The following is a 144179-nucleotide window of genomic DNA, read 5'->3' on the forward strand; positions in this document are numbered from 1 at the left end:
ATCAGCCGATCGATCTCACTCCTGTACGCGTCCTCATCAACATCTGAGATTTTTCAAGAGTGGTGTCATCAGCAAATTTATAGATGGCAATTTCGAAAGGACAGAGAAAACGCTGCACAGGTGTCCTCAAAACCTCAGTTAAAAAATAGAGACTTCCATCCTGACTCAGGAACTGCTGGCAGAACACTGCTATAAATAGCAGGAAAGCCTTGGTTTCCTCGAACAGAGAGCCCATGAGCAAGCAGTGTACAGAGTATGCACTCCAGCTCGAGATCCATTATGAGCACAATCCTCTCCACAGTTGAGGGCATCTTCAGGAGATGGTGCCTTAAGAAGGAGGCATCCATCACGAAGGACCTCACCATCAGGACATGCCCTCTTCCACAACCCAACCCCTGCTCTGCAAACTCAGTCTATCCTGTTTGTGGCACCATTATCACCTGTAATATAAGTCATCATTCACACTGGCTAAAATGTACCAGAATCTGTAATGTTAATCATGAATAGGACTTGTATCCCTTTTTCGAGGGTTCTATCATAAACATAATTTAAGTAAAATATAATTTTGTACAATATTTCAGATTTGAAGAACCGTGTTATATATCTAGTTATGAATCTGACTTTAGCATGCAAATATGACATTGCTCTTGACTCCTAATTAAGAATTACTTCAAAAATATTTTTCATTAACTATTTTACTATTTATAACATTAGCAGCAAAGAAAAGAGGTGAGCTCCCAGGAATCATGCTGGTTTTGTGTGGATGTCGCTGTAAGAAATAATCACGGTGGTTTGCATGGTGTTTGCTATAAGAAATAATCACGGTGGTTTTGTGTGGATGTCACTATAAGAAATAATCATGGTGGTTTTGTGTGGATTTGCATGGTGTTTGCCTTATAAGAAATAATCACAGTGGCTTTGTGTGGATGTTGCTATAAGAAATAATTGGTGGTTTTGCGTGGATGTTGCTATAACAAATAATCACGATGGTTTTGCGCGGATGTCGCTACAAGAAATAATCATGATGGTTTTGTGTGTTTGGCTCTATAAGAAATAATCACGGTGGTTTTGTGTGGATGTTGCTATAAGAAATAATCACAGTGATTTGCATGGTGTTTGCTAGAAGAAATAATCACGGTGATTTTGCGTGGATGTCGCAATAAGAAATAATCACGGTGGTTTTGTGTGTTTGCCTCTATAAGAAATAATCAGGCAACACACATAAAAAAACACTGGTGAACGCAGCAGGTCAGGCAGCATCTACAGGAAAAGGTACAGTCGACGTTTCGGGCCGAGACGCTTCGTCAGGACTAACTGAAAAAAGAGATAGTAAGAGATTTGAAAGTGGGAGGGGGAGGGGGAGATCCAAAATGATAGGAGAAGACAGGAGGGGGAGGGATGGAGCTAAGAGCTGGAAAGTTGATTGGCAGAAGGGATACGAGGCTGGAGAAGGGAGAGGATTATGGGACGGGAAGCCTAGGGAGAAAGAAAGGGGGAGGGGAGCCTAGAGGATGGGCAAGGAGTTATAGTGAGAAGGACAGAGGGAGAAAAAAGTAATAATAATAATCTACTGATCTATTTATCTACTGACGTCTACTATAAGCCTATGGACTCTCACAGCTACCTGGACTATTCCTCTTCCCACCCTGTCTCTTGCAAAAATCCCATTCCCTTCTCGCAATTCCTCCGTCTCCACCGTATCTGCTCTCACCCCATCCTCCCGCCACCCCACTAGGAATAGGGGTCCCATTGTTCTCACCTACCATCCCACCAACCTCCGGGTGCAACATATAATTCTCTGTAACTTCCGCCACCTCCAACGGGATCCCACCACTAAGCACATTTTCCCTCCCCCGCCCTTTCTGCTTTCCACAGGGATCGCTCTCTACACGACTCCCCTGTGCATTCGTCCCCCCCCCCCATCCCTTCCCACTGATCTCCCTCCTGGCATTTATCCTTGTAAGCGGAACAAGTGCTACACATGCCCTTACACTTCCTCCCTTACCACCATTCAGGGCCCCAGACAGTCCTTCCAGGTGAGACGACACTTCACCTGTGAGTTGGCTGGGGTGATATACTGTGTCCGGTGCTCCTGATGCGGCCTTCTATATATTGGTGAGACCCGAAACAGGCTGGGAGACCGTTTCGCTGAACACCTACGCTCTGTCCGCCAGAGAAAGCAGGATCTCCCAGTGGCCACACATTTTAATTCCATGTCCCATTCCCATTCTGACATGACTATCCACGGCCTCCTCTACTGTAAAGATGAAGCCACACTCAGGGTGGAGGAACACCTTATATTCCATCTGGGTAGCCTCCAACCTGATGACATGAACATTGATTTCTCTAACTTCCGTTAATGTCCCACCTCCCCTTCGTACTCCATCCCTTATTTATTTATTATTATTTTTTCTCTTTTTTTTTTCTCCCTCTGTCCCTCTCACTATAACTCCTTGCCCATCCTCTGGGCTCCCCTCCCCCTTTCTTTCTCCCTTGGCCTCCTGTCCCATGATCCTCTCCTTTCTCCAGCCTCATATTCCTTTTGCCAATCATCTTTCCAGCTCTTGGCTCCATCCCTCCCCCTCCTGCCTTCTCCTATCATTTCGGATCTCCCCCTCCCCCTCCCACTTTCAAATCTCTTACTACCTCTTCTTTCAGTTAGTCCTGACGAAGGGTCTCGGCCCGAAATGTTGACTGTACCTCTTCCTATAGATGCTGCCTGGCCTGCTGCGTTCACCAGCGTTTTTTACGTGTGTTATTTGAATTTTCAGCATCTGCAGATTTCCTCCTATTTACGTAAAGAAATAATCAGGGTGGTTTTGCACGGATGTTGCTATAAGAAATAATCACAGTGGTTTTGTGTGGATGTTGCTATAAGAAATAATCACAGTGGTTTTGTGTGGATGTTGCTATAAGAAATAATCACAGTGGTTTTGTATGGATGTCGCTGTAAGAAGTAATCATGGTGATTTTGCGTGGATGTTGCTATAAGAAATAATCACGGTGGTTTTGCACGGATGTTGCTATAAGAAATAATCGTGGTTTTGTGTGGATGTTGCTATAAGAAATAATCACGGTGATTTGCATGGTGTTTGCTATAAGAAATAATCACAGTGGTTTTGTGTGGATGTTGCTATAAGAAATAATCACGGTGATTTGCACAGTGTTTGCTATAAGAAATAATAACGGCAGTTTTGCACGGATTTTGCTATAAGAAATAATCACGGTGGTTTTGTGTGGATGTTGCTATAAGAAATAATCACGGTGATTTGCACAGTGTTTGCTATAAGAAATAATCACGGTGGTTTTGCACGGATTTTGCTATAAGAAATAATCACGGTGATTTGCACGGTGTTTGCTATAAGAAATAATCAGGGTGGTTTTGTGTGGATGCCACTATAAGAAATAATCAGGGTGGTTTTGTGTGGATGCCACTATAAGAAATAATCAGGGTGGTTTTGTGTGGAGGTCGCTGTAAGAAATAATCACGGTGGTTTTGCACGGATGTCGCTATAAGAAAATATACCACCTTCTGAAGACAGTAGTTGCTAACATTGAGATTACTAGGTTTTCTGTTATCTGGAAGAAAATGAAACGTGTAATCCCTTCAACTAGATCCTTGCAGTAAAGGGTATTTATCTGAAAATTTTTCATCTCATTTTCTCCCATTTGAAACTGCCCTGTAGGTGGTTCTAACACAAGGCCACAAACCCTTTTCGCAGCTGCCACTGAGGCTGATATTTGATAACTAACAAGGCTGTATTATGCAAATAAAAGCCAGAAAACTGCAATTCTTTCTGTTCCCAGATGGAACACTTCTGCAGAGGGTCTGACAGTCTGATCAAGAAGGAAATCAATTCTCTCTCCATTCCAAATATGGAATAAGACATGTACCAGCAATTATATAAGGTAAAATAAATAAACACAGAGTTTCTGCAGGTTTTGATGAAGGGTCTTGGGCCAAAATGTCGACTATTAACTCTTTACCATAGATGCTGCCTGATCTGCTGAGTTTCTCCAGCACTTTGTGTGTTACATAAAAAAAACTTAATGTTAACTACTTCACTGACAGTCAAAATGATCATAGGTCACTGATAGATTTAGAGTAATAAGGTTTAGACTCGAGCAATAAATTTAGATATGACAGCAAGTGGTAACGATGTATTTTATCATCATTCACAAAGCTTCATGAACAGGTTAGATGTGGGTTATATTTCATACGTGAACGGGTTAAATGTGGGTTACATTTCATACATCACCCTGGTAGAATTTTGAGTTACTGTGATCCCAAACATCCTACTTTCCCATAAACTGAATAGCAGGTTTGTATTATATTCTGTCTCTTTGAGCTAGATAGTAAGGATGTTCTGGGGAATGAGAAAGCATTGCACAAGGCAAACACAATAATTCTATGTAGGTTGGTCCCTAAAAAGACTGGCATCCATAAAATCAAATGATGTTTTATTATAGACATGAAATGTAGGCATTAAATTAAATGACAACCTTTAATTACCCTTGAAGTAGTGACATGTAACTTCCTTGAACACTGAAGTCCTTATAGTGGAAGTATTCCCAAACTGTTAAGCAGAAAATAGACACAAAATACTGGAGGAACTCAGCACCTACGGAGGGAACGAATAGTTGACCCTGAGCTGGCCCACGGACAGTTTAGGAAACTTATACATTTCAAATACAATGTGGTAACCGACTTTAAAGGAAGTCAGGTGGTGATTCCCATTCACTGCTGCCATTGTCCAACTGGATAGTACAAGTCTCTGATTTTGGAGGAGATTTGTTATCGCCGGCATGTATTGTGAAATTTGTTAACTTAGCAGCAGTTCAATGCAATACATAATATAGAAGAAAAAATAAAATACTAATAATAAATAAGTTAATCAATTACAGTATATGTATATTGAATAGATTAAAAATCATGCAAATACAGAAATAATATATATTAAAAAAAGCGAGATAGTGTTCAAGGGTTCAATATCCATTTAGGAATCGGATGGCAGAAGCTATTGTGGCAAAAGTGGAGGAAGTGAATGTTTAAATGTGTGGAGTCACTTTGTCCAGGATGGTATCAGGCCTCACAACTATTGAAGCTGCATTTATCCCAGCAGGGGAATAGTATTCCATTACCCCATGAACCTTGCCCTGAAGGCAATAGAAAAGGTTTTCTGCACTCGGAAGGTGAGTCAATTGCTACAGACTGCCCTCTGGTGCTTGCTTGGTGCCGCCCTCCAGTGTTCGCTTGGTGGAAGAACAAGCTGGACATTCAGGGACTTGAGACTATATATTTTTACTTTGTATGTTTTTGTGAAATTGTAACTACATGTGTAATATGTAGTGTGCTATGTACTGTTGGTAATGTATTTTGCACCTTGGCCCCAGAGGAACACTGCTTCATTTGGTTATATTTCTGTATGGTGAATGACAATTCAACTTGAACTTGAGGTAACTTTCAGAGACCAGACTTTAGATTGGATGACAAAGTGTAAGAGTTTGATGTTCTACCTCAAAACAAAGTGGGAAAATAATCAATTCCTTACCAGGACCACAGTGTCATATGATTCATAATATTTGCATTTCTTAACATTAAAGTCCCACAGTGCCCAGAATAGGCAATGCCAAGGTGTAAACACCACAGGTTTGCAGATCAACATCCCAGCTGCATTTAGAAACAGACATAGCTACTGGTTAATACTGACACTTGCTTTTCAGTTCCAAGAACCGGATTCAAATAGAATGAAGACTTTCTTCCATGTAAACTAAAGTGAAATAAAACAAAATATATTGGAAATATTTACTGGTCATATCCATTTTGTGGAAATAGGAAAAAAAGATTTTAGGTTTTTTCATGAGAGTATTCTACTGATTTGTGTTACTTGAATTTTATGAGCAATAGCTTGATGACGGTTGGGGATCCCCTGCTGCCCAGAATCAACCTACCGAGCGGAGCATCTTCAGAATTGTCTTGAAGGTCTTCTTGATGCTGTTGTTGTGCAATACATTTCGTGAGTTTGACCATGATTTTCTAAGCAAATAGATTCTAGGAAAACCTAGTATCTAGCAATGGTGGTTTGCTATTGCCTTCCGTTGGGCAAACTAATCGCCATTTCTCTTCCCAAATGTTCATCCGCCTGTACTATAGCCGTTGACATTTGAGGTCCTAGTTCATCCGCCTTCTCCGTCATAAGTTCAGTTAATGAATCTGCCGGATCTGCCGTTGGCCTTCGCTCGTATCCTGAGCAGGAACCCCTTGCAGGTGCTACCGTTCTGAGTCAGGGCGGCCCTGGGAGCAATAAATGACTAAGGAGTAACTCCACTTTCCCCAAAGCTCTGAAAATCCCCAGTCAGAGCCTCATAAATGACATTTATGAGACTGGAATAATACCAGAAGAGATGAAAAAATCAGAATGTACCACTGTTCTTAAGAAACCTGGAGCAACAGAATGTGAATTACATAGGACCATAAGTTTAAAAGTCATATCACCAAGATACTTCTAAGAATTTTGATGACAAGAGCTAAAAGTAAGATACAAGCCGAACTAGGTAAAGAACAATGTGGTTTTGTGAAAGACAAAGAAGGTACAAGAAACACAATATTGATGTTACGGATACTATCAGAATGAGCTATTTAAGTGCAAAAAGATTTGTTTGTTTTATTGACTACACAAAAGCATTTGATAAAGTGAAGCACAGAAAGTTATTCGAAATATTACAGGAAACTCTACATCTAGATTCGAAAGACCTCCACCTAATCAGAAATCTGTACTGGGAACAAACTGCCGCTGTAAGAATAGATGGAGAAGTGAGTCAGTTTACGAAAATCAAGAGGCGTTAGACAAGGGTGTGTTTTCTCCCCTGATTTGTTTAATGTGTACAGTGAAACAATATTACAAAAAATAAGAGACATCTTGGGAATCAAAGTTGGCGGTGAAAACATCAATAATTTCAGATATGCGGATGACACTGTGTTAATTGCAAGTACGGAGGAAGAACTACAAAACTTAATTGATACAGTTGTTGATGAAGAAAGTGCAAAAATGGGTCTATCTATCAATTGCAAAAAGACAGAACGTATGGTGATATCCAAAAAGGAGAATCCTATCAGCAGGCTGAGAATAATCAGGGAAGACAAGTACAGAATTTTTGCTACTTAGGACGCTGGGTGACATCAGATGGCAGGTGCGACATGGACATCAGAAGAATAGGGATGGCAAAAGACACCTTTACGAGAACGAAGAGTATACTGACCAATACTAAACTAGGCATGACAACCCGCCTCAGAGCACTAAAATGTTATGTTTATCCAGTTATGTTATATGGCTCAGAATGTTGGACAATATCTAGTAACATGAGGAAACGAATTGAAGCAGCAGAGATGTGGTTTTTGAGGAGGATGCAAAGAATATCATGGACAAAACGAATATCTGATGAAGATGTCATGAACAGAGCAAACACAAAAAGAGAAATAATGTATGAGATCATGAAAAGGCAAAGTGACTTCACTGGACGTGTGATTAGGAAAGAGGAGTTAGATTGCATGGTAATTATGGGAAAGATTGAAGGGAAGAAAGCAAGACAAAGACAAAGACAAATGATGATGGAGACACCTGAAACAGGAGTGTGTGGGCCATGACAATCAAAGCTCAATCTGGGCACTGCACCTGATGATGATGATGATGACTCTACTGATGTATAGTTACATTGTAGTTAATAAAATGTAGCAGCTTTTTTTATTTGTCCACCTGTATCACTTCCCATAATTTAAACAACACAGGCTGAATGGCCTGTCGCGTCTCTGATTGTTCTCAAGGTAATCCCAATGCCAGTACTTCTCTCCCCATAGTTTATGGTCAATTAAAACCCATATCTCCTTTATCACTCACCTACCTGAGGGCCAATTTACATTAGCCAATAACTTCCAATCAATAAGTCTTTGTGATCCACGCCGAAGAATAAGTGTTGTCAGGACAAGGGAATTGCCTGTTCTTAGACATTGCTATCGACAGTGTAGCTGCATAATAAGAGAAGCACAGAGGAAGTTGCTGGGCATCTGAGAGTGAGTAACAAGTGGGAGAATGGGACTGATGGGGATCGCTCTGCTGGCTTGCTTACATGGCATAAAAAGAACAAATAAATAATCACTGTGACAGAAACTTCCTTTGTGCCAAACTGGATGTACCATTGGGAAAAAAATTCCAATTTATCTTGCATTATTTCTCTTCAACTTAATGAATAAAGAAATGTTAAACAGTTTATATAACAGTAAATGAAAATAAGCTTGGAAACAATTTTTGCCATCAGCTGTTAAACTCTTTGCTGTAGAGGTGTTAAACAAGTAAAACTAATAAATAAAACTAGTAATTACCAGTTTCTTTTGAAGTTATGTTATGTTTACCCTAACATGAATCTTTTGAGTTAGCGATGGAGAGGAGGTCACTATACAAACTGTTATCCATTATGGATAATCTAGCACATCCTCATTCAGTTCTGCTGTCACAAAGATCGTTACAGAAAATCTTTCCCACCAGATGCAACAAGCATATACAACATTTCATCTCTGTGCAACAGGAGAACACACATCATAGCACAATAGTCTCTGTTTTATTATTTGGTACATTACTACTGCACATTGGTACATTATTGTGTATATTATTCTTCTGTTTTTTATCAGTTAAGTCTGCACACTGCAAAGTGTGTTTTTAAATCTTGCTGCTGTAACAAAAGAATTTCCCATTCAGGATTAATAAAGTACTTATTATTATTATCCATTAGACAATTAGCATTTTTAGTACAGTTGATAGATGATATAATCCCTTTCCTCCTCCCCACGCCTCCCAACACACACACACACACAAACTCCTCCTTTCAACTTATCCACAGAAAAGAGTCGAATGGTGATAAGGACATCAAATTGACAAAACATGTTTATTACAGAAGGAAGTATAAAGTTTTTGTCAATCTATAAGCTGAAATAATACACATCAGATGTACAAACCTATCATCTGGAGTGAACTCGAGTGACTGCTTTATGAGAAAAACATTCTCCATTCTTAATGTTATAGTCAAATGATTGGATATTTTTCTCCACAGCAATCTTCTCCACAGCTTTAGTTCCAGTGACTGATAGGAAGAAAGAGTTCTTGAGGAATGCAAAGCAGTTTTTTTCCTCCATTGGCAGGACAACTAGCAGTACAGGGACTGTACTGCTATTTCAACAGACATGGGCAAAGATTTTATCTCATAGTGGTTTGAAAATGCAGTCTTCTGTTTGTAAATAGTGCTTACATTGAATGAGGTAGTGGGATAGACAGAAACACCTACTGCATTATTGTTCACATCACGAAACTGTGTCAACAGAAGATATTACTGGGCTTGCTGGGGGATATTTATAAAATGGGGAAATCTTCTTTCAAGTTCCTTGACCATGTTCAGATTTTAAACACTTAAAGGCTAACTCATTCTCAATCAGAAATTTGCAGTCATGGAAGCGGCAGGGCACAATGGTTGTTATATTCCTGTAAAGTGCTTCCAGATGACTCCCTTGAGATTGGATTGAGAGTGCAAGTGCAGGTCAAGTGTTTCACATCTCAGTGCTCACTTAATTTCTATCCCGTGGCAAACATCACATATAGCCCATGTTGCTTTTTGTCTCCCATCTTTTCTTAGCTTCGAATCTGGATTGTATTAAAAAAGATACAATGTTAGTTTGTATTTTATCTGCTTCAGAATGATCTATTTAACTCAAATACCTTTTAAAGTACAGTGTTTACAAATCACTATAAAGAAAATGGTTAAATTCTTCATGATGCCAACATCTGACAGAAACTAGCAGAAACAAAGATGCCAAAGCCTCCCACCTTTCTGTATGTATGTTGTAACACATATGCACCAAATAGGGATGTGAGTTTCTATGAAAACTATGGCTTTAAAGCACTATTTTGTCACCCGTGGTATCTGGTGGGTACTCCCATATGCTGCACTACCATAACACGTAGAAGTAATGTATCACTGAATCTCAATGTGTACTTAAGAATGTATAAATAATTGTAGTTTTATACATATAAAAAAATGGAAAAGGTTATATGTGTGAAAAAAGTACGTGATAATTGTGAATTCCTTATCCAAATAAAAATAAAATTTAAAAAAAAATACTGTTACCAAGCTGTTAATGTTATAAATTTTCAATAGCTTTTCCTTTTCTAGAACTATTTTGAAGATAGGTTTCAGATGCTTTTCCCACTGAAACTGGTCCAATTGCTAATCTTTTGCACTGCCTGCAACATAATATACTTTCAGAGCATTGTTCACATTGAATCCATAATCATGATTTGTTCAGCTGGCCAATACACTGTTATTGTGTCCGATTTCATCTTAGCACTGTTACTTCTTTGGCTTGGTTTATGTATCACCAGAACAATGAAAGTGGGACTAAAATGCTTCGAACATGAATCACAGATCAGCTGGTGTCCAGAGGTGACAGAAACAGGAAACAGAAAGGGAATGTCATGAAGAGTTGTTGCTGAATCAACACAGAGGCCGAAGGTTATTCAAGTCCTTTTGGCATTGTTAAGATACACACCATTTGGTTTTCACATGATGATTTTTGTTTCAAATTTATTTTATGTGTAGCTAGTTGTAATTCCAAGCTCTGTTAACTAGGCACTGTTGTAAACTTTTGCTTCATTTTCACGATGTCACAATGTCAGATTAAACAGGATAACGGCCAGTCCCAATGTTTATCATCCTCATTTTAGAGCTGTGTAATGGATTTAGTACATAGACTGGGTGTAAGCAATGAGACACCATGAGTTCGAAGGGGGTGGTGCTGGTACAAGTTTTAAGTATGCAACTTGGTCTGTGCACAAAGCTCAAAATAAAACTACCCAGCAACTCCATTTTTTTTCCCATTTGCTTCTGCTGTCTGCAGACCATGCATGGACGTTTTTCCAGCATGTTGAGTTGCTCTTTCTAATGGCCTAGCTAACAACTAGGTAAACTCATAACACGTTGTTAAGCAAATGATTACATTAACTTCCACTGTGATTTGATCCTGTGACTAGAGACATGTGAAGCAAACATCTTAAGGGCCTGCTTGGAATTCGTTAAAACAAAAGAGGAACTATAAATCTTAACATGTTTTAACATAACATGGAAAATCTTAGATAAATTTTTTTCACCTAATTCTAAAACAAGTCATAACATATTGTGCACATTATCAGGTTTAGAATAAATGGCCCAGATTTTCCTGTCAAAATACTAATGTGCGAGGAAAGATTTATGTGCTAAACGTACAGCAGCAACAGGGATGGAAAAATGCATGTCTTAAGTCAAGCATTCATAGTTACTATTTCACTTTTGCTGTTAGCTTCATGATGATGGGATCTTGATCTCTGGGATAAATTTGAGGTATTTACATGACAGGTAAACTCACTAGTTGGTTAAATACTGTCTATTTCTGTTCAAACCATTTTTTATGACAATAGAGGTTAATTACAGCCAAACAATCACTCTGAAACTGAAAATGTAACCATTCCAAATGGAGAATATCAGTCTTTTGTTGTAATTAAATGAGATTTTGAAAATCCCCTTCTGTTTATTGACCTATTAACCTCCCCTTTCCCTACAGTTATTTTAAAATTGTGTGGCTAATTTGCCTCTAAACTTCCTTACGGTCTTTGCACATATTGTTTCACAGTCCTTTAATCTGGACTACCCAAGAAAAAAAATTGAGTTACTTATCATCTGGCTCAAGACACCAGGGTTTTCTTCGTTGTAAAATGACTAGATCTACTTTTTACTTCCAGCATCTTTGGGTAAAAACAATTTGAATCCGAATCTACAAATCTAGTCTGCCTAACATTGGACTCTGCTGATCTTACTTTGCAAACTAGTACCTCCAGCACTTTGGTGTGCTGCTATAGCTCAAATACACCCCTTGGATCCTTCTCTATAGTTAAGTTTGTGATGCTAGCATCCTGTACAATCCCAGGCAGAGTTTCAACCCCATATTCTATCCAGTTATTGACAACGGCATCATTTATGTCAAGGAAATTACAGAAGCTCGGTGAACGACAGCATACTTGGGGGCAAGGTTACTGGAAACAGCTGGTCATTAAGAGAACAGGCAACTGATGAAATTTTCTCGTGTGCTTAAAATTCCTTTTCACCTTTCAACCTCTATCATATTGAAATATTTTGCATTCCCTTACACTAAACTTTATATTAAAGAGTAAATATATTAGTTTATTAAAAATAAGATATTCAATATATCTTATAAGACAATGAGAGGCATTGATCGTGTGGATAGCCAGAGGCTTTTCCCTAGAGCTGAAATGGCTAACACAAGGGGGCATAGTTTTAAGGTGCTTGGAAGTAGGTACAAGGGGGATGTCAGAGGTAAGTTTTTCATACAGAGAGTGTGTGTGTGGAATGTGCTGCCGTTGAAGGTAGTGGAGGCAGATACAATAGGGTCTTTTAAGAGATGCTTAGATAGGTACATAGAGCTTAGAAAAATAGAGGGCTATGTGGTAGGGAAATTGTAGGCAGCTTCTAGAGTAGGTTACATGGTCGGCACAATATTGCGGCCTGAAGGGCCTGTAATGTACTGCAGATTTTCTGTTCTATACATGCTAAGGCAGCAATACATGGCAGATATAATGAGGCATGACGTTTACCACAACATACATATATTAAAGCCTGTAATATATACCCAGATTGCTAGTATAAATAGGACAACAGAATTCTATCACACTAACCCTTAAAGAATTGATACCATCAATAGATATTGTATCCATCCTGTACTCAGATTCACATTTCAGTACACGGTACACAATCCCAAGAAGTATTTATCAACAGAAAAGGTCTGGCTACCAATTTTTATCCTCAATATTCTTCAGATCTTTTCAAGAATAAAGACATGCTCATAGATAGGTGAACAGGCAGCATGTTTCCCAATGCTAATAATCATTTTCATCAGTGGGTATCAAATGTCGAATCAGTTGAGTTTCCTTCAGCATCTATCAAATTATTTATAATGTAGAATTATATTTTTGCTGGATTTATTCAGTTTCTCTAACTCCATAATTGAAATTCAAAGCCAGAATGACCTCATTCCCAACTGGCTGGAACATTGCTTCAAAGTTGATTTTTCAACCAGCCAGGGAAGCAACTATGAATGTTTGCTCAATAGATTAAAATATCCAACTACTGTACCGGCATCACCTTCGGACAACAGCAATTTTAATGGAATATACAGGCAGACATTATAATCAGTGATCTATTGTGAGGCCATGTTAAAATCAGTTACAAATTTTATAGGTGATGCTCCAAACTGAAACTTAATTGTTTGTAAATTGATTGTGCAAGACAATTCATTGCTGAAATGTCAGAATGTATTCCATTATATTGCAGTTAAATGGAAATGAATAATTCATAGAGAGTAAAATAAAACATGCACTCATAGAACATTTCTCAAACCTGGGACTTCCTGGAGCACTTTACACTTACTTAAGTATCTTTCGAAGCGTTGTCCCTGCTGTAATGAGGAAATTTGGAAGCTAATTTACGCACAGTCTTTACAAATAGCATTGTGATACTAACCTGATAAGCTTGCATATGATTTTTAAAATTTATTTTTATTTATTTTATTTAGACGTACAGCAGGGAAGCATGGTGAGCCCACTGTACCCAATTACCCTATTTGACCAATTAACCTACAAACCGCATGTCTTCGGGACGTGGGAGAAAACGGTGCGGTCACAGGAGAATGTAAAAACTCCTTACAGACTGCGGCGTAATAGAACCCAGGCTGTAGGGGTTGCAATAGCATTATGCTAATCACTACACCGTCATGCCACCCCAAATGATGGCAACTGTGAGATAAAGGAGGTAAATTTGTGAAATTTATTACCACAGGCAGCTGTGGAGGCCAGGTCATCGGGTGTATTTAAGACAAAGCTTGATAGGTTCATGATTGAACATGGCATCAAAGGTTACGGGGAGAAGCCGGGGGAGTGGGGCTGAGGAGAAGAAAAAAGGATCAGCCGTGATTGAATGGTGGAGCAGACTCAACGAGCCAAATGGCCCAATTGCAGTAGATGTAGTGTATATGGATTTCAACAAGACATTTGACAAGGTACTCCATGCGAGGCTTATTGAGAAAGTAAGGAGGCATGGGATCCAAGGGGACATTGCATTGTGGATCCAGAACTGGCTTGCCCACAGAAGGCAAAGAGTGGTTGTAGATGGGTCATATTCTGCATGGAGGTTGGTCACCAGTGGTGTGCCTCAGGTATCTGTTCTAGGACCCCTACTCTTCATGATTTTTATAAATGACATGGATGAATAAGTGGAGGGATGGGTTAGTAAATTTGCAGATGACACAAAGGTTTGGGGTGTTGTGGACAGTATGGAGGGCTGTCAGAGGTTACAGTGGGACACTGATAGGATGCAAAACTGGGCTGAGAAGTGGTAGATGGAGTTCAACCCAGATAAGTGTGAGGTGGTTCATTTTGGTAGGTCAAGTATGATGGCAGAATATAGTATTAATGGTAAGACTCTTGGCAGTGTGGAGGATCAGAGGAATCTTGGGGTCCAAGTCCATAGGACACTCAAAGCTGCTGCACAGGTTGACTCTGTGGTTGAGAAAGTATACAGTGCATTGGTTTTCATCAACCGTGGGATTGAGTTTAGGAGCCGAGAGGTAATGTTACAGCTATATGGGACCCTGGTCAGACCCCACTTGGAATACTGTGCTCAGTTCTGGTCACCTCGCTACAGGAAGGACGTGGAAACTACAGAAAGGGTGCAGAGGAGATTTACAAGGATGGTGCCTGGATTGGGGAGCATGCCTTACGAGAACAGGTTGAGTGAACTTGGCCTTTCTTCCTTGGAGGGATGGAGGATGAGAGGTGACCTGATAGAGGTGTATAAGATGATGACAGGCATTGATCATGTGCATAGTCAGAGGCTTTTTCCCAGGGCTGAAATGGCTAGCACGAGAGGGCACAGTTTTAAGCTGCTTGGAAGTAGATACAGAGGAGATGTCAGGGGTAAGTTTTTTATGCAGAGAGTGGCGAGTGCATGTAATGGGCTGCCGGCGACAGCGGTGGAGGCCGATATGATAGGGTCTTTTAAGAGAGTCCTGGACAGGTACATGGAGCTCAGAGAAATAGAGGCCTATGGTAACCCTAGGTAATTTCTAAGGTAAGGACATGTTTGGTATAGCTTTGTCCTGTATTGTGCTGTAGATTTTCTATATTTCTCTGTTTCTAATTCTGCTCCTATGTCTTATGGTATTATAAATATTGGTTAGGAAAGCGGGATAATTTGTATTCTATTCCCTTTCTTTGAAAGAATGTCATCAAATTTTTCCTATCCACCCGAAAGACTAAATGGCCATCAGTTCCCCATCCACCTGAGAGAGTCAATAACCCTATTTCCTGTCCAACTGAGAGAGTAGGTTTCCTATTTCCTATCAACCTGAGAGAGTTGATGACCATCAGTTTCCTATCCAGCTGAGAGTAGATGATCCTGTTTCCTATCCACCTGAGAGGGTAGACGACCATCAGATTCCTGTCCACCTGAGACCAGATGACCATTAGCTCCCAATCCGTCAAAGAGAGTAGATGTTCATGAGTTTCCTATCCACCTAAGGTTTTCAATGACCCTGTTTCCTATCCACCTGTGAGAGTGATGACTATCTGTTTCCTATTCCTATCCTCCTTACCTCTGTTCTAAAGGGTCGTCCCTCAACTGTGAGGCTCTGCCCTCTAGTTCTGGATACTCCTACCATAGGAAATATCCTCTCCACATCCATCCTATCTATCAACATTTGGTATGTTTCAATGATATCCCCTCACATTCTTCTAAATACCAGTGAGTACCGGCCCAAAGCTGCAAATGCTCCTCATATGTTAATCCCTTCATTTTCAGAATCATCCTTGTGAACTTCCTCTGGACTCTCTCTAATGGCAACACACCTTTTCAGAGATAAAGGGCCCAAAACTGTTGACAATACTCCGAGTGCGGTCTGACCAGTGCCTTATAAAACTCAGGATTTTCCCTTACTTTTATATTCTATTCGCCTTGAAATAGATGTCAATATTGCATTTGCCTTCTTTACCATAGGTTCAACCCATAAATTAACCTTCTGGGAGTCTTGCACAAGGAGTTCTCAGTTCCTCTGTGTCTCTGATGTTTGAACCTTCTCCCCATTTAGATAATAGTCTGTACTATTGCTCCTTTCACCAAAATGCATTATCGTACATTTCCCAATTCCATCTGCCACTTTTCTGCTCATCCTTCCAACTTGTCTTAGTCCTGCTGCAATCATATTGCTTCCTCAGCATTACCTACCCCTCCACCTAACTTTGTATCATCCACAAACTTTGCCACAAAGCCACCAATTCCATTATCTAAATTACTGACAAACAATGTGAAAAGTAGTGGTACCAATACTGACCTGAGGAACCAGCAGCCAAACAGAAAAGGTCCCTTTTATTCCCACTCGCAGCCTCCTGCCTGTCAGCCATTCCGCTATCCATGCCAGTATCTTTCCTGTAATGCCATAGGCTTTTATCTTGTTAAGCAGCCTCATGTGTGGCACCTTATCAAATGTCTTCTGAAAATCCAAGTAAACTACATCCACTGCCTTTCCTTTGTCCACCCTGCTTATTACTTCCTCGAAGAACTCTAAGAGATTTGGCAGTTATGATTTTCCTTTACAGAAGCCATGCTGACTTTGACCTATTTTATCATTAGTCTCTAAGTAAGGCGAAACATCATCCTTAATAGACTCCAGCACTTTCCCAACCACTGGTCTATAATTTCCTTTCCTTTGCCTTCCATCCTTCTTAAAGAGTGGAATGACATTTCCAATCTTCCAGTCGTCTGGGACCATGCCAAATCAAGTGATTTTTGAAAGATCATGACCAATGCATCTGTTATCTCTTCAACAACCTCTCTCAGGGCTCTGGGATGTATTCCATCTGATCCAGGTGACTTACCCACCTTAAGGCCTTTGAGTTTGCCTAGCACTCTTCCTTTGAAATAGTATTGGCACATGCTCGTGGTCCCTGACACACACACCTCTGGCACACTGCTAGTGTCTTCCACAGTGAAGACAGATGCAAAGTACCCACTAAGGTCATATGCCATTTCTTTGTCCCCATTCACTACCTGGTTCAATATCAACTCTCACCTCCCTTTTACTCCTTATATAACAGAAAAAAACTTTTGGTATCCTGCTTTATATTATTGGTTAGTCTACCCTCATATCTCATCTTTTCCCATCTTATAGCATTTTTGTTGCATTTTGTTGGATTTTAAAAGATACCTTATGATTTAATTTTTCACTCAATTTTACTACCTTATATGCCCTTTCCTTGGCTTTTATACAGTCCTTAACATCCTTTGTCAACCACGGTTGCCTACCCCTGCCATTTGAGAACTTCTTTCTCTGTAAGACATATCTATCCTGCGCCTTGTGAATTATTCCCCAAAACTTCAACTATCTCTGCTCTGCTGTCATTCCCGCCAGTATCCCCCTCCAATCCACTTGGGCAAGCTCCTCTCTCATGGCTCTGTAATTTCCTTTATTCCATTGCAATACAGATACAAATGACTTGTGTTTCTCCCTCTCAAACTGCAGTAGGAATTCAATCATATTATGATCACTGTCTAAGGGTTCCTAATAAGATCCAGGATACTACACAACACCCAATCTAAGATAGCCTTTCCCCGAGTGGGCTCAAGCACAAGCTGCTCCAAAAAGCCAACTTGTTGGCATTCAACAAATTCCCTATCTTGCAATCACCAGCCTGATTTTCCCAATCCCCTTGCATATTGAAATCCCCATTATAATAGTGTCATTTCCATATTACATGTCATTTCCATATTACATGACTTTTCCAGCACCCTTTGCAATCTCAACCTCACACCTTGGCTACTATTTGGAGGCCTATGATTCCCATGATGTTTTTTAACCCTTGCAATATCTTAACTCCACCGACAAAGATTCAACATTCTCTGACCCTATGTCAACTCTACAATGACCATCTATTTCCTGTTGATCTGAGAGAATAGATGTCCCTGTTACCTATCCACACATTAAAGTAGATGACCAGCAGTTTCCTAACCACCTTTGAGAGCAAATGACTATCAGTTTCTTATCCACCTGGAGAGTAAATGACACTCTATTTCTGCCCTCCTGAAAGGCCATCAGTTTGCTGTCTATCTGAGAGAGTAGATGACCATCAGTTTCCTTTCCACCTGAGAGAGTAGATGACCATCACTTTCCTATCCACCTGAGAAAATAGATCAGTTTTATGTTTCAAACTTCTCTGACAGTACAGAGGTAGTGGAATAATCCAGGTGTAAGTCTCAAACTGGGGGGGGGGGGTGATAGAGTATTTTTCTGAGGGCTGAAATGGCTAGCATGAGAGGGCACAGTTTTAAGGTGCTTGGAAGTATGTACAGAGGAGGTGTCAGGGTTAAGTTTTTTATGCGGAGAGTGGTGAGTGCGGAGAATGGGCTTCTGGCAACGGTGGTGGAGGTGGATAAGGTAGGGTCTTTTAAGAGACTCCTGGACAGGTACATGGAGCTTAGAAAAATAGAGGGCTATGGGTAACCCTAGGTAATTCCTAAAGTAAATACGTGTTCGACACAGATTGTGGGCCGAAAGGCCTGTATTGTGCTGTAGGTTTTCTATGTTTCTAAATGAACACCAAAAACATCTTCACCGTTAATGTTTGACTTTGTTGCCTACCTCAACAGACTGATGTGTCACACTCATGACATAATCATTGATCCACAGCAGCAACCTTAGTCAACCGAATGGACAAACATTAGAAAGATCAAGTGCATCAAAAAGTTACCAATTTTAAAAAGTAATGGTTCAGACTTAAACCGTTCATAGTACAAAGTTGTCACGGCTGAAAAATCACTGAAACTAAGTGTTGCCATATTGCAAACTTGGCAATGTAATACACTGCATCAGGTATTGATCCTTATCAAAATATCACTTAAGCTATCTCTGGAAGATTAATTAATTATCATGCCATTGATAGATAGGGGTTCCCAGTGTGCTGCTGCCAGAAACCACAGGATATTTCTAGAATTTCTAGAAACATTACCCAGCAATACCTACATCAGATAGCAAATAAATTATTCTTCAAGGATCCTTGTCTCCCCGAAGATAAAATGCATTGCTCAGTTTGTGTATTTTCACTGGAAAACTGACTGATGATGTATGACTTACCCCCATGCAAGCTGCTTCTTCTTTTGAGCCTGTTGAGAAGTTTCAGCCTCTTGTTTGGCTTTGGCAAAATCACGACAATCAACAGCTTTTGCTATTTGCACACCCAGCTATGGAAAGACCAAAAACCAATAGTTAAATGCAAAAGCTTATGCAAAATCAAAATTTATCCCAAGATAGCACATGTGCTTTCTTACCAGAAATCTGGTCATCAGCAAAATAATTATTAAATGGTCCTAACATTTTTGTTGTTCTTCTTCACATCTATTCACAATGAAGTTCATGAAGTGGTTGCAATTAATGTAAAAAGAGCTGAGTATTTTCAGTTCCAAAAAAATTCTCACTGAAACGCAAACTGTGCACAGATATGTAACAGAATTACACTACTGCCAAAGGCATAACTTGCCAAACCATTAAACTGAAGATTCAGCATTCCTCAGTTTCAACAAATATTTAGCTTCTTTGTTAACTTACGGGGGGGGGGGGGGGTACAAGAAGCAAGAAGGAAACCACAATAACTTGAAAGCTATGTGAAGCAATTTTTTTAAAGCACGAGGTTTGCCCCAGGCTGTTCACACGAATGGCCGTACATTTTCAGTATATTATGGTAAGAGTTGCTGTCCTAATATTCCAACCTACTCAGTTTTCCTGCTTTACATATTTTTGTGTAAATTTAACCCCTTTTATTTTAGATTTTTAGATTTGTTCTTGTGTTTAGGGTTTGCTGGCAAGTTCTCAAATGGTGATCAGGACTGTAATTCGGGATAGTGATGTTGGGGAAAGGGCTTAACCATCTCAGAAAGCTGCTGTATTTTTGTGGCGATGATGTGGCGCAGGAAGTGTATTTCTTTATTTCTTTATGACATAGAATGAGGCCACTTCAGCACATTGTGCTCATTCTGGTCACAAAGCTATCTATTACCTACGAATTTTGACTGCTTGAATCACATCCGACTATGCACAGGAATGCAAGAGGCTACAGAGACTGGTGAACTCAGCCAATTCCATCACAGGTTCAGTTCTTTCTACCACCGAGGACATGTCTCAGGAAGGAAGGCAACCTGATTCATAAAGATCATTTTCTCATTGCAGGCATTAAGCATGAGATGACAGGAATCAGAGGACCCACAACCCAAGGCTCAACAATACCTTCTTCCTTATTAGTACTTGAACCGACCTCAGAAACCCTAATTCTACCCTGGACTACATTTCCCTCAACTTGCACTAATGTTGTTATGTTTCTTTTGCAGTGTAAGTTATGTATAATTTACGTAATTTATTTTTGTCATGTTTGTATGTACCTTGCTGCTGTAGCAAAAAAGCAAATGCTTATGACATTTAACCCTAGGAATTACATCCATGGCAATAAACTTGAATTTGAGCTTGTATTTTCCTTATCTAATGTCCCCACATTCCCATCAGGAGAGAGGTAAATTAGGATGGGAGGAAGGAAACTGGAGTAGTTGAGGTTAATTCATGTAGGCACAGGGAGAAGGTGCAAAATCCACACAGTGTGTCAGGTGAGCATTGATCCTGGGTCACTGGGGCTGCAAGACTGAACCACTGTTCCATCACATTGCTAACATTTTTAATGTGTCAACAAACCATCTGGAATAAACACCGCATTTCTCCTCTGCCCTCCCAAAGGCTCTGGCCCAGATTACTTGGGTACTGTGTATCGTGCAGTAGCACATTTGAAGGGTCACGCTCTATGTAAGACTGGGGCATATCTAACAGACTACGAGACCAGCTCTATTCACAATTAACATGCATGAATTTACAAAATTTTAGGAGGAATCAGTCAGGTTCAAAAACCCTTCTGGAATTCTCTCTGGCTCAGCCAGAAGGACTGAAGCCAAATTGGTTGCTCCAAGAGCTCATTCAGTTCAAACTTGGCTTGTGTGGTTTTTCAACTAAGTTATTAAAAATCAAATTTTCTTCTGGCATTTTGTTTCCCAGCTCTCTAGATCGTTTCTCAGCAAACTGTTTCATTTCCAGTAGAGACATTTTGATTTTCACTGCTTTTCTCTCTAATAAGTTGTCCCAGGCTATGCACTTTGTATGTGACACATGACTTCACTTCTATCAGCACTCTCTAGCTGGCTGCCAGATGCACTAGGTTCACCTGGAGTAACTCCTACATCATTGGGAATCAACTGGCATTTTTGTACCTGACTTTGAACACTTAATGAAATTTAACTGCATTCACAAACCTGTTTACACAACTTACAGCTAATAATACTTCTGCCACAAAATTGCCTCTGGGCAATCCATGACAGCCTTATAACACTTCTAGAAATCCCATTCCTTGATTTGTTCAGCTTTGGATTTCATCAACCTCCCTCACTCTCTAGAAAATCTTCCTCAGAGCCTACCAGTGATTAAGCTTTTGGCTACCATATCTACTATCTGTGGTAATACACACAAAATGCTGCAGGAACTCAGCAGGTCAGGCAGCATCAATAAAAGGAATAAACAGTTAATGTTTTGGGCCAAGACCCTTCATCAGGACTGAAATTGAAAGGGGAAGAAGTCAGAATAAAAAGGTTTGCTCAGCAATCTACTGTTTGTAAGTAATACTCTGTGAAGCACCCTCAGATGTTTGATTTCAATTAAAGGCATTATACAAATCCAATCTGCAGATATCTACGTACTGTCAGACCATGGCTCAGTTAGTAGATATCTACGTCCTGACAGACCATGGCTCAGCTGGTAGATATCTACGTCCTGTCAATCCATGGCTCATTTGGTAGATAACTCTGTACTGGCAGCCCATGGTTCAGTTGACTGAACTCCCATCACTAAATCAGATGTTGAGTTCAGAGTTGTGCTCGAGATTCAAGGCCAAAATGCTAGCGTCATCCATCAGATGAATTATTAAACCAAGACTTTATCTCCATTCTACAGTAGAAATAAATGGTCTATGGCACACTGTCAAAGAAGATTAAAGATTAAAGTCTGTGACGAGCCTTGTGGCCCATCAGGCCAGTGCTTATGCCGGTTTCCGTGGAGTGAAGCGACTGAGAGTACGAGGACACCCCCCCCCCCCGCCCCGGATAGGACGCCAGTCTATCGCGAGGTTAACCCCCAGCATTTTTGCCGGTACCCATTTTCAGCTGGGTAGAACGGAGCATTGTGTGGTTAAGTGCCTTGCTCAAGGACACACACACTGCCTCGGCCGAGGTTCAAACCCACGCGCCACTCCTTCAAAGAAGTGTAGGGGAGTTATTTCCAATATCTTGACATATTAATATTTACCTTGCACCCAACAACATAGCACTGCTTATGAAGATTCAGGTCTATAAATGGGCAATTTTATCATGTTGTTAAATGAAAATACTGAAGGGTTACTGCAAGCATTCAGTTGAATAATTTGAAAGATAAAGATTTTATATTAATCTCCCTAGATCATTCTTTTATTTTTCTTTTCTCCCATGGGAAAGAAAGCATTTTGCATCTTCGTTACTGGTGGTACAGGTCTGAACAAATATTAATGAAAAATGCATGGATATTCTTCCTTCTATTATAACTTAAGAACCAACCATTTCTGCTCATGAAGGAATAGTATTCAAACAAACTATCAGGGTAATTGTCTAAAAACAAGATTGTCCACACACATTAAAATATAGAGCAGATAACTCATTAGAGGAGATAACAGCAGGGGAGGGGAATGTTGACAATCTTTGGACACTATTTTCCAAAATTGAAAAGCACAATAAATTAAAAAGTCCTTGAATGATTAATTTCCTTCTAAAGCATAATTTGTTTAATCAATTTTATGATTATGCAGTTAAACCTACAGGTATTTAAGTATTACAGGTTCACTGTGGAATTGCCAACATAACCAGCCTCACCCAAGTCAATGTTCCTATTACTGAGTAACTTGAAGGTGACATAAACATATTGAGTTTATTTCCAATCAGGCAATCATCATATCAGTATATTTTTACTCTGATATTATGGGACCTTTAAAGTACATTCAACATCTCATGCAAAATAAGCGAATCTGTCAGTAACTTTAATTAATGGCTGCAAACTGGAAAATAATGCACTCAATTAAGAATTATCAGGATTTCTTGCAGCATCTCACTAACATTCAACGATGATTGAAAGTCATACAGAACACATTGGTCCAGCTCCTCATGTACAACCAGAAATAACTGCACATGACAAAGCAGGTTTCTCAAAAATTAATAAAGGCATTTCAAGTTCAGTATATTATTACTATGGCTCTTTGGCCAACAGCAATTATATTTAAGATCTAAAAAAATACACTCAACAATTTATTTTACAAATGCAAGAAAGAGTGCTCACTATTTTCATCTATCACAAATCAAATGCACGTGCCAATGCTTTCTGATTCCTTGCAAAGTTCAAAAGTTCGAAGTAAGTTTATTATCAGTTCAGTGATGTGGTGAGTGAAGTTATCCCCTCTGGTTTAAGAGCCTGAAGGTTGAGGGACAATAACTGTTCCTGAACCTAGTGGTGTGGGCCCTAAGGCTCCTGTATCTTCTTCCTGATGGGAGCAGCAAGAAGAGAGTATGGTCTGGGTGGTGGGACTCCTTGATGATGGATACTGCTTTCCTGCAACAGCACTTCGTGCAGATGTACTCAATAGAGGGGAGGGCTTTACCCAAGATAGACTGTATCCACTGCTTTTTGTAGGCCTTTCTATTCAAGGGCATTGGTGTTTCCATACCAGGCTGTGATGCAGCCAGTCAATATACTCTCCACCCCACATCTACAGAGGTCTGTCAAAGTTTTAGGTGTCATGCTGAATCTTTACAAACTTCTAAGAAAGTAGAAGAACTGCCATGCTTTCTGCTGGACCCAGGAAAGGTCCTCTGAAATGATAACATTAAGGAATTTAAAGTTACTGATTCTCTCCACCTCTGATACCCTGATGAGGACCAGCTCATGGACCTCCAGTTACCTCCTTCTGAAGTCAATAATCAGCTCCTTCGCCTTGCTGACATTGAATAAGAGGTTATGGCACCACTCAGCCAAAGATATTGGTGTTATCAGCAAATTTAAATATGGCATTGGAGCTGTGCTTAGCCTCATACCCATTAAGTATAAAGCGAGCAGAAGAGGGGGCGAAGCACACAATCTTGTGGTGCACCTGTGCTGATGGAGATTGTGGAGGAGATGTTGTTGCTAATCTCAACTGACTGGGGTCTGACTGTAAGTGCAGAAATTGAGGATCCAGTTGCACAAGGAGCAACTGAGGAGAAGGTCTTGAAGCTTATTGGTTATTTTTTGAGTGGATGCTATTATTGAATGCTGATCTGTAGTCAATGAAGACATCCTGATGTATGCATCTTCGCTGCCCAGATGTTCCAGGGTTGACTGAAGAGCAAATGAAATGGCACCTGCAGTTGACCTGTTGTGACGGCAGGCAAAATGGAGCAGAACAAAGTTGTTTCTCAGGCAGGAGTTGATACGTTTCATCACCAACCTCTCAAAGCACTTCATCAGAATGGATGTACAGTAAAAGCTACTGGATGAGGCAGGTAACCATGTTCTTCTTAGGCACTGGCATAACTGAAGCCTGCTTGAAGCAGATGGCTATCTCAGACTGCCAAAGCACGGGGTTAAAGATCTCAGTGAACATTCCAGCCAGTTGATCAGTGCAGACATTTAGTAATTGGTCAGGTACCCCATCTGGGCTAGATGTTTTCTGTGGGTTCATCCTCCTGAAAGATGCTCTCACGTCAGCCTCAGAGACTGAAATGATAGGATCATGGGTCTGCGGGAGTCAATGAAGGTGCCTCCATGTTTTAACAGTCAAGGCAAGCATAAAGGGCATTGAGCTCATCTGCGAGTAAAGCCTTGTCACCTGTGCTACTTGGTGTCACTTTGTAGGAGGTGATAGCATTCAAGCCCTGCCACAGCTGTTGAGCATTCTTCAGTGATTCAGGTAAAGTCCAGAATAGCCACTTTGCATGCGAGATGATCTTCCAGAAATCGTACCTGGACTTCCTGTATCTTATTTCAGCACCAGACATGAACAGCGCTTATCTTCCCTCAGTAGATTGTGGGAAGACTCTGAATGATTTTGTGGGGACACAATCATCTTTGGCTGTTTTTATATAGCCCATAATAACTGTGGCGTATTGGTTCCGATCCTCTCATGAGTCCTTGAACACAGCCCAGTCCACCAGCTCAAAAGCAATCCTGTAGCTACTCCTCTGCCTCCTGTATGGAAGGGTTGGCATTCCTAATGTTGTAAAGCAGTGGTCAAATTTATTAGGACCTCTGGTGCGGCAGGTGATGTGCTGATGATTACTGGGCAGAGATGTCTTCAAACAAGCCTGATTGAAGTCCCCAAATATGATTTGAAAGGCATCAGGGTAGGCTGTTTCTTGCTTGCTGATAATGGCACTTAATACATCAAGTGCTTGCTTAACATTGGCCTATGGCGGCAGATAAGCTGTGGTCAGGATCATGGTGAAGAACTCTCTTGGTAAGTAAAATGGTTGGCACTTAATCATCAGATGTTCCAGGTAGGGAGAACAAGGGTGCATGAGACTGCTGTGTCCGAGCACCACAAAGAGATTATCGTAAAACATGGACCTCCTTTTGCCTTCTCCAGTATGTCTGGAGTGAGCCATGTCTCCATGAAACAGAGAATACAGCAATTCCTCATTTCCCTCCGATACAGTAATCTTGCCCTTAGGTCCTCAACATTGTTCTCCAGTGACTGTACATTCGCTAACAAGATGCCGGGTGGAGGAAGTTACATATCCCTTCATTTTAACCTGACTTGGAGTCTTTCCCTTCTCCCTCTCTTTCAGCTATGGTGATGTACCTTCGTCTGCTTAAAGCATGCCTGAGAGTTAAGTCCACTGAGTCATTCAGAAGATTGTGAAATGGCTTGTTTGTTAAGAATGCTCAAAAGTACTTTCCTTAAAAGGGTATTAGAGACTGTAGATTGCAGTAAGATTAGTTCAAAAAATGTATATTTGAAAGTTTTATAAGCTGCCCACAACACAGCATCGTGGTTTACCAGTGCCATCCTGCCAAAAGGAATTTCAGAAATTATAACATTATTCACTATGGTAAGATCACTGAATTTTCAGCTTTGTTGTGTAAACAGAGAAAATTTTTTGAATTTCATGTAACAAATGCTACTATAAATATGTATCATATTCCATTTCAATACACTTGTAGACCATTTGTCGATTCATATAATGATTAGCAAGCATTTTAAATAACAAAAACCTATATATTTTAAATATTTAATGCATTCATATTCAGTGTACATGATTTTTATTCAGTTCATTAACTTTTATGTGCATGTTAATAACAGAAAGAACCGAAAACATGTGCCTTAATATGCACTAAATGTGCACTACAGTGCCACCACTGGCAGGGTATGGTTTCACCCCATACACAATTTACAGTATGCTGCACAAATCTGTTCATAGGAATGAATGAGTTACACCTACATACCCCAGTTCAATTGCCAGAGCCACCCTAGGAATGACAAACAAGCTGGAAAACTTGTTGGATCTGCTCTGTTCACGAGTTTCCAAATTTACTTCACGGCAAGTGTACTAGAAACTTCAGTTCCCTGGGTTCCAGAAAGATAATAACAGGAAAGAAGGAACAGATCCAAGTTCCAATGATTTGGTCAGACTTCATATTAAAATCTAAATCAGACATTATTATCTAATATTGTGGTTTTCTGGAGAGACAATAAAAGACCATAAGACCATAAGATAGAGGAGCAGAATTTGGCCATTTGGCCCAGTGAGTCTGCTCCACCATTTCATCAAGGCTGATCCAATTTTCTCTCAGCCCCAATCTCCTGCTTTCTCCCTGTAACCCTTCATGCCCTGATCAATCAAGAATCAAAAATGCCCCTCTATTCTGAGACTGTCCTCCCTTGTTTTAGATTCTCCCACCAGAGGAAACATCAACTCCACATCCACTCCATCAAGCCCACTCGATAGGTTTCAATGAGGTCATCCCTCATTCTTCTGAATTTTAGTGAATACAGGCCCAGAGCTATCAAAAATTCTTCATATGACAAGCCACTCGATCCTGGAATAATTTTCATGAACTTCCTTTGAAACCTCTCTAGTTTCAGCACATCCTTTCTAAGATAAGGGGCCCAAGACTGCTCACAATACTGTAACTGAGGCCTTACCAGTGCTTTATAAAGTCTCAGCATTACATCTTTGCTTTTATATTCCAGTCCTCTTGAAATGAATGCTAACATTGCATTTGCCTTCCTTACCACAGACTCAACCTGCAAATTAACCTTCAGGGAATCTTGCGCAAGGATTCTAAGTCACTTTGCATCTTAGTTTTTTGTATATTCTCTCCGTTTAGAAAAAAGTCAACCCTTTCATTTCTTCTACCAAAGTGCAAGACCATACACTTCCTGACATTGTATTCTATCTGCCATTTCTTTGCCTACTTTCCTAATCTGTCTAAGTCCTTCTGTAGCCTCCTTACTTTCTCAAAACTACCTGTCCCTCCACCTATCTTCATATCGTCAGCAAACCTTGCAACAAAGCCATCAATTCCATCATCCAAATCACTGACTTTTCACATAAAAAGTATCGGTCCCAACACAGACTACTGTGGAACACCATTAGTCACTGGCAGCCAAACAGAAAAGGCTTCCTTTATTCCCACTCTTTGTCTCCTGCCAATCAGCCACTGCTTTATCCATGTTAGAATCTTTTCTGTAATTCCGTGGGCTCGTAGTTTGTTAAGCAGCCTCATGTGTGGCACCTTCTGAAAATCCAAGTACACAACAGCAAGCCAGTCCCCTTTGTCTATCCTGCTGTCATTTCTTCAAACAATTCCAACAGATTTGTCAGGCTAGATTTTCCCTTGAGGAAACCTTGCTGACTATGGACTATTTCATCATGTGCCTTCAAGTACCCCGAGACCTCATCGATAATAATCGGCACCAACATCTTCCCAACTATTGAAGTCAAACTGACTGGCCTATAGTTTCCATTCTTCTACTTCTCTCCCTTCTTGAAGAGTGGACTGATACTTGCAATCTTCCAGAACTCAGGAACCATTCTAGAACCTAGTGATTCTTGAAAGATCATTACTACTGCCTCCACAATCTCTTTAGTATCTCTTTCAGAACCGTGGGATGTACACCATTCAGTCCAGCTGACTTATCTACCTTAGACCTTTCAGTTTCCAAAGAACCTTCTCTCTAGTTATAGTAATTTCAGACAGTTCATGACCCCTGACATATGGAACTTCCACCATACTGCTAGTGTCTTCCACAGTGAAGGCTAATACAAAATACTTATTCGGTTCATCCGCTATTTCGTTTCCCCCACTGCTACCTCTCCAGCATTGTTTTCCAGTGATCTGATATCCACTCTCACCTCTCTTTTACACTTCACGTATCTGAAGAAACTTTTGGTATCTTATTTAATATCACTGGCTAGTTAACTTTCGTATTCTATCTTTACCTTCTTAATGACTTTTTTAGTTGCTTTCAAAAGCTTCTCAATCTTCTAACTTCCCATTAATTTTTGCTCTGTTATATGCCCTCTCTTTGGCTTTTACGGTGGCTTTGACTTCTTTTGTTAGCCATGGTTGTGTCATCTTTCCTTTAGAACACTTCTTCCTCTTTGGGATGTATATATCCTGTGTCTTCTGAATGATTGCAGAAATACCAGCCATTGCTGCTCTGCCATCATTCCTCCCATTGTTCTGAACAATTAACTCTGGTTAGCTCCTCTCTCATGCCTCAACTGTCATACTGATAAACCTGATGTTAGCTTCTCCATCTCAAATTTCAGGGTGAATTCAATCATATTATAACCACTTTCTCTTCAGGGTTCATTAAGGTCTCTAATCAATTCTGGTTCATTGCACGACATCCAATCACAAATAGCTGATCCCCTAGTGGGTTCAACCATGAGTTGCTCTAAAAAGCCATCTCGTGGGCACTCTAGAAATAGCCCCTCCTGGAATCCAGCACCAACCTAATTTTCCCAATCTATCTGCATATTGAAGTCCCCCATGACTAATGTAACATTGCCTTTTTGATATGCATTTTCTATCTCCCATTGTAATTTGTAGGACACATCCTTACGACTGTTTGGGGGTTTGAGTACAACTCCCATCGGGGTCTCTTTACCTCTTGCAGATTTCTTTTAGCTCTATCTACAATGATTCAATATCTTACAATCCTATGTCACCTTTTTCTAATGACCTAATTTCATTTCTTACTAACAGAGCAACGCTGCCCCCTCTGCCTTCTTGCCTGGCCTTTCAATACAGTGTGTATCCTTGGACATTAAGTGCCCCGCTTTAATCTTTCAGCCATGGTTCAGTGACGCATAGAACATTATACCTACCAATATGCAACTATGCTGCAAGTTCATCTGCCTTATTCTGTATACTGCGTGCATTCAAATATCACACATTCCATCCTGTATTCATCCTTTCGATTTTGTCTGCACCTTATGTTGCAACTCATCCTGTTGACTGCAATTTTTCCTATCAGCCGCCTCTCCTTACTACACATTGCTTCTATTTGTAAACCAGCAACCTCATCTTCAGCACTATTATCTGCCTTTTCTATGATACTTCTTGCATTGGAATATATGCAACTCACGACACTAGTTGCACCATGCTCAACTTTATGATTCCTCAACTTGACTGTGGGCTTACCAATATCTCTCTCCACAACCTCTCCATTAACTATTCTGGCAGTCTGGTTTCTATCCCCTTGCAACTCTAGTTTAAACCCCACCATGCAGCATTAATAAACCTTCCCACTAGGATATTAACTCCCCCTCCAGTTCAGGTGCAAACAGACCCTTCTGTACAGGACCCACCTTCCCTGGAAGACAGCCCAATGATCCTAAAATGTTATACCCTCTGTCCTACACCAACTCCTTAGCCACATATTATATTGTATAATCTTCCTAGTTCTGGCCTCACTAGCACGCGGCATGGGTAGCAATACTGAGACCACAACCCTGGAGGTTCTGCCCTTTAATTTAGCACCTAACTCCCTGAACTTCCTATGCAGAACTTCATCACTTGAGATTATCATTGGTACCAACATAGACCACAACTTCTGGCTGTTCACCCTCCCACTTAAGGATACTGCGAACTCAGTTCAAGATATCCTGGACCCTGGTACGTGGGAGGCAACATACCATCCATGTATCTTATTCTCACACACAAAACCTCTTGTCCATTCCTCTAACTAATGAATCCCTTATCACAGCATGTCTTATCTACCCCTTTCCCTTCTGAGTCACAGAGGCGGACTCCGTATCAGAGGGCACTGACCACTGTGACTTTCCTCTGTTAAGCCAACCCTTTTCCACTCCCCCCCACCCCCAACAGTATCCTAAGTGATCTGCCTGTTGTTCAGAGAGATAGCAACAGTGGTACTCTGCACTGGCTCCTTAATCCCTTTCCTCTTCCTGACTGTCACCCAGTTTCCTGTGTCCTGCATCTTGGGTGTAACTACCTCTCTATATGTTTTAACTATCATCTTTTCAGCCTTTCAAATGATCTGGAGTTCATCTGGTTTCAGCTCCAGGTCCTTGACATGGATTGTTAGAAGCTGGAGCTAGATGCATTTCTTGCAGTTACAGTCATCAGGGAGACTGGAGGTCTCCCTGTCTTCCCACATCGCGCAAGAAAAACATTCAACTATACTGCCTGGCATCTCTACTGTCCTGGGTGAGCAGTGAAGGAGAAAAAAAGAACTTAACCTCGAGCTTTTCATTTTCTTTTTTGCCCTCATGCGAGGCTTCTCTGACTGAAGCCTCTCTTTATGGAAGCCACAAAGAGCTAAAGCCTCAAATTCACCACTCTGACTCTGTCCACACGAACAACAGCCCCGACGACAAAGGGACACTGATTTCCAATATTAGGGACCTCAAATATTAAGTCCAGGAATTTATGGTTTGACTTAATCTCTCCAACTAGGTCTCACTCTTGGTTATTCTTGGTTAACTTGGTGTTTTTTAATAATTTAATATATGAATTGAGGAATACCAGTGAAGATTTGTTTCCTTAATTTCATTACAAAACAAAGAAAATCATAAAAAGAATACTCAGAGATTGCAAGCGTGTCATTCCAAGTTCTAATATGAACACAATTTAGAAGCACTTGTCTATAATTTAACACAAACTACCAATGAATAGGAGTGGCACATTGTTATGGCTGTTCTTAGAGATAGACCTTAAAACTGAGATCTTTGTCTGTGCTTCTTATATATGTTTCAAAAGCATTACAATCTTTTGATGAACCGAAAGGATGACAGAAATCTTTTGTGGGATGAAGACTTGCAGTGGCTACTTTCAATTAAATTTGTTTTTATATATAAATCATTACAGTTACAGTTCTAAAGGAATGTTCAGAACTGTAACTGTAATGATTCATATATAAAAGCAGGTACCTTTAACTTGAGCTGGAATGGTACAGTAATAAGAAGCATAACCTTCCTTATAGCATTCAGCTACAAAGAACACAAAATTAGATAGATTTGATCAATTAACAGATAAGCAAAATGTCCACTGAGATTTTTCAATGACTGTAAAACTCAAGATTTTAAATTCTCTTAATAATTTGTCACAAATTATAACTCTTCAATTCTGCTAATGTCTTTGAAATACTTGCATGCACTAGGCTTTTAATACCTCAATTCAACTGAAGTACTATTTTCCAGCACTCATAGTATGTAATATTTTTCATTCCCTTTACACGACATTATGGAAATTTTGGTAAACAGTGGAAAATGCAATGCAGGCCAAGGAAGCTATGGTCAAAGTAATATTGTGTCACATCATTGTGCAGATCAGATGGGAATGGAGGGTGGAGAGGACAGAGTCTGAGCACGCAGTAAGAGAACTGAACTCCAAAGGCTTTTTATCACTGTATTTCAGGAACCAAGGGTGTAAAATGTTCTAATTTGGGTTATATTAAAAGCCATAAAAGGTCTTTCAAAAAGATTAATGGTACTTTCTTGGATTGAAGATAAGGGTTTTAGCTGGCTGGAAATACAAGGTTTTTGCTGGGCCCTTGAGGCATTCATCTATACAGCCACTTGGAAGCGTCTGCATAACCTCCAGCTAATGAACAGTAAAGATTTTTTCACCAAAATTCCTCATAATTTAATAACAAGAATACTATTAAATCCAATGGGGATGGGGAAATAATGTTATTAATAAATTGTTCTTAATAATTCAGAGAGGTTCACTGGTTGTTTTAAAACAAACATTTTTGAAGTAGAAACTCTGCTGTGATTTGTGTGTTAAATTATGTTATCAGTTCAGTCTGTGGTTTCCTTGATTGTCTTTACTGGAACTCTGCATTAATGTCTATGCAAGTTACCTAGGAGACCAAACAGATCAAAGAGACAAAACTCCAATGTCTGATTAATCAGCCTACAAACGGCTTATTTTTTTTTTGCCTTCATGCAAGTATGAAAATTAGATTCTGGGAACGGTACATTGTGCAGATTTGTTCATTCTTATCAGAACAAAGCATGCAGCAGCTTATTTCATGGATCACTAGCCCAGTTGTCAATGCAACACTGAGCAGGTGACAGCTCTTCATTTCATAGGTTGAACAAAATTAGTGAAATTCAGTGTAAATTAGCCTTTCATCTTGTAGGTAATATGGCAGATTTTCAATTTCCAGGGTCTATACGCTAAAAAGTCTAAAATATTCTTATCCTTCCTCCCTCCAACAAATACATAGCTGGCGCCCATGTTTTCACATGTTCTTTATCTCCGCTCTTCCAAGTGAGAAAAAGCTTATTAGTTTGCTTTGAACTTCAATCGCATTTACAACAACAGTTTTATAAGCTAATTAGAAAAACAGATTAATTAATGACTAACTAGTAATAAAATGGCAATCAGGAAGAAAGAAACAGAGGGTGCTAAGCTTCAACTACCATCAATTAATACCTCATTACAAACAAATTATATATGTATTTTGCTGTGGGCTTCAATTTACTGAAAAATGACTGCAATTAAAAAGAGAAAACATGTTGCTTAATTAAACTGCAAAAAATCAATAGCACAAAAAAAGGCTTTGCCTACCTCGGCAATTAGTAGAATACAATAAAACTAATTCTGTTGCTTGACTTTCTTAGCCTATTATTGAAGCTCAATAACATGCTCCACTAATTTAAAACTAAAATCACAAGAGGAAGTCTTCCTCACATTCAAAAACATTTTAAAAAATTATTCTTTACATTTTTGCCTACTTATCTTAGAGTTTATTAACGTTGAATAACTCTGCAAAGTGTGACAAAACGTTTAACTAGTGATCACCTTCATGAACTTGACTGAACTAATCAAATACAATCCACTGTTAATTATTCCTGGTTATAAATAACATCCATGCCCTAAATTCAGCCTTAAAAAGTGATGTTTAAAACAAGCCTGCAATGTGTTAAATTCAAGGACTACATGAGTGGTATTATCTTCATAAATGTAACAAAGTCTCATAGCAAATCTTTTTAATGAACCATAAACTGTTTTTTACTGAAAACAACAACTAACAGTTTTTAGTATGCTGGTGCAATTTAAAAGTTAATTGCATATTTGACTTTCAACCATCATACCATTCAAAATGCATAAGCGAAGTTAATTCTTGGGATGTTTTTAATTTACTGTTACCTGTTGTCAGAGTAATTGGCTAATCAAAAAATGCAAAACCAAGTTATTTATTTTTGACTATTAATCTTAATTGCCAAGATCTTGCCACTGTAATTCTGCAGAAGCTAAAATTAATCTATTGACCTACAAAATACTGATCCCGATCCTGCTATAGTTACTATTCTATAGATTTGCTGAGTATACCAGCAGAGAAATGAATCTCAGGATTGTCTGTGGTGACATATATGTACTCTAATAATAAAATTTGAACTTTGAATTTAACTTTGAAATACACAAAAACACTGGATGTTCTGCATTAGTAGTCACTGGAGATTTGGGACATTTGTGTTATTGTCATAGCACAGTATTTACATGACTAATACTAGGAAAATTAAATAGTGGTGGACTCATATAGACAGACTACAATGAAGTGACAAAAATAACTCACAACTCCACCCAGTTTTTAAATGGCTTCTTGAAGGGTTCAAAATAGATAGTTAGTAGAAACTCATTATGGCATTTCATTTGACGGGTGTGCATGGTGGGCAGGCTTGGGTTCTCATGCAATGTTATTTCCATAAACTCAAGATGATAGAAATGTGGTGTGCCCTGAATATACCATGCTGTTGATTTTTTAAAAAATACTGGCTGATTCCTATAATGAAAATTACAGGAGTACTATCATAGGCACCAGTGTAAAACTGTATAATTGCTCTACATAAGCTTACACAGATTGTAAATATACACAAAGGCTAGGTAATTTAACTTCCTGGTGTGACCAAAACAATAATAATAAAGATAAACGTAGTCCCATCAACTGCTGGAGTTTCACATTTTCAGAAGGATATTATTAGGCTATGTGATGCAACTATATAATCATTAGATATCAGGGCTAACCTTATGTGATACACACAAAATGCTGGGGAGACTCAGTAGGTCAGGCAGGAAGTGAATAAACAGTCGACGATTCAGGCCAACACCCATCTTCAAGACTGGAAAGGAAGAAAGAAGACACCAGAATAAAAAGCTTTGGAGTGGGGAAGGAGGCTAGCTGGAAGGTGATAGGTGAAGCCAGGTGTATAGGAAAGATAAAGGATTGGAGGGGAAGGAATCTGATAGGAAAGGAGAGAGGACCAGAGAAGAAAAGGAAGAAGGAGGGGATCCAGAAAGAAGTGATAGGTAGAAGAGAAGAGAAGAGGTAAAAGGCTAGAGTGGCAAATAGAGGAAGAGGGGAGGGAAAAGAAAAAAATTACAGGAGGGAAAGAAAACTGTAATGAGAATGCATGTCACATATGTGGTATGCATCCTCATTACAGTTTTCTCCTGCAGCACATTATCACAAGGTTATATTCAATAAAATTTGTGATGTACCAGAAATCCTTCTAATGAATGATTGTAATGGTGGTTTCAGAAGTAGTTTAAATAATTGGAAAGAGCCCAAATGAAAATCAAAGACCATTTAGTGAACAAAATCATGTGGTGTAAATAATACTTGTGGGATCAAATATTTAAAAATTTTAGTCTTTTCGTCTTTTTTTAAATCTTTGAATAAAACCAGATTAATCTAAGAGGCATGCTTTTTTTTAAACTAAAATTGTTATTACACAAAAGCTGTATCTCAATAAAAGAATGTGTAATACTGAATTTTACCTCATCTACTCTCAGCACCAACTCTCAACCAATTTACTCTCATAATTTTATAAATGTGTTGGCCCACGAACAGTCATTAATAACTCAACCAAGTGGCCATTCTTTATGGCCTATTTGACATTGATTATCAGCAAGTATTGTTTTTGAGATTTCACAGGACGACAATGAATGCTCACGTATACACTTAGTCAGGAATACAAAACTCTCTGTAAACCAGCCATGAAACAAAGACATTTAGAGCACAGCAAGTAGCCTCTTAGGTTATTTTGGTTCCACCGGAATGCTTCAGCAATGCAAAACCAATCTCAATCCTAATCTTTTTCCAGCAGGTCTATATCTTGGTTTAGTTTCAGGTAAATATTGAGTTAGATTGATACCTCAATACAGAATAAGGGAATATAGCTCTAACAGAATTGTTAAATTCTGGATGAAATATTAAATACATAATTCATGTGCTTTTTTGATGGATACAGATCTCACGGTATTCTATAAAGTATCTGAAGAGACACAAGATTGACTGTACTTCAAGTGTGTTTATTGGCTGTAATAAGTTAGGGCATACTGAAATTGTTAAAAGTATTGTCCCCAACTTTTTATTCTGGCGTCTCCCCCTTTCCTTATCGGTCCCAAAGAAGGGTCTTGGCTTGAAATGTCGACTGTTTATTCATTTCTACCAATGCTGCCTGACCTGCTGAGTTCCTTCAGTACTTTATTGTGTTTCTTTGGATTCCCAGCATCTGCGGACTTTCTTGTGTTTATATAAATTCAAATCCTTCTTTTTGTTAAATCTATCCGAACTTCAAAAGGCTCCCATTGTTAAAAATGTTTGTATGGGGAGGGGTAATATACTTGAGGCAAAATTATTTTGATGAGCTGGTTCAATGTCACACAATGCTTTTCCCTGTATACTGCAATTACTAGTTTTCTGCAAAATGAATTTGTTTACATCGGAGAATAACATCATAATTGGAAGCATCACAATACATACAGGAATGTGGAGGGTAAAGGAGAAGTAAATCTCACGGTACAGTATAAAAATTCAATCTTGCACACACAAAGCAAACAAATATTTGAATTTATTTAAAATTTACATGAATTAATTCCCAATCATTGGACATCAAATCAGATTTTACTTTATATTACACTGGGTAAAAGCTAACAAACTGGCAGTCTAAAAGATCAGCGCAGTCCTTTGAATTGGAGATATATCTGTAAAGCTAGGATAAGTAAAGGTGAGTCTGCCTTTTAATTTAAAACACTGATGTACTATTAAGCTGTTCATATAATTTTAGATATTCATTTTCACAAAATTTAGGGTTAAGCACAAAGACTATTTATTTATTTATGTGGAGATATTGCATGGTAACAGGCTCTTCCGGTTCAATGAGCCCACGACACCCAAATGCCCAATTAGCCTACTAACCAATACGTCTTCGGAAAGTGCAAGGAGGCCAGATCACTTGAAGGAAAACTGCGCAGTCATGCGGAGAATGTTGTACACACTCCTTACAGACTGCTGCTGATTTGGTCGGGGCTCACTGGCGCTATAACAGCATTATGTTAACTACTACACTACCTTGCCAGCCTTAATCAGGCCATTTAGCATGACATCAACCACTCAGGCACATTAATTTTACGTAAATAATAATTTTATTATTCTCCCACATCCTACCACTTACCTACAACCTACACACTTTAACCTACCAACTCATCTCTTTGGGATGTGGGAGGAAACTGGAACCCATGTGGCCACAGGAAGGAAAGAGGAGAGTATACTGACTGTTTTCCCTCCCCATGCTATTAATGTCAGGAGGTATGTTGGAGGCAACATGACTGGTAGATGCATGGAATAGATTACTGGGGTAGTTGTGGAATCAGGTAGCTTGGTGGAGTTTAAGAGGCTTTACTATTCTATGCATGTCCTATCTAAATGTAAAACCAGTAAAGTCTGAACCTACTTTTAATACATCTGAATCATCCTTTTATTTCTTCAACATTCTCTCAAGCAACATCACCACCAATTGGGTTATTCGTGCTCTCTTGCTCTCCACCCTCCCCCCAGAGCCATCTTTATTCTCTCCACTCTTCTCCCTTCTCTAATATGATTTCTAACCTTCCCTAGTTCTGATAAAAGGAGTTCCACTGTTTTTTTCCTCTTCACACGTTGTCTGAGCTACTGAGTATTTTTAATATTTTGTTATTATTTCAGATTTCCAACATTTTCAGTTTTCCATTGTCTTAAATTGATGTATATCAGAGAAAATTATTTAAGCTGACATGGAAGAATGTGCATCACCCAACAATAACTTTTTGAAAATAGTAAGCTTTCTTACGACCATTCTTGTGGCTCAACTTTGCAATCTTGGATTTTCTTCTAAGTTATTAGTCGCAGTGAATATATGAACCAATGGCTAAAAAGCTCATTGTATGATAAAGTTAAACATCATAATATAATAATGTTAACATCTAAATTGAATTATAAATGAATAAAATATCCAGCCAACATTATATAGCCCTAGTCTCTATTTCCTGAGGAGACTGAGGTCCTTTAACATCTGCCGGACGATGCTGAGGATGTTCTATGAGTCTGTGGTGGCCAGTGCTATCATGTTTGCTGTTGTGTGCTGGGGCAGCAGGCTGAGGGTAGCAGACACCAACAGAATCAACAAACTCATTCGTAAGGCCAGTGATGTTGTGGGGATGGAACTGGACTCTCTGATGGTGGTGGCTGAAAAGAGGATGCTGTCCAAGTTGCATGCCATCTTGGACAATGTCTCCCATCCAGTACATAATGTACTGGTTGGGCATAGGAGTACATTCAGCCAGAGACTCATTCCACCGAGATGCAACACAGAGCGTCATAGGAAGTCATTCCTGCCTGTGGCCATCAAACTTTACAACTCCTCCCTTGGAGGGTCAGACACCCTGAGCCAATAGGCTGGTCCTGGACTTATTTCCTGGCATAATTTACATATTACTATTTAATTATTTATGGTTTTATTACTATTGAATTATTTATGGTGCAACTGTAACAAAAAACAATGTCCCCCGGGATCAATAAAGTATGACTATGACTAAAAGAAACCAACCACTTAAGACCAATTTTATGTAACAGTTGAAATGAACTAAAGATAAACTATAAGTACCACTCTATATATTTGAGTGGAGTTTTTTACTAGTAGGAGGACTACAAAGAATGAATATGTTCAACTAGCATCTGCAAAAGTTCTTTAATTTACTAACAAATCACTTTATCTGGAGTTTTTGATCCTCTGGTTCATTTGACATGAAAGATTTCTGATAGTTTTTAAAGTTCTTTTGAAAAGTCTTTACACACAATTAATTTCACACAATGAATGTATAACAAGATGCATCTTATACTTGATTACAACTTTATGTGAGAAAAGTTCACCGAAGTTTACTATCATCCAATAACTTAATTCCTCTAAATTATACAAAATCGATAAAAAATATTTTGGCAGTTTCTTAAATGAGGTTACTATGTTTTATTGTAATTAAATTATTGCTTTGGGCTAGAGCACTCACAGACAGTACGGCACCTTTGCAAAAACAAGAGTTATCTAAAGCTACAAATCAAATGTGAAGTTTGAGTTTTGGCCAAACAAGAAATTTCACATGAAAAGATTGCTTCAGGCCAACAGCAAACAATTTCTTTCTGGTCTTAAAACAAAGGCATGTAGGTAAGCTGCAGATTTCTCGCTAACAGCCTCATAACTGGGCAAAGCTCTTAGGCACATGCATATAGCTAGGATACGTAAGATTTTTACACAATATTGTCGTAATTTTATGTATGGCACTGTACTACTGCTGCAAAACAAAACAAATTTTATGATATATTGTTAGTGATGATAAAACTGATTCTGATATGGGTCTCTATGGAAGGAAGAGGGGAGGGAGTGGGAAGCACCAAAGAAACATTCTGCAACGATCAATAAACCAATTGTTTGGAATCAAATGACCATGCTTGGTATCTCACAGCTGGGTGCTTATGCCTCCGCACCACGCCCTGTCCCTAGTACTCCTCTGTCATCTGTCTTACACCCCCTTGTCATTCCCAACATCCTTTACTCCCGCCAGATTTACAAATTGCATGTTGACAAATACAGTACTGTGCAAAGATCTTATACACCCTAGCGATATTTATGTGCCTAAGACTTTTGCACAGTACTAAACCTCAAAATTCTACAGTATATATACTGTTTTCCATCAGATATGAACTTTGTAAATAGAACAGTAATAATTACTTACCAGAAGTGTTTAAACAGTGCAGTACTTTATTCCATCTAGTCACTATTTATCAATGTCCTGTATGCCTTTCTCTTAGCTACTAAATAATACTTATGGAGAAAGCTTCGGGCATTAGTACGAAGATGTTCAGTTAGTTGAGTAGCATAAGTATGAGAGCTTCTATAGCCCCAATTCACCATGATGAACATTCTCTAATTTATCTGATGTAGGCGGACTCTATAATGACCACCTTTCTCTCGAGGAATTACTCCTGTTCATAACTTCTGTTGATGACAGTCACTTTAGGCACTTAGATATTTGACTTATGCATTTTGTGCATTGGCATCTAAAGATTTAGTTAACTGTGAAGCCATCGTGCATTGAGACTGCCATCTACTATATTTAACACTAAGGAGAATAGTATGAATATCTTAGGTACATGAAAGTTATCAAAAAGACTTTAGACTTTAGACTCAGATACCCTAAGCGCTTTACTTATATACTTTCAATTACTTTTTTTGGAGCGTAATCTTCATGTACTGTAAGAAATATGACACCACAAAGGAAACTTGGATAAACTGTAACATGATAATAACCAGATTTCATCTAATTTCTCCTGGTTTATGCTCTGCAAGTACGTATTTTACATAATTTACTTATTTTTTTATTTATTTAGAAATCCAGCACCTTAACAGGTCCAGGCCAATGATCCTGCTCCGCCCAATGACACCAATGTGACCAATTAACCCACCAGCCCGTATGCCTTTGGAATGTGAGGAGGCCCACGTGGTCTCAGGGAGAACATACACACTCCCTACAGAAAGCAGCGAAGTTGAACCTAGCTCAATGGAGCTGTTGTGCTAACCACTACTCTACCATGCCACCCACTTAAAGATTAGACTACCTTTCAAAATTTGGGAACCTGGTGGTTCTGATATCATCTCTTACGGGCTGATTTCAGGGGGAAACCCAAGAGTTTATCATGCTGGCACCTATCAAGACATACTTTTAACTGGCAGGCCAGCAGACATCTCTTCTGGGTGACTCTTTTCACCCTTACCACTTCCCATGTGTTTCACGTCCAATGACCCAAATTCACCAGCATATTGATATAATGTGAGCAAAACAGCAACAGCTTAAAGAAAGGAATTTGGCCATTCAGCCCATCAAGTCTTTTCTGCCATTCTATCATGGCTGATCCCGGATCCCTCTCAACCCCATACATCTGCCTCCTCTCCATATTCTTTGGTGCCCTGACAGCCTCACCGATCAGAACTATCCACTTCTGGCCTCCACTGCAGTCTGTGGCAGAGCATTCCACAGATTTACTACTCATTTGCTAAAAAAATTCCTCCTTACCTCTGTTCTAAAAGGTTGCCCCTCAATTTTGAGGCTGTGCCCTTTAGTTCTTGATACCCCCACCACAGAAAACATCTTCTCCACATCCACCCTATCTAGTCCTTTCAACATTCAGTAGGTGCCAATGAGATCCCCACGCATTCTTCTAAATTCCAGTGAGCACAGGTCCAAAACTGCCAAACACTCATATGTTAACCCTTTCATTCCCAGAATATTCCCTTCACAGGACCTCCTTCCTTTTTCTAGCTACATCATTGGTACCAATATGTACCACAACTTCAGGCTGCTCACCCTCCCTCTTCAGGAGATTATGGACGTGTTCAGAAACATCGTGGACCCTGGCACCTGGGAGGCAAACGACCAACCATGTTTCCTTTTTGCGTCCTCAGAGTCACCTATCTGTCCCCCTGACTATAGAATTCCTTATAACTGCTTTCTGTGCTTGATATTAGAATCAAAAGATACACATCAAGGGCAGGAAAATGAGTTAGATCAGTCATAATCTTGTTGAGTGATGGTGCAGACTAAAGAGTCTGAATAATTGACTTCTGCTCCTTTCTCATGTTAGGAGGCTGCAAAGTGACAGGTAAAATACTAATGCATTAAAGAATATAGAACAGTGTCACCTTATGGAGGGGAGGGGCAGGAGAGGTGCTTACTTCTTTAAAGGCACGAATAGATTTCTCCAAAATACCCTACTGTTATCAGGAAATGAGTTGTGGGTTTTTGTAATCTGCTATCCACTTATGTCTATTATAAACCCCCAGACTCCCACAGCTACCTGGACAATACCCCTTCCCACCTGTTACTTGTAAAAACGCCATTCCCTTATGTCAATTCCTCAGCATCTGCTCCCAGGTTGAAGCTTTTCATTCTAGAATGAAGGAGATGTCCTCCTTTTTCAAAGAAAGGCGCTTCCCTTCTTCCACCATCAATGCTGCCCTCAACCGCATCTTCCATTTCATGCCCGTCTGCTCTCACCCCATCCTCCTGCCACCCTACCAGGAATAGGATTCCTCTTGTCCTCACCTACCACCCCACCAGCCTCTACATCCAGCACATAATTCTCCGCAACTTCTGCCACTTCCAACTGGATCCCACCACCAAGCACACCTTTCTCTCCCCCCTACTTTTTGCTTTCTGCAGGGATCGCTCCCTATGTGACTCCCTTGTCCATTTGTCCCTCCCCACTTAACTCCCTCCTGGCAGTTATCCTTGCAAGTGGAACAAGTTCTACACCTGACGCTACACTTCTTTCCTCATTACCAATCAGGACCCCAAACAGTCCTTCCAGGTGAGGCAACACTTCATCTATGAGTCCGTTGGGTTTATATACTGTGTCCAGTTCTCCCGGTGTGGCCTCCTGTATATTGGTGAGACACAAAGTAGACTGGAAGACCACTTCACCAAGCACCTACACTCTGTCCACCATAAAAAGCGGTATCTCTCAGCAGCCACTCAATTTAATTCCACTTCCCATTCCCTTTCCAATATGTCTATCCATGACCTCCTCCACTCTCGTGATCAGGCCACACTTAGGTTGGAGGAATAACACTTTATTTTCCAATTGGATAGCCTCCAACCTGATGGCATGAACATCAATTTCTCAAACTTCCGGTAATGCCCCCCACCCCACTTCTCTTTCACCATTTCCCATCCCCTTTTCCCTTTCTCATCTTATCTCCTTGCCCACCTATTCCCTCCCTCTGGTGCTCCTCCCCCCTTTTCTTTCTTCCATGGTCTCCTGTCTCTTTCACCAATTAACTTCCCTGCTCTTTACTTCATCCCTCCTCCTTCAGGTTTCCCCTATCACCTGGTGGTTCTCTCTGCCCTCCCCCACACCTTTTAAATCAGCTTTTATTCTCCAATCCTGCTGAAGGGTTTCAGCCCAAAACGTCGACTCTACACATTTCCATAGATGCTGCCTGGCCTGCTCAGTTTCTCCAGCATTTTGCGTGTGTTGCTCGGATTCTATTGTTTTTAATACTACCGAAGGTAGGGAGGAATGTGCCCATGATGTACTAGGCTGAGTCCACTACTTGGTGCAAGCCCTTAAGCTCCTGCAAACCAAATTGCCATATCAAACCAAGATACAACCAGTCAGGATATCTTCAACAGTGCATTCCCACAACTCAGAACCTTCATCCACAGGCCCTCCCCTGGTTACATGTGATCAAGCATTTGGGATACTAGTGGGGAGGATTCTGACCTGCAAACTGTCCAGGTTATGAACAGTTCACAGAAATGGAACTTCGCTATCCCTGGAAGGGCCTATACATGTTGATTCATTCAGCAAATTTCTATTGAGTTTGATATTATCTTTTCAGCAATTGTGCTCAAGCTTATAAAAAGATCCAACTTGTGTGAAGAGATTTTCAATTCCTTTCTACTTCTTTTGCAAACTTCCTCCAGTTTATGCACTGTAGTTTTCAACTAACTTGTAAGAACTAGCTTTTTCAAACTTGCTTGATCAAAATTGCAATGACCTCAGTGGGATTATCTTCTGCTGAAGGAGAACAACTGCAATCTCTCCACACAGCTCAGTCACTCATTCCAAATTTCACTTGCATTCTATTATATATTCCCAGATCGTCAATCTGATGCCCAGTCAGCGTTTTCTAAAAATTTATGTTAAAAATTCATTCTTTTTATGTTAAATATCCCCATTTACAAAGTAAACATAACTAATGCTTTCTTATGTGTCTGAATTCCTTGACATCCCATCTTGAAAGATCTTTAGAGATGCTTTTCATGCTCCCTCTGATCATGTACTCCTCTCAAAGTAGCATTATTTAGGTTATGTATGCCTAAAAATGCAATCGCACTCTTCAATGGGATTGAATTATAGCATCAAACCAAAATACAAAGTGCAATCACTACTCTACAGTATACACATGACATGATGAAACTTGCTATTGCATGCCTGAAGAAAGACCCTGCAGAGGTAATATTAATCCTCGAGAAATGTATAAATGATGTCTCTGCAGCTGATTGATGTATATGAAATTAGCACTTAGTGTGGAAATGGCACAGGAAATTAGGTCCCAACCATTTAAGGGATTATCATATTTTTGTAGGTTTGTTAGAAAATCAGTTTGTACAGAGCTCACTGTCTTGGACACAGCGTGAGCTTGAAGTCATAGTACCTCTGATTGTTTGAGAGCATGCTTGAGATGAATTTTTTTGGTTTGTTCAAGTGTCTAGATATAAGGTTGTGTGGTCCTTTTTCAGCATTATCTGATTACATGCACTGAAATGTGATTGTGACCATTTCCACGTTGTGTGGAATCACCATGGAAATTCAATCAGCCAAATAAATCTGAAAGGCAGCTCAAGGGCAATTTGGGATAAGCAATAAACACCAAACTACCAGTGCTTTCTAATATCCATAAAGTGATAATGATAAGAAGTGAAATTCAACCCCACAGTGATACAATTCCAATACTGCCGTTCCTCTGTTAGAATTCATTTCAAGCAGGATTTAGACGTCCTAGTAAACTGCTGGAGGAAAGATTTTTGGAGTACTATTGCACCTTCAACTTTCAAATCTAAAGTCAATAAAACTGTAGTCAAAAGTTGGATTGAAAAAGCAGAGCTTGAGTGCCCGATGTGAGTTTCCGTCGTAGGGTGGCTTCTGAGACATTCAGTGACTTGGACTATATATATTATGTGACTTATGTTTTTCTACTATCATGACTATATTTGCTATATACGCTGTGTGTGATTGGTACTGTCTTTAGCACCTTGCTCCGGAAGAACGCCGTTTCATTTGGCTGTATTGATGTGTTTGGTTGAATGACAATTAAACTTGAAAGTTGGCCACCAGTCATGTTGGAAAAGATGGGAGTGAAGCTTAATGCAGAAACAGATGGAGCTGGATTCCCTGTTTTCCTAAAGACATAGCACAGACCCTCAAGGTAGATTAAACAATATTCTAAATAACCCATTGTGCATTCTCATCAGCCCTCATCTTAAGGTTGGCCTATGTTAATCAGCACAAGTGCTCCACCGCTGAATCTTTTGGGTAGGAGCAGGTCTGGAAACTCATGTGAAGATCCCAACTTCAAATTGCTCTCTACTGTGCTTGCAATATCAAGATCAGAGTCAGTGGAACTAAAGGATGGTGGCACAATGTTTGAGCCTTCACTTAAATGATAGCTAAGCTGCCTGGGCCTGAAATAGGAAAGATATGAGCATGAGCCCATCAATAGAGAAGGGGACAGGTGAAATGGTCATGTTCAAACAGCCTGATGATATGGTGAGGTGCAGTAGAAAGAAGAGGATGTATGGAAAAGGCTTAGCCATTCACATTGACATTTTTAATTATCTTCAATCTCTAAAAAGTTTGGCATGGTACCATAGTGGTTAGCACAATTGCTTTACAGCATATCAACCACCGACTGGGATTTGATTCCTCTGAGTAAGGAGTTTGTATGTTGTCCTCATGTCCATGTGGGTTGCCTCCAGGTCCTCTGGTTTTGTCCTACATTCCAAAGATGTATGGTTAGGTTTAGTAAGTTATGGGCATGCAGTGATAACGATGGAAGCATGTGATACTTGCAGGCTGCCTCCAGCACAATCCTTTCTGATTTCATTTGACACAAATGATGTAGTTCAATGCTTCGTTTGTTTTGATGTACATGGGAAAAATCAAGCTAATTTTTAACTTTATCTCCTAGTGGTCATTGATCACTAAACAACCCAGACATTTCTTCTTCATATTGAGGTCTTTACCAGTCCCACTTTAGTCCTTGGAGGCTTCACTTAGAATGAGGATGTTTGTTTGGTGTCAGTAGATGGGATGTCTGCTGCTGGATTGGTGGAGCTACATTCTTTTCAGAGCTCCCCAAGTTGCATGATGAATTCCAGCATCAGTTGAATTTAGTGCTCATGTAAGACACACATCGTTGCCAATTATTAGCAGAACTTGCTTCTAGTTGTGGGAAGGGATCTTAGAGATATACATCTTTTTTTAATGTGTGCCAACGAGGGGAAAATATTGGTGCTATCACCTAATGAGTATACATTGCTGCATTTGCTATATGCACAAAAACCACAGACTACCAGAACTCAAATTTTCTTCAGCTTCTGCAGAATGTAATTTTAACACTTTTTTACAGAGTAGGACTTCTAAGCCCTACAAACATGCAGTGCAGAGTATATTGACTGGATGCATCACAGCTTGGTATAGAAACACCAATGGCCTTGAACAGAAAATCCTGCAAAAAGTAGTGGATATGGCCTAGTCCATCATAGATAAAGACCTCCCCATCTACACGGAGCACTGCTGCAAGAAAGCAACTTCCGTCATCATGGACCCCCACCACCCAGGTCATGCTTTCTTCTCGCTGGTGTCATCAGGAAGGTGGTACAGGAGCTGCAGGACCCACACCACCAGGTTCAGTAACAGTTAATACCCCTCAACCATCAGCCTCTTGAACCAGTGGGGACAACTTCACTTGCCCATCCCTGAACTGTCTAACAACCTACGGACTCACTTTCAAGGTCTCTTCATTTCATGTTCTTGATACTGTTGTCTTTTTCACATTGATTGTTTGCCCATCCTGTTGGTGTGGTCCTTCACCGATTCTACTGTGTTTCTTGGATTTACTGAGTATGCCCACAAGAAAATGAATCAGTGTCGTATATGGTGACATAATGTACTATGATAATAAATTTACCTTGAACTTTAAACTTAATATCTGCGTGATGCATCTCTTTAATTCTTTGCCTATTAAATCACAATTTGTGTACTTGACATCTGATCAAGAGAGTAAGCTACTTGTGCTGTTTTCTTTTCTTTTGTGCAATAAAGTCCAAATGAAGGACAGCTTCTGTACCATTTTACCTTCTTAGGGATAGTGTGAGCTGATCAGAATTAAGAATTCTTAATAAATTCGTCAAGTTTAAACCCAGAAAAAAATAAGTCAAAATATTTAACCCGATGTAAAACCAAGTATTTAAAACCTATCAAACGGAGGAAAAGAAAAATGGAATTACGTGAGAGATAAAATAAAGAGGACTATTTGAAAAAGCTTATGTGGTTGCGCTGATGCGCAATGAGTGAAAGCAACACACTGAGTTGAGCAGGGTCTGGTTGAACTGTTTACTGTTTCAATCCGCGCGCGCTTAAGTGCCCGCTCCCAGCATCCCCCGCTCTTTGCGGGGTGGAAGTGACATCGGCTTCTGGGCCGAGGTCTGCCCCGCACTCAGAGCCCTCTCGGTTGCTGCTGGTTACGGACTCGCCTGCGACTGCTGGAGCCAGTTCACTTGCCGCGTGGGCAAGCCGCCACACTTACTTTAATTTAAAAGGGCAATTTAAGTATCTAAAGAAATGTGACTCTATTCCATGTAGAAGTAAGTCCTCAGCTCCAGAAACTGGTGGTAGTGATTCATATGTCATTAAAATTTCACTTATACTTGAATATAATAGACCCAAATTTTCTTAGGCTGTGTAGTGACTGACTATTTAATACATGCTGCAACTTCTTCTCTTTTAATGCAGAGAACTTCAGTGAGGTACTGGTGCAGCAAAATAATTTGTTGATTACAGTCCTGGACTGTGCAGGTACCCAGTTTCCTCCATAACAATGGTCGGTGCTGTTGGCATCAATGTTTACACTACTACACAAAATAGGCCAGTATCAAACTGTTGTGATTAATATTACCAATAATAACAAACTATTAAACAATATACTGCACCAATTATACTACAAACATGTATCACAAATACTCAAATTATTTTTGTATAAATACATTAATTATGAAAGGAAAAATGTTATACACAATTAAATACAATTAGTTCTCTCATCACTTATAGAATCCAAATTGCGCCACTGGGTAAAAAATGTATTACTCTAATTAGACCTAATTTTATGTTAATACTTATATTTCAACTATCATCTGCATAGCAATAATTATTTGCCATTAACACTTTGAAAGATCTAGTGAGTACCCAAGATGATCTGTGAAGAATTACATTCTCAAGCTACAATATATGATAAATGGAATGGGAGAGGGTTCCTGACATCTCAAGCCTGTCCCACCATTAGATATAATAGTGGCTGATCTAGCCTCAATTTCTCTTCTTGCTAGTTTACCTTTTAATCTTCTTAATTCCCCACTTTCAAAAATTTCTCTACTCCCCCCTTTAAATACTTCCATTGATCTAGGGTTCACAAAGCTCCATGGGTATGGAGACTCACTTAGTGTCTTCAGTAAGAAGAAATTTCAACATATCTGAGTTTTAAATAATGCCTCCTTATCTTTTTCCTATGGCTTCCCTTCAAGACTCTCCCTCTAGTGCAAGGGTTCCCAACTTACTTTAAGACCAATACCATTAAACAAGAGGTCCGTGGAACCCAGGTTGGGAACCCACGCTATAGTAGAAACAGCTCAACATTTACCCTCCTGAGGACCTGCTACGATAGAATGATCACTCATTCTTCTGTTGATCTACCAATTAAAATTTCAAACTTCTTTCAAAATAAACAATAAATAGAAAGCAGTAACGTTTCTTTCAAATGACTAAACAGTTCCTCTTTAAAGTAAAATTAGAGCTGTTGAGGAGGGTTTCAACGAATTTTGCTGGGGCTGGGAACCGGAGTGAAGGGACTCAGGATAGGACGGATAGGTTCCGCTGATAAAGAATGGCATCAGTACATTAGAAAGATGTGGCATTGGATTAGAAGAAATTAAATCCTTGTGGGTTGTTAAGAAACTCCAAGGGTAAAAGGACTCTGATAGCAGTTATATACAGGCCTCCAAACAGTAGCTGGGATGTGGGCTACAGATTACAATGGGAAACAGGAAAGGCATGTCAAAAGGGCAATGTTATGATTGTCATGGGAGATTTTAACATGCAGGTAGATTGGGATATTCAGGTTGGTAATGGATCTCAAGAGGGTGAACTTGCTGAATGCCTACAAGATGGCTTTTTAGAGCAGTTTGTCATTGAGCCAACGAAGGGATGGGTTATACTGGATTGGGTGTTATGTAATGAACCGGAGGTCAATAGGGAGCTTAAGGTAAAGGAACCCTTGGGAGGCAGTGATCACAATATGATTGAATTCAATTTGAGATTTGATAGGGAGAAAGTCTGACAAGCAATATTTCAGTGGAGTAAAGGAAATTACAGTGGTATGAATCAGAATCAGAATCAGGTTTATTATCACCGGCATGTGCCGTGAAATTTACCTTAGCAGCAGCAGTTCAATGCAATAATCTAGCAAAGAGAGAAAAAAATAATAACAATAAATAAAATATAATAATAAATAAACAAGGAAATCAATTATTCAATCATATATTGAATTGATTTTTTTTAAATGTGCAAAAACGGAAATACTGTATATTAAAAAGAGTGAGTTAGTGTCCAAAACTTCAATGTCCATTTAGGAATCGGATGGCAGAAGGGAAGAAGCTGTTCCTGAATCGCTGAGTGCGTGCCTTCAGGCTTCTGTACCTCCTACCTGATAGTAGCAGTGAGAAAAGGGCATGCCCTGGGTGCTGAAGGTTCTTAATAATGGACACTGCCTTTCTGAGACACTGCTTCCTAAAGACGTCCTGGGTACTTTGTAGGCTAGTGCCCAAGATGGAGCTGACTGGATTTACAACCTTCTGCAGCTTCTTTCAGTCCTGTGCAGTAGCCCCTCCATACCAGACAGTGATGCAGCCTGTCAGAATGCTCTCCCCGGTACAACTATATAAGTTTTTGAGTGTATTTGTTGACATGCCAAATCCCTTCAAGCTCCTACTGAAGTATAGTGCTGTCTTGCCTTCTTTATGACCACATCAATATGTTGGGAGGAGATGGCCAAAGTAAATTGGAAGGAGGTGCTGGAAGGGATGACAGCAGAGCAGCAATGGCTTGAGCTTCTGAGGAAAATGAGGGAGGTACAGGATAGATGTATTCCAAAAACAAAGAAATACTCAAATGGCAAAATAGTACAACTCTGGCTGACAAGGGAAGTCAAAGCTAATTTAAAAGCAAAAGAGAGGGCATACAACCAAGCAAAAAATCAGTGAGAAGATAGAGGATTGGGAAGCTTTCAAAAACCTACAGAAAGCAACTAAAAGTTCCGGAGGACTGAAAAATTGCAAATATCACTCCACTCTTCAAGGAAGGAGGGAGGCAGCAGAAAGGAAATTATAGATCAGTTACCCTGACTTCAGTGGTTGGGAAGATGTTGGGAGCCAATTAAGGATGAGGTTATGGAATACTTAGTGACACAGGACACGATAGGACAGAGTCAGCATGGTTTTCTTAAAGGAAAATCTTGCCTGACAAACTTGTTGGAATTCTTTAAAGAGATTACTAGTCGGATAACTAAAGGTGATTCAGTGGATATTGTATATTTGGATTCTTCAGAAGGCCCCTGACAAGGTGCCACACATCAGGCTGCTTACTAAGTTAAAAGCCCACAGCATTACAGGAAAGTTACCAGCAAGCTTAGAGCATTGGTTGATAGGTAGGAGGCAGTGAGTGGAAGAAAATGATCCTTTACTGGTTGGCTGCCAGTGACTAGTGGTGTTCCGCAGTGATCAGTATCAGGACCATTTTTTAAAATTCTGTATATCAATGATTTAGATGATGGAACAGAGGGCTTTGTTGCTAAGTTTGCAGATGATAGGAAGATTGGTGGAGGGCAGGTGGGGTTGAGAAAACATGGAAGGATGCAGAAGGACTTAGATTAGGAGGATGGGCAAGAAAGTGTCAAATGAAATACAATGTTGGAAAATGCATGGTCATGCACTTTGTTGGAACAACTGAATTTGCAAACTATTTTCTAAAAGGGGAGAAAATCCAAAAATCTGAGATCCAAAGGGTCTTAGGAGTCCTTGTGCAGAACACCCTAATGGTTAACTTGCAGGTTGAGTCAATGGTGAAGAAAACAAATGCAATGGTAGCATTCATTTCAAGAAGTCTAGAATAAAAGAGCAAGGATGTGACGCTGTGGCTTTATAAGGCACTGCTGAGGCCTCACCTTGAGTATTGTGAGCAGTTCTGGGTTTCTTATCTAAGAAAACATATGCTGCCATTAGAGAGAGTTCAGAGGAGGTTCACAAGGATGATTCCAGGAATGAAAGGGTTATCATGAGGAATGTTTGATGGCTCTAGGTCTGTACTCACTGGAATTTTGAAGGATGAGCAGAGATCTCATTGAAACCTTTTGAATGTTAAAAGGCCTAGATGTGGAAAGGATGTTTCCCAATGTGGTGGTGTCTAGGACAAGACAGCACAGCCTCAGGATAGAGGGGCATTGATTTAAAACAGAGGTGCAGAGAAATTTCTTTAGCCAGAGGGTGGTGGTGAATTTGTGGAACTCGTTACCACAAGCAGCTATGCCGGCCAGGTTGTTGGGGTATTTAAGGTGGAGACTGATAGGTTCTGGATTGGGTACAGCATCAAAGACTACAGGGAGAAGTCCAGGGGGTGGGGCTGAGGAGGGGAAAAAAAGGATCATCCATGAATGAATGGCGGAATAGACTCGATGGGCCAAATGACCTAATTCTGCTCCTACATCTTCTGGTCTTATTATAGTCTAAAATGTTGTCAAGATTCCAGAAAAAAGAAATCTAAAGACCACACATTTCTTTTAAATAAAGAGAAAATCATTAAACTGTGCTGAAACAATTCAAGATTAACTTGAAAGACAGCTAAATCACTCAAAAACTTCTATAGTTGTACCGTGGAGAGCATTCTGACAGGCTGCATCACTGTCTGGTATGGAGGGGCTACTGCACAGGAGCGAAAGAAGCTGCAGAAGGTTGTAAATCTCAGGCACTAGCCTGCAAAGTGCCTGGGACATCTTCAGAGAGCGGTGTCTCAGAAAGGCAGCACCCATTATTAAGGACCTCCAGCACCCAGGACATGCCCTTTTCTCACTGTTACAATCAGGTAGGAGATACAGAAGCCTGAAGGCACACACTCAGCAATTCAGGAACAGCTTCTTCCCCTCTGCCATCCGATTCCTAAATGGACATTGAAGCTTTCGACACTACCTCAATTTTTTTAATATACAGTATTACTGTTTTTGCATGTTCCTTTAAATCTATTCAATATATGTAATTGATTTACTAGTTTATTATCATGTTTTATTTTATTTATTATTATTATTTTTTCTCTCTCTGCTAGATTATGTATTGCATTGAACTGCTGCTAAGTTAACAAATTTCACGTCACATGCTGGTGATAATAAACCTGATTCCGAACAATCTATGCAACACACATCAAAGTTGCTGGTGAACGCAGCAGGCCAGGCAGCATCTCTAGGAGGAGGTACAGTCGACGTTTCAGGCCAAGACCCTTCGTCAGGACTAACTGAAGGAAGAGTTAGTAAGAGATTTTAAAGTGGGAGGGGGACGGGGAGATCCAAAATGATAGGAGAAGCCTGGAGGGGGAGAGATGGAGCCAAGAGCTGGACAGGTGATTGGCAAAGGGGATATGAGACGATCATGGGACAGGAGGGCCGGGGAGAAAGACAAGGGGGAGGGGAGCTCAGAGGATGGGCAAGGGGTATAGTCAGAGGGACAGAGGGAGAAAAAGGAGAGCGAGAGAAAGAATGTGTGTATAAAAATAAATAATGGATGGGGTACGGGGGGAGGTGGGGCATTAGCGGAAGTTAGAGAAGTCAATGTTCATGCCATCAGGTTGGAGGCTACCCAGACAGAATATAAGGTGTTGTTCCTCCAACCTGAGTGTAGCTTCATCTTTACAGTAGAGGAGGCCGCGGATAGACATGTCAGAATAGGAATGGGATGTGGAATTAAAATGTGTGGCCACTGGGAGATCCTGCTTTCTCTGGCGGACAGAGCATAGGTGTTCAGCAAAGCGGTCTCCCAGTCTGTGTTGAGTCTCGCCAATACATAGAAGGCCTATACTCTGCAATCCCATCTCCCTCAGATCCCATCATCAGCTCCTGGGTACTCAGAGGCTCCATCTTCCTCTCACCCCAACCCTCCCCTCTCCACTGACACCCCCAGCCTCCCCCCTCCACCCTCTGATCCCAGCTCTCATCCGTGCTGGGTCTTTACCATCCCCTCCAACCTTCAACTGTTGGAGGCAGAACACTCTGTCCTCAGTAAGGGTCTCACCTTTGTTCCCCTTCACCCACACCTCAGCGAGTTCCGTGTTCGCCATGATGTGGAACTCTTCTTCCGCCGTCTCTGTCTCTGAGCCTACTTCTTCGGCAAGGACTCTTCCACCCCCACCGATGACCCCTTCTCCCGTCTTCAACCCTCCTCTTCTTCATGGACACCCCGCTCTGGTCTCCTGCCTGCTCTGGATCTCTTTATTGCTAATTGCCGACGGGACATCAACCGTCTCGACTTCACCGCATCTTGTTCCCATTCCAACCTCACTCCTTCCGAACGCTCTGCTCTCCACTCCCTCCGCACTAATCCTAACCTTACTATTAAACCCCCCGATAAGGGGGGTGCTGTTGTAGTCTGGCGTACTGACCTCTACCTTGCCAAGGCACAGCGACAACTCATGGATACCTCCTCTTATTTACCACTCGATCATGACCCCACTAAGGAGCACCAGGCCATTGTCTCCCACCCCATCACCGACTTTATCCGCTCAGGGGATCTCCCATCCACTGCTACCAACCTTATAGTTCCCACACCTCGCACTTCCCGTTTCTACCTCCTACCCAAGATCCACAAACCTGCCTGTCCTGGCCGACCTATTGTCTCAGCTTGCTCCTGCCCCACTGAGCTCGTTTCTACATACCTCGACATGGTTTTATCCCCCCTTGTTCAATCCCTTCCTACCTATGTTCGTGACACTTCTCACGCTCTTAAACTTTTCGATGATTTTAAGTTCCCTGGCCCCCACCGCTTTATTTTCACCATGGATGTCCAGTTCCTATATACTTCCATCCCCGATCAGGAAGGTCTCAAAGCTCTCCGCTTCTTTTTGGATTCCAGACCTAATCAGTTCCCCTCTACCACCACTCTGCTCTGTCTAGCGGAATTAGTCCTTACTCTTAATAATTTCTCCTTTGGCTCCTCCCACTTCCTCCAAACTAAAGGTGTAGCTATGGGCACCCGTATGGGTCCTAGCTATGCCTGCCTTTTTGTTGGCTTTGTGGAACAATCTATGTTCCGTACCTATTCTGGTATCTGTCCCCCACTTTTCTTTCGCTACATCGACAACTGCATTGGCGCTGCTTCCTGCACACATGCTGAGCTCGTTGACTTTATTAACTTTGCCTCCAACTTTCACCCTGCCCTCAAGTTTACCTGATCCATTTCCGACACCTCCCTTCCCTTTCTAGATCTTTCTGTCTCTATCTCTGGAGACAGCTTATCCACTGATGTCTACTATAAGTCTACTGACTCTCACAGCTGTCTGAACTATTCCTCTTCTCACCGTCTCTTGCAAAAATGCCATCCCCTTCTCACAATTCCTCCGTCTCTGCCGCATCTGCTCTCAGGATGAGGCTTTTCCTTCCAGGACAAGGGAGATGTCCTCCTTTTTTAAAGAAAGGGGCTTTCCTTCCTCCACCATCAACTCTGCTCTCAAACGCATCTGCCCCATTTCACGTACATCTGCTCTCACTCCATCCTCCTGCCACCCTACTAGGAATAGGGTTCCCCTGGTCCTCACCTACCACCCCACCAGCCTCCGGGTCCAACATATTATTCTCCGTAACTTCCGCCACCTCCAATGGGATCCCACCACTAAGCACATCTTTCCCTCCCCCCCCCCCGCTTTCCGCAGGGATCGCTCCCTACGTGACTCCCTTGTCCATTCGTCCCCCCCATCCCTCCCCACTGATCTCCCTCCTGGCACTTATCTTGTAAGTGGAACAAGTGCTACACATGCCCTTACACTTCCTCCCTTACCACCATTCAGGGCCCCAGAGAGTCCTTCCAGGTGAGGCGACACTTCACCTGTGAGTCGGCTGGGGTGATATACTGCGTCCGGTGCTCCCGATGTGGCCTTCTATATATCGGCGAGACCTGACGCAGACGGGGAGACCGCTTTGCTGAACACCTACACTCTGTCCGCCAGAGAAAGCAGGATCTCCCAGTGGCCACACATTTTAATTCCACATCCCATTCCCATTTTGACATGTCTATCCACGGCCTCCTCTACTGTAAAGATGAAGCCACACTCAGGTTGGAGGAACAACACCTTATATTCTGTCTGGGTAGCCTCCAACCTGATGGCATGAACATTGACTTCTCTAACTTCCGCTAATGCCCCACCTCCCCCTCGTATCCCACCCGTTATTTATATTTATACACACATTCTTTCTCTCACTCTCCTTTTTCTCCCTCTGTCCCTCTGACTATACCCCTTGCCCATCCTCTGGGTTCCCCCCCCTTGTCTTTCTCCCTGGGCCTCCTGTCCCATGATCCTCTCATATCCCCTTTGCCAATCACCTGTCCAGCTCTTGGCTCCATCTCTCCCCCTCCTGTCTTCTCCTATCATTTTGGATCTCCCACTCTCCCTCCCACTTTCAAATCTCTTACTAGCTCTACCTTCAGTTAGTCCTGACGAAGGGTCTCGGCCTGAAACGTCGACTGTACCTCTTCCTAGAGATGCTGCCTGGCCTGCTGCGTTCACCAGCAACTTTGATGTGTGTTGCTTGAATTTTCAGCATCTGCAGAATTCCTTGTGTTTATGTTACAGAGGAACAGGTTTTTGTCCAGTTTCAAAATTATTTCTTTAAAAAAATTTTTTTTCAAGTTTTATTTCTACAAAATTTTTTAACCCCAAACCGTTGAGTCAGTGTTGGAATTATGTAAATCATAGCTTACAAAACATAAAATTATCCATAAAATAAAAGCAAACATGGCAGAAGTAAGTACCAATATAATAAGAATGTGTGTCTATTTAGACCTCTAATAACAGAAAAGGCTGCCATTCAACAATATGCTTCACCACACATTCACCACTACCTCCCCCCAGGAAACCTAAATATTTGCCCCACTTTTGTGTACAGATGTCCAATCTATCAAACTGTTTGTAAGACATGCGTTCAAAAGCTGCCACTTTGGCTATTTCTGTGACCCACTCCTGAAATGATGGTCTGCCCAAGTTCCTCCGACCTCTAAGTGTAATTTGTCTTCCTACCATTATACTTGTCTGGATCCAATCAAAATTATTTCTAATTGAGAAGAGATATTTACAAAACCAAACTGCACCTTTCTTAATCCAGTGGATTTTTCAGACTAACAAAAAAAGTAGAATATAAACATGTGCAGAATAAGTTCTTTTAGAAGACAGATTGCACTATGGACATAATTATTCACAAATCCAGAAAGAGAAACTTTCCAAAAATTCCTTCTGGACCAGTAGCTGCGTAAATGCTAGTGCGAGGGTGGAAACCACTAAATTTAATATCTACCACAGATATGAGAAGAATTGGGTGCTCAGGCAAAATATCAGAAAGGCATTCAGCAGCTGTGATGCCTGAGCTCAGCAAGGAATCAAAGGCTTGGATTTTGCAGCTTACACTCTTAAGAGATTATCACAGACTTTTTATACTCTTTAACTTGGCAATTTACAATAAATAGAAATGTGTTTCAGTTCGCTGCCCTCCAGAGAATCTAGTATTTGTGTAACAGCCCAAGGTGCAGAATTATCTGTCAGCTGACTTGACTGAAGAACCCTTCCTCACGCATTTGGCCTAAACCACAAATATTAGAAAATTTAATTCAGTGTAAAACCATATACAGGAAACAAAATAAGAGGGGAAGAAAATGGATTGAGAGAGAGATAGGTAACAAACCAAAATAATGTTCTATTTGGAAAAAAAAGAAACCTAATCCTTTCAATATTTGCCATGGTAAATCTGTTGCCAAAGAGGTTGCTAGTGCTACTGAAAATAATAAAAATCCAGTTACACTTTCCAGCCATAACTTTTCCTGGACCATTTAATGGATAAGGACTGAAACTCATGTTCTTCATGCTAAGACACTAGAATAATACAATATGAGAAGGAAACATCCTTGTACTATCAATGCTTCAGAGATAATAAAAACAGCAATGTGATTAAATCCATTGTTATTTCCACCACAAAATCTGTCTAATACCATATGAAGGAGAGACAACAGAATAATATTTTTAAAATAGTCCTCTAATGAAGAAATATTAAAAATGAAACATAGATTCCATGAATATTTTAAACAATTCCAGCATTTGTTCTTCACATGGAAAGGCTAAAAAAAATTAATGTACTGTAATTTATCATGATGAAGGCACAGCTTGTGGCCTAACAGCTTACCTTACGAAGAGCAAGGTTGTCACTCAACCGCTCTGCTTCATCTATATCCCCTGCAGCAACGGCTTTGTCAAGGTTTTTTTCTAGATTTGTCTGAAAAACAGTTTAATAAGAGAATTGCAAATAACAGAATGTAAAACTTCAGCCACCTGAGGCTACATTTGATGGGGAAAGAAATCATTTATGTAAGAAAAGACCTGAACAAGTAATGACTTGTAAATAAAACACCATCTGTTAGAGTTGTTGCTGAGTATTTTCAACATATTGTCTTTATTTCAGTTATTAACAACCAGTCTTACACTTGCAACTAATTAATAATTTCTTTTGCATTGAATCCAACAAAATAACTTTCAATATAAGACCATAAGGTATAGGAACAGATTTAGGCCATTCAGCCCATCGAGTCCACTCCTCCATTTCATCATGCCTGATCCCAGATCCCATTCAACCCGATACGCTTGCCCTCTGACTATATCCCTTGACGACTCGACTAATCAGGAATCTATCAGCTTCCACTTTAAGTGGCCGAGCATTCCACAGATTTACTACTCTGAGTAAAAAAATTCCTCCTTACTTCTATTCGAGAAGGTTGCCCTTCAATTTGGAGGCCATGTCCTCTAGTTCTAGATACCTCCACTAGAGAGAACATCCTCTCCACATCCACCTTATCTAGTCCTTGCAACGTTCAGTAGGTTTCAATGAGATCCCTTCTAAATTCCAATGAGTACAGGCCCAAAGCTGCCAAATGCACTTCATATGTTAACCCCTTCATTCCCGGAATCATCCTTGTGAGCCTCCTCAGGACACTCTCCAATGACAATATATCCTTTTTGAGATAAGGGACCAAAACTGCGAAGGATACTCCAAGTGCAGCCTGACTAGTGTCTTATAAAGCTTCAGCATTATCTCCTTGTTTTTATATTCTATTCCACTTAAAATAAATGCCAACATTGCAATTGCCTTCTTTACCACAGACTCAGCCTGTGAATTAACCCTCTGGGAGTCTTGCACGAGGACTTCTAAGTCCTTTTGCGCCTCCGATGTTTGAATTTTCCCTCATACATCTCCCCACACCGTATTCCAACTGCCACTTCTTTGTCCATTATTCCAATTTGTCTAAGTCTTACTGCAATCACACTGCTTCCTCAGCACTACCTATGCCTCCACCTATCTTCGTATCAACTGCAAACTTTGTCACAAAGCCATCGATTCCACAATCTAAATCACTGACAAAAAATGTGAAAAGTAGCAGTCCCAATACTGACCCCTGAGGAACACACTAGTCACTGGCAGCCAACCGGAATAGGCCCCCTTTATTCCTCACTGCCTCCTGCCTGTCAGCTATTCCTCAATCTATCTATGTCAGTATACTTCCTGTAGCACCACGGAATTTTTTCTTGCTAAGCAGCCTCATGTGAGGCACCTTATCAAATGTCTTCTAAAAATCTAGTAAATGACATCCATTATCTTTCCTTTGTCCACCCTGCTGGTTAATTCCTTGAAGAATTCTAACAGATTTGTCAGGCAAGATTTCCCTTTACAGACACCATGCTGATTTTGACTCATTTTATCATTAATCTTCAAGTACCCCAAAACCTCATCCTTAATAATGGACTCCAACACTGGCCTATAATCTGTCTTCCTCCGTTCTTAAAGAATGGAGTGACACTTGCAATTTTTCAGTCCTCTGGGACCATGCCAGAATCACTTCAACAACCTCTTTTTGGATTCTGAGATGTAGTTCATCTGGTCCAGGTGGTTATCCACCTGAAGACTTCCAGTTTGCCTGGCACTTTTTCCTTTGTAATAGCATTGGCACTCCTGCTCCCTGACACTCATGGATCTCTGGCATACAGCTAGTGAAGACTGAAATAAAGTTCTTACTTGGTTCATCTGCCATTTCTTTGCCCACATTACTACCTCACCAGCAAGTTTTTTCCCCAGTGGTGCAATATCAACTTGCACCTCCCTTTTACTTTTTATATAACTGAAAATACTTTTACTATCCTGCTTTATATTGTCGGTAGCTTGCCCTTTTATTTCAACTTTTCCTTTCTGATAGTTGTTTTAGTTGTACCTTTTGTTGGATTTTTAAAGTTTCCCAATCAGCCAACTTCCCACTCACTTTTGCTACCTTCTATGCCCTTTCCTTGGCTTTTATGCGGTCCTTAACTTCCCTTGTCAGCCACAGTTGCCCATCCCTGCCATTTGAGAACAACTTCTTCTATAAAGCATATCTATCCTGCACCTTGTGAACTATTCCCAGAAACTTCAGCTTCCTTTGCTATGCCATTAACCCTGCCAGTATCCCCCTCCAAAACACCTGGGCAAGGTCCTCTCTCATGCCTCTGTAATTCCCTTCATTCCGTTGTGATACTAATACATGTGACTTATGCTTCTCCCTCTCAAACTGCAGTTTGAATTCAATCATATTGGGATCACTGGCTCTAAAGGGTTCCGTTACATTAAGCTTCCTAATAAGATCTGAGCTATTACACAACACCTAATCTAATATGGCCTTTCCTCGAGTAGGCTCAAACACAAGCTGCTCTAAAAAGCCATCTAGTAGGCATTCAACAAATTCCCTCACTTGCAATCTGACCCCAACCTGATTTTTCCAATCCCCTTGCATACTGAAGACCTCCAATACAACTGAAACATTACCCTTATTACATGCCCTTTCCAGCTCCCTTTGCAATCTCAACCCCACATCTTGATTGCTATTTGGAGGCCTATATATAATTCCCATAATGATTTGTTTTTAAACTCTTGCAGTTTAACTCCACCCACAAAGATTCAACATTCTCTGACCCTATGTCACCTCTTTCGAAAAATGTAATTCCATCTCTTACCAACACAGCCACACTACTGCCTATGCCTTTTAGCCTGTCCTTTTGTTACAAAGTATATCCTTTGATGTTAAACTCCCAACTATAGCCTTCTTTCAGCCATAAGTCAGTGATGCCACTATGTCATACCGACCAATCTCTAATTGCTCCTTGAGTTAATTCACCTTATTCCTGATGCTATGTGCATTTAAATACAAACTGCTGTGATGTCAGAATCAGAATCGGGTTTATTATCAATGACATATGACGTGAAATTTGTTAACTTAGCAGCAGTAGTTTAATGTAATACATAATATAGAAGAAAAAATAACAATACTGTAATAAATAAATCAATTACAGTAAATGTATATTGAATAGATTAAAAACGTTAAAAAAAACAGAAATACTGTATATTAAAAAAAGTGTGGTAGTGTCCAGGGGTTCAATGTCCGTTTATGAATCGGATGGCAGAGGGGAAGAAGCTGTTCCTGAATCGCTGAGTGTGTGCCTTCAGGCTTCTGTATCTCCTATCTGATGGTAACAGTGAGAAAAGGGCATGCCCTGGGTGCTGGAGATCCTTAATAATGGACGCTACCTTTCTGAGACACCACTCCTTGAGGATGTCCTGGGTACTCTGTAGGCAAGTATCCAAGGTGGAGCTGACTAAATTTACAACCCTCTGCAGCTTCTTTCAGTCCTGTGCAGTAGTTTTCCCCCTCCCCCACCAGGCAGCCCTGAATTTCTAAGGAACAACATTTGTCTCTCAATCTGACAACAGGCTCCATTTTAATAACTAACATAAAACATAATGTTCAGTTTGGCAAATGTTGTCACAGCATCTTCGCATATAGAATTAAACAAAATAGCAAACTAGCTGCATTACTGTGCAATGCCTACTAACATACTATTTCAGGTAACAATGTTTAATTGAACCAACACAAGTGATAATGGTTCTGTATTTCAGAGTCTGAAGTATTGAACTGGATTGACAATTGCACTTTTTTTGTATTCAAGAACTAAACACCAATAGCTGTCAACTTGACGTGCAATGTCTTGGCAATCTTATGTTATAGTCGTCCTGTTACTGGAAAATTTTCTTCACACACTAAATTCTTATCTCAAGACATTAAAGATTTAAATCATCCAATGGTAGAAGACATAAAACAGAGTTTAAATGATGGTGTGATATTTGAATTTTTGCAATCTGTACTTCACTGAACTGGTTTTAACCTGTTTTACATCAATTATATCTTAAATATTAGTCCATCAATTCAGACCCTGAAGCAGAAAAATGTTTTTTCCTTTCTTTTTTTACAATGCCATTAAGGTGACATAAAGCATACTGATTAACGTTGTCAATCTTTATCAGGTATTAGAGTGTCTAAATATTTAACTTTGGCATGCAGACATTTGTTATTAAACTATCTTGCACAGTAAAGCCTGCAAGTGCCTACAAGACAGTGAGCTGACTGTGAAGTCTCACTAAGCACCAACAGACTACAGTGTAAAGACACACTGCATCCTTTAATCATTGTCTTTCTGCTGCACATTTGACAAGGGTAAACTTTCTATGTGCTGTTCTTGTGTACCTTCACCATATGATCTTAGTGCAACATATACTCAGTGGCAACTTTATGTGGTATCTCCTGTACCTAATAAAGTTTATGGTCTTCTGCTGGTGTAGTCCAATCACTTCAAGATTCAATGTGTTGTGCATTCAGAGATGCTCTTCTGCACACCACTGATGTAACACGTGGTTATTTGAGTTATTGTCGTCCTTCTGTCAGCTTCAATCAGTCTGGCCATTCTCTTCCGACCTCTCATTAACAAGGCATTTTCGCCCACCAAAAAAAATGGATTTCTTTTCTTTTTTTTCACTATTCTCTGTCAGCTCTAGATACTGCTGTGCATGAAGACCACAGGACATCAGTAATTTCTGAGATACTCAAACCACCCTGTCTGACACCAACAACCATTCCACAATAAAAGTTGTTGAGATCACATTTCTTCCCCATTCTGAACAACAACTGAACCTCTTGACCATAGAAACATAGTCACACAGAAAACCTACAGCACAATACAGTCCCTTCAGCACACAATGCTGTGCCAAACAAGCATTTACTTTAGAAATTACCTAGGGTTACCCATAGACCTCTATTTTTCTAAGCTCCAGGTACTTGTCCAGAAGTCTCTTAAAATACCCTATCGTTCCCGCCTCCACCACCACCACTGGCAGCCCATTCCACGCACTCACAACTCTCTGCGTAAAAAACTTACTCCTGACATCTCCTCTGTACCTACTTCCAAGCATCTTAAAACTGTGTCCTCTGGTGTTAGCCATTTCAGCCCCGGGAAAAAGCCTCTGACTATCCACACAATTAATGCCTCTCATCATTTTATACACCTCTATCAGATCACCTCTCATCCTCTGTTGCTCCAAGGAGAAAAAGCCAAGTTCACTCAACCTGTTCTCATAAGGCATGCTCCCCAATCCAGGAAACATCCTTGTAAATCTCCTCTGCACCCTTTCTATAGTTTCCAAATCCTTCTTGTAGTGAGGTGACCAGAACTGAGCACAGTACTCCAAGTGGGGTCTGACCAGGGTCCAATGTAGCTGCAACAAAACCTCTCGGCTCTTAAACTCAGTCCCATAGCTAATGAAGGCCAATACACCGTATGTCTTCTTAAACACACAGTCAACCTGCACAGCAGCTTTGAGCGTCCTCTGGACTCGGACCCCAAGATCCCTCTGATCCTCCACACTGCCAAGAGTCTTACCATTAATTCTATATTCTGCCATCATATCTGACCTACCAAAATGAACCATCTCACATTTATCTGGGTTGAACTCCATCTGCCACTTCTCAGCCCAGTTTTGCATCCTACCAATGTGTCACAGTATCCTTTGACAGCCCTCCACACTATCCACAACACCCCCAACCTTTGTGTCATGAGCAAATTTACTAACCCATCCCTCCACTTCCACATTCAGGTCATTTACATAAGTCATGTAGAGAAAGAGGTCCCAGAACAGAACCCTGAGGCACACCACTGGTCACTGACCTCGATGCAGAATATGACCCATCTACAACCACTTCTGTATGAAAGCCAGTTCTGGATCCACAAAGCAAGGCCCCCTTGGATCCCTTGCCTCCTTACTTTCTCAATAAACCTTGCATGGGGTACCTTATCAGCATCTACTGTTCTACCTTCATCAATGCATTTAGTCACATCCTCAAAAATTTCTATCAGGCTCATAAGGCATGACCTGCCTTTGACAAAGCCATGCTGACTATTCCTAATCATATTATGCCTCTCCAAATGTTCATAAATCCTGCCTCTCAGGATCTTCTCCATCAACCCACTGAAGTAAGACTCAATGGTCAATAATTTCCTGGGCAATCTCTACTCCCTTTCTTGAATAAGGGCACAACATCTGCAACCCTCCAATCCTCCAGAACTTCTCCCACCCCGATTGATGATGTGAAGATCATTGCCAGAGGCTCAGCCTCCCACAGTAGCTTGGGGTACATCTCAAATAGTCCCAGTGATTTATCCAACTTGATGCTTTCCAAAAGCTCCAGCACATCCTCTTTCTTAATGTCTATATGCTCCAGCTTTTCAGTCCGCTGTAAGCCATCCCTACAATCACCAAGGTCCTTTTCTGTAGTGAATACTGAAGCAAAGTATTTATTAAGTACTTCTGCTACCTCCCCCCATTCCATACACACTTTTCCACTGTCACACTTGATTGGTCCTATTCTCTTATGTCTTATCTTCTTGCTCTTCACATACTCGTAGAATGCCTTGGGGTTTTCCTTAATCCTGCTCATCAAGGCCTTCTCATGGCCTCTTCTGGCTCTCCTAAATTTCATTCTTAAGCACCTGCCTGATAGCCTTATAATCTTTTAGATCTCTAACATTACCTAGCTTTTTGAACCTTTCGTAAGCTTTTCTTTTCTTCTTGACTAGATTTACTGCAGCTTTTGTACACCATTGTTCCTGTACCCTACCATCCTTTCCCTGTCTCATTGGAGTGTATCTATGCAGAACGCCACGCAAATATCTCCTGAACATTTGCCACATTTCTGCTGTATATTTCCTTGAGAACATCTGCACCCAATTTATGCTTCCAAGTTCCTGCCTGATAGCTTCATATTTCCCTTTACTTCAATTAAACATTTTTCTGACTTGTCTGCTCCTATTCCTCTCCAATGTATGGTAAAGGAGACAGAATTGTTATCACTATCTCCAAAATGCTCTCTCACTGACAGACCTGACACCTGACCAGGTTCATTTCCCAATATCAGATCAAGTATAGCCTCTTCTCTTGTAGGTTTACCTACATACTGTGTCAGAAAACCTTCTGGAACACACCTAAAAAACTCCACCCCATCTAAACCCCTTGCTCTAGGGAGATGCCAATCAATATTGGAGAAATTAAAATCACGACAACCTTGTTATTATTGCACCAATTCTGCATGCTTTTGTGCATTGATTTGCTGCCACATGATCAGCAGATTAGATATTTGCATTAAAAACAGGTGTGCAGGTGTACCTAATAAAGTGGATATTGTTAAAGCAATGATAATGAAGGAAGTACCATTCCCTGGCTCGAATTCATGACTTGCCAAATACATTTGGGAAAGAGATTATAAATTTGATTTGTCCTTCATCTCATTTTGCACTATAAAATAGAAAAGTGATCTTTATCTTACTGTGGATTATAAACATTTAAAAATTAAATGTTGGTAAAAAAAAAAACAGACTGAACATGGCTATTGTCCAAATGGATTCTGAAAATGAAGCATAGAAATTTATCAGGGAGAATAAACAGTCCCCAAAAGCCAAAAACCCTGTTTTACAACTTGCTAAATGGTTAAATAAAGTAGAACTTTACTGGTATAAATAATGGTCATATTCATAAACACAAGAAATTCAGCAGATGCTGTTAATCCAGGGTAATACACAATAAATGCTGGAGGAACTCAGCAGGTCAGGCAGCAGCTACGAAGAGGAATAAACAGCTGACATCTTGGGTCAGAACCTTTCATCTGGACCGGAAAGGAAGGAGAAATAGTTAGAAGAGGAGGGAAGTGGGGAGAGGAAACGGAGGGCAAGCTGGCAGGTGGGGTGGGGGAAGATAGATGAATGGGGGAGGGGGGATGAAGTGAAAAGCCAGGAGGCAGAAAGTTAAAGGGCTTAAGAAGATGGTATTTGATAAGAAAGTGGATCATAGGAGGAAAGAAAGGTAGAGGGTCACCAAAGTGAGGTGATAGGCAGGTAGGATAAGAGAAAAGGTAAGAGGGTAGGGGAAGCCTTTATGGGAATGGAAAAAATAGAGAAGGGAAGGAGATGAATATTACCAGAACATAAGATCATAACCCATTATCTTTGTGAGAAAGTCCCTGGCATCAAAGATGATTTGCCTTCCCTTCTGTTTTAAGAGGTTTGTGCTGGGCAAATATGGGGGTCCTTGATGATGGATGCTGCCTCTTTGAGGCATTGACTTTTGAAGCTGTTCGCAATGTTGGGGAGACTAGTGCCCTTGATAGGACTGGATGAGTTTAACAACTTCCTGCAGCTTTTCCTCATACTATGCATTTCCCCTCCACACCAGATGGTAATGCAATCAGTTAGATTTGCTTTTTTTAAAGAGCAAAAACCTTGATGTGAACAATTTTAAAATGGGAAGGTTTGTAAAATTAAGTGTGACTGGAACACATGTTGAATATTTATTCAGCCAGTACTTGTTAGGAATTGTAGGTAATTTGAAATTGAACTATCAGGATTTCTTCTCAGAAATACCAGCAAAATTTCTGAGTCATTTTTGTTAGGTTTTAAATGATTTTACTCAGAAATGCTGTTTAATAGCATTCAAGGAAGTTGACAGTTTAGCAGATGACAAAGTGTGAGGGCAGGACTTTTTCCACCTGTTGTTGAGGTTCCATTCTCCACTCTCCATAAATCCTTCCTGCCTAACAATCAGTAACAGCAAGGTGCACTTGTGTGTGGAATATTATAAAGTTCCATAATGTTTTACAGGAAATTATCAAATGGAATTTGCAATGAATCACAGAAGATAGTTTAGAAAACATCACTTAAATAATAGTTTATGAGGAGCAAGCCAAAGGGAGAAAACAGAAATGGTTAAGGGAGGGAAGTTCCAGGAGGAAATTTCAGAGTAGGGAAGGCAAACCCCACTGCATTGAAACATTTATAATCAGGGATGAATAAAAGGGAAGATCTTCACAGTGTTACATGTCAGACACAATTGCAATAAGAGAGTAAGAGGGTGGTGCACCTGGAATTCATTGCCACAGAAAGCTGTGGAGGTCAAGTCATAAGATCATAAGCCATAGGAGCAGAATTAGGCCATTTGGCCCATCAAGTCTGCTCCAGCATTTCATCATGGCTGATCCATTTCTCTCTCAGCCCCAATCTCCTGCCTTCTCCCCTAACCTTTCATGCCCTTACTAATCAAGTCATTGGGTATATTTAAAGCAGAGGTAGATAGGTCCATGATTAGTAAGGGTTTCAAAGGTTACGGTGAGAAGGTAGGAGAATGGGGTTGAGGGAGATAATAATCAGCTGTGATATAATAGTGCAGCAAACTCAATGGGCCAAATAGCTTAATCTGTTCCTACGTCTCTTATGGTCTCATGGTGAGTGTGCCAATGACAAATATGAAAATAAGAATAGATTTTCAAATCATAATGTTGCTTAATCAGTGATCAAAGTAGATTAATAAGCACAGGGCTGAATAAATGGTAAGGCACAAGGCAGGATGCTTTAGAAGAGCTTAAGTTCAGAGACAGTCCACGATGGCTCAGTGCTGTATTACAGTAGTTTAGTCTGGAGGTAACAATGATAAGGATGAGAGATCAAGCAGCAGATAAGTTGACATAATCCATATTGATATGATGTTAGAAAGCTGGAAAAAAGGCAACCTTAATGTTGGAATTGATGCTGAGTTGAAACTTACCCTGGAATCATATATGACGCTAAAATCACAGTCACCTCAGTTCTACATTTTGTCACTTCCATCCTAAGTGTTTACCACTCAAGACTATTTCTTTGACCAAGTATTCAGTCACCGCTTCTAATTCTTTCTTGCTAGCTCTGTTGATAATGCTGCACAAGGTTATTTATCAAGCACTTCAGACTTCGTTTCATCTTTAGTAAGGCCTGTCTTATGAAGATCAAAGTTGCATACAATAAAATTAGGGAACATTATTACCTTTGAACAAGATGTGTTGCATGCAGGAGACTTAAATCTATCATTTGCTCCAAAATATTGCCTTAGTTCACCCCAGTGGGCCTTCCTCAGGGCCAGCTCGCTGCTAAAATCAAGGGCAATATTAACATGACCAGCATAAAATTAATTACAATTTGAAAAAGTAAAACTTCCAATAATCAAATTATTACCATCTTATATAATAATGCCTATCACTCTCTTGATATCATCATTATTTTCTACAGGAGTGTTATGTGGAAAACAAATTTCAAAGTGATACGCATTAACTAAGCATTCTGCATAACTATTGAGAATTTTATTGACTGAATTATATTCAGGAAGAACTAATTTAAGCTCATTTTAGAAGTATTGTTGAAATATTCTTATTAAATTGGTTTAACAATTTTAAAAAATACAATATCATTCCACAACTGTGAGAAAACTAATAAAGTCTGTACATTAATTCCACTGAAATACCTTTCAGTCTCAGTTTTCTGCTCCTGCATGGAGTTCTGCACTCCGATGGAAGTCTCCTCATTATTCCTTCCCACATTTATCAGGCCTTCTGCACAAGTATAATTTTGATTATATACAAATCCATTAAATATGATGATCCAAAAACATTTCTAATACTGACATAATTTTTTCCATTAGCTTACAAAGGATTGAGGACAAATGATGTCCAGAAAGAATGATATGGAGTATTATCTATTTTGAATTATTGACTTGTGAAATCCTTCAATTATTATTACCTTCAGAGAATTAAAGTTCTAAGATACAGAAATGAAAGACTTATTGTTACGTACAAAATCTCCTTCTAAGGTTCTGTATATTGTTATCAATTATTTTATCAATCTATATCATGAATATCCTTCAGTGGTATTGGTGGTGGGCAGTCAATAAGTGACTTTTTTAAGGTGCTTGGATATCGGGTAAGTTTTTTTTATGCGGAGAGTGGTGAGTGTGTGGAATGGGCTGCCGGCGACTGTGGTGGAGGTGGATACAATAGGGTCTTTAAGGAGACTCCTGGATAGGTACATGGAGCTTAGAAAAATAGAGGGCTTGAGTAACCCTAGGTAATTTCTAAAGTACATGTTTGGCATAGTATTGTGGGCCAAAGGGCCTGTATTGTGCTGTAGGTTTTCTATGTTTCTAAGTCATACAGAAATAAGAGTTAAATAACACAGAAACAAGCCCCTTGGCCCAAACTGATCATGCTGACTGAATTGCTCTTGAGGAATGTACAGCAGCTTCAGCCTGGCCCCCCCCCAAGTCTTACACTCTTAAGTTTGCAGGAGGCTACTGGAACCATCGAGTCCTTGTAGCGCTGTACTCACACAAACAACAGCTCTGCCAATCTTTTGCTTTTAACTTCAATGAAGGCACGTTCCCCTGTCATTCCTCAGTAAGAATAAGCTTTCCTCTTCAAAGATTATGAATAAATTTTACAACTCAAATTGGCAGAAGCAAAAAAAAAATCGCTCTCCCATTCCTATGTTGAGTATTATGCTCTAGTAAAAGATTTCACGATCTCCCAGAGTTGCTGTGCACCATACCACCTGCAAGGCACCTTGTTCCCAAACCCCAGCTCATCCCGTTAGGGAGGGTATCGGTGAATGGTCCCATGACCCTGGAGGGGAAGGAGACAAGGTGAGAATGTTCTGCCTCTGGAGGTGCTGCTCATTTTGTACACAATTTGTTTTGTACAGTCATCACTGCCTGTTTGTAAACTGTTCTTTTTACATTATTTCCTACATGGTTTAATTTGGATTTCAACTTGGAGCAAACACATTCATTTCCATCCAATCTTTATTTGCCCTGAAACATCAATATCTGAGTCTTGAGCTTCTTAACATTGGTAAACACAAAGTAGATATACTTTGAAGGAAGTATTATGTTTATCATTTATCACTATTAAGCTATCGTTGTGCTCCAAGTTCACTCTCATCCACACCATAGCTACAGAATGTTGCATGTATGCATTACCCTGTTTAACACTCATCATGAGAATAATTGATAATATTAGTATACTCAGCCACACAATGATTCTGTATTAGAATTAAAATGGACTTTATTATTCACATCCTTTATACATGAGGAGTAAAAATCTTTATGTTACGTCTCTGTCTAAATGTACAATGTGCAATTTATACTAATTTATAATAAATACTATATAAACAGGATAGTAGATATAACATAAAAATACAGTAGCATCAGCAGGAATTAAGGAGTCTAATGGCCTGGTGGAAGAAGCCGTCTCGGAGACTGTTGGTCCTGGCTTTTATGCTGCGGTACTGTTTCCCAGATGGTAGTAGGTGGAACAGTTTGTGGTTGGGGTGACGCGGATCCCCAATGACTGTTCGGGCCCTTTTTACACACCTGTCTTTGTAAATATCCTGAATAGCGGGAAGTTCACATCTACAGATGTGCTGGGCTGTCCGCACCACTCTCTGCACAGTCCTGCGATTGAGGGAAGTACAGTTTCCGCACCAGGCAGTGATGCAGTCAGTCAGGATGCTCTCAATTGTGTCTCTATAGAAAGTTCTTAGGATTTGGGGGCCTACACCAACCATCTGAGGTGAAAGAGGTGCTGTTATGCCTTTTTCACCACACAGCCAGTATGTACAGACCACATGAAATCCTCGGCAATGTTTATGCAGGGGTTAGCCTGTTTCCATTCCTCTTGTTCTACACAACCAGCTCCATTGTTTTTGCGACTTTGAGGGAGAGGTTGACACCACTGAATCAGGGTGATGACTTCTTCTCTGTAGGCTGCCTCAGTATTATTTGAGATTAGGCCAATCAGTGTAGTGTTGTCAGCAAATTTAATTAGCAGATTGGAGCTTTGGGTAGCGACACAGTCATGGGTATACAGGGAGTAAAGGAGAGGACTTAGTATACAGCCCTCAGGGGCACCTGTGTTGAGGGTCAGAGGGCAGAGGTGAGAGGTGAGGGAGCTCACTCTTACCATCTGCCGGCGATCTGACAGGAAGTCCAGGATCCAGCTACACAAGGCAGGGTGAAGTCGAGGTCTCTGAGCTTCTTGTCAAGTCTGGAGGGAATTATGGTGTTGATTACTGAACTCTCGTCCAAGAACAGCATCCTCACATAAGCATCCCTCTTTCCCAGATGTGTAAGGACGGTGTGTAGAGCTATGCTGTCATCTGTTGATTGGTTGTGCCAGTAAGCGAATTGTACGGGGTCCAGTGTGGGTGGTAGCATGCTGCAGATGTAGTCCTTGACCAACCTCTCAAAGCGTTTGCTTATTATTGAGGTGAGTGTGACAGGACGCCAATCGTTCAGACATGTTACCTTGGTCTTTTTAGGTACTGAAACAATGGTGGATGTTTTTAAGCGGGGGGCACTCTACACTGGGAGAAGGAGAGATTAAAAATTGAATCTAATACGTTTTACTTAACTAGTTTTACAAAGTTTTCTCATTAAAAATCCCGAAGAAAGTTTCTAGCTTGGGTGATTTTTGAGTAGGTGTTTAACTCGACCAACCTCTCAAAGCGTTTGCTTATTATTGAGGTGAGTGTGACAGGACGCCAATCGTTCAGACATGTTACCTTGGTCTTTTTAGGTACTGAAACAATGGTGGATGTTTTTAAGCGGGGGGCACTCTACACTGGGAGAAGGAGAGATTAAAAATTGGATCTAATACGTTTTACTTAACTAGTTTTACAAAGTTTTCTCATTAAAAATCCCGAAGAAAGTTTCTAGCTTGGGTGATTTTTGAGTAGGTGTTTAACTCCCTGCCTAGCTTTGTACACAACACACTGCAAGGGCAGTAGACAGACTGTTTCTGTTTCTGCCTAGGTGCTCTGATTTCTTCATACATCCCAAAGACGTAGAGGTTGATGGGTTAATTTACTGTGGTACGTTGTCCATAGTGTATGGGTGAGTGGTAAAATCTTGAGATGGGGGTTGGTGAAGAGTTGATCCTGCCATAACTGTAGGTTTGGAATCTGCAGATAAGACTCAATGTGAAATATCTTTACCAGACTGAGCTCTATGATGGGATGTACCATAATGTTTAGTAACTGAGACGAATTAGTTTTTACCCCACAGCATTTGGAATAAGAAGCTTTCTTACTGAGATGTGCAAGATTCTGAGAAGTTCTGTGGCTGGAGAATAAAAACTAAGATGAAGCATTTCAGAATAAGGAGTTGATTATTTGGAATTGAGGTGAAGAGAAATTTTGCATCAAAGATTTTGAAAATCTTTGGAATTTTCTACTCAGAGGATTGGAAGTGCTCAGTCAATCAATATATTCAAAGCTGTGATCAACATAGTTTTGAATGCTGAGAGGATCGAGGGAAATGGGAAACAGGACAGTAATCATTTAGCCACAGCCTTATTAAGCAAACAAGCAGCAGCTAAGGGACATACGGTTGACATTCTTCTGTTGCTTGTTTTTATTCTTTTTATAAATTTGGACATCTGTTTTAAAACACATCCACATATTAATAAGTAGGAAAGAGCAGTAACAGGCTCAATCCCAGTCATTAACGAAAGTAAAATGAAAAATAAGTAGTACTTTTTTCCTGAGGCAGCGTGATTATAGCAACACTTTACTACGTAAAGCACTGTAGTTTCACCTCAGATCTGTTTCCTAAGTAATCCATAGTGATGAGACTCACTCAAGGTGAATGAGAGAAACACTGGGCCTGTACAGGTTCAAGAAGGGGTTCCCAAACCAGGGCCAGCAAACCCCTTGCTTAATGGCATTGGTCCACAACATAAAAAAAGTTGGAAACCCCTGGATTAGAGATATGTACTATATTAGATTAGATTCAACTTTATTGTCATTGTGCCGAGTACAGATACAAAGCCAATCAAATGCAGTTAGCATCTGACCAGAAATGTGAAGAATAGCGTTACTTACAAAATAACTGCGAATAAAAACTAACTGCTACAGCACACAAATATAAAAGTACTGAGACAGTACAATATGGGTGCAATACTGCTTAGTGCTGTGATGTGAGGTTCAGCAGGGTTACAACCTCAGGGAAGAAGCTCTTCCTGTGCTTGCGGGTGCGGGAGCGGAGGCTCCTGTAGTGCCTACTGGATGGGAGGACAGTAAAAAGTCCATGGTTAGGGTGAGGTGCATCCTTGATAATGCTTTTCGCCCTGCTCAGGCAGCGTTTATGGTAGATGTTCTCAATGGTGGGCAACTGGGTGCCGATAATCCGCTGGGCAGTTTTACCACAGGCTGGAGCGCTATAGAGCAACTTATAGAAAAACGTACTAAACAGTTTTAGATAAGTTCGGATAGATTAGAAAAACTAATAAATATGAAGTATCTCAGACTCAGATTCAGTTAAGTTATCACATGTATGGAAACATGCATGAAATGTGTCGGTGGATCTCAGCATGGATTATTACTTAATTGACATTATTTTGTGAATTGTGATTCTACATGACATTGGTACACAATTTGCTGCTACCAATTTTCGTTAATAATTGAATGAAGTAAATAATTTCTCAATAAGTCATACCTGCAGCAGAAGCTTTTCGTTTTCGTCTCACCCTCTTTTTTAATGAGAGCTGAGCTACAGCACTCCTTTTTTCTTTCAATTCCTGAAATTTCTGAGAAAACAAAACAGGATTAAAATAACAAAAGAACTTCAACAGATCATTATTGTGCATGCTGCAATTTAATTCACAGATGTGAATGAATGGATAGTATTTCACAAATCAGACAATTATTCATGATGGAGGTAAGAACATTATTCTGGGAACAGTTTGCAAAGAGGCAGCATCTGGAAAGAGAAAGAGAGTTAATGCTTCAGATCAAAGATCCTTTGTCAGATCTGACACACAGAAGGAACAAGGTATTGTAAGTTGCAAAGGTGAGGGAAGTGATATGGAAGGAAATGTCTCTGATAGTATGTGCCTGGGCCACTCTGTGATAAATTCAAGTCAGTGAGTCAATGGAATACTTCTATATACTGAAAGCACTATAGAAAATGACCATGTCCATTAAACTGGCTGCTCCCAATGACCTGCACCAGGGCCCTAGCCTTCCTTATCTCTACCATCCATGTACCTATCCAAACTTCTCTTAAACAATGAAATTGAGCTTATATGCACCACTTGAGCTTATATGCCCATTCCACATTCTCGCAACCCTCTGAGTGAAGAAATGTCCCCTCATGTTTCCCTTAAACTTTTCACCATTCACCTTTAGCCCATGGCCTCTGTTGTAGTCCCACCCAACCTCAGTGGAAAAAGCCTGCTTCCATTTACCCTATCTATACCTCTCACAATTCTGTATACATCTATCAAATCTCCTCTCAATCTTCTATGTTCCAAGAAATAAAATCCGAATATTCAATCTTTCCTTATAATTAAGGTCCTGCAGACCTGGCAACATCCTTGTAAATTTTCTCTGTACACTTTCAACCCTACTTACATCTGTCCTATAGGCAGGTGACCAAAACTGCAACATTACTCCAAGTTATGCCTCACCAATGTCTTATACAACTTCACCATCACATCTCGTCTCCTGTACTCAATACAGTGATTCATAGAAACATAGAAATCTACAGCACATTACAGGCCCTTCGGCCCACAATGTTGCGCTGATCATGTTATATACTACAGAAACTGCCTAGAATTACCTTACTGCCCTCTATTGCTCTAAGCTCCATGTACCTATCTAAGAGTCCCTTAACAGATCCTATTGTATCCGCCTCTACCACCATCACTGGCAGTGCATTCCATGCACCCACCACTCCCTGTATGAAAAACTTACCTCTGACATCCTCCTTGTTCCTACTTCCAAGCACCTTAAAACTATATCCCCTCGTGTTAGCCATTTCACACATGGGGAAAAGCCTCTGGCTATCCACATTTTCAATGGCTCTCATCATTTTATATACATCTATCAGTTCACTTCTCATCCTCTGTCGCTCCAAGGAGAAAAGGCCAATGTGCCAAAAGCATTCTTTACAACACTTTCTAACTGTGATAGATAGTAGATCTATCAACAAATTATGGATCTTTATTCCTAGATCCCTTTGAACTACTGCATTCCTCAGTGGTCTATCATTCACTGTGTAAGACCTACTCTGTTTGATCCTACCGAAGTGCAATGTCTTGCACTTGTCTGCATTAAATTCCATCTGCCATTTTTCAGCCCATTTTTCCAACTGGTCCAGATCCCACTGCAACCTAAGATAGCCTTCCTCACTGTCTATTACACCCCCAATCTTGGGGTCATCTGCAAACTTGCTGATCCAGTTAATCACATTATCATCCAGATCGTTGATATAGACGACAAACAGCAATGGACCCCCCCACTGATCCCTGCTGCACTCCACTAGCTTGGGCCTCCAGTCACAGAGGCAACCATCTACTACCACACTCTGGGTTCTCCCACAAAGCCAATGTCCAATCCAATTTATTACCTCATCCTGAATGCCAAGAAACTGAACCTTCTTGACCAGCCTCCCAAGCAGGACTTTGTCAAATGCCTTACTAAAGTCCATGTAGACAACATCTACTACCTTCCCTTCAATAACTTTCCTGGTAACTTCTTCGAAAAACTCTATAAGATTGGATAGACACGATGAACCACGCACAAAGCCAAGCTAACTATCCTCAATCAATACATGTCCATCCAGATACATATATATCCAGTCCCCTGGAATATCTCCCAATAACTTTCCCACAATATGCTCTTAACATATCTGTAGAATCCCTTAGATTCTCCTTTTTCTTCTCTGCTAGGGCAACCTCATACCTTCCTTTAGGCCTCCTGATTTCTTTCTTAAATGTTCTCTTGCCAATTTTATCTTCAATTGTTTATTAAAAACCTTTCCTCAATCACATATAATACTTTTCACTTATCTCTTCACAATGCTCAACCTCGCTGATAATAAAGAAATGTATGTTAGCCTATAATATGTCTTGGGCGACACTGAAGTTTGAGTTAATAAACAGCAAGGAGTCCTCTAAAAACCATTCCTCTCAATCTGGCGTGACTGAAGGACAACGACGTTTAATATCCTGCGGCTCACCAATGGACAGAGACTTAACTAGCACAATCATACTGCAGCTACATGTGCCTAGCAGATTTTGTGATAGGTGACTCACTTCCAAAACTTCTTGAAGTCTCCCCGTCAGATATAAAGTTACTGTCAAAAATGTAACGGAAAATTTACCACTTGTTAGGTAATCTAAAATCTCGAAAAACTGATCATCATATGAAGGTGAACTTCTTTAATCAGCACTGAACTCAATTTAGTCAATATCTACTCCTTCTTCACTTGTGTATGATAGTTTGAATTGATTCTCGTGCAACAGAACCAACAGCAAATCTGCCTATTTTAACATAACCTTTTTTCCCAAGCAGATAACAAGAATGGCAATATTATGTTATATAAGTGTGCAAATCTGATGATTATTGTCAGATGGCAGAGTAACTTTATGCTGCTAACATAATTTGTGTTTTTTGACATCTTTATTCCAAATAATTTCCATAAACTTTTTCTAATAAATGACAAGAATAAAAGCTGACAAAAACTAAAATATCCCTTCCTACCTCATGTTTAGGGTGAGCAATGGAGTTGTCACTTGGTAGAAGTAATTACAGAAAACCATTGTGTTGAAGGGTTTAGCTGGCATCTTTACTATCTGTGGATTGGTGACAACATCTCCTCCTTGCTGATGATCAACAATGGTGCACCTCAGGGGTGCGTGCTTAGCCCAACGCTCTACTCTCTCTATGACCGTGCTCTACCCATGACTGCGTGGCTAGGCATAGTTCAATTATCATCTATACATTTGCTGATGATACAGGTCCACAATCCCTTATCCAAAATGCTTGGGGCCAGTTGCATTTCGGAATTCAGAATTTTTCGGATTTCAGACCCGCGCCCGCCCCCGCCCCCCCCGATACCAAAAAAACACTTATGCTCAAGTCTCTTTAGGACCCAGCAGCGCACCAAACCTACGCACATCCTTCCATATACTTTAATTCATCTCTAGATTACTTATAATACCTAATACAATGTAAACGCTATCTAAATAATTGTTATACTGTATTGTTTAGGGAATAATGACAAGAAGAAATTTCATTCCCAACAAAACATTCAATAAAATATAAAAATATATAGCTTCAAACAAACTGAATCAAACACATGGTAAATGACTTATTGGAATAAATGTAGGACGTCACTGTCACTGTCACTATAAAACTTCAGTAGTTGTCTTTCTGTTCATTTAAATCATATACAGTGGTAGTTCCGACACTATTTTCTTCAGTAAGACGCCGCACAGACACACCACGATCAAGCTTCTGCAATAACTCCACTTTCTGCGTTATTGATAGAGAAGATCCCTTCTCTTTTTCTCATTGTTACCCATAGGGGTATCTGCGGCTCTTTTTGACATTTTCACAGTGAAATTAAACACTAAGTCAACAGTGAACACAAAATATCAGCAAACAGCAAATGCACGTGTAACCAGTACGAGCGCTGAACCACACCTGAAGTCTGGTGGCCTCTGCTAATGCTGCCACGTCACACCTGAGTGACGTCAGCTGTTGGCGGAAAAAAAACTTTGGTTTTTGGAGCTTTTTAGATTTCAGAATTTCAGATAAAGGAATGTGCACCTGTACAACCATTGTTGGTAGAATCTCAGATGGAGACGAGAGGTCGTACAGGAGTGAGATATGCCAATTAGTGGAGTGGTGTCGCCGCAAAACCTGGCACTCAACGTCAGTAAGACGAAAGAGCTGATTGTGGACTTCAGGAAGGGTAAGACGAAGGAACACATACCAATCCTCATAGAGGGATTAGAAGTGGAGAGAGTGAGCAGTTTCAAGTTCCTGGGCGTCAAGATCTCTGAAGATCTAACCTGGTCCCAACGTATCGATGTAGTTATAAAGAAGGCAAGGCAGTGATTATACTTCATTAGGAGTTTGAAGAGATTTGGTATGTCAACAAATATACTCAAAATGTACCATGGAGAGCATTCTGACAGGCTGCATCACTCTCTGGTATGGGGGAGGACTGAAACAAGACTGAAAGAAGCTGCAGAGGATTGTAAATTTAGTCAGCTCCATCTCGGGTACTAGCCTACAAAATACCCAGGACATCTTCAAGGAGCAGTGTCTCAGAAAGGCAGTGTCCATTATTATGGCCCTCCAGCACTCAGGACATGCCCTTTCCTCACTGTTACCATCAGGTAGGAGGTACAGAAGCCTGAAGACACACACTCAGCGATTCAGGAACAGGTTCTTCCCCTCTGCCATCCGATTCCTAAATGGACATTGAACCCATGAACACTACCTCACTTTTTAATATATATTATTTCTGTTTTTTGCACGATTTTTAATCTATTCAATTATGTATACTGTAATTGATTACTTATTTCTTTATTAGTTTTTCTTTTCTTCTTCTATGTTGTGTATTGCATTGAACTGCTGCTGCTAAGTTAACAAATTTCACAACACATGCTGGTGATAATAAACCTGATTCTGATTCTGATTCCCATTCCGATTCTGAGATGAATAATGTTGTTCCTTGATTATTGCAGGACATATTCGTAAATTCTCTACCAATTGTTTGCAGTTTTTCCTATACCTCAATAGTCAATTAACATTTGACTTTCCCATCAGGGGAAATTAATCAACTGTATAGTTGCCAGTTTGTAATGCAAAACAAAACTGAAGAAGTGAAAGAAAATAAAATTAAGCGACTATTACTAACTTAACCATATAATGAAAAACATACTTTCCATAGATGTAGAGAAACTCCGGATGGACACTCTTCTGTTATATCTGAAAGTTTTGTTTCCTTCAAACTGCTATCTGCTTCACTTGTACTGCCACTCTCTTCAGGGAGCATGCTGAAAGAAGTTACACAAAAAAAGGAAAAGTAGTAGGAAGCACAGAAATGAGAGAAGAATAACAACTCACAGGAAAATTGTAGAAGACAAAGATTCTTTACAAACTTAAATGTACAAATCTTGCTTTTGAAAACAAACATAAACATTGAATAACTACACTGATAACTACATTAGGACTATAGTGCAGTTTTCAATATTTCACTTGATATGTCAGGTAACCACAGATTGTTGCATTTAGCAGACTGATGAGCAAATTTCATAATGTGAATATTGAAGTCCAGTAAAACTGTTAATACAAGGTTGACTTAATTAGAACATCTACACAAACAGCTTTGGATCTGAAACAGAAAAGATTCACATTACATTAACATAGGCTACAGTTATTGAAAAAAGTTTAAGTTATGTCAGAATGATAAACATGCATTACAAAAGATCTTTTTTATTCCACTGAAAGAAAAGTTTAGGATCCATCTCTAAATAAACATTGCTTTGATGACTGAACAGCAAAATCCTGATACAGTTTCACAGACATCTTCATGACACTTTTTGATTCATATTGTCCTCTTTAGTAATTTCTTTCTCTCCTTCAGACAAACCAATCTGGGTCTGAAAAGAGAAAACTGATTCTAAACTGAGATAGTTAGGATAGATATCCTAATATTGTTCATTTGCTATGTGTTGAGTTGTACAATAGGCGATCATGGTCATTCCATAACCATGATTGTTCTTGGCAAATTTTTCTACAGAAGTGGGTTGCCATTGTCTTCTTCTGGGCAGTGTCTTTAAAAACAAGGGACCCCAGCCATTATCAATACTCTTCAGATTTTCTGCCTGGCAGTAGTGGTTGCATAACCAGGACTTGTGATACGCACCAGCCGCTCATACAAATATCCACCACTTGTTCCTATAGCTTCATGTGACCCTGATTGGGGGGGCGGGGGGGGAGCTAAGCAGGTGTCCAAGGATGATCTGCAGGCTAGCAGAGGGAAGGAGCGCCTTACTCCTCCTTTGCTGGAAACGTATCTCCACCCCATCACCCTACTTTAATATAGTATGCTCATTAAAAAAACCTGTAACTTAGTGTGCAAATTTTCTGATTTCTAAAGAGTTCTTACCTGAATGGTTTTTGGTCTGTGAAATCTACCATTGCGGTTTTTGGGAGTGGATTTATGCCTTGAAAACAGGGGAAAATTTATAACTTATACATTCACACTGAACTATTTGGAATGAAAAATATTACTTTAACATGACAGTATTTACGTTGAATCTACATGAGGCGCTGCCTTAAGAAGGCAACATCTGTCATCAAAGATTCCCAACTACCAGTACAGAATCCTGACAGTCCAAATTACCAGGTTCAAAACTGCTACTATTCAGTCCTAAAGTTTGTAAACCGTCCCACAACACTTTGGCCACCTTATACTAAAATGGACTTTTTATGTTCTAATTGTGTTCTTGTAAAAATTGTTTAATTATGTTTTTTATTGTGAACACTACTTATGTGCTGCTAAGTGTCTGTGATGCGGTTATATAGATTTTCATTGTACCTCTGCAAACATGCATTTGTGCATATGACAACAAACTCAACATTAAGACCTTTGAAATTCTACTGAATACCAAGGAGACACATTTCCTAAAAGGTACCAAGACTCTACAAATGTGTGCAAGGTTGCTCTACAGCAGGAGTTCCCAACCTGGGGTCCACGAACCCCATGTTTAATGGTATTGGTCCATGGCATAAAAAAGATTGGGAACCTCTGCTGCAAATCCAGGATAACCAAATTTCCAGTTTTTAAACATACCAGATCATAACTTAATTGTCTTTCTTAAAGGGAATAAACAAACTACCATGAAGAAAAGACATATTATTTTTAACACTTTAATGCATTGAAACTGTACATTAAAGCAGTAATGTGTGGGGTGGTGTGCCTCCTGTAGTTCTGACACAAGCATTATGTTTAGTAGAAGCGGTCTTACATAAGTGCAGATGCAGAAATGCATTCAGGAATGGAGTTCTTGTGGGAGTGGATTGGGAAGATAATCCATACGATAGACTGAAGTCGGAGAAACCTAACGGTTGTAAACGAGTGATGGAAATCCGTGGGAATGGAGAGGACCTGGGTGGGATGATAAATGGGAAGAAGGTAGGTTGATCAGGGAGATGATCAGAAAGTTAGCAGGAGTTGGTCTTGGGGAGATGGACCTTAGGAGTACAATGGTGGGGGTGGGGAATAGACTGTAACCTGAAATTAATAATCGTTCCGGGCTTGGGATAGCATCGGGATCATCCAATTGCCTTTTTTAAGTTCAGTTTCAGGCTCTTTGGTGATGCTTCAGGTAAAACTGGGTCCTTTAAATAACACTGAAAGCAGGCTTTAAGCTCACTTCAATTTTTGAGGCCTACGTTATTCATGACAATGCTTTATGGAGCCAAAGAATGAAAATTCACTGATATGATGCTGATTTACGAAGTATCTGTAACACACTGGTGAAGATTTTTACTGCTATGCTTAGGTATTTAATTTTAGCAGTTCTTTAAGAGCAGTCAGTTCTGCTTTCAGCCTGCTTAGGTTTGAGCTGAGCTAAGAGGCCTCATCGTTCAACTTAGGAATGTGGTGTCAGCCAATCAGGATGGTGAAATTGGGAGAAGTGTTTGCGAGAGACACTGGTTGAGATCTTTTTTTGTTGGGAGCTGGGAGAAGACAGGAGGGAAGATGGCTGAGGATGTTGTCCCTGTTGCACAAGGTGTGCTGTGCAGATGAATGGCTTCAAGGAGGAAGGACCAATACTTCCATGCGAAACCCGTTTGTTCAAGATGGATTTCGAGCAACATTCGGAAGGTGGTGTGTGCTTTCACACAGACCAAGGGTCCAGCACATGAGTGACAGGCAAATTCAAGAAGAGCTCCAACTAAAGTACACATTTGACTGTTCAAGTATAATGGACCCTTTTTTTTTTCTCTCTTTCCTTTAATAACTTCGTTTAAGTTAACATTCTTAAATATACTTCTTTATAATTGTATGCAGTAGACGATCCTTGCTGACGGGCGATTGCTGGGGGCAGTAAATCACACAAACTGGGGTTTGGGTGGGCGAGACATCCCAACCTCATGGATTTAGCAGGACCAAAGTCATACGCACCCTAGGCATACAAAGCCTGAGAAAGGTGGGTTTCTCTCACGGAGTCCAGTGGCGAGGAGCTAACGAGCTGCTTTTCCAGAGAAGCCCAATAAAAATGGGTTTTCATATCTAATAACAATTGGGATTTTTTTTTTAAATTCCATGACATCACACACAAAAATGAAACATTATATTATGCAAGAATTTCACTTAGATTTCACATAAGCCAAAATTAACAATTCAGGTGACATGGTGTAAAAATATCCCTACTTTGTAAAACAACAGACACAAAATGCTGGAGAAACTCAGTAGGTCTGGCATCCTCTATGGAGGGGAAGAAACATTGACTGTTTAGTCCTCCAGCAGTTTGTGTGCATTGTTCTGTATTTCCACCATGGGCAGAATCTCGTGTTCATACTCTGTAAAAGTTGGATTTTAAGAACTAAAGGTTTCACTAATATTTTGCATTGTCTTTTGATCATTGTCTTTTCTCTGTACATTGCTAAATTTTACTGACTTCAAACAAGCCAGTGGTTTAACATCCTTTGTTAACAGAAATGTCAAGCTTTGTAGTATGATTGACTGGTGGGAATATAATGAATATGAAATGAAGCAAATATACTGGCTAACAATCCAATTCTGTAATAACATCAGAACCATTTCCGCACTGGTATAAGTTACTAAGACCATTACAAAAAAAAACTTAAGCTCCCATACACTGGACATGATCACAGATCTTTTTAACCCAGTGATATTATTACTTGAAGTATAATACTCCTGCCAAATTATGACTATTCATAGATGTAAAGAGCTCTCAATGTACTGCTTATGTATCTTCATTATAGAAGAAGCATGCTATAGCTGTATTATTACCAGTAATCTAAAAGAGGACACGTAAACCAAATCAAAGACCATATGTGCAACAATCATAAAATAGCCTTTGGCCTGCAATAGACTGATTTTTTTTCAAGGAATTCCACTAAACTTGTCAGACAAAACTTGCCTTTCCAAACTCATGCTGTTCTTCATTAACCCACTTCTTTCCAGGGGAGCATTCCACTTTATGTTATTAGCTTACCCATCACAGGCGTTAACAGATTGATTTATAGGTGTCTATTTCCTCCTTTGAAGAGTAGTATACAGTGGGAACAAAAGCAATAATCTGTACTTAGACTGTTCATTTCACTTACAAAATCATCCCAATGCACTTGTATTCTGGCACAATTTCCAGAGCCAAGTGATGTTTGAAATATTGCAGTTATAACTTCCAGATTGAAATAACGGTTGAAATATTGCATTCATAGCCTCTGATATTTGAGATGCGAGTTCCATCAGTAATCTTGGGTATATGTCATCAGGGCTCTAGTCCTTTCCACTAGGTTACACCATCTCTTTTTCAATATTGCATCTATGTAGTTAATGTGGCAAACTGCTCCACCTCCTCTTGCATCACCTTGAAAACTCAGGAAAAGCAGTCCATCGTTGCCTTGCTTTCATCTACAATTTTGCTTTCTTTTTCATTTCCATTTAACATATCCTAAATTAATTATCTCCCTTTGTCTGTTAAATCCATCACTTTTATTGATACAGCAATCTATTCTCTTCCTTTTGTACTTTTACAACTGTTTCAATATTCTTCTGACTATTCTTTAACTTGTTATGTATCTAATTCCTCTTCTCAACCTTAATATAATTTTCAATTTTAAGTACACATTTTCCAAATTTTCTGCAAATTCAACAGTGGTTATGTTTACAATCATGCACAAGTTCAACACACCTTTACAGTGAGAAACACACACAAAATGCTGGAGGAACTCAGCAGGTCAGGCAGGTCTATGGAAAAGAGTAAACAGTCGATGTTTTGGCCCAAGACCCTTCATCAGGACTGAGAGGGAAGGGGCAAGATGCCTGAATAAAAAGGTGGGGGGGGAGGGGAAAGAAGCTAGCTAGAAGATAAATGTCAAGAAGATCAAGGGCTGGAGAAGAAAGAATCTTACAGGAGAGCAGAGTGGAGCATAGGAGAAAGGGAAGGAGGAGGGGATCTAGAGGAAGTAATAGGTGGGTGAGAATTAAAAGGTCAGAGTGGGGAATAGAGGAAGGGGAGGGGAGAACTTTTGTTCACCAAAAGAAGAACTCAATATTCATGCCATCAGGTTGCAGGGTATCCAGATGGAATATAAGGCATGGCACCTCCACTCTGTGGGTGGCCTCATGCTGGCTCAAGCAGAAGTCATCAATTGACACCCTAATGCACCTTTCAAATTATGTACAAGTTCAGCACATCTTTGCAAATACTGAACTTTCATTCACTGTGTACTAGACTTCTCTCCACACTTGGCCATTATTAAACCAAGTACATCCTCAATTTTATAATGCACTATTTAATCTCCTCTGTCCTCCAACCTATTACAAATGTTATTACTTGTTGTATTTGACCTTCTCCAATTTTCCCATCTGCTGCACTTGCTCAAATTCCATATTTTCCAATTCTGATGAAGTCCTGAAAATTGGCTCTATTTCTTTCTTCACAGATACAATGGGACCCATTCAGATTTATAGCAAATCTCTCAATTTCAGATTTCTAACATGTGCAGTGTTCTACTTTCTTTCCAGGACCACTTCCACTTTATGATTTAAATCACCTGTATTTCATTCACAGTTAAGTGGCTATAATCACAATCAACATCATATGTACCGTGTCATATGACGAAGGTGATCACTGTCCCACAACCATAGAAACATAGAAAACCTACAGCACAATACAGGCCCTTCGGCCCACAAAGTTGTGCTGAACATGTCCCTATCTTAGAAATTACTAGGCTTACCTATAGCCCTCTATTTTACAAAGCTCCATGCACCTATCGAAAAATCTCTTAAGAGAACCTATCGTATCCGCCTCCACCACTGTTGCCGGCAGCCCATTCCATGCACTCACCACTCTCTGAGTAAAAAACTTACCCCTGACATCTCCTCTGTACATACTACCCAGAACCTTAAACCTGTGTCCTCTTGTGGCAACCATTTCAGCCCTGGGAAAAAGCCTCTGACTATCCACACAATCAATGCCTCTCATCATCTTATACACCTCTATCAGGTCACCTCTCATCCTCCATCGCTCCAAGGAGAAAAGGCCAAGTTCACTCAACCTATTCTCATAAGGCATGCTCCCCAATCCAGGCAACATCCTTGTAAATCTCCTCTGCACCCTTTCACATCTACATCCTTCCTGTAGTGAGGCGACCAGAACTGAGCACAGTACTCCAAGTGGGGTCTGATCAGGGTCCTATATAGCTGCAACATTACCTCTTGGCTCCTAAATTCAATTCCACGATTGATGAAGGCCAATACACTGTACGCCTTCTTAACCACAGAGTCATCATGTTAACCACCATGATTGTCTTGGCAAATTTTTCTATAGAAGAGGTTTCCTATTGCCTTCTTCTGGACAATGTCCTTACAAGACAGGTAACCACAGCCATTATCAATACTTTTCAGAGATTGTCTGCCTGGCATCAGTGGTCGCATAACCAGGACTTGTGATATGTACCAGCTGTTCATGTGGCCACCCACCACCTGCTCCCATGGCTTCACATGATCTTGATTGGAAGCTAAGTAGGTGCTCACCTTGCCCAATGGTGACCTGCAGGCTAGCACCTCCTCCACCCCTCTACACATCCATTGGTAGAGACATATCTCCACGCTACTACCTAAAATCACAATAGATCCTTTTTCATTAATACATCCAAATATGGTTGTTTGTTTTCCCTAATATTCTTCATTTGTCAAAATCATACCAGGAGTGGCTCGTTGAACTGGAAAGTAATCTTGAATGATTTCCTTGAATTTCTTTTCTTTTTATTTTCAGTGAGACTGTTGAATAGTTTAATGCTGTTCAATATACTTCCAAGGGAGTAAATTTCTTTCCTATTCCTTACTAATTTTAAACTAAGCAGAATGAATATGTTGGCACAATTGCCTATAAATTCTATATACAAAGCAGCAGTAATGGGCACAACTTATTAGAATCAGTCCAACAGTAATTGCAAAATCACTCTCTGGTGTTCAAACAACACACACAAGATGCTGGAGGGACTCAGCAGGCCAGGCAGCATCAATGGAAAAAGGTACAGTCGACATTTTGGGCAGAGACCTTGCCGAATGATTTCGGCCTGAAATGTTGACTGAGTCCTGCCAAAGGGTCTCAGCCTGAAATGTCGACTGTACTTTTTTCCATAGATGCTGCCTGGCTTGCGGAGTTCCTCCAGCATTTTGTGTGTGTTGCTTGGATTTCCAGCATCTGCAGATTTTCTCTTGTTTGCTGTGGTGTTCAATGCAACTTCCTAAAAATTCTCTAAGAATATGCAAAAGCACATTTCCTTTCGCAATTTGAATAATACATTGACCATTAATTGCTGTTATTGGGCCACTTTCCTTTTTACATCCATTTTTCTGCCAATATATGCACTTCACAAAAATTATAAATGATATGCAAGTATAAACCTAGCAATCTAAATGAAAGGATCTGTAGCTTTTAAATGTAAAAAAAAAGCCATGTAAAAAGTAATGAATGCCTCGGCGATATCATAATGAAAATGATCTTATCTTTAGTCTTCAGATGATGACAACCGCTTGAGCTTTGCTTTCAGTTAAAGGTGCCAGCTGAACTCCACAACTCCACAGTTGTTTTCCATAATTATTCACACCAAGCGAAAACTCAATTGCTAACCGTGAGCAGAGTTAGAAAGGGCATGCTGTCAAACACTGTGTGCCATGTCCAAATGCAGTGAATGCTAAGAGTGGACCAAAAATCTGCTACTTTTTCCTACCTTCTCTTGAATTAAACGGTCTGTTATTTAAATTCTGATTCCCATTTTAAATTGTCATTTCCTATTATAGATGGATATTTTATTTTATGTCAGCTTGTACAATCTTGTGCATTTTGTTCTTGACATTTATTAGAAAATGTTTATGGGAATTATTTCAAATAAAGATGTTGAAGAACATAAATTATGTTAGTAGCACAAGGTTACTCAGCCTTCGTACAGTAATCATCAGATTTACACAGAGAATACAATTATCCTTTATATTTCTTATTGTAACATAGTTTTTTATGTATTGCACAGTAAAGTCATAAAGTCACTGAGTACTACAGCACAGAAACAGTTCTTTTGGCACATCTAGTCAGTGCCGAACCATTAATCTGCCTAGTTCCATTCACCTGAACCCAGACCATAGCCCTCTATACCCTCCCATCTATCTATCTATCTATCTGAATTCTCTTAAATGCTGAAATCCAACCAGCATCCACTAGTTGGGCTGGCAGCTCATTCCAAATTCTTACAACCCTCCGAGAGAAGAAGTTTCCCCCCATGTTCCCCTTTAACATTTGACCTTTCACCCTTAGCCTATGACCTCTAGTTGCAGTTTCACCTAACCTCAGTGGAAAAAGCCTGCTTGCATTTATCCTACCTATAACCCTCATAATTTTGTATACTTCTATCAAATCTCCTCTCAATCTTCTACAGTCCAGGGAATAAAGTCCTAACCTACTCAATCTTTCCTCTAACTCAGGTTCTACCCTGTAACATCCTTGTAAATCTTCTCTGCACTTTTTCAGTTTTATTTACTACCTCATCTTGAATGCCGAGCGACTGAACCTTCTTGTCTAACCTCTCGTGTGGGACCTTATCAAATGCATTACTAAACTCCATCTAGATAATATCCACAGCCTTGCCTTTATCAACTTCCCTGGTAGCTCTAAGAGGATTGATTAGACACAACGTACTACGCACGAAGCCATGCTGACTATCCCCATCTGCCCCATCTCTTATGGCTCCATACATAGATGATCACACTGATTTTCCAGAGGACCAGTTTTGTCCCTTGCTATCCCTTTGTTCCTAATGTATCTGGAGAAGTTCCTTCACATTATCTGCTGGAACAACCTCATACTTTTGATTAGCCCTTCTGATTTCCTTCTTAAGTGTGCTATTGCATGTCTTATTCTCCTTAAGAACTGCATTTGTTCTTACCTGTCTATAACTGCTGCACACTTCCTTTTTTTTCTTAACCAGGACCTCAATATCTCTCAAAAACCAAGGTTCCCCAATCCTAGCAACACAAACAAGATATTGGAAGGACTCAGCAGGCCAGGCAGCATCTGAATTGAAATGAATGGAATTTATTACTTACATCCTTCATATACATGAGTAAAAACCTTTACGTTACATCTCTGTTTAAATGTACAATTTATAATAAATATTATGTACAAAAGGATAGTCAATATAACATAGAAATACAATTGCATCAACATGAATTAATCAGTCTGATGGCCTGGTGGAAGAAGCTGTCCCGGAGCTTGTTGGTCCTGGCTTTTATGCTGTGGTACTATTTCCCGGATGGTAGCAGCTAGAACAGTTTGTGGTTGGGTTGACACAGGTCTCCAATGATCCTTCGGGCCCTTTTACACACTTGGCTTTGTAAATGTCCTGAATGATGGGAAGTTCACATCTACAGATGCGCTGGACTGTCTGCACCACTCTCTGCAGAGTCCTGCGATTGAGGGAAGTACAGTTCCCATACCAGGCAGTGATGCAGCCAGTCAGGAGCCTCTCAACTGTGCCCCTATAGAGAGTTCTTAGGATTTGAGGGCCTACACCAAGCTTCTTCAACTGTCTGAGGTGAAATAGGCACTGTTGTGCCTTTTTCACCACACAGCCGCTATGTACAGACCACGTGAGATCCTTGATGTTTATGACAAGGAACTTAAGGCTGTTCAACCTCTCAACCCCAGATCCATTGATGTCAATAGGGGCTAGCCTGGCTCCATTCCTCCTGTAGTCCACAACCAGCTCTTTTGTTTTTGCGACACTGAAGGAGAGGTTGTTTTCTTGACACCACTGAATCAGGGTGATGACTTCTTCTCTGTAGGTTGCCTCATTATTATTTGAGATTAGGCCAATCAGTGTAGTGTCATCAGCAAATTTAACTAGCAGATTGGAGCTGTGGGTGGCGACACAGAAAGTAAAGAAGGAGGCTTAGTACACATCCCTGAGGGGCACCTGTGTTGAGAATCAGAGGGGCAGAGGTGAGGGAGCCCACTCTTACCACTTGCTGGCAACCTGACAGGAAGTCCAGGATCCAGCTACACAAAGCAGGGTGAAGGCTGAGGTCTCTGAGTTTCTTGTCAAGCCGATGGAAAGGAGGACAGTCGACGTTTCAGGCTGACACCCTTCATCAGGACTATCTCCAATCCTGTTATTGTTACCTTTTCTCCTGACAGAAGCAAACAAACTCGGTACTCTCAAAATTTCATTTTTGAATGCCTTTCACTTAGCAAGTATACCTTTGCCGGAAAATAGTCTGTCCCTATCCACATTTGCTAGTTCATTTCTGATACCATCAAAATTGGCCTTTCTTCAATTTAAATCTCAGCCTGCAGACCAGACCCATCCTTTTCCATAATTTCCTTGAAACTAATTGCATTATGATCACTAGATGTAAACTGTTTCCCTACACAAACTTGCCTCCTGCCCTGCCTCATTCCCTAATAGGAAGTCTTAGATCGCACTGTCTCTAGTTGGGACCTCTACGTATCCATAAAGAATTTCCTGAACATATTTGATAATCTCTATACCATCCAGGATGGAGTCAATATATTGGAAGTTAATATCACCGACTATCACAACCTAATGTTTCTTGGAACAGTCTGTGATCTCTCTCAACTTTGATCCTCTAAATCCCGTGGACTATTGGATGGACTATAATGTCATCCCAATAGTGAGGTCATACCTTTATTACTCATTTCCACCCATAATACCTCACTAGACGATTCCTCCAGTCTGCCCTGTTTGAATACTACCGTGACATATTCCATGACCAGTAATGCCACCATTTCCCCTTTAATCCCTCTCACTCTATCACATCGAAAATAATGGAACCCTAGAATATAGAGCTGCCAGTCCAGCCCCTCCTGCAAACAAGTCTTTCTTTCTTTCTTTTTAAATCTTTTTATTGAGTAAGTATACAAAAAAGGTAAGCCATATAAACATTAATACAATGTTAAAGTATAATAAAATTCCAAAAGATAACAATACCAAAAAGAAAATACTACAAACAATGTAATTTAAGCATAAGAAACCAAGATAACATAATAGTATACTAGATTTTATATATATCAATGGAAAAAAAAGAAAAAAAAACCCCAAAAAAAAAACCCACCGTGCAACTAACTAAAAGCAAAGCAAAGCAATGGGCTAACTTGAAACCAAACAGAGTTAAACTTAAAATCACGTCCTCAATCCCGACCTCCATTAAAACAGTGAAAAAAAAACAAGAAGGGTAAATATTACATTAAATGAAAATATCGAATAAAAGGTCCCCAAATCTGTTCAAATTTAAATGAAGAATCATAAAGGTTACTTCTAATTTTCTCCAGATTCAAACATAAAATCGTCTGAGAAAACCAAAAAAAGGTAGTTGGAGCATTAAGCTCTTTCCAATGTTGTAAAATACATCTTTTCGCCATTAAAGTAAGAAATGCAATCATTCTACGGGCTGAAGGGGAAAGATTACTAGAAATTTTAGGTAGTCCAAAGATAGCAGTAATAGGGTGAGGAGAGATATCTATATTTAATACCTTAGAAATAATATTGAAAATATCTCTCCAAAAAGTTTCCAAAGTAGGGCAAGACCAAAACATATGAGTTAAAGAGGCTATCTGCCCCGAACATCTATCACAGAAAGGATTAATATGCGAGTAAAAACGCGCTAACTTATCTTTGGACATATGTGCTCTATGAACCACTTTAAATTGAATTAGGGAATGTTTAGCACAAATAGAGGAAGTATTAACTAATTGTAAAATCTGCCCCCAATCATCCACAGAAATGGTAAGCCCCAATTCCTGTTCCCAATCTACCCTAATCTTATCAAATGGAGCTTTCCTAAGTTTCATAATAATATTATAAATCATAGCCGATGCACCTTTCTGACATGGATTAAGGTTAATTATCGAATCTAAAATATATATAGGAGGAAGCATTGGAAAGGAAGAAAGTATAGTGCTTAGGAAATTTCTAACTTGTAAATATCTAAAAAAATGTATTCTTGATAAGTTATATTTATTAGATAATTGTTCAAAAGACATAAGGGAACCATCTAAAAATAAATCCAAAAACCGTAAAATACCCTTAGTCTTCCAAGTTTGAAAAGCGCGATCCGTAAAAGAGGGAGGAAAAAATATGTTACCTAAAATAGGAATCGCTAACCCGAATTGATTAAGATCAAAAAATTTTCTGAATTGAAACCAAATGCGCAAAGCATATTTAACTATCGGGTTAGAGACCTGCTTAAGGCGTTTCGAATCAAAAGGAAGAGAGGAACCTAAAATAGAACCAAGTGTTATATTGGATAGCACTGAACAGATTGTAATTCCAATGCTACCCATTTAGGAATAGATAGTATGTCCCGGTCAAGTAACCAAAATTTCATATGTCGAATATTAATAGCCCAATAATAAAATCTAAAGTTAGGTAATGCTAAACCTCCATCTCTCTTAGCTTTCTGTAAATGTATTTTACCCAGTCTCGGATTCTTATTCTGCCAAATAAATGAAGAAATTTTAGAGTCAACTTTATCAAAAAAAGATTTAGGAACGAAAATTGGTAATGCCTGAAACACATATAAAAATTTTGGCAAAAAAAACATCTTAACTGCATTAATACGACCAATCAAAGTTAGATATAAGGGAAACCATTTAGATGAAAGTTGAGTAATATGGTCTATTAATGGTAAAAAGTTAGTCTTAAATAAATCTTTATGTTTACAAGTAATTTTAATCCCAAGATATGAAAAGTAATTATTAATCAATTTAAATGGAAATTTATAATATAAGGGAAGATGTTTATTAATCGGAAAAAGTTCACTCTTACTAAGATTTAATTTATAACCTGAGAAAAGACCAAATTGTGCTAATAACTCTAAAACAGCAGGAATGGATCTCTCAGGATTAGAAATATATAAAAGTAAATCATCAGCATAGAGTGATAATTTATGGGACTTTAATCCCTGAGTTATCCCAGTAATATTTGAAGATTCTCGAATAGCAATTGCAAGAGGTTCTAATGCAATATCAAATAATAGGGGACTAAGAGGACAGCCTTGTCGAGTACCACGAAAGAGAGGAAAAAAAGGTGAGTTTAAGGAGTTAGTACGAACCGAGGCTACAGGGGAGTGATATAACAGTTTAATCCAGGATATAAATTTCAAGCTAAAATTAAACATTTCAAGCACCTTAAATAAATAAGGCCATTCTACTCTATCAAAAGCTTTCTCGGCATCTAAAGAAATAACACACTCAGGAACATTTTGTGAGGGAGTATAAACGATATTTAACAATGTACGAATATTATAAAAAGAGTAACGACCTTTAATAAAACCCGTTTGGTCTTCCGAAATAATAGAAGGAAGTACTTTTTCTAGTCTATTTGCTAATAACTTAGAAAAAACTTTAGAATCAACATTTAATAAAGATATTGGTCTATAAGATGCACATTGAGCAGGGTCTTTATCCTTCTTTAGTATTAAAGAAATTGATGCTCTATTAAAAGATTCCGGAAGTTTACCAAGTTTCAAAGAAGCCTCAAAAACCTTATAGAGCCAAGGAATCAATAAAGAAGCAAAACATTTATAAAATTCAACGGTAAACCCATCAGGGCCAGGAGCTTTCCCCAGATTCATAGAAAAAATAACATTCTTAATCTCATCCATTGTAATGGAAGTATCTAATAAAGAAGACATATCCTGTGAAATCTGAGGGAAGTCTAACTTATCTAAAAAATCATTCATATATTTAGAATCTCGAGGAGACTCTGATTGATATAAAGAAGAATAAAAATCACAAAAGGTTTGATTAATCCCCACATGATCCAATATCAATCGATCATTTTGGTTATAAATCTGATTGATTTGAGATTTAACATAATTAGATTTCAATTGATTAGCCAGCAGCTTGCCAATTTTATCACTGTGAACATAAAAATCACTTCTTGTTTTCTTTAATTGGTTTACAATCGAGGACGAGAGTAGTAAACTGTGTTCCATTTGAAGTTCAGTTCTTTGTTTGTATAGCTCCTCAGAAGGAGCCATAACATATTTCTTATCAATTTCTTTAATCTTGTCCACAATTGCCATCTCCTCCTGCTTCTGTTTCTTCCTCAAAGCAACGGAATACGAAATAATCTGACCCCGAATATAGGCTTTAAAAGTGTCCCAAAGAGTGTTAACCGAAATATCTTCTGTATGGTTAATTGTAAAAAAAAGCTCAATCTGTTCAGCAAACAAGTCTTACTGATGGCTACAATGTCATAATTTCATCGACTGATCCATGCCCCACGCTCATCCACCTTCCTTACAATATTTGCATTGAAATGTATGCAGCTCAGAACATTAGTCTCACCATGCTCAACCTTTTGATATACTTAATACTTTATACTTAATACTTCATACTTTATTGTCGCCAAACAATTGGTACTAGAATGTACAATCATCACAGCGATATTTGAATCTGTGCTTCACACTCCCTGGATTACAAATATTAAATATTAAAAATGTTAAAAATAGTTAAAATTAGTAAATATTAAAAATTTAAATTATAAATCATAAACAGAAAATAGAAAAATGGGAAGTAAGGTAGTGCAAAAAAACTGAGAGGCAGGTCCGGATATTTGGAGGGTACGGCCCAGATCAGGGTCAGGATCCATTCAGCAGTCTTATCGCAGTTGGAAAGAAGCTGTCCCCAAATCTGGCCGTATGAGTCTTCAAGCTCCTGAACTTCTCCTGGAGGGAAGAGGGATGAAAAGTGTGTTGGCTGAGTGGGTCGTGTCCTTGATTATCCTGACAGCACTCCTCCAACAGCGTGCGGTGTAAAGTGAGTCCACGGATGGAAGATTGCTTTCTGTGATGTGCTTCGCCGTCTTCACTATCTTCTGCAGCTTCTTTCGGTCTTGGACAGGACAACTTTCATACCAGGTTGTGATGCACCCTAGAAGAATGTTTTCTGTGGTGCATCTATAACAATTAGTGAGGGTTTTAGGGGACAGGCCAAATTTCTTTAGTTTTCTCAGGAAGTAAAGGTACTGGTGGGCCTTCTTGGCAGTGAACTCTGCTTGATTGGACCAAGTCAGGTCATTTGTGATAGTGACCCCGAGGAACTTACAGCTTTTGACCTGTTCCACTTGCGCAGCACTGGTGTAAATTGGGTCGTGCGGTCCACTACTTCTTCAGAAGTCAACAACCAATTCCTTCGTCTTGCTGACATTGAGGGATAGGTTATTGTCTTCGCACCATGGCCACCAGGTTCTTAATTTCCTCTCTGTATTCAAAATCATCATTACCCGAGATATGGCCTACAATTGTTGTGTCATCAGCAAACTTATATATTGAGTTTGATGGAAGCTTGGCTACACAATCATGGGTGTACAGTGAGTACAGCAGGGGGCTGAATACACAGCCCTGTGGGGCACCGGTGCTCAGAGTGATTGTAGAGGAGAGCTTGTCCCTCTTGTGAGGAAGTTGAAGATCCAGCTGCGGATCTGGGTGCTAAGGCCCAGGTTCTGGAGCTTAGGAATCAGTATATTTGGAATGATGGTATTAAAGGCAGAGTTGTAGTCAATGAAAAGGAGCCTTACATATGCGTCTTTATTCTCCAGGTGTTCTAAGGAGGAATGTAGGTCCAGAGAGATGGCATCTGCCGTTGACCTGTTGTTCCGGTAGGCGAATTGCAAAGCATCGAGGTTGACCGGTAGGCTGTGGTTGAGGTGTGCCATAACCAATCTCTTGAAGCACTTCATAGCAATTGATGTCAGAGCCACAGGTCAATAGTCGTTCAGGCATGCCACCTTGCTCTTCTTCAGCACTGGGATTATCGTTGATTCCTGACGTAATATGCAGGCTTAATAACAACTTTTTCACAAGCACTCCACTACCTGTTCTGGGACTCTGGTTCCCATTCCCCTGCAACTCTAGTTTAACATCCCCTCACCCACTCTGTGCAGAACTCACAAACCTTCCCACGAGGAAATTAGTCCCTCTCCAGTTCAGCTGCAAATGATTTCTTCTATACAGGTCCCATCTTCCCTATAAGAGAGCCCAATGATCCAAAAATCTGAAGCCTTCCCTCCTGAACCAACTCTTTAGCCATGTGTTAAACTGAATGATCTTCTTATTTCTGACCTCACTCATATGTGGCATGGGTAGCAATCCTGAGAATACAACCCTAGAGGTCCTGCCTTTTAACTTAACACCTACACCCCTGATCTCACTTTGAAGGACTTTGACACCACTCCTACCCAGGTACGACGTGGACCATGACCTCTGGCTGCTCACCTTCCCACTTAAGGATGTTGAGGACTTGATGCTTCAGTATTCACTACAGAAAAGGACCTTGGCGATTGTAGGGTTGAAAAGCTTGAGCATATAGACATTAAGAAAGAGGATGTGCTGGAGCTTTTCGAAAGCATCAAGTTGGATAAGTCTCCAGGACCATACGAAATGTACCCCAGGCCACTGTGGGAGGTGAGGGAGGAAATTGCTGGCAATGATCTTTGCATCATCAATGGGGAGGGGAGAAGCTCGGGAGGATTGGAGGGTTGTGGATGGTGTTCCCTTATTCAAGAAAGGGAGTAGAGATAGCCTCGGAAATTACAGATCACTGAGTCTTACTTCAGTAGTTGGTAAGTTGATGGAAAAGATCCTGAGAGCAGGAGTTATGAATGTTTGGAGAGGCATAATATGATTAGGAATAGTCAGCATGGCTTTGTCATAGGCAGGTCGTGCCTTACGAGCCTGACTGAATTTTTTGCCGCTGCGACTAAACACGTGGACATCCCGATTTCCCTCAGGATCAATAAAGTATGACTATGACTATGAAGGTAAAGCAGTCGATGTAGTGTATATGGATTTCAGCACGGCATTTGATAGGGTACCCCATGCAAGGCTTATTGAGCAAGGAGGCATGGGATTCAAGGGGATCTTGCTTTGAGGATTCAGAATTGGCTTGCCCAGAAGGTTGTAGATTCTGCATGGAGGTAGGTGACCAGTGGTGTGCCTCAGGGATCTGGTCTGGGACCCCTTCTCTTCATGATTTTTATAAATGACCTGGATGAGGAAGTGGAGGGATGGGTTAGTAAATTTGCTGATGACACAAAGGTTGGGGGTGTTGTGGACAGTGTGGAGGGCTGTCAGAGGTTACAGTGGGACATCGATAGGATGTAAAACTGGGCTGAGAAGTGGCAGATGAAGTTCAACCCAGATAAGTGTGAGGTGGTTCATTTTGGTAAGTCAAATATGATGGCAGAATATAGTACTAATGGTAAGACTCTTGGCAGTGTGGAGGATCACCAGGATCTTGGAATCCAAGTCCATAGGACACGCAAAGCTGCTGTGCAGATTGATTGTGTGATTAAGAAGGCATACGGTGCATTGGTTTTCACCAACAGTGGGACTGAGCTTAAGACCAGAGAGGTAATGTTGCAGCTATATAGGACCCTGGTCAGACTCCACTTGGAGTACTGTGCTCAGTTCTGGTCGTCTCACCACAGGAAAGATGTGGAAACTATAGAAAGGGTGCAGAGGAGATTTACAAGGATGTTACCTGGATCGGGGAGCATGCCTTACGAGAATAGGTGAGTGAACTTGGCCTTTTCTCCTTGGAGCGGCGGAGGATGAGAAGTGACCTGATAGAGGTGTATAACGTGATGAGAGGCATTGTGTGGACAGTCAGAGGCTTTTTCCCAGGGCTGAAATGGCTAACACGAGAGGGCACATTTTTAAAGTGCTTGTAAGTAGGTACAGAGGAGATGTCAGGGTTAGGTTTTTTACGCAGAGAGTGGTGAGTGCATGGAATGAACTGCCAGTGACGGTGGTGGAGGCGGATACGATAGGGTCTTTGAAGAGACTCCAGGATAGGTACATGGAGCTTAGAAAAATAGAGGGCTATGGGTAACCCTAAGAAATTTATAAAGTAAGTACATGTTCGGCACAGCATTGTGGGCCGAAGGGCCTGTATTGTGCTGTAGGTTATCTACATTTCTATCCCAGATGTCCCTGACCCTGGCACCGGGAGGCAACATTCCAGTTAGGAATCTCATTCTCATCCACAGAACCTACTTTCTGAACCCTTAACCAACGAATCCCTTCAGCTACAGTTCAGCTCTTCTCCCCACCTTCCCTTCTGAACCAAAGAGCCAGATTCAGTGCAAGACCTCACTGCGGTGGCTTTCCTCTGCTAGGTCATTGCCTCCTCCCCCAACAGTATCCAAAGTGTTGTTGAGGGGAATAGTCACAGGGGTACACAGACTACAGAAGAGTACAGAACAGGAACAAGCCATTCGACCCACAATGTTGTGCCGAGCCAGCTAAAAGCAAATCATAAACACACAAACAGTAATCCCTCCTGCCCACGCCATGTCCATATTCCTTACATCTATGTGCCTATCCAAAAAAAGCCCCTCATGTACTTGCTTTACCACCATTAACACTACATAACGTTAATGAACAGAGGAACTGTGGATTCAGGAACATCATTCTCTGAAAGAAGCAACACAGTTTGATATGGGATATGGAACACAACTCTCAATAGAGTAATGGAGAGAGTACAACAAAGTTGCCAATGAAGGGCAGGACATGGGGTTGTTCAAATAGGAAAGTACAGGGCAAGGCCCAGGGTAGCAGTCCCCAGCGGATGAATAGAGAGAAGAACATGGTACAATTCTGAATGGCCAATGGAGAGCAGAAAAGTGGACAGTTCCCAATAGACGAATGGAGGACAAGAGCACAGGTTAGCTCCCATTGAAGGAATGGAGAGGGCATGTGCAGGGTAGTTTTAGTAGAGGAATGGAGGGTAAAGTACATGGGAGTGGCCTATGAATGAGTGGAGGGCAAAGCACAGAATGGTTCCTAGCGAAGGACAAGGTATAGGGTAATTCCCAGTGGCCGTGTGAGGGTCAGAAGTTGTTCATTCCCTGGTGACACCACTCTCTATTACCAATACAAGACATTCTGCAAATGCTGGAATCTTAAGCAACACACATAAAATGCTGGAAGGAACAGAAAGTCGGTTCGGGGAATAAACAATCGACGTTACGGGCCCTGTATTCTCCTTCACAGATGCTGTTTGATGCTGAATTCCTCCAGCATTGTACGTATGTTACTCCAGATTGCATTACTTTGACTTTTCGTAATCCGCGTGAACTTGCAATCTATGTACACGATAAATCATTAATACTGGCCACCTTCATCCCAGATACTGCTGATGGATTTGATGTTACCTCACCACCGCGGTGCCGCGGTCAGGACTCCCTCCCGAAAATTAAAATGGCGCCTGCAGCCGCTGAGCTGCAGCCGGAACGCGGTAGCAGAGTGAGGAGTTCCGCCGGAAAGGTTACAGAGTAGCAAACGTGCGGCTCCACCGGACAGAATATCGGGCGGCACCCAGGTACTGTGCAAAATCAACTTTGTGGATACATGTCAGGATCAAAACCAGGTTTAATATCATGTGTTCGTTTCGCTACTGTTTTACTCTGTAAATCTCAGCAGCCACTTAACTTAATGTCGCAGTTTACCGTTCAATGTCCTATGGCCGTATGTAGATTTTTTGCGGGATGAAGTCGGTGGGTAGTGACCTTTTGGAAACTGGAGGTCAGTCTCCCCCCCCCCCCACTTCTGGGGAGGAGATTGTGTGGAAGGCGGAGTACACCGGGGGGGGGGGTCAAGGCGAGGTATGCGTGGGGTTGAGGCTACTAATTATGGGGTCTTGTGGGGGTAAGACTTAAAATAATGTCAGTAATTTTGAGTGTGAAACCTTTCTGGGATTTTTGTAAAAGGAAACTCCTCGTTCACGATTTTTGCCCTTGTGCGTATCTATATTAATTATTCCATCAATGGCATTTAACTGACTAGATCCCAAAGCCTGAAATTCCCTCCCAAACTCTTTATCTTTTTTTCTTTGTCAAACTTTTGAGAACGTCTTTGGTTATCTTTAACCTCAGTGATTCAGAATCAAATTTTGGTTGTAAATGTTGATGATGAGATGTGTTGACCCTGTAAAGTGATCGTATGAATGCAAGCAATTTTTTAAAAATGAAGCAGCTATTTTTGCTGTTGAAAGTAGCAAGTGCACAGAATGTATTCTGATGGAAAACTTCAATTTTCATCAACAACTATGCTTTAGCAGCACATCACAGAAACTGTCTAAATCCGGAAAGACACAGCCGCTACATGGAGTTTGTAGCAAATGTTGAGCAAACTACACAAAGGATAAATCCTCTTAATCTCATCTGTCTACAATAAAGGATCCCAACCTAGGGTCCATGGACCCCTTGGTTAATGGTAAGGCTGCATACCATAAGACCATAAGACAAAGGAGCAGAAGTAGGCCATTTGGCCCATCGAGTCTGCTCCGCCATTTTATCATGAGCTGATCCATTTTATCCTATTTAGTTCCACTGCCCCGCCTTCTCACCATATCCTTTGATGCCCTGGCTACTCAGATACCTATCAATCTCTGCCTTAAATACACCCAATGACTTGGCCTCCACTGCTGTCCGTGGCAACAAATTCCATAGATTCACCACCCTTTGACTAAAAAAATTTCTTCGCATTTCTGTTCTGAAAGGGCGCCCTTCAATCCTGAAGTCATGCCCTCTCGTACTAGACTCCCCCATCATGGGAAACAACTTTGCCACATCCACTCTGTCCATGCCTTTTAACATTCGAAATGTTTCTATGAGGTCTCCCCTCATTCTTCTAAACTCCAAGGAATACAGTCCAAGAGCGGACAAACGTTCCTCATATGTTAACGCTGTCATTCCCAGAATCATTCTAGTGAATCTTCTCTGTACCCTCTCCAACGTCAGCACATCCTTTCTTAAATAAAGAGACCAAAACTGCCCACAGTACTCCAAGTGCGGTCTCACCAGCGCCTTATAGAGCCTCAACATCACATCCCTGCTCCTATACTCTATTCTTCTAGAAATGAATGTCAACATTGCATTCGCCTTCTTCACTACTGACTCAACCTGGAGGTTAACTTTAAGGGAATCCTGTACGAGGACTCCCAAGTCCCGATTGCATCTCAGAGCTTTGAATTCTTTCCCCATTTAAATAATAGTCTGCCCGTTTATTTTTTCTGCCAAAGTGCATAACCATACACTTTCCAACATTGTTCTTCATTTGCCACTTCTCTGCCCATTCTTCCAATCTATCCAAGTCTCTCTGCAGACTCTCTGTTTCCTCAGCACTACCGGCCCTTCCACCCTATCTTCGTATCGTCAGCAAACTTAGCCACAAAGCCCTCTATTCCATAATCCAAATCGGTAATGTACAATGTAAAAAGAAGCGGCCCCAACACTGATCCCTGTGGAACACCACTGGTAACCGGCAGCCAACCAGAATAGGATCCCTTTATTCCCACTCTCTGTTTCCTGCCAATCAGCCAATGCTCTATCCATGTATGTAACTTTCCTGTAATTCCATGGGCTCTTATCTTGTTAAGTAGCCTCATGTGTGGCACCTTGTCAAAGGCCTTCTGAAAATCCAAATATACAACATCCACTGCATCTCCCTTGTCTAGCCTACTGGTAATTTCCTCAAAAAATTGTAATAGGTTTGTCAGGCAGGATTTTCCTTTAAGGAATCCATGCTGAGTTCTGCCTATCTTGTCATATGCCTCCAGGTACTCTGTAACCTCATCCTTGACAATCGACTCCAACAACTTCCCAACCACCGACGTCAAGCTAACAGGTCTATAATTTCCTTTTCGCTTCCTTGCTCCCTTCTTAAATAGCGGAGTGACATTTGCAATCTTCCAGTCTTCCAGAACCATGCCAGAATCTTATCGACTTTTGAAAGATCATCGCTAATGCCTCCGCAGTCTCCACAGCTACTTCCTTCAGAACACGAGGGTGCATTCCATCTGGTCCAGGAGATTTATCGACCATTAGCCTATTCAGCTGAGTACTTTCTCTGTCGTAATAGTAACTGCGCACACTTCTCTTCCCTGCCACCCTTGAGTGTCCGGTATCCTGCTGTCTTCCTCAGTGAAGACAGATGCAAAATACTTGTTCAGTTCCTCTGCCATCTCCTCATCTCCCATTACAATTTCTCCAGTATCATTTTCTATCGGTCCTATATCTACTCTCACCTGTCTTTTACTCTTTATATATTTGGAAAAACTTTTAGTACCCTCTTTGATATTATTTGCTAGTTTCCTTTCATAGTTAATCTTTTCTCTCTTAATAACCTTCTTGGTTTCCTTTTGTAAAAAACAGGTTGGAAACCCTGGTCTATATATTATTGAGAAGCTGCCAGTTCTACTAATATAGACAGTTGTCCAAATATGTCTTACTTGCAAATACCATCTGATTAATTGTCATCGATCTATACTTGCTCATTATCCTGGAGTGTTGTTAGTGGTTACATGGGCATAAATACCTTGCTTTCTGACGCCTGGTTGGAGCTTTGCCAGGACTGGCCAGTTCCAGATTTGTGTAGATTATCAATCATCGCAGCCCAGGAATTCCTCAAGGCGGTGACTGACTTCAGAATCAGGTTTAATATCACCAGCCTAAGTCATAAAATTTGTTGGTTTGGAGCAGCAGTACATTGCAATATAGAAACATAGAAAACCTACAGCACAATACAGGCCCTTCGGCCCACAAAGTTGTGCCAAACATGTCCCTACCTTAGAAACTACTAGGCTTACCCATAGCCCTCTATTTTCCTAAGTTCCATGTACCTATCCAAAAGTCTCTTAAAAGACCCTATCGTATCCGCCTCCACCACCGTTGCCGGCAGCCCATTCTACGCACTTACCACTCTCTGCGTAAAAAACTTACCCCAACATCTCCTCTGTACCTACTCCCTGGCACCTTAAACCTGTGTCCTCCTGTGGAATCCATTTCAGCCCTGGGAGAAAGCCTCTGACTATCCACACAATCAATGACTCTCATCATCTTATACACCTCTATCAGGTCACCTGTCATCCTCCGTTGCTCCAAGGAGAAAAGGCGGAGTTCACTCAACCTGTTTTCATAAGGCATGCTCCCCAATCCAGGCAACATCCTTATAAATCTTCTCTGCATCCTTTCTATGGCTCCCACATCCTTCCTGTAGTAAGGTGACCAGAACTGAGCACAGTACTCCAAGTGGGGTCTGACCAGGGTCCTATGTAGCTGCAACATTACTTCTCGGCTCCTAAATTCAATTCCACGATTGATGAAGGCCAAAATACGGTATGCCTTCTTAACCACAGAGACACCTGTGCAGCTGCTTTGAGTGTCCTATGGACTCGGATCCCAAGATCCCTCTGATCCTTCATATTGCCAAGAGTCTTACCATTAATACTATATTCTGCCACCATATTTGACCTACCAAAATGAACCACTTCACACTTATCTGGGTTGAACTCTATCTGCCACTTCTCAGCCCAGTTTTGCATCCTATCAATGTCCCGCTGTAACCTCTGACAGCCCTCCACACTATCCACACCTCCAACCATTGTGTCATCAGCAAACTTATTAACCCATCCCTCCACTTTCTCATCCAGGTCATTTATAAAAATCACGAAGGGTAAGGGTTCCAGAACAGAACCCTGAGGCACACCACTGCTCACCGACCTCCATGCAGAATATGACCCATCTACAACCACTCATTGCCTACTGTGGGCCCATGCCTCCTTATTTTCTCAATAAGCCTTGCAAGGGGTACCTTATCAAATGTCTTTCTGAAATCCATATACACTATGTCTACTGCTCTTCCTTCATCAATGTGTCCAAAGAGGATGTTGTAACTCTGGAAATGTACTCCAATGACAGAGTGACTGAGTAACTGTACGCCAATGAGGTGTGACCATGAAACTGCTTTCTTTGGGAAGTCTCTCTCCATGCAAGTGCAAACTAGTAATCCATTTCTATTTAAGGAACCTTAAGTCTTTCTGAGCTAGCTCCTATGGGACAGAACCTCAGGGTAAGTCAGTGAACACAGACTTCACCCTTCCAATTGTCAGCTTTACTAGCAATCCTGCAAAGATTCAAAGATCATCGCCAGAGGCTCAGCAATCTCCTCCCTCGCCTCCCACAGTAGCCTGGGGTACATCTCATCCGTTCCCGGCGACTTATCCAACTTGATGCTTTCCAACAGCTCCAGCATATCCTCTTTCTTAATACCTACATGCTCAAGCTTTTCAGTCTTCTGCAAGTCAGCACTACAATCACTAAGATCCTTTTCCATAATGAATACTGAAGTAAAGTATTTATTAAGTACCTCTGCTATTTCCTCCGGTTCTATACACACTTCCGCACTGTCACACTTGATAGGTCCTATTCTTTCACATCTTATCCTCTTGCTCTTCACGTACTTGCAGAATGCCTTGGGGTTTTCCTTAATCCTGCTCGCCAAGGCCTTCTCATGGCCCCTTCTGGCTCTCCTAATTTCTTTTTTAAGCTCCTTCTTGTTAGCCTTATAATCTTCTAGATCTCTAACATTACCTAGTTCTCTGAACTTTTTGTAAGCTTTTCTTCCTGACTAGATTTATTACAGCCTTTGTACATAACAGTTCCTGTACCCTACCATAACTTCCCTGTCTCAATGAAACGTACCTATGCAGAACTCCACACAAATATCCCCTGAACATTTGCCACATTTCTTCCGTATTTTTCCCTGAGAACATCTGTTCCCGTTTTAAGCTTCCAATTTCCTGCCTGATAGCTTCATAAATCCCCTTACTCCAATTAAACGTTTTCTAACTTGTCTGTTCCTATCTCTCTCCAATGTTATTGTAAAGGAGATAGAATGACTATCTCCAAAATGCTCTCCCACTGAGAGATCTGACACCTGACGAGGTTTATTTCCCAATACCAAATCAAGTACAGTCTTTCCTCTTGTAGGCTTATCCACATATTGTGTCAAGAAACCTTCCTGAACACACCTAACAAACTCCACCCCATCTAAACCCCTTGTCTCGGGAGATGCCAAATGATATTTGGGAAATTAAAATCTCCCATCATGACAACTCTTATTATTACACCTTTCCAGGATCTGTTTCCCTATGTGCTCCTCGATATCCCTGTTACTATTGGGCAGCCTATAAAAAAACACCCAGTAAAGTTATTGACCCCTTCCTGTTCCTAACCTCCACCCACAGAAACTCCGTAGACAATCCCTCCATTACGTCCACCTTTTCTGCAGCCGTGACACTATCTCTGATCAACAGTGCCACGCCCCCACCTCTTTTGCCTCCCTCCCTGTCCCTGTCCTTTCTGAAACATCTAAAACCCAGCACTTGAAGTAACCATTCCTGCCCCTGAGCCATCCAAGTCTCTGTGTAATGGCCACCACATCCAAGTACTGATCCACGCTCTAAGCTCATCCGCTTTGTTCATGTGGTACACCATGTATATATGTTGTAACTCGGTTCCCTGTCTGGACACACCCCTCTGCTGACTGCCCCTGTGGCTCCTCCCACAGAGTCCTGTATAAAGCTTTCGCCTTGCCCCTCCCCCTCAGTCCAGGGGCAGACACTCACTGTGGAGGTCGTATTGTACAGCGAATAAAAGCCTTTCAGTATTTTACCAAACCTCAGTCTTTTGGAGTAATTGAAGGTGCTTCAATGTTATTCGCTGTACGTTTTAAAACATGGAACAGGCCCTGAGACCAGAAAAATTAGACCTCAATCCGCAAACACCTGAAGCTGGAAACGCTTTCGAACTCTGGCTGGCCTGCTTCGAAGCGTATCTAGAGGAGATTAAAGTGACCGACCCCGTAGTGAAGCGCAGAGTTCTACTCTCCAGGGTCAGTCCACGGGTCTATTCGCTGATCAGAGACCAGCCGAACGACAACAGCACAATGAACGCACTCAAAAGACAATACCTGCGGCCGATAAACAGCGTCTATACTCGGCAGCGTTTAGCGACATGGCAACAACGCCCCGGGGAATCGAGTGCTGAGTTCGTCCAGGCCCTACGGACGCTCGTGTGAGCCTGCAATTGCCAGGAGCTGACAGCGGCGCAGCATGCAGAACTCCTAGTGAGAGACGCCTTCGTCACGGGGACCAGGTCAGTGTACGTGTGCCAGAGGCTGCTGGAAAAAGCCGATCTTACCCTAAATTCGGCGATGGAGCTGGCTGATACGTTGGAGGCCGCTCTGCATAACTCCGAGGCTCTTCAGGCACGCGATCCCCCGATGGCCTCGTGGGCGCTGCAGACCCCGCAACCCGCCGGCAAATCGACCTCGGCTGCAGCCAGTCATGAGTCCGCAAAGTGCTACTTCTGCGGACTGGAGAAGCACCCCCGGAAACACTGCCCGGCCCGACAAGCTACCTGTTCCAGCTGCGGAAAGAAGGGCCACTTCGCCAAGGTCTGTAAGTCAAAACCGCGAGCGGGATCGAGCAGCGCCGCGTGCGAGTTGTGGAGGTCGCCATCTTCCCTGCACACTGCCACCACATGAGAGACATGGGGGCCGCCATCTTCCCTGCACGCCGCCACCACGTGCGAGACATGGGGGCGGCCATCTTGGTCGGCGCCACCTCCCACCGCCTACGACCAACGGGTGCTCACGGGGCACCCCACCACGCTGGACCAAGACAGCGACCCCACCCTGGCTTCCGTGACCCTCGACCAAAGCGCTCCCCACCAGCTCGCAAGGTCAATGATGGACATCCTGGTGGAGGGGCACAGGACAAGCTGCCTGTTTGACACAGGCAGCACGGAGAGTTTTATCCACCCGGCCACGGTGCAGCATTTTGGACTCATGATACGGCCGGTAAGTCAGAGGGTCACCATGGCCTCCGGGTCGCATACAACAGACATCCGGGGGGGTTGTGTAGCGACGCTAGTGGTGCAGGGCACAGAATATCGGGACTTTACGTTACTGGTCTTGCCTCAACTGTGTGTCCCTGTGCTGTTGGGGTTGGACTTCCAGAGCCACCTGAAAAGCGTGACAATGAAGTATGATGGGCCCCTCCCGCCAATTACTGTCATAAATCCCCTGTTTTGTAGAGATATGTCCCGTACCCTGCTACTGACCACACACACACACACACACACACTGACCCGCGCATCCCACCCAACATCATGCCAACTGCCACACTACCGACACCACTTGCGGCCTCTCCACCCTCAGGATCCCTCCCCCACCGCTGTTCACCAACCTGACCCCCGACTGTAAACCTGTGGCAACTAAAAGCAGGAGGTACAGCGCAGGGGACAGAGCTTTCATTAAGTCGGAGGTGCAGCGGCTGCTCAGGGAGGGGGTCATCGAGGCAAGCACAAGTCCTTGGAGGGTGCAGGTGGTCGTTGTTTGGAACGGGAAGAAGAATAGGATGGTCGTGGACTATAGCCAGACCATCAATAGGTTCACGCAGCTCGACGTGTACCCTCTACCCCGCATTGCGGATATGGTCAATCAGATAGCACAGTACAAGGTGTACTCGACCATAGACCTAAAATCCGCTTACCATCAGCTCCCCATCTGCCGGGAGGACCACCCTTACACTGCCTTCGAGGCAGATGGCAGGCTTTATCAATTCCTGCGCGTCCCCTTTGGCGTCACGAATGGTGTATCTGTCTTCCAGAGGGCAATGGACCAGATGGTGGACCAGTGCCAACTGAAGGCCACGTTCCCATATCTGGATAACATCACCATCTGCGGTCACAACCAGCAGGATTACGACAACAACCTCCAAAAATTTCTCCAAGCGGCCAAATCTCTCAACCTCATCTATAACAAGGACAAGTGTGTATTTGGGACCACCCAACTTGCTATCCTTGGGTGTGTCGTGGAGAATGGAGTCATTGGCCCCGACCCTGACCGTATGCGCCCCCTGTTGGAACTCCCTCTTCCCAATACCCTCAGAGTCCTCAAAAGGTGCCTGGGCTTCTTTTCATATTACGCCCAATGGGTCTCTAACTATGCAGACAAGGCCCACCCCCTGGTCAAGTCCACCACATTCCCCCTCTCTGCCCAGGCCCACACAGCCTTCAACCGCATAAAAGGGGACATTGCCAAAGCAGCAATGCATGCGGTGGATGAGGCCATTTCCTTCCAAGTAGAGAGCGACGCCTCCGACTTTGCGCTGGCTGCTACCCTCAACCAGGCAGGAAGATCAGTGGCGTTCTTCTCCCGTACCCTTCAAGGCCCTGAAATTCGACACTCTGCGGTAGAGAAAGAGGCCCAGGCCATAGTGGAAGCTATAAGGCACTGGAGGTACTATCTTGCCGGCAAAAGGTTCACCCTGCTAACTGACCAGCGCTCAGTCGCATTCATGTTTAATAATCAGCAGCAGAGCAAAATCAAAAATGATAAAATTCTGAGGTGGAGAATCGAACTCTCCACCTACAACTATGACATCATGTACAGGCCTGGGAAGCTCAACGAGCCCTCCGATGCCCTATCCCAGGGAACATGCACCAGCGCGCAGATCGACCGGCTATATGCCCCACATGTAGACCTTTGCCACTCAGGAGTCACCCGGCTTTTCCACTTCGTGAAAGCCCAGAACCTGCCTTACTCCCTTGAGGAGATCAGGATGATGACCAGGGACTGCCAAGTCTGCGCAGAGTGCAAACCACACTTCTACCGACCCGAAAAGGCACCACTCATCAAGGCCACCCGCCCCTTTGAGCGACTGAATGTTGACTTTAAGGGCCCCCTTCCCTCCACCGACCGCAATGTGTACTTTCTTAACGTAATTGACGAGTACTCGCGGTTCCCCTTCGCCATCCTCTGCCCCGACACCACTACCACGTCAGTTATAAAAGCCCTGCGCAAGCTCTTCACTCTGTTCGGATACCCACGCTATATCCACAGTGACAGGGGGTCCTCGTTTATGAGGGACGAGCTGCGCCAATATCTACTGGCTAGGGGAATTGCAACCAGTAGGACCACGAGCTATAATCCCTGGAGGAATGGACGGGTAGAGAAGGAGAATGGCACAGTGTGGAAAGCCACACTCTTAGCCCTCAGGTCAAAGGGACTGCCGGTCTCCCGCTGGCAGGAGGTCCTTCCCAAGGCACTCCACTCCATCCGCTCCCTGTTATGCACAGCCACCAATGCCACCCCTCAAGAGCGGCTCTTTTCTTTTCCCAGAAAATCGACCACTAGAACCACCCTACCAACTTGGCTGACGTCCCCGGGGCCAGTGCTGCTCCGGAAACATGCGAGGAGCAATAAATACTCCCCGATAGTCGAGACGGTTCACTTACTTCATGCGAACCCCCAGTACGCCTACGTGGTTTTACCTGATGGGCGGGAGGACACGGTCTCCATCCGGGACCTGGCGCCCACAGGAGCTCCGGGCCCCTACCCTGAACACTCCGTGGTGACTATTGACCCTGTACCACCAATGTATGTACCTACGAGACACCGTGCACCCCAAACCCTATATGGACACCACACGACACTCACATACCGGGCGCGACGCACATGCACGAGGGATTACCGATGCCTAACGTGCTGGCACCTGAAGTCAGGCCAGAGCCAGCACAACCACCATCGCTGGTGCTACGTAGATCACAGCGACGGACTCGACCGCCTGATAGACTTAACCTGTAAATATACTTCTTGTAAATATTGTCAGTCACTTCACCCCGCGGGACTCTTTTTAAAAAAAAAAGGAGGGGTGAATGTGGTAAACCATGTTGTAACTCGGCTACCTGTCTGGACACACCCCTCTGCTGACTGCCCCTGTGGCTCCTCTCACAGAGTCCTGTATAAAGGTGTTCGCCTTGCCCCTCCCCCTCAGTCCGGGGGCAGACACTCACTGTGGAGGTCGTATTGTACAGCGAATAAAAGCCTTTCAGTATTTTACTAAACCTCAGTCTTTTGGAGTAATTGAAGGTGCTTCAGTTCACATTACCCCTTGCGTTAAAATAGACACATCTCAAACCGTCCATCTGAGCGCGTCCCTTCTCTATCACTTGCCTATCCTCCCTCACACACTGTCTCCAATCTTTCTCTATTTGTGAGCCAACCACCTCTTCCCCAGTTCGGTTCCCACCCCCAACAATTCTTTCTGTATTAATCTTTTTGTTGATTTAGAGAAAACATATGTACGGATGAGAAGAGAATTAGCTCAAATATATGTATCAGCAACAATATAAACAGAAGATGAAATAGATTTTATTATAATCATACATAGTAATAAGCAAATATGCAATATATAATAAAAAAAACAACTAATTCTCCTCTTATCAATTCATAAAGAGAGGGAAAACAAACTTTAAATTTAAAATGAAAGGAAAAAAACCCACTGCGCTAAAAAAAAGAAAAAAAAGGACCGGGCAGTCCATTCAGAGGATACAATCAAGAAAAAAGGAAAGACTTTCTGATCAAATCTGAAACTTCAAAAAAAAACTGGAAGAGTAATAAATTAAATCAAATGAAAATATAGAATAAAAGGTCACTATATTTGCTCAAATTTAAAGGATGTATCAAATATCCAACTTCTTATTTTCTCTAAACTTAAACAGAACATGATGGTGGAAAGCGGAAAAAAGACAGTAGGTGGATTAGAATCCTTCCACTTCAGTAAAATGGCTCTCCTAGCCAATAAAGTTGAAAAGGCTATCATACGTTGAGTGGAAATAGGAATATTTCCTGCTTCCGATGGGATAATCCTAAAAATTGCCGTAAGTAAATTAGGTTGTAAATCCAGATCCAAGACTTTTGATAGCATTTTAAAAACATCTCTCCAAAAGTTTTCTAGCTTTATACAAGACCAAAACATATGAGTTAAAGTGGCCAGCTCAATATTACACCGGTCACAAATAAGATTAATATTGGAAAAAATACGTGCTAGTTTATCCTTTGACATATGGGCCTGATGCACTACCTTGAACTGTATCAAGGAGTGACGGGCACACATAGATGAGTTATTAACCAAATGAAAAATTTTACTCCACTGATTATCTGAAAATGACTCTTGAAATTCCGATTCCCAAGCATGTTTAATTTTATCATTAGATACCATTCGTGAGTTCAATAACGGTTTATAGATTATAGCTATCAACCCTTTTTGAAATGGTTTAAACTGAAAGAGAGCTTCTGTCAGATTAGGTGGATAAGCAGAAGGGTAATTTGGTAACAAACCACATAAAAAAATTACTAATTTGTAAATATCTAAAAAAGTGTACATTAGATAAATCATATTTATCCACTAACTGAGAAAAAGACATTAAACAGTCCCCTAAAAACAAATCTGAAAAAGTCGTTATTCCCTTAGTTTTCCAAATTAAAAAGGCCTTATCCAAAATTGATGGTTTAAAAAAATAATTGAGATGGATATTGCTAGAAAGAATAAAATTATTTAACTCAAAAAATCTACGAAACTGAAACCAAATTCTTAATGTATGTTTAATAATGGGATTAAAATCTTGTCTACTAATCTTAGAAAACAAAAGGGAAGAGGAGCTCCCGGTAAAGAGGCCAAAGAGAACCCCTTCACTGAGTTTTCATCCAAATCCCACCATGAAGGACATTCATGTATATCTGAATAGTGAATCCAAAAAGTAATATATCGAATATTAATTGCCCAGTAATACATTCTAAAATTTGGCAAAGCCATACCACCATTCTTTTTTAATTTCTGCGATAAGGGTTTACTCAATCTAGGATTTTTATTGTTCCAAATATAAGATAAGATTACAGAACCTATTCTGTCAAAGAACGTTTTAGGAACAAAGGAAGGAACTGCCTGAAATATATATAAGAATTTCGGTAAAACTATCATTTTAATAGCATTAATTCGACCTATTAATGATAATGTCATAGGCGACCATTTAGAAAGGATTTGTTTGGTGTATTCAATTAATGGAAAAGAAGTTATATTTATAGAGGTCCTTAAAATTTTTAGTAATTTGAATACCAAGATAGGTAAAGTAATTTTTAGCAGTAGTAAAAGATACTTGATGATTTGGATCTGAGTAATTATTAATAGGAAATAACTCACTTTTATGTAAATTTAATTTATGCCCAGAAAAACTACTGAATTTAGAAAATATAGATAACATAGAAGGAATAGATTTCCTGGGATCTGAAATATAAACTAACAGGTTATCTGCATATAACGAAACCTTGTGTATTTTGTCCCCTCTCTTAATACCCTGAACAGTATTAGAATCTCTAAGAGCAATAGCAAGGGGTTCTAAAGCCAAGTTAAATAATAAAGGGCTAGGAGGACCTAAGAGTCTCCACTTGGTAGCTCATGGAGTAAGATATTTTTGTCGTAGCTCCATCTTTTAGAGCCTACTTTCCACTGCTAGATTTGTTTCAAGTTTGAAGATTTATTATTTTTGCTGAAGGATTTACGATTTAATTACATGGCTGATATTTGATCTGGAACCGAATTAAGAAGTGGCAAAACTATTCCTAAAGCTCAACAAACAAAGAAATCAGAGGAAGTTTGTACTTCAGAAAGAATGCTGTCTTTAATAGAAGCTATTAATGCAAAGATCGGTACGGTGGATACCAAAATCGATAAGTTGACGAACGCTAATGAAATGCTTGAAAAAACTATTCTCGCTGTTCAGGAATCTTTGAAGAATCTGGAAGATCGATATCTGACGCTTAAGCAGAGCACTGATAGAATTGAAAGCGAGCAGGAGTGAATGAGTCAAACTATTAAAGAGCAGGATTTGAAGGTGTCTTTTATGGAAAAGAAAATTAATGAGACTACTTTGGAATTATCAAGAATTAAGAAGAAAACGATTGATCTGGAAAGCAGAAATCGTAGGATGAATTTACGCATACTGGGTTTGCCTGAAGATACGGAAGCCGGTGAGCCATTAAAGTTTTTTTCAAACATGCTATATTCACTCTTTAGTGACATTCTCAAAGCCTGTCCAATATTGGACAGAGCCCACCAAATTCGATGTCCTAAGCCTTCAGCCGAAATGAAACCACGTCCTGTAATTCTGTGTTTGCATTATTTTACAACCAAAGAAGTTATTCTTTAGGATGCAAGGAAAAGGGATAAGCTAATTTATAACAAAGTTAAGACTCGTATGGTTGAAGATTTTACCCCAGAGATTTATGCTTAAAGAATTAAATATCGCAAAGTTACGGCTGAAACTTTTTAAGATTAACTGTCACCCTTCTCTGCGTTATCTGACTCGTCCGATGATTACTTCACCCAATGCTCGTCTGAAACGGATTGACTCTCCAGAAGACGGTTGGAAATTTATAACGGAGTTTAAGTCCATTTCGTAAGCAATTTGAAAAGTTCTTCCTTAGCTGGGAGTTGTTTGTAACGGCTTCGATGAAAGTCCGCTCCACATTTTACGAGTGCCCAGAAACGGACTTGGTTGACTCACTTAGATCTGTTGTTGTTTACTTTAACAGTTAGTATAGTTTTGGATTTAATATATATAGATTACCTTATTTTTTTCTTCGATTTGAGTTAATTTTTAGTTGGGAGTTGTTTCTTACAATTTTGATGAAAGTCCGTTCCATGTTTTATGAGTGCTTATTCATGGATTTGGTTTTACTTACATACATCTGTTGTTGTTTGCTTTAATAGTTAATGTAGTTTTGAATTTAATATATATATATATATTTACTTTTTCTTTGATTTGTAAGTCTTTAATATTAGTTGTAGTGTATTAGTTGGTTGAATTTATCCAACAATTCTAGTTTAAACTCTCCCTAATTGCCTTAGCAAATCTCCCCGCCAGGATATTGGCTCCCCTGGGATTCAAGTGCAACCCGTCCTTTTTGTACAGGTCACACCTCCCCCAAAAGAGGTCCCAATGATCCAGAAATCTGAATCCCTGCCCCCTGCTCCAATCCCTCAGCCACGCATTTATCCTCCACCTCATTCTATTCCTATACTCACTGTCGCTTGGCATAGGCAGTAATCCCGAGATTACTACCTTTGCGGTCCTGCTTCTCAACTTCCTTCCTAACTCCCTGTAGACTTTTTTTCAGGACCTCTTCCCTTTTCCTACCTATGTTATTGGTGCCAATATATACCATGACCTCTGGCTGTTCTCCCTCCCACCGCAGGATATCTTGGTCGTGATCTGAAACATCCCAGACCCTGGCACCTGGGAGGTAAACTACCAACCAAGTTTCTTTCCTACGTCCACAGAATTGCCTGTCTGACCCCCTAACTATAGAGTCCCTTATCAATACTGCTTTCCTCTTCCTTTCCCTACCCTTCTGAGCCACAGGGCCGGACTCTGTGCCAGAAGCACGGCCACTGTTGCTTCCCCCAGGTAGGCTGTCTCTCCCAACAGTACTCAAACAGGAGTATTTATTGTCAAGGGGTACAGCCACAGGGGTACTCTCTAGTACCTGACTCTTCCCCTTCCCTCTCCTGACTGTGACCCACCTGTTTGTCTCCCGTAGCCCCGGTGTGACCACCTGTCTATAACTCCTTTCTATCACCTCCTCACTGTCCCTGACCAGATGAAGGTCATCAAGCTGCATCTCCAATTCCCTAACGCGGTTCCTTAGGAGCTGAAACTCGACACACCAGGTGCAGATATGGCCGTCCGGGAGGCTGGGTGACTCCAGGACCTCCCACATCTGACACCAAGCACAGAACACCAGCCTCATACACATACTACTTCCTTTCCCCAATTAACACAGGTAGACCTACCTCACCTCGTTACCACCTAAGCCTGTTGAGCCAAAGCCCTACCACTCTGCTACCTCTCACTCCACTGCCCGCTGGATATAGTGGTCTTCTTTTTAAACTTTTCCCACTCTACTGGCTGACGTCATGCGCCTGTGCAGTCTTGCCTCTCTTTTACCCCGAGTAGTAAAATGCCTTTGCTCCGGAAATCCTTAGCCGTTCCACTCTCAGCCTTTTTTGCTCTGAATCTTTTAAAAAATATAAATTACCGTAAGAAACATATATAAAATAAATGTATTGCAAAAGGAGAGGGAAATAGTGAGGTAATGCTCATTGCCTTTCAGAAATCTGATTGCAATGGGAAGAAACAGTTCCTGAAATGTTGAGTGTGTGCCTTCAGGTTCCCGTACCTTCTTGATGGTAGCAATGAGAAGAGGGCATGTCCTGGGTGATGTGGATCCTTAATGATTGATGCCACCTCTTTAAGGCACCGCCTTTTTGAACGTGTCCTCAATGCTAGCGAGGCTAGTGTCAATGATAGAGCTGACTGAGTTCACAACTTTCTGCAGTTTTTTCCGATTCCATCCAGCGGCTCCTCCCCTCCATACCAGACGGTGATGCAACCAGTTAGAATGGTCTCCATTGTACACCTGTACAAATCACCTGTACACCAGTTAGAATGGTCTCCACTGTACACCTGTACACCAGTTAGAATGGTCTCTACTGTACACCTGTACAAATCACCTGTACACCAGTTAGAATGGTCTCCACTGTACACCTATACAAATTACCTGTACACCAGTTAGAATGGTCTCCACCGTACACCTGTACAAATTTGCAAGCATCATTAGTGATATACCAAGACTCCTCAAACTCCTATTATTAACCAATGGACTCTCACAGCTACCTGGACTATAACTCGTCCCACCCTTCTCTCAATTCCTCTGTCACTGCTGCATCTGCTCTCAAGCTGAGGCTTTTCATTCTAGAATGAAGGAGATGTCCTCCTTTTTCAAAGAAAGGGGCTTCCCTTCCTCCACCATCAATGCTGCCCTCAACCGCATCTTCCATTTCACACACGTCTGCTCTTAGCCCATCCTCCCACTACCCTACCAGGGATAGGGATCCGCTTGTCCTCGCCTACCACCCCACCAGTCTCTGCACCCAGCACAAACAAGAGAAAATCTGCAGATGCTGGATATCTGAGCATCATAAACAAAATGCTGGAGGAACTCAGCAAGTGAGGCAGCATCTAAGGAAAAAAGTACAGTCAACATTTCAGTCCTGCCAAAGAGTTTCAGCCCAAACGTCAACCCCACCATTCACCATTTCCCACCCCTTTTCCCTCTCTCATGTTATCTCCTTGCCTGCCCATTTCCTCCTTCTGGTGCTCTGATCCCACACACCCCCTCTTTTTCTTTCTTCCATGGCCTTCTGGCCTTCTGTCTCTTTCACCAATCAATATCCTATCTCTTTGCTTCATCCCTCCCCCTCCAAGTTTCACCTATCACCTGACGTTTCTCTCTCCCCTCCCCCGACCTTTCAAATCAACTGCTCACCTTTTTTCTCCAGTCCTGCCAAAGGGTTTCGGCCCGAAATGCCAACTGCACTTATTTTCCATAGATGCTGCCTGGCCTGCTGAGTTCCTCCAGCATTTTGTGTGTGTGTTGCTCCCAATGAAATGCAGCTGCTGTCATACCTTCTTTGTAATGGCATCAATATGTTCAGCCAGGATAGATCCTTAGAGATGTTGAAACCAGTAAGTTGAAACTGCTCACCCTTTCCACTTCTGATCCCCCAGTGAGGAGTGGTGTGTGTTCCATCGACTTTCCCTTCCTGAAATCCACCATCAGTTCCTTGGTCTTATTGATGTTGAGTGCAAGTTGTTGCTGCGATACTGCTCAAGCAGCTAATCTATCTCACTCTGGTCTGCCTCTTCGTCACCATCTGAAATTCTGCCAACAATTGTTGTGTCATCAGCAAATTTATAGAAGGTGTTTAAGTTATGCATAGCCACACAGTCGTGGGTGTAGAGAGAGTAGAATAGTGGGCTAAACACACATCTTTGAGGTGTTGATTATCGGTGAGGCGGAGATGTTATTTCTGATCCACACAGACTGTGGTCTCCAGGCGAGAGAATCCAGGATGCAGTGGGAGGTACAGAGGTCCAGGTTTTGGAGCTTGTTGATCCTGATGTCCCAAAGCTTTTCCTACCATCTACAAGACATGGTATTCTTCACTTGCCTTGGTGAGTCCACTTCCAATAACTCATAAAAGCTTAACATCATACAGGACAAAGCAAACTGCTCAGTTGGTACTTTATCCACCACCTTATGCATTCATCCACCTCCACGTCAGGTGTTTAACGGTTGCAGAGTAAACCATTTTTTTGAAAAACACTACAGAACTTGCCTGTGTTACCTAGATAACCTCCCAAACTTGCAGCAATCTATCACCGCCACCTGCATCTTTCCTTCAAGTAACACATTATTCTAATATTTAAATATATTACTGTTACTTCAATATCACTCGATCTAAATACTGGAACCTCCTTTTCCCAATGTGTGAAGGTGCCTTCACCAAGAGGTTTGCAGTGATTCTGAGTTTAAGGTAAATTTATTATCAAAGTACTTATATGTCACCATATACAACCCTGGGATTCACTTCCTTGTAGACATTCACAGTAAATACAAAAAATACGATTGAATCAATGAAAGACTATACCCAACAGGACAGACAACCAACCAAAGGGAAAAGACAACCACAAGTACAAAAAGAAAGAGAAGAAAAAGAGACAATAATAATAAATAAATATGCAACAAATGTCGAGAACGTGAGATGAAAAGTCCTTGAAAGTGAGTCCATAGGTTGTGGGAACAGTTCAGTGGTGGGGCGAGTAAAGTTGAGTGAAGTTATCCCCTCTGGTTCAAGAGCCTGATGACTGAGGTGTATTAACTATTCATGAACCTGATGGTGTGGGTCCTGAAGCTCCTGTACCACCTTCCTGATGGCAGCAGCAGGCAGAGAGGATGGCCTGGATAGTAGGGGTCCTTGATAATAGATGCTGTTTTCCTGCAACAGAGCTCCGTGTAGATGTGTTCAATGGTCTGGAAGGCTGCTCACCTCAACAGCAGTAAGGTTGGCAATCAAGTCAAGTCAAGTCAAGTCACTTTTTACACAGTAAAAACGAGACGACGTTTTTCAGGACCATGGTGCTACATGAAACAATACAAAAACTACACTGAACTATGTAAAACAACACAAAATCTACACTAACAGACCTACCCAGGACTGCATAAAGTGCACAAAACAGTGCAGGCATTACAATAAATAATAAACAAGACAATAGGCACAGTAGAGGGCAGTAGGTTGGTGTCAGTCCAGGCTCTGGGTACTTAGGAGTCTGATGGCTTGGGGGAAGAAACTGCTACATAGACTGGTCGTGAGAGCTGGAATGCTTCGGTGCCTTTTGCCAGATGGCAGAAGGGAGAAGAGTTTGTATGAGGGGTGCATGGGGTCCTTCATAATGCTGTTTGCTTTACGGATGCAGCGTGTGGTGTAAGTGTCTGTAATGGCGGGAAGAGAGACCCCAGTGATCTTCTCAGCTGACCTCACTATCCGCTGCAGGGCCTTGCGATCTGAGATGGTGCAATTTCCGAACCAGGCAGTGATGCAGCTGCTCAGGATGCTCTCAATACATCCTCTGTAGAATGTGGTGAGGATGGGGGGTGGGAAATGGACTTTTCTCAGCCTTTGCAGAAAGTAGAGATGCTGCTGGGCTTTCTTTGCTATGGAGATGGTGTTGAGGGACCAGGTGAACACCAAGACATTTGGTGCTCTTAACAATCTCTAAGGAGAAGTCGTCAATGTTCAGTGGAGGGTGGTCGCTCCGTGTCCTCCTGAAGTCAACAACCATCTCTTTTCTTTTGTTCACATTCAGAGACAGGTTGTTGGCTCTGCACCAGTCCGTTAGCCACTGCACCTCCTCTCTGTATGCTGATTCATCGTTCTTGCTGATGAGACCCACCACGGTCGTGTCATCGGCGAACTTGATGATGTGGTTTGAGCTGTGTGTTGCAGCACAGTCATGGGTCAGCAGAGGGAACAGCAGTGGACTGAGCACACAGCTCTGGGGGGCCCCCGTGCTCAGTGTGATGGTGTTGGAGATGCTGCTCCCGATCCGGACTGACTGAAGTCTCCCAGTCAGGAAGTCTAGGATCCAGTTGCAGAGGGAGGTGTTCAGGCCCAGTAGGCTCAGCTTTCCAGTCAGTTTCTGATGAATGATTGTGTTGAATGGTGAACTGAAGTCTATGAACAGCATTTGAACGTATGTGTCTTTTTTGTCCAGGTGGGTCTGGACCAGGTGGAGGGTGATGGTAATGGCGTTGTCTGTTGAACGGTTGGGACGTTACGTGAACTATAGGGGTCCAGTGAGGGGGGCAGCAGGGTCTTGATGTGCCTCATGATGAGCCTCTCGAAACACTTCATGATGATGGATGTGAGTGCAACGGGACGGTAGTCGTTGAGGCAGGTCTCTGAAGACTTCTTTGGCATGGGGACGATGGTGGTGGTCTTGAAGCACATAGGAACGACGGCACTGCTCGGGGAGATGTTGAAGATGTCAGTGAGAATCTCTGCTAGCTGGTCTGCACATCCTCTAAGCACTCTGCCAGGAATATTAGCCTTGCCAGCAACATCCAGATTCTGAAAAAATAAATGTTTACAAATTTGATGAAAGGCAAGCAGATAAATGAATACAAATTTTAAGTATATTGTATATATCATTATTGATACTTTTGATATTTAATTCTAGCATTTACTTGATGTTCTGGCTATCAATGTGGGATTTAAGTCTATGTCTCTGAATTCTTAGTCCAGATCTCTGTCAGTGATCCAATAAGTTAACTATCCTGATACCATACCACATTTAGAACTTGATGCATTATTTAAAAATACTGAACCAAAGCTAACTAAACTTCAGAAAGTTTATATTTTTTTCCCTTTAAAACATAACTGTAAATAAAGTGCACAGGAGCATTTACTTCATTATACTTCATTATAATTATACTTCATTAAAAATACTTCATTAGGAGTTTAAAGAGATTTGGTATGTCAACAAAAACACTGGAAAAACTACTATGAATGTACTGTGGAGAGCATTCTGACAGGCTGCACCACTGTCTGGTATTGGGGGGGGGGGGGCGGCTACTGCACAGGACCAAAAGAAGCTGCAGAGGGTCGTAAATTTAGTTGGCTCCATCTTGGGTACTAGCCTACAAAGTACTCAGGACATTTTCAAGGAGCGGTGTCTCAGAAAGGCAGCGTCCATTACTAAGAACCCCCAGCAGCCAGGGCATGTCCTTTTCTCACTGTTACCATCAGGTAGGAGATACAGAAGCCTGAAGGCACACACTCAGCGATTCAGGAACAGCTTCTTCCCCTCTGCCATCCAATTCCTAAATGAATATTGAACCCATGAACACTACCTCACTTTTTAAATATATTATTTCTGTTTTTGCATGATTTTTAATCTAGCCAATATACGTATACTGTAATTGATTTTTTTTTTTCCTATCTATATTATGTATCACATTGAACTGCTGCTGCTAAGTTAACAAATTTCATGACACATGCCGGTGATAATAAACCTGATTCTGATTCATCTATAAATACTCTGCAACTATCAACTCATTATTTTATAAACCTCCTGTTTTAAACTTAATGTAGAACTTCCCCACACAGTTTCCTCTTCTTATTAAATTGGTCTACGTTATAAAATGCTGACTTGTGACCTCTTAAGTTAAAGACTTAATTGGATTTTAACCAAGCTTGTATGTGATGTTCACTCATCAGACATTAGAAAGTTAAACATTCACATGATAGAAACAGTCTGTCAGGATATTTTCACCACTACCAGAAAATTCCACACAGAGTAAAAATGTTGAAACATTTCAACATATTCCTGACATCTCCTCTGTACCTACTTGCAAGCACCTTAAAACTATGCCCTCTCATGCTAGCCATTTCAGCCCCGGGGAAAAGCCTCTGACTATCTCTGAATGTTAAAAGGCATGGACAGAGTGGATGTGGCAAAGTTGTTTCCCATGATGGGGGAGTCTAGTACGAGAGGGCATGACCTCAGGATTGAAGGGCACCCTTTCAGAACAGAAATGCGAAAAAAATTTTTTAGTCAGAGGGTGGTGAATCTATGGAATTTGTTGCCACGGGCAGCAGTGGGGGCCAAGTCATTGGGTGTCTTTAAGGCAGAGATTGATAGGTATCTGAGTAGCCAGGGCATCAAAGGTTATGGTGAGAAGGCGGGGTAGTAGGACTAAATAGGATAAAATGGATCAGCTCATGATAAAATGGCGGAGCAGACTCGATGGGCCGAATGGCCTACTTCTGCTCCTTTGTCTTATGGTCTTATCCACACAATCAATGCCTCTCATCATCTTGTACACCTCTAGCAGGTCACCTCTCATCCTCTGTCGCTCGCTCTTAATATCTATATGCTCAAGCTTTTCAGACCACTGTAAGTCGTCCCTACAATTGCCAAGATCCTTTTCCGTAGTGAATACTGAAGCAAAATACTCATTAAGTACCTCCGCTGTCTCCATACACATTTTTCCACTGTCACATTTGATTGGTCCTATTCTCTCATGTCTTATCCTCTTGGTCTCATATACTTATAGAATGCCTTGGGGTTTTCCTTAATCCTGTCTTGCAAGGCCGCCTTATGGCCCCTTCTGGCTCTCCTAATTTCATTCTTAAGCTCCTTCCTGCTAGCCTTATAATCGCTAACATTACCTAGCTCTCTGAACTTTTTGTAAGCTTTTCTTCTTGACTAGATTTGTTACAGCCTTTGTACACCACGGTTCCTGTAGCCTACCATAACTTCTCTTTCTTATTGAAACGTACCTATGCAGAACTCCACACAAATATCCCCTGAACATTTGCCACATTTCTTCCGTACTTTTCCCTGAGAACATCTGTTCCCAATTTTTTTAGGCATCCGTTAGTCTCATGAGACCATGGATTTGCGCCTTGGAAGGTTTCCAGGGCGCAGGCCTGGGCAAGGTTGTATGGAAGACCGGCAGTTGCCCATGCTGCAAGTCTCCCCTCTCCATGCCACCGATGTTGTCCAAGGGCACTAGGACCCATACAGCTTGGCACCAGTCTCGTCGCACAGCAATGTGTGGTTATGTGCCTTGCTCAAGGACACACACGCTGCCTCAACGAAGGCTCAAACTAGCGACCTTCAAATCACTAGACGAATGCCTTAACCACTTGGCCACGCACCAACACAATTTAAGCTTCCAATTTCCTGCCTGATAGCTTCATAATTCCCCTTACTCCAATTAAACACTTTTCTAACTTGTCTGTTCCTAGCTCTCTCCGGTGCTATTGTAAAGGAGATAGAATTATGATCACTACCTGTATCTCCAAAATGCTCTCCCACTGAGAGACCTGACACCTGACCAGGTTCATTTCCCAATACCAGATCAAGTACAGCCTCTCCTCTTGTAGGCTTATCTACATATTGTGTCAAGAAACCTTCCTGAACACACCTAACAAACTCCACCCCATCTAAACCCCTTGCTCGAGGGAGATGCTAATCAATATTTGGGAAATTAAAATCTCTCACCATAACAACTTTAGGTTATCTCAGAATTGAAGGAGCAGATCATGTAATCCAATTTGTGTAGATGGAGAAATGTTCTGTGTTAATGGCAATTGAAGTTCTAGAGGCAACAGAGATAAGGGCAGGGATATTAAAATCAGAGTATATTGTGCAAATGGAGGTTTTACAGAGAGAAGTGCTGTTTTGGGTTTGCAATTTTATGCAAAAGTGTATATAAGTGTCAGTGTAAATAATAAAGGTGAATCTGATACAATTTTTTGTTGTCCCTGGTTCAGGCAAGCTGCCGATTGCTTCAGTTATACAGGGTTCATAGTCTGTGCCTTTTGCACTGTCACTGTAGCGGGAGTGTGGGAGGGAAAATAAAGAAAAACTGGAATGTGGCGGCTGGGCAGGTTGGATCATATTCACATTAATTCCACCAGCATACACCTTGATCAAGTTCGAGCTTATTGTCATCATATTGTGCATATATCACAATCTGTGATAACCAAGCTAGATGATAATATGGTTAACTGCATCAGCAAATTTGCAGATGACACCAAGATTGGGGGATGTAGTACACAGTGAGGAAAACTCTCATGGTGTGCAGAGGGATCTGCATCAGCTGGAAAAATTGGTTCCAAAATGTCAGCTGGAATTTAATGCAGACAAGTGTGAGGTTTTGCACTTGGGTAGGACCAACCAGGATAGATCTTCCACAGTGAACGGCAGAGCACAGAGGAATGTGGTAGAATGTGGAAATCTAGTTACATAATTCATTGAAGGGTCGTAAAGAAAGCTTTTGGCACATTGGCCTTCAATAAATCAATGTATTGAGTACAGAAAATGGGATGGTTTGTTAAAGTTGTATAAGATATTGGTGAGGCCTAATTTGGAGTACTGTGTGCAGTTTTGGTTACCTACCTATGGGAAAGATGTAAACAGGGTTGAAAGAGTGCATAGAAAATTTATAAGGCTGTTGCCAGATCTGGAGGACCTGAAATTATAAGAAAAAATTGAATAGGTTGGGAATATATTCTTTAGAACGTAGAAGATTGTAAGGAGATTTGATAGATGTATACAAAATAACGAGGGGTGTAGATAGGCTAAATGCAAGCAGGCTTTCTTCACTGAGGTTGGGTGCTACTGCAACCAGAGGTCATGGGTTAAGGGTAAAAGATGAGGTTCAAGAGGAAATGAGGGGAAACTTCTTCACTCAGAGGGCCATGAGAGTGTAGAATGAGCTGCCAGCACACGTGGTGCACGTGAGCTCAATTTCAACATTTCAGAGAAGTTTGAACAGGCGTGTGCACCATGGGGATATGGAGGGCTACAGACCCAATGCAGGTTGATGGGAGTAGGCAGCTTAAATGGTTTTGGTATGGAATAGGTGGCTGAAGGGCCTGGTTCAGGCTGTACTTCTGTATGATTCTATATACAACCAAATGAAACCGTGTTTCTCCGGACCACGGTTCACCCACAAAACGCGTATCCCACAAGCACATAAACCAAAATATTACCATCCATAAGTTAATAAAATCTAGTTCAAAATGCATGCAATGTGCATCACAGGTAAATAGCTCACTGTCCTAGCCTGAAGGAAGACGCTGTTACCCAGTCTGACAGTCTTGTGTACCGCTCAGAGCATTTGGAGTTTGGAGGTCAATTCCGGTGCTCTCTGTAAGAAGTTTGTACCTTCTCCCCATGACCACGTGCGTTTCCTGCAGGTTCTCCAGTTTCCTCCCATTTAATTGGTCATTGTAAATTGTCCTGTGATTAGTCTACGGATAAAGAGGTGGGTGTTTGGTGGTGCAGTTCATTGGCATTTTCCGTGCTCTGTCTATAGTTACATTGTTCTAGCTCCTGGTGCATATAATGATTTGACAGCCTCTTGAAATTGGTCGCAACTTGAAAAGTTTTACAGATGGGCCATGGAGAGCATTCTGGCAGGCTGCATCATTGTGTATGGGGCGAGGGGGGCTGCTGCACAGGATCAAAAGAAGCTACAGAAAGTTGTAAGATTAATCTGCTCCATCTTGGGTACTAGCCTCTGTAGTATTCAAGACATCTTCAAGGAGCGGTGTCTCAGAAAGGTAGCATCCATTATTAAGGATCCCCAGCATCCAGAGCATGCCCCTTTCTCACTGTTACCATCAGGTAGGAGGTACAGAAGCCTGAAGGCACACACTCAGCGATTCAGGAACAGCTTCTTCCCCTCTGTCATCTGATTCCTAAATGGACATGAACAATACCTCACTTTTTATTATTTCTGCTTTTGAACTATTTTTAATTTAACTATTTAATATACATTTATCTACACTTGCTGTAATTGATTTACGTATTTTTTCTATGTTATCATTGCATTGCACTACTGCCACTAAGTTAACATATTTCACAACATATGCTGGTGATATTAAATCTGATTCCGATTCTGTAATGATGCACTGTACAATGTGTTCTTCAGTCTATACTGTCAAACTAAGCCACTGGGAAGCGTAACCTAAACTGCTGTAATTGCTGTTATTTTATGATAAATAATAACACATTTAAAAATTGCTCCTATGTATCATCCCACTAACCTGTGTCCCAAGAAGGCTGTGTTTGACAGTAAGTTTTAATTCTCTAAGTAATATGCTTCCGATTCTTTCTTTTAAAAAAAAATGAAACGAAATTCCACAACTTAAGCTTTCTACCTTCCCTGTAAAATATAAAAGGTAATGGTATAGAGACTTAATAATCTTGGATGCACAGGTGATTACCAAGGCTTTATTCACAGCCAACCTACCAACCTAACCTTCACTGTATGTCATGTTTACTCTTTGAGATATGTATTGAATCTCTTGCTTAGTTGCTCAAGGTTGGAGCAATTCTTCCAGCAAACTATAATCAAATAGATACATCTGCCTTAATTGCACCAGACAAATACTGGGTGTACGGTACACATTACTCTGTGTTGTACATTATTCTGCATTGTTATTGTTTTACTGTGTTCTACCTCATGCACTGTAATGATCTGACCTGTATGAACAGTATGTGACAACAATAAACCAATACCAACTATAAGTGTTATCTACGCATCATTTGTCTTTTCTAGTGCTGAAGTCTTCACTTTTTGAAAAATGCTGCAATGTGGTATCCAAAGTGGAACCAAGGAAGTTGTGAGTGTGAAACAGTAGCATAGCAGTTAGTGCAACACTATTACAGTGACAATAACCATTCAACTCTGCTGTTGTCTCTGAAGAGATGGTCCCTCTCCACATGATCGTATGGGTTTCTTTGGGTGCTCCAGTTTCCTGTCACAATTCAAAGATATACGGGTTAGTAGGATAATTGGTCAGGTGGGTATAAGTCAGTCAAAAGTACATTTATTATCAAAGTATATGAGTGCCTGAGATTCAACTCCCACAGCCACAAATCCGAAACACCATGGAAACACAGTCAAAGAAAACATCAAAAATTCTGTGTAAGAAAAAAAACAGAACAAATTTTGCAATTGGCAGAAAAAAAGAGTGAATAACACACAGGATATTAAACATCAAACTGAATGCAGAGTCCTTGAAACTGTCTCGGAATGTTCAGTTATTAAGATACAGCTATAAAGAACCTAAGATAGCGGAACTTGGTCCCAATATATCGATGCAGCGATAAGGAAGGCAAGACATCGACTATACTTCATTGGGAATTTGAAGAGATTTGGTATGCCAACAGGAACACTCAAAAACTTCTATAGATGTACCATGAAGAGCATTCTGACAGGCTGCATCACTGTCTGGTATGGAGAGGCTACTGCACAGGACTGAAAAGCTGCAGAGGGTTGTAAATTTAGTCGGTTCCAACTTGGGTTCTAACCCTAAACCTAGCCTTCAAAGTACCCAGGATATCTTCAGGGAGCAGTGTCTCAGAAAGGCAGCGCCCGTTATTAAGGACCTCCAGCACCCAGGGCATGCCTTTTTCTCACTGTTACCATCAGGTAGGAGATACAGAAGCCTGAAGGCGCACACTCAGAGATTCAGGAACAGCTTCTTCCTCTCTGCCATCCAATTCCTAAATGGACATTGAACCCATGAACACTAGCTCACTTTTTAAATATATATTATTTCTGTTTTTGCACGATTTTTAATCTATTCAATATACATATATTGTAATTGATTTATTTAATTTTTTTTTCTTCTGTATTATGTATTGCATGGAACTGCTGCTGCTAAGTTAACAATGTCATGACACATGCTGGTGATAATAAACTTCATTCTGATTCTGATTCTATTTCATTATGAGTTTGAGGAGATTTGGTTTGTCACCTAAAACTCTTGAAAATTTCTACCGATGTACCATGGAGAGCATTCTGACAGGCTGCCTCACTGTCTGGCATGAGGGGGTGACTGCACAGGACCGAAAGTTGTAAAATTAGTCAGTTCCATCTTGGGTAGCCTCTGTAGTATTCAAGACATCTTCAAGTTGTGCCTCAGAAAAGCGGTGTCCATTGTTAAAGACCTTCATCACCTAGGACATGCTTTCTTCTCACTGTTACCATCAGGTAGGAGATACAGAAGCCTGAAGGCACACACTCAGCGATTCAGGGACAGCCTCGTCCCCTCCGCCATCCGATTCCTAAATGGACATTGAACCCGTGAACGCTACCTAACTTTTTATATATATGATTTCTGTTTTTGCACTAGTTTTAATTTAACTATTTAATATACATGCATATATAGTTATTGTAATTGACTTATTTTTAAATATTATCATGTATTGCTTTGTACTGCTGCTGCTACGTCAACAAATTCCACACCATATGCCAGTGATATTAACACACATAAAAAATGCTGGTGAACGCAGCAGGCCAGGCAGCATGTATAGGAAGATGCTGACGAAGGGTCTCGGCTCAAAACGTTGACTGTACCTCTTCCTATAGATGCTGCCTAGCCTGCTGCGTTCACCAGAATTATTTATGTGCGTTGCTTGAATTTCCAGCATCTGCAGATTTCCCCGTGTTTCCAGTGATATTAAACCTGATTCTGATTCAATTTAGTGCTGTGTTTTCCAGTGACCAAGCCATAGAGCCAATCTGTGTCGAAGTCCCCTGATCAAAATTTCGCAAAATGGCAATAAAAAAGTAGTAACCAGCAACGCATATAACTTGAGTCGCAGAGTCTCCAGAAACAAGAACGGGCAGTGCGGGCTGTTTGAGCTGAGAAGGCCTGTTACCCTGTTGTATCTATAAATAACATAATTGCATTAACAATTTCATATATCGTTGTGGACAATTTATGGTGCAGTGGAAATGCAAGAGCACTCACACTATTATAGATTCAACGTGCAGACCCAGGAAAGATTTATTTCAAAGTACATTTATTATTAAAGAATATATACATTTTAAAGCCTTGAGATTTGTTTGCTTACAGGCAGCCACGAAGGAAGAAACCCAAAAGAACCAATTAAAAAGAAATAAAATAAGACTAATACCTGATGAAAGGGGGGGAAAACACACAAATCACACAAATGATAGAAGTGAGCAAGCATATTCTGAACCAAAATTAGCCCTTAGATTCGAGCCCCGGCATAGGCCCAGAGCCTCAAAATCAGTTCAGCATATTAGCGGGCACGGAGCACAGCAGCTGGGCAGTCTTCATAGCTTTAGTGCCATGGAGAAAGGAGTGAACATCGTGGAAGAGCAAATGAAATCGGCTCTCACCTCTGAGCCCATCTATCCGGGCTGGCATTTGTAGACTGTCGTATTGGTGAGGTGACAAATCTGTTTCACTGATTGCAGATTACAGTAGAAGCCTCAATGACTGTAAAAAGTGTTTTAGCCCAAAATTCCATAATTTCTAAAATAGTTGGAATATCACAAATGTGACCCCACTCTCGAAGAAGGAAGGGAAGAAAGAAAAGCCAATATTATAGACCAGTAAGCCTAATTTAAGGAAGTGGGGATGGGCATTTGGAAAAGAATAATAGGGTTCCGTAGATTTGTAAATGGGAACTTGTGTTTGGGAAATTGTGGTTGACAAATCTGTTCTAACTTTTTGAGGTTGAAACTAGCGAATTAAGAGTGAGCAAGTTGATTTGAGGTGTTGGACTTTGAGAAGGCCATCAATAAGGTGCCACACAGGATTATTAAAGAAAGCTGGAGAGCGTGATATTGTAGGTAGTATAATGGAGCGGATTGAGAATTGGTTAATGAACCAGAAGCAGGGTAGGAATGATCGGGTCATTTTAGGGTTAGAAGGCCATGATGTGGGGAGCCACAAACTCTCTTGTAGGTCCTGGCTGTTCACAGTTTGTATCTATGTTTTGGACAAGAGGATCAAGTGGACCAACTTTAATGATACAACACTACGTGGCAGTGTGAGTAAGCTACTCAGAGAGTAAATGGGGATAGGGAATGACCAAGGACACGACAGATGGATGGATATAATGTGAAAAAATGTGGGATTAATCACTGTGATAGACAAAATAGAAAGACTTTTTTCAAAAATAACAATAGATTGAAAATGTTTGTATACATTGGGACCTGTGTACCTTTGTACCTGAATCATTGAATGTAATATGTAGGTTCAGCAGGCGAGAAAGACAAAGGTTATGTTGACATTTATTGAAAGACTCTGACTACAGGAATAGTAGTATCCTGCTCCAGTTACATAGAGCATTGGTGAGACCATACATCAAACAGGGTATAGGACTGTTCTCCCTATCCAAGAATGGATATACTATTGAATTGAATTGACTTTATTTCTTACGTACTTCACATACATGAGGAGTGAAAATCTTTACATTACATCTCCATCTAAAGGTGCAATGTGCAATCATAGTAATTTATATTCATTTATAAGAAATAGAACAGTCAATGTAACATAGAGTACACTTAAATCCGCGTGAGTTAATCAGTCTGATAGCCTGGTGGAAGAAGCTGTCCCGGAGCCGGGAGGTCCTGGCTTTTATGCTGCGGTACTGTTTCCTGGATGGTAGCAGCTGGAGTAGATTGTGGTTGGGGTGACTTGGGTCCCCAATGATCCTATGGGCCCTTTTTACACACCTGTCCTTGTAAGTGTTCTGAATCATGGGAAGTTCACAACTTCTGATGCGCTGGGCTGGCCGCACCACTCTCTGTAGAGTCCTACAATTAAGGGAGGTACAGTTCCCATACCAGACAGTGATGCAGGCAGTCAGGATGCTCTCAATTGTGCCCCTGTAGAAAGTTCTTAGAACCTGAGGGCCCATACCAAACTTCTTCAACCGTCTGAGGTGAAAGAGGTGCTGTTGTGCCTTTTTCATCACACAGCTGGTACTAGAGTGCAGAAAAAAGCCACCAGATTGATTCCTTGGATGGAGTGTTTGTCATAGTGGATGATATTAAACACATCTAATATCTCATTTCTGGGATTCAGCATCATTTTTGTTTTATAATGCTCCCATGAAGGGCTTAGGAGTCACTTTTTGCTCCACTAAAGGTGCTACACAGGTAGAATATAAACACCTTCTTCACCACCCTGTTTAGCTGTGCCACCACTTTAAGGGAATTATGTACTTGTACCCACTAGGTCTTTCTGTCCTATAATACCGTCCGGGGCTCTGCCATTTATTGTGTAAATCTTGCCATGGTTTAACTTTTCAAAATGATACACTTTGCACTAGTCTGAGTTAAATTCCATCTACCTTTCCATGGCCTACTTTCCCAGTTAATCTCAATCCTATTATAATACTAGATAACTGACTACAATTTCAGCTAAATGCGTTTCCCGTCACTTTTTCTCTACTACCCATCTATTGACATTCTTTTGTACACATATTTCTTTCCAAGCCCCACCCAACTCCCTCAATCACTCAGTTTATTTACCATCCATCCCTCGCCCTGATCTCTCATCACCCACAGACTTCTCCCACTCTTTCCTCCTCCCACTCTACCTTGTTATTTGGTTCCATTGTGCAGCTTCCTTTCCCATCACATTCCATGATATGCAGTCCTCTGTTGCCTCTACCTATCACTTTCCATGTTCTGCCACTACTTCTACCCTTCCCTTCCCTGAATTAACTGCATCTGCCATTCAATTACTCCTTCCCTGGACACACATAGCACTTGCCAGCTGTTGCCCCACCCCACCCTCACCTCTTTATACTGGCTACTGCCCCTCAGATATTTCAATCCAGGCAAAAGGTTTTCATGCGAAACATCAACTGTCCATTTCCCTCCCCGGTTTCTATGTGACCTGGTGAATTGCTCCAGCCAATTTGCTACTTTCTATTTGGAAGTTGTTCTCTGTCCACAAGTTGGGCTTCACTGGAGCAATGGAAAAGGCCAAATACAGAGAGATGGGGACAGTAGGAAGGAGAATTAAACATGCAGGCTGCTGGAATCACAAGGCCACTGTGGTGAGCAAGGTTCTCCATTGGTTTCTCCATAGTAAAGCTCACATTGTGAGCTTAAAGAGTAGTTCAGTAAATAGTGAGAAGTACAAAGTATCAACTGCTTCACCTAGAACAGGGGTTCCAAACCTGGGGTCCGCAGACCCTTCAGTTAATGGTAGGGGTCCATGGCATTTAAAAGTCAGGAAGCCCTGACCTGGAGGGAATGTTTAGGTTCTTGTATGGTGGGAAGGAAGAAATAAAGGGGCAAGGGTAACATTTCTTGGGGTTTCATGGGAGACTGTGAGTTTTCACAGATTCTGATCATCAATTGGCCATTTCTGATGAAAGGCCATTCCCTGCAAGTCAAAACATTTTTTGATTTCTCACATTTCCTACCTCTGATGAAAGATCATAGGCCTGAAACATTAACCTTGTTTCTCTCCCCACATGTGCTGTTGACCTCTGAGTATTTTCAGCATTCATTGTTAGGAAGAAAATATTCTCTGCATTTCTTATAATCTGCAAAAGCAATTTTCTTTTGCAGGCATAATCAATTATCACCTGGATTTTTTGTTCCTAGGGGAAAATGTGGAAAGATAATTCAATATGACTAATTATGTAGAAAATTCTTCAATAGAGGAAAAAAAACACTCTTGCATTTGTAAGGCACTGTGAATGATCGTCAGGACTTTTCAAGGCCTTTCATAGTCAATTAAATACTCTACAGTATTGGTTGTAATGGAGTAAATGCATTGTCACTACACACAGCAAACTTCACTAGCAGTTTGATCAGGTAATTAATTCCAGTGATACTGAATGAGGAAAATATTAATCAGAATGGTGAGGGCAGCTCTCTTGTTCTTTAGAATAATACCTTAGATTTCTATATCCACCTCTGAAAACAAATGAATCTCTGTGGCTGATCTGTGGAAAAGAACACCATTTCCTGTACAATATTCTTATAACATAGACATTTGTAGTAAAACTATACATATTGGATAGTTTGATGAATACATTAATTAGATTTACTTTTCATTAGTGCTCTCTCGTCTTTATCATTGCTAATCATCAAATTTTTTGGCTCTGGTGCTCAGTTGAAACAAACCAGTATGGTTGCATTCTTTGTTTGCTCATTTTAATACCACATTAAGTTCCAGGCTGCATAGCTAAATTGGCTGAACAGATTTTCATAGCTTATTTTGCTTGGTGATCATGGTCCTGTGTGATGCTTAGTACATACTATGACTTGTATTCTGCAGCTTGCAGTCTTCCTCACCCCCACTTAGTTCTTACAGTGGCCATGGTGATGCACTTCGCTATATTTTCTGCACCACACACAGGTTCAGACAGTAATTCAGAGCTCTGGCATGTCATCTTTTGACAGTTGAGGAGAACCCAATATTTCTAGTAATCTTCCAGACCAAAAACTGTTATTTCTTTTTTTTCCAATAAGTTTTATTCATAATAAAAATATTTATAAGAATAAGTGATGCAATGCCTTTTCATTCCTACATTCAGAGACAATGCAATAAGTGGTGTTCTATTGCATTTCTTAAAACCAATAGTACTGTTGCCTCTCATGTGGCCCTCTGGGGTGGTACACCACTATGATAACTGAGGGGCTTCCTCACCCTACTTGGCCCCTCCCTGTCCAGTAGTGGAAGAATCCTATACTGTGGTCCTTCCCTACCGAGCGCTGCAGAGGCCTCACCAAGGTTCAGTGAGTTCCTCAGCACACACTCCTGCCGTCTGGAATGTGCCAGTCAGCAGCATTCCTCCACCAACATCTCAATGTGCTAGCAGACCAAACTTCTTTCACCAAGTTGATAGTCTGCCAGCAGCACTTGATGCCCATTTCTGTGTGTGTCTTGGATGTGACTTGGAGGACCCCTTTCATTGCCAGTCAGGCAAGCTTTTGATCTCTTGATGAGACCTGGCAGTAATGTATGCTGCTAGATGAGCTGGACTGCTTGCTCGGGGAACCACCCCACTGTGTCTATCGAATCTTTATCCTGTGGTATCTGCAGGACATTCCATGCTGACCACTGCCTGATGGACTTGCAGTCAAAGGTGTTGGTCTGGAAGAACAAATGATATATCCTAATGCAACATCTTTTTTGCAGTGCAGGAGGAAACTGCATGTACAAGACAACCTCATATCTAAGCCTTCCTCATATCCTCTTCTGGTTAGTGCGAGTTCTTAACTTGGAGGCTGCTTTTGCATTTCTCCTGCAACATTGGTTGTCCAGGAGTTGCAAGGCATGAAGTAAATTAATATTAATATTTGATCATTTATTGCACCCATATCTTTTTTCTTGCAAAATTAAGTGCATCTTGCTTGAGATGGCGTTACCACAGATTTAAACTTTTAAAATGGCCAGTGGACTTCCAAACTGCTTTTTGTTTTGTTCCTTTTCAATGCAGATCCCATGACTGATTTAATTTGCATAAATTACCAAAATTAAATTTGATCAACATGAGCCATCAGAATGCTCAGAAGTTTGTTTGTAGTAATTTTTGTGACTTCCTCAATAATCTTAATAAAAAATTGAGGTGATGATCCTTTTCAGACACTTAGTTTGTGATCACTCCATATCTGGACATCTTAATCATCGTAAGATCAATATCTTGCTGAGATCAACTTATTATGGTAAATTAGAGGTGATCTTATCAGTTTGTCCTTTGTGTACATTTTATACTGACATGTCTGTTGTAAGTAAAGTGCAATTGCATCATTGAAATGCAGAGTGTGTCACATCTGTCAATTATATTCAGGTCAATTCTAATTTCAGTTCTGATGTTAGAGAGGAATTAAGTTCAAAACTCCAAGCCTGCAGTTAAGTTTGGACTCTGGAGGATAAGAGGAAATAAGCGCTGCAAGATAAACTAATCATCTAAAAACCGTAATTATATGAGGTATCTTTGTACAGCAGGCTGTTTATACGAAGTATTTGAATTGAGTTTGAAATGAAAAAAGCATATCTATGAAAGTGGTAATAATTTTTTTGTCATCTCACCCTGGTCAGGGGTTGCAGAATTCATTAGCACAGATTAATACGTAATGTACAAAGTAGTTGAGATATCTAATGGCGAATGCAGCAGTCCAGGGATTGCTAATTCTGTGGTGAATGCCATGCGTGGATAATATTTGGTCTATGAATTTTTTTTTAATTTGCAGTGGAGTCCAAGGATACAGGGAATAAAGCAAAACCCAAAACAGATCATAGAGCTTTGGCCTTCCTGGCCAGCAAACTGAATTGTTTTTAGACTAGTGAAGAAGGCTAATTATCCTGGGCACAAGGAGACAGACGGAAAATAATAAGATTATGGAGAATAATTTACTGATATAATTACAACAAAATTGGGTACACACAATTGTCAAATACATGTATTGCTTGACCCGGGCGAGTCAGTGAAACAAATCCTCCTTCTATCGCCATCATTAATATGTTTTTATCATCTCCAAGTGGTATTTGCACAGGCAGAGCAATTTGCATGTGTAATGTGGCTATACAAATTTTCAACCAGTTGATAATTCATGAAATGAACGAGTAGGCTGGACTGTCTCACATGCCTACATTTTATAAGGTATTAGAGAGGGACAGAGATCATAAATTAACATTTTCTCTGACAATCCTTTACCTAATTGTCTTCAGGTTGCTATTACACCTATTATTTATTAAAGTATAATTCATTTGCTTATATCCACTTTATTAGTAACATGCTTTGTAGTATACTATGAAGTCTTTCTTGAATGACACACTCGTAAGCAGAGAAGCTTCATTTAAAATCCATCACAATCATTCTATATATGGACTCTTCATTCACCAAGGCATTTAATAGTGCCATCCCTTCTCTTCCAATCAGCTTTGCTAAATTAGAGTAATGCTAATTATTACGGCTATTAAAGCTGACTCTTTCTCTTTGGTCAAAATACTTTCTATTTTGTTTTATTTTTGGAAAAGAATAGGCTTGGTGCTCTATTATGTGGAGACAAAAGGAATCCCAGCATATCTGTGTGCCACATTAAAAAAAAGTTTATTTTAGCAAAAAGGTAAAAGGAACTACATAGTCGGGATATGTAAAAGGAAATGTTGAAGCATTTAAGATTATGAATTTAAAATCCTGTGAAGAATTTTTTTCATTTCTTTTCTCTGTGGACCGTCTATAAACTAAACAAGTGGTAAATAAGTCTAAACTTGAATTTTCTGTAAACGAAGCAACATTTTAATCCTCATTGCTAATTACATTGTGAATGCCATTAATCAGTGCTTAAATGGGAGGTTCTATTAGATATCTGCAGTACTGACAACCAACAGAAATACTATGAAGTTGAGTGTCAGAGCTTTGCAAAAGTGTTTGTTCTTCCAGTGTGCTGCTGTTGCAGAAAAAAATAGATGTAGGAAACAGAACAAAGGTCCGGTTAAGTAGTCAAACAAAATATTGCAGGTGCAGAAAATGTAAAAAGAAGTCACTTCCTCCGTGTGTTGTGATTTCCTCTCACAGTCCAAAGATGTAGCAGTTAGTAGGTTAACTGGCCATTGTAAATTGTCTTAGGCTAGGGTTAAGTAGGTTGGTTGCTGGACAGTGTGAATCATTGGCCCGGTAGGGACTGTTCCGAGCTGTATCTCTAAATAAGTTAATTTAAATTTTACATTTCTGAGTCTGCAGTATTTCTTGGTCTGCTGCATGCTTGAAGTACTTAATGTTCTGTCACTGATCATTTTCCTAAACATTGGAAGAAAATTGAGCTTTTGTCATTTGGCAAGGCGGGGAACATTACTAAAAATATATAATTCTTGATAATCTTATATTTAATAAATCTTCAGGGAAATGGGGAAATAAGTTCCTCTGGTTTTTATATTTTGAGGGTAAAGAGATTATCAACTGACTTAATTTAAAAAGTGAGAAGGAAAGATTGAAGGAATTCAGGGATTTCTTTAGGAATAAATTGTTTCTTATCGATAGTGTGGAAATTTAAGTAGGGAAATTAAATACCTTTTTGAAACAATAAAGGATATAAAGCTATTGGAAAAAGGATAATTCAGTAGCTGTTCTAACTAAAGCTGGTGTGGGCATCATGGGCTAAGTGTTACAAATTGAGAGCCATACAAATTAGGTGTAGACCTCTTGGCCTCCTCCTGTCACCTCTATTGTTTAATAAGATTATGGCTAATCTAAAGGTAATCTTAGCTCTGCAGTCCCATCAACCTGTGGTAAAACCTTTCACTCTTGCTTATCAAGAATGTATCTACTGTATATCTGCCATAAAATCATTTTAAAAAAATTTTTCCACCAGCTTTTCATGTAGAAATTCCTAATGATTCAGTGCCAATTGATTGGGAGAAATATCAGCATAGATCTGTCTTCAATGTGCAACCACTTATTTTTCAACAGCCACCCTCTAATTCTAGATTCATTGTCAAGAGGAAGCACCCTTTCCACATCCAACCTGCAAGACCCCTCAAGGGTTTCTTTGTCTCAGTAATCACTCAGGTCCCTCGCACTTCTACATTCCAGAATCAAGGCCTGTCTATTTAAACGTTCCCCGTTATACCAACAACGGCCAGGATGTCTTGGCCTCATGCAATTGACCCCTATTTTATGACGGCTGGCATAACAGAAATTCACCCTTATAGAATTCACAAATTGAAACAGAGAATAAAATTGCTCTCGTTGAAGTAATTTGAAAAAATCTTTAAACACAAATTATACTACTTGTGTTTCTTGACACATGTACAGATGGTGGGTTCAAATATGATATCAGACCATAAGACCACAAGATATAGGAGCAGAAGTAGGCCATTCGGCCCATCGAGTCGGCTCCACCATTCAATCATGGGCTGATCCATTTCCTCCAATACTCCAACTGTGGTCTCACAAGTGCCTTATAGAGCCTCAACATCACAACCCTGCTCTTATATTCTATACTTTCAGAAATGAATGCCAACATTGCATTCACCTTCTTCACAACTGACTCAATTTGAAGGTTAACCTTTATGGTATCTTGCATAAGGACTCCCAATTCCCTTAGCATTTCTGCATTTTGAATTCTCTCCCCATCTAAATAATAGTCTGCCCGTTTATTTCTTCCACCAAAGTTCACTTTCTAACATTGTGTTTCATTTGCCACTTCTTTGCCCATTCCGTAAACTACCTAAGTCTTTCTGCAGGCTGTCTGTTTCCTCAGCACTACCTGCTCCTTCACCTATTTTTGTATCGTTGGCAAATTTAGCCACAAATCCATTAATCCCATAGTCCAAATCATTGGCATGCATCGTAAAAAACAGCGGTCCCAACACCAACCCCTGTGGAACTCCACTGGTAACTGGCAGCCAGCCAGAATAGGATCCCTTTATTCCCACTGTCTGTTTTCTGCTGACCAGCCAATGCTCCACCTATGCTCGTAACTCCCCTATAATTCCATGGGCTCTTATCTTGCTAAGCAGCCTCATGTGTGGCACCTTGTCAAAGGCCTTCTGAATATCCAAGTACACCACATCTACTACATCTCCTTTGTCTACCATGCTTGTAATTTCCTCAAAGAATTACAGTAGGTTTATCAGGCAGGATTTTCCTTTCAGGAAACCATATTATCCAGACAAGATCCGATACTTATCTATGAATACTGCAACTGTTAACTGCATTGCTGTGAGTAACACATGCAAAATTCTGGAGGAACTCAGCAGCTCAGGCAGCATCTATGGAAAAAGTACAGTCGACGTTTTGGGCTGAAATCCTTTGTCACACCTGGGAAAAAAAACCTGAGTAGATTTAAAAGGTTGGTGGGGTGGGGGGGAGGAGAGAAACACCAGATGATATGTGAAATTTGGAGGGGAAGGGATAAAGCAAAGAGCTAGGAAGTTGATTGGTGAAAGGAGACAGAAGGCCATGGAAGAAAGATGAAAGGGGGGAGGGGGAGGAGCACCAGAGGGAAGAGATGTGCGGGGAAGGAAATAACATGAGAGAGGGAAAAGGGGATGGGGAGTGGTGAATGGGGGGGAGGCATTCCTGGAAGTTTCAGAAATCGATGTTCATGCCATCAGGTTGGAGGTTACCCAAACGGAATATAAGATGTTGTTCCTCCAACCTAAGTGCGGCCTTATCCCAACAGATGGACATATCAGAATGGAAATGGAAAGTGGAATTAAAAAAGGTGGCCACTGGGAGATCACACTTGTTCTGACAAACGGAGCATAGATGCTCGGTGAAGTGGTCTCCCAATCTACGTTGGGTCTCACTGATATACAAGAGGCCACACTGGGAGCACGGAGTAGAGGGGTGGGATGAGGTATCTACCAGTAGCAGGGTGGGATGAGGTATGTACAGGTAGCAGGGTGGGACGACGTATCTAGAAGTAGCAGGGTGGGACGACATATATACAAGTAGCAAGGTGGGACCAGGTATATACAGGTAGCAGGGTGGGACGAGGTATATACAGGTAGCAGGGTGGGACGAGGTATCTACAAGTAGCAGGGTGGGACGACGTATCTACCAGTAGCAGGGTGGGACGAGGTATATACAGGTAGCAAGGTGGGACGAGGTATATACAGGTAGCAGGGTGGGACGAGGTATATACAAGTAGCAGGGTGGGACGAGGTATGTACAGGTAGCAGGGTGTGACGAGGGATGTACAGGTAGCAGAGTGGGAGGAAGTATATACAGGTAGCAGGGTGGGACGAGGGATATACGGGTAGCAGGGTGGGACGAGGGATATACAGGTAGCAGGGTGGGACGAGGTATATACAGGTAGCAGGGTGGGACGAGGTATATACAGGTAGCAGGGTGGGACGACATATATACAAGTAGCAGGGTGGGACGAGGTATCTACAAGTAGCAGGGTGGGACGACGTATCTACCAGTAGCAGGGTGGGACGAGGTATATACAGGTAGCAGGGTGGGACGAGGTATATACAGGTAGCAGGGTGGGACGAGGTATATACAAGTAGCAGGGTGGGACGAGGTATGTACAGGTAGCAGGGTGTGACGAGGGATGTACAGGTAGCAGAGTGGGAGGAGGTATATACAGGTAGCAGGGTGGGACGAGGTATATACAGGTAGCAGGGTGTGACGAGGTATATACAGGTAGCAGAGTGGGAGGAGGTATATACAGGTAGCAGGGTGGGACGAGGGATATACAAGTAGCAGGGTGGGACGACGTATATACAAGTAGTAGGGTGGGACGAGGTATATACAGGTAGCAGGGTGGGACGAGGTATGTACGGGTAGCAGGGTGGGACGAGGGATATACAGGTAGCAGGGTGGGACGAGGTATATACAAGTAGCAGGGTGGGACAAGGTATGTACAGGTAGCAGGGTGGGACGAGGATTGTACAAATAGCAGGGTGGGACGAGGTATCAGTAGGTAGCAGGGTGGGATGAGGTATGGTTCATTAAATATTATGCATTGCTGTGATCTGGGTTTGGATGGTAACAGCTCATTGCAATGGTGCACGCTAAACAAGCTGTGAAGAAGTACCTGCCCTGTGCCATCATAGTTTTGGGGGAAAATGGAACAAACAATTTATGCTCAGCAAGAATTCATAGCTATCAGAATAATTAGTCATTCTGTTCATTTGGTGGCATTGGCTGAAATGTGATCATTACCTTGTGCACTGATAGAATTCTATGTTAGAGAGTTATTGCACTGTATATCATAATAAGCATTATTGTTCAGGATGTGGACCCAGAAAAGCTTGCTGGCAATGAACTATGAATACTATCTGTGCACTAGTTAATTAGATCATCACTGCCTGTTGTGTAGCTTCACATATGCACTATATATGTTAACTATAGCAATTACACTGGCTATGATGTCCTAAATTCTTGGCATTTGTAATTGTATTTTTATCTGACTTTTTCTCAGAAACTATAAAATAAAAGAATGTGCATTTATATAGTATACCGTATTTCAGAAGCTCAGGGTGTGTCAGTGATAATGGATGAAATGTAATCATTTTTGCCTTGTGGCTGATGTGGCAGCCAATTGTACAGGGTGAAGCTCCTTGGCAAGATAAACAACATTAACAGCATTAACTGAAGAAAATCACTGCCAGTCTCTATGTACAGTACCTACAGGGTTCGCAGTACTGAGAATAAATTTCCAGTGAAATTCTGTGCTTTGTATGCCATATTTAAAACAAAATATCTATTAGTAAATTTCCTTTTCGAATTACTTCTGGTAAGTCAGAGAATCTACTAAATGTGGAACCTAATGACGTACATTTAGTGGTGAATGTTGTACTTGAATACAAGTCAATCATGAGTTTTAATGTGTTTGTACCATGGGGCAGTATAGCCTGCAACTTGAGTTCAATTCCCGCAGCTCTCTGTAAGGGTTTGTACATTTCCCCGTGAGCGTGTGGGTTTCCTCCAAGTGCTCTGGTTTCCTCCCACGGATGTACAGGTTAGTAGGCTGATTGATCATTGTAAATGGTCCTGTGATTGGACTCGGCTGAATGACGGGTTGCTGGGTAGTGAGGATTGTAGGGCTAAAAGGGCCTCGTCCATGCTGTGTCTCTAAATAAATAAAAATATCCCGACTGTGTGATGTCTTCGGGTGGTTTGGTTAGAAATCAAAAGACAATTGGATCAGAGTGTGCAGATATAATTCTGTCCCCAGTTTGAAGCTAATTCTTCACATGTCCTAACGAAGGGTCCCGGCCCGAAACGTCGACTGTACCTCTTCCTAGAGATGCTGCCTGGCCTGCTGCGTTCCACCAGCAACTTTTAAGTGTGTTGCTTGAATTTCCAGCATCTGCAGATTTCCTCGTGTCTGCGTCTTCACATTTCTTCCTTGATTATGTTTTTTTTAGGGGGAGCAAAATTATCAGGAGCTTAACAGGGTTTTTCTTGAGTTTTAGGACATATCAAAGAAACCTTTTGTAGTTTACTGCAGACCAACTTGAATATTGTAGATGGTGCAGCTATTCTGGGCTGGTGGCACGAGAGGTGAATATTTAAGATGGGATGTTCAGAATGTCAATCACGTTGGCTTCTTTGTCTTGGCAGCACACAAAATGCTGGAGGAACTCAGCAGGCCAGGCAGCATTGATGGAAAAGAGTAAACAGTTGGTGTTTTGGATTTTTCCATAGGTGCCGCCTGGCCTGGTGAATTCCTCCAGCATTTTGTGTGTTGCTTGGATTTCCAGTGTCTGCAGATTTTCTCTTGTTTGTTCTTTGTCTTGGATTCGGATCCTGTTGAACTCCTTCAGTATTGTCAGAGCAAGTGGAGAGTGCTCCGTTAGTATATCCAGGCAAGTGGACAGTGTTCTGTCACACCTTTGGCTTGGGCCTTGTAAATGGAGGAAAGGAGGAGATTTTTAATGGAATCCTCAATGTCTTCCTGTCCTTTTGACCACAGTGCTTAAATACCTCATAAGAAATCATAAGATTCAGATGTTATCTGGATATCTTACTGCCTTGAGTCATGTTGCAAGTTATAAATCTACTTATAGACAGTAAATCAACAGTTTTCTAATCTGTTAGCATTAAACATGACCTGAACATTTACTCTTATATAGTACGTATTTCTGTGTATTGTCATAACCCTATCTTATATCTTTTATTGATTTAATATCATAATATTAACCAAAACATAATTAAGAATCAGTTAACACACATAAAAGTTGCTGGTGAACGCAGCAGGCCAGGCAGCATCTCTAGGAAGAGGTGCAGTCGATGTTTCAGGACGAGACCCTTCGTCAGGACTAACTGAAGGAAGAGTGAGTAAGGGATTTGAAAGTTGGAGGGGGAGGGGGAGATCCAAAATGATAGGAGAAGACAGGAGGGGGAGGGATGGAGCCAAGAGCTGGACAGGTGATAGGCAAAAGGGATACGCTCTGTCTACCAGAGAAAGCAGGATCTCCCAGTGGCCACACATTTTAATTCCACATCCCATTCCCATTCTGACATGTCTATCCACGGCCTCCTCTACTGTAATGATGAAGCCACACTCAGGTTGGAGGAACAACACCTTATATTCCGTCTGGGTAGCCTCCAACCTGATGGCATGAACATTGACTTCTCTAACTTCCGCTAAGGCCCCACCTCCCCCTCGTACCCCATCTGTTACTTATTTTTATACACACATTCTTTCTCTCACTCTCCTTTTTCTCCCTCTGTCCCTCTGAATATACCCCTTGCCCATCCTCTGGGTCCCCCCCCCCGCCTCCCTTGTCTTTCTTCCCGGACCTCCTGTCCCATGATCCTCTCGTATCCCCTTTTGCCTATCACCTGTCCAGCTCTTGGCTCCATCCCTCCCCCTCCTGTCTTCTCCTATCATTTTGGATCTCCCCCTCCCCCTCCAACTTTCAAATCCCTTACTCACTCTTCCTTCAGTTAGTCCTGACAAAGGGTCTCGGCCTGAAACGTCGACTGCACCTCTTCCTAGAGATGCGTTCACCAGCAACTTTTATGTGTGTTGCTTGAATTTCCAGCAACTGCAGAATTCCTGTTGTTTAAGAATCAGTTACCTGTACTTCTTACTTCCTCATTTTGGACTAAGTTAAAAACACTGTTCTGGAAGCCACAGGAAATTATTTAAATCCATTGATGTCACCAGAGCACTAAGCTGTATTTCAGTTGAGTAGCAGATACACCCTTGTTATCAATTGAATCTGATGTAATGGAAGGAATAAAAAAAGACTTTAATTTTCCATTGGCAACATTGCTGTATCCAATTTCTCGGCAAAGTATCTGCTAATCATTGCTGAACTTTCATCAGAGGTGCTGTCGAATTATTCAGCTGAGTGGCGTGATATCTAAAGTCAAACCTCCACTCTGCACAGTTAGACTGCGACCAGAAACGAGAACTTTGGCTGCTTTTTCCTCCTCCCTAATCGAGATTCTTCAAGGTAGGGCGATCTGGGCCAATTCAGCACAAACCCGAAATCAAACCCAAACTCCTTCTCGTCTCCTTTGACCCAGCTACTGACTGAACCTTTGGGGAAATGGAAAGAGGTTGCTGTTGAGTTAGTAATTTTGCACCGGCACTTCAACACCTATTATTCCAACAACAAAACGGTAAATAAATGATGATTGCAGTGATTAAAAAACCTTGGACCAATCACAAAACGTCACATATACTACAGAGCTAAGTGGTTACTAAAAAATTAAGCAAGTTGCTTCAGGCTAATAACTCGTGAGGTTGCAGGTGGCATTAAGACAAGAAATACGTATCAAGGGAGGTTTATTTTTATCTAATTGATTCTCCATCATATAATCTATTTATCCTGTATTGAAACACACGATTATATGGAGATGAAAGTCTTTTTACATTAATTTTAAGAAAACATGAGGTTAGGGTAATGATGCGATATTAATGATGCTCCATTAGTTTGTGTAGTCAGTCACTATCTGTCGAGAAAGATTCATATTTCAGAAGTACACTCCTTCATGAGGCTGACCATCCTGAATATTTCCAGCACTTTTATGTCTTTTATTTCCAGTTTTTAATATTTGCAGTTTTCATTTTTTCATTACAATTAGGTTACGTGTTATTTATTTTATTATTTATTTATACAGCCCCCTTCAGCCCAGCAGCCCACCTATTTAACCCTCGCCTAATCACGGGACAATTTACAATGACTAAGTAACTGTTAGGTATTTGGAATGTGGGAGGAAACTAAAGCTCCCATAGGAAACCCATATGGTCAGGGGGCGAACATACAAGCTCCTTACAGACAGCAGCAGGATCTGAACCCGGGTCACTAGTACTGTAAAGCATTGTGCTAACCACTACACTACCGTGCTACCCCATATGTTAATCAACCTCGTGTCTTTATGTGTGAAATCTGAAGACACAGTAATCAATTTTGGAACTCATACCTTCTATTGCAAAGAACAATAAGGATGACAGAATCTCTGAAGCCATTAAGAAATCTTTCCAGGAAGCCAGTGGAAAATAATGTATGAGTGCATAATTAACAACAGTTAGTGGGGTTGAGAGGGAGATGGATCAGCCATGATCAAGTGGAGGAGCAGATTTGATGGGACAAATGGACTACTTCTGTTTCAATGTCTTATGGTCTTAATTAACCCTCTAGATTTAAAAAGAGTGATTTTACTTGGATTGCTTACATGTGGGGTTCTGAAATTACTGTCAAAGGAAAGGGAATGTATTTAGATGGGTTCATTTGTCAATGCCCTTAACAATCCTCTTTGGTAACAAGTTTGGTTACTCCTGATATGTTGTTAGCCTTGACACTGAAAATATGTGATGGTAACCGTTTAGTTAAGGGAAAGGGGGATGGTTTGAAGGGGGGAAACATGTGTAAAAGGCTAAGAAACAAAGAAATGTGGGTAAAGTTAGGACACTGCTAAAGCTATCAGTTCCATTCTGCTGCAGCAGTCAGCTAGATTGAGAAGTTGGCCATTGCAAAAGATGGTTTGAAGCACTAGGTCACATCTGGAGCTCAGAAACATGAGGGGAAGATGGTGGGTTAGGGAGGAGAGATGGGTCTGAAGAAAGGAACTTGAACTTGAAATTGCAATTTACTACTTGCCCTGACCAATAATTCTCATGTAATTATCTTGTCATTATTTCTTCTGCACAAGTTGACCAACAGGCTTCCTATATTATAGTTATTGTACTTCAGATAAGATTTTATTGGGCTTAGTGTGATGTGTGATAATTTGAGATTGTGAAAGTCCAAATGTGATTTGTGAGATTATCTGAGGTTGTGAAAGTCCAAATGTGAGTGGGTGATGATCTGAGGTTGTGAAAGTGAAGTAAAAAGTCCAAGTCTTTATTTGCCTTTCTCTAGCTGATTTAACATTGCTCAATCAATGGAGATCAGTTTCCCTCAGGGTGATTTCACTAAATGAAGTATTAAACATCATACCTACAAGGTTCTGCATTATAGTTTTAATTCATTTATAACTTTCAATTGCCTGTCAGGGGATTGCTTCAATGACTTGGATCTTCTGGCTAGGACAAATCTCATCCAACACCAATCTCTCTCACCCCATCTGAATTTTCAAACTTGGAACTAGAAACATAGGAAACCTACAGAACAATACAGGCCCTTCGGTCCACAAAGTTGTGCCGAATATGTCCTTACCTTAGAAATTACCTAGGGTTACCCATAGCCCCCTATTTATCTAAGCTCCATGTACCTATCCAGAAGTCTCTTAAAATACCCTATTGTATCCGCCTCCACCACCGTCGCTGGTAACCCATTCCACACACTCACCACTCTCTGTGTAAAGAACTTACCCCTGACATCTCCTCTGTACCTGCTTCCAAGCACCTTACAACTATGCCCTCTGGTACTAGCCATTTCAGCCCTGGGGAAAGGCCTCTGACTATCCACACGATCAATGCCTCTCATCATCTTATACACCTCTATCAGGTCACCTCTTATCCTCAACCGCTCCAAGGAAAAAAGGCCGAGTTAACTCAACCTATTCTCATAAGGCATGCTTCCCAATCCAGGCAACATCCTTGTAAATCTCCTCTGCACCCTTTCTATCGTTTCCACTAATTAAATATAAGAGGTTAAATCCCTAGCCTTCACTACTGTATCCTTCTGAACTGGAGCATCATTTTTTTCTTCTCTCTGTGAAGCTGCCAAATGGCCCAACATTTTCAGTTTTCTTATAAGGAATTCATTCAAGATTGTCTAACGTTGTTTCCAATACACATCTGTGAAGGAGAATGATTGTTACTCCGGATCTGATTCAGCATAAAATGAAACACAATAAGATAAAGAACACAACAATTTAAAAAAAACACACAGTAAATATAAATACATAGCCATCACTGCCTGTAAGGAGCTTGTACGTTTTCCCTGTGACCGCTTGGGTTTCCTCCAGGTACTCGGTTGAAAAATGTACCAATAGGTTGGCTAATTGGTCATTGGAATTGTTCCATGATTCAGCTAGGATTAAATCGGGGTATTGCTGGGCAATGCGACTTGAAAGGCTGGAAGGGCCTATTCTGTGCTGAATCTCAATAAATAAAATTTTGAAAAATAGCTTACAGTATTTGAGGTTCATTATATGTTCATAAAGTGACGCTAGGCACAGGAATGTCTGTATATAAGGTGACTCTGAGAGGAAATTATGAAGTAGTAGTGGCAGACATCCCACCTCTCCTGGAAGTTTTGGGAGTCTCCCACATATTGATAGTGGCTCCCTGACGCCAGC

The 144179-nt window shown here is 41.0% G+C and overlaps 1 protein-coding gene across 7 annotated transcripts; it reads right to left on the reverse strand.

The window, feature by feature from the left end:
- Positions 1-6710: 6710 nt before the first annotated feature.
- Positions 6711-97833, reverse strand: fam204a (family with sequence similarity 204 member A). Of its 7 annotated transcripts, none has more exons than XM_063072057.1 (10): positions 97761-97827; positions 87465-87592; positions 79429-79486; positions 78199-78313; positions 72955-73045; positions 67930-68017; positions 67456-67558; positions 57391-57480; positions 19271-19377; positions 6711-9686 (listed from the first exon to the last, which is right to left on the reverse strand). In XM_063072057.1, exons 3-10 carry the CDS (start codon positions 79458-79460, stop codon positions 9635-9637), a joined length of 678 nt encoding a protein of 225 aa, XP_062928127.1. In that variant the 5' UTR covers positions 79461-79486; positions 87465-87592; positions 97761-97827; the 3' UTR covers positions 6711-9634. The 7 variants fall into 7 exon arrangements, with proteins under 7 accessions (XP_062928127.1, XP_062928125.1, XP_062928129.1 ...); XM_063072055.1 differs by having other exon boundaries at positions 97725-97823; XM_063072059.1 differs by lacking the exon at positions 87465-87592 and having other exon boundaries at positions 97761-97833.
- Positions 97834-144179: the final 46346 nt, after the last annotated feature.

The sequence above is a fragment of the Mobula hypostoma genome, chromosome 19 (assembly GCF_963921235.1).
Source record: "Mobula hypostoma chromosome 19, sMobHyp1.1, whole genome shotgun sequence".
Lineage (NCBI taxonomy): Eukaryota > Metazoa > Chordata > Chondrichthyes > Myliobatiformes > Myliobatidae > Mobula > Mobula hypostoma.

Excerpts from the sequence above, each read along its gene's own strand:
- fam204a (XM_063072059.1), bottom strand. The coding sequence starts at position 79,460 with ATGGTAGATTTCACAGACCAAAAACCATTCAG. Across the intron at positions 78,314-79,428 it reads ACAGACCAAAAACCATTCAG|CATGCTCCCTGAAGAGAGTG; the intron begins GTAAGAACTCTT and ends AACTTCTTTCAG. Across the intron at positions 68,018-72,954 it reads ACGAAAAGCTTCTGCTGCAG|AAGGCCTGATAAATGTGGGA; the intron begins GTATGACTTATT and ends ATACTTGTGCAG.